Raw genomic sequence first — 144,179 nt, forward strand, 5'->3', positions numbered from 1 at the left:
ATTTCGGGGGCGGGGGCGGGGGCTGGTAGTTCCGTCCCGAAACCCCGTGGAGGCCCCGTTAATAAATTATATAAATTGATATATGTTAATTATATAAGTATAATAAACAACGAAATGATTTTTACGTACAAAAATTCACCAAAAACATATTTTTAAGTTGTTTGTAACATGTAAAGTTATGTTATAAATATCTATTTGTTATCCAAAAAATAGTTTCTTTTATCCCAAACAAAAACTTATTTTAGCTCAAATAAGTTAGCCCAAAATCAATCGAGGACGGGGTGGAAATGATGGAGATTTCGAGGGGAGGAGCGGGGGTGGGGGATATCCCTAGTTTTCATTTGTGCGTGTGTTTAGTTTTCCAAAGAGTGTATTTATGTGTTTTTTTTAGTTAGTTTTTTGTTTGTGCCAAAATAAAAAACTGCAAAGTGCTTTCATTGAGAGTCGAACTCAAGACCTCCCGCTTACTAAACGGGTGCTCTAACCAACTGAGCTATGAAAGCTTGATGTCCAGAAATCTCTATCATTGTTAATTCCCATTAGAAACATTTGGTTTTGTATTTTGAACACTTGGCTTAAAATATCAGCTTTGGGCGAAAGAGGGCGCAAGAGAGAGCTGAGGGTGTAATCGGCGGCTGCGGTGGATATATTACTCAAAACCCCTTTGATCGAACTCGAAGGTGAAATTCCTAAAATCAAATTGAAGTATAATTGCATAAAGTTCATTTTGATCTTTCTGTTATATGGCTCATCAATTTTATTGATGGATTTCGCTTTCTGAGAATTTGTCTAATTTATTCGATTATTTAAAGTTTTCGTATTTCGATTTATCTTATTGTGAAGTCCTTGATTATATGTTGATATGGATATCTCTTAGAATTAAACAATATCTCTTTGAAGCACCCATATAGAAAGGTTCTGCTTTCTCTATGAATATGCTGATGGATTTGATTTTCGTGTTTGGATCAATAAACAATATGTTGTTTCTGGAGTTAAAACTGATGAACTATCAGTTATTCTTATACGGTAAATCTGTAATTGGTAGGATATTATCTATATATTCATATACAAGCTCTTCTGGATGTTTCCAGACAAGAACCCTAAATTTGATCTTTGAAATCCAAACATAATAAATTTCGAACTCAAAAGTTTGAGTCTATTTGTCCTTTTTATTGCTAATTGTTATATTCTTTATTATTGTTTTGCAACTCAAACTGGTTTTTAGCTTCTTGAACATGTTATTACGTGTTTACATGCATCTGTAATCTCTATGTATTGATCATTTGATGTTACAGGATTGAAACATAATGGGAAAGGACGCAAAGGGAGGTGGAAAGGGAAAAGCAAAACAGACAGGTGGCAGTGAGGATGGTGGTGCAAAAGGCAAAGCCAAAGGTGGAAAGGCTAGTGATGGCCTTGGAACCTGCACATATGTAAAAGGTTTCCTCTTCATCTAACCATATGTCTTATTGTTTCAGATATATATAACATATAAAGTGCTTAATTTGGTTCTGAATATGATTCAGCAAGGCACATTTTGTGTGAAAAGCAAGGTAAAATCAACGAAGCATACAAAAAGCTGCAAGATGGATGGCTTAGCAATGGAGATAAGGTTCCTCCAGCTGAGTTTGCAAAGGTAAGTTGTTCACTCGATCAGTGTGGTTCCTTTTATGTGTGTTTATCCATTAAGTTGATTAAGTAGAAAAGAAGTCTTTTGTGTAATTATGTTTGTGCAGATAGCAGCTGAATATTCAGAATGCCCATCAGGGAAGAAAGGTGGAGACCTTGGATGGTTTCCACGTGGGAAGATGGCTGGACCATTTCAAGAGGTTGCTTTTAACACTGTTGTTGGGGCTACTAGTCCACCCTTTAAGTCAACGTGAGCATTCTTATATATTTTCTTATTATACTTTCAGTCTGTTTCTATTAAGACATTATATACTTTGAAAAATCTACCCAAGTATAGTAGTGAAATTTGCTTTTTAAGATTTTTTAATGTGGAATGTTGTAAGAGGAGGAAATGAAAGTAGGATGGTATAATAACAAATCAATAAAAGTACATTACTTTAAATATAATCAACTGGATTTGTTTCTTGACAATGCAGACATGGGTATCACATTATCTTGGCTGAAGGGCGGAAGAATTAGGAGATCATAAGCAGTTTCATTATCAATTAAATAAAGCTGAAATGGTGTATGAACTTTAATGTATTAACATATTTGAGATTTTCAATTTTTCTGCAAGAAGGTGTCTTTATTTTGGTGTATGCTCTCATAAAAGTGAATTTTTTTTTTTTTCTAATGTATGCAGCGAAGTGTTTTTTGGACAAAATCTGCACATGTTTAAGTAGTTGAAACACGGTTGCATATTTTTGTTTAAGTTCGGTTAAGTTGGATGATTGAAACAAAAATAGAACGTGGTTATAAATATATATAATTAGCTTCAACATTAATAGAGTAAAGATGGTTATAAATATATAATTAACTTCAACTTTAATCGAGTAAAGATTAAGACCAATTACTTGGTACTTTATTAAAGGTACTTTGTATATGGAAAAGAAAATGTTTTTCTACCGCAGAAAATAAGCTTTCATCTTTAATCCTATTAGATCTGATTAGGATAAGATTCATAATTAATTATCTAAATTAAAGCTAAAAAATAAAGTTTTTTACAATTATAAAAAATAGAAATAGTTGTTACCCTTAAATAGTCTCGAAAAGCCGAAAAATGTCATGCAACATGGCAAAGCTGTGTGATTTGTTGAATGAAATTGGTCTAATTAGTCCTTAAACTTTTATTTTATTGCACAAGGGAAATGATATTGTAGCCTATAATGTTTTCGGAATTGGTTTAATCGGTCCTTAAACTTTTTTTTATGGCTTTAATGGGGCATAAAGTATATGTCTGCCTATTTTTTTTGCACCTGCTACATAATATAACAAGTTTCATAAGCCACGTAAGCACTTTGAGTTTACGTGGCTTCCTTCGTACCTTATGTCAATATATTTAGTCTAGATAGTCCCTTAAACATTTTTTGTTGTTTTAATCCTGATCACATATAAAAAATATATATATCAACAAGATATATGATAATTTTGGAATGAAGTCTAATTAACAAACATACCGATGAACAATGATCACATATAAAAAAAAAATATTAACAAGATTTAATTGTGAAAAACTCCAAATCAAACAAATTGGTTGTTATTGGATCCAAATAAAATTAAAGGTAGATTAGCTGAAATTGACTGGAGCATAAGTGATACGATTTTGAATCCAACACAAATTTTGTTTTCTCAAATCAAAGACGTATGAAGTGAGAAAACCAACAAGAAGAAAGCCTTTGTTCTTCACAATCGAAGCATATGAGCTTCATGTAAGACTTGATGATGACGAGTAGTAGAAGTGGTAATTTGAGCAAAAACTATTGTTCTCTCTCTCTCTCTCATGATTATTTGTTAAATCTGAGTTTTTAATAGTTGAATTCAAATTGATTTCTACTTAAAGAGATGGTGTCGTCAAGAAAACCCACAATTTGATGGGATTTGGTGGGATGAACAAATATGTTTGTCCAGGGATGAAAACATAACGATTTGAATGATATTTGGAAAATGAAAAGAACAAGAAAACCCTAATAATCACAAAACGCCTTTCTAGTTGAGGAATTAATAAAAAAAAAAATATATGAGCTTAGTTACGAGGTCGAGTTTAGGAAACGTGGTCTTGAAGCTGTTTTAAGCCTAAGTGGTGAGCTTTCTAGTGTTAAGAATGTTGCAACCATGGATTCTAGCCTGCTTTGAAAGGAAGTAGAAAGATTAGCGATGGGTTTAACCAAGGTTGGTGAAGTGGTGGATTTAAACGAAGAGATTGGATCGAATGAAATATTCACAGACTCCATGAACATGTTCTTGAAGAAAGTGACTAGTGACCTGGTTAAGATTGATGACCAAAAGCGGCTATCGATTTAAATGGTGAAAGAAATGATTATATACTTTCATGAGGAGTATTATGTCATGGAAGAAGGTGAAGGATATAAAATTACATCGGTTATGTGGCTTATCAAACATGTTATATTAGATAGCAGTGCCAAAAAAACAAGTAAACATCCACTTTATGCCCTAATAAAAACAAAACTAAAATTATAAAAACTGATTAAACCAATTTTTAAAACATTATAGGGCAACAAATATCATTTCCCCTTTCGCATAAAATGAATTTTATCCAATTTCAAGACTAACACATCATTTTGGCATATATGATGATGACATCATCATGTCCTACACTAACATTTAGGGTGTGGGGAGTAGTCATCACCAACCCATTGAAAAAGTGGTGTTACCTCTGCATCACGTCAGTTTCACCACAAACCCACTAGACATAGAAAATGATCACCACTCCACAATTATCTTCTTTTTTTTACAATTAAATTAAATAAAAACATACTTTAAAACATAATAAGATATTTTATATTAATTGAAACCACATTACATTAACTAAAAAAACATAGAAAATTAAATCTAAAAAAATAGAAAATTAAACCTAAATTACTAAAACAACATAAAAACACATAGAAAATGAAAAATAAAATACTAAATAAACATAAAATTAACATATAAAATTAAACCTAAATTACTAAAAAACATAGAATTTGGTTGTGATATTTGTCGAGAAGTTCTTGTTGAATTTTCAAAAACACTCTTAAATTTTTCAGGTCGAGATTTGAGTTGCAACACCATGTTTATAATTTGAAAATCGATGAGTGCCAATTGTCGCCGACATTGTTCCTCCGTTGACTCAAAATTTTTTTTCTAAAAAATTTAGAGTTTCGTCGATTTTGTCCGCTAGTACGTCATCGTTTGTTGATTTTCCGCTATCAAAAACTCAGATTTAATCCGCTAGTACGTCCTCGTTTGTCGATTTTCTCCGCTAGTATGTCTCTTGCCGATGGTCGACGAAGTTGGACGTCCGGTGGACCCTCCCCTTCGGTGGCTTCGAACTCATCATTGAGGTCGAGGTTAACACCAATGTCCAACTCGAAGGTTCTCGGCCTTTTTATTGGAACCTGTGGTAGATCCCGAATGTATCGTTTCTAGATGAAGGACCCATTTTGGACCATTACGACAAACTTCCCACACTTTATGGTTGGCAAACGGTTTACCATTGTTGGTAATTTTGTATTGGTACAACGCGGTTGATAAAATGTTGAAATCGTTGCTACCATCTCGATGCATATTTTTAAGATTGTCAAATACGCCGTTAAATTTGATGCAAGCCACTCGAAGGTCACACCATTTAGCATTGACTGCATCGTATGTCCGACTCGTTTGCCTTCGTAATAACGCATGGAAGTGGTCAAAAACACGATTCCAAAAGCTTTGACCCAATTGCGCGTTGACAACATCCCCGTCTTATGATATGAAAATCCAAGCTTTAGCTAAAGTTTTCTCCTCCTACTCCTTGGTCCATTGCATATTTTTATTTTTCCTTGGATCTTTTGATTTTTTTTACTTTCTACGACTTGGTTGTGTTTCTTCAACTCATTTGTCGTCGTCGTCATTGTCAAGGTTTACAGGTTGAGATTGAGATAATGAAACTTGAGATGGTTGTGAAGTTTGTTCATGTTGGGAAATTTGGGGTTGAATTTGCGGAGAAGGTTGTTGTTGAAAGACTTGAAATTGAGGTTGAACGAATTGTGGTGGTTTTTGTTGGTGATAGTGTGGGTGGTATGAAAGATTGATGAATAAAAGTTGTTGTTGAACGGGGATGATAACAATTACATGTAGCCAATATTTGCTAACGGATCATTTGGAATGTTTTGGGTGTTCGATGTGGATAGGGTATTTTAGTTTAGATCCATGAGGAAATAATAATTTTTGGTGAATATTTGTGTTTGTGTTGAAAATATGATGTGTGTTTGAAATGAAAAAAAAAAAAAAAAAAAAAAAAGATTGACATATATAGAGAAGGTGTGATGTGGGAATTAATTAATTGATTTTTTTTCACAAACGGTAACATGCAACAGTCACAAATCGAATATCAAATCAAATCCTCCATCTTGTTCCATCTCCAGCCTCATGTCACACCCAACCCACCGAAGGTGGGGGCGGTGTTCACGCGTCTTGAGGGCTGACACGTCAGCTCCCACACGTCTTTCACCCCTCTATACCGGATAACCTTCCGATCTTAAGACCCATACTTCCGATCTTAAATCACATACATTGCCGACATATGAAATATAACTATTCTCACATTTATGAATCAAGTCACAGAAAAAGGAAATACCATAATGCAAAAATAGGATTTGGTTGTTGATTTTTAATTTTATTTTTCTTCATAGCATCCTCATCTTTTTGTTATTTTGCCTTTATAGCTTCTTACTAGTTTATAATGCAATATATTGTCTACCTCAATTTTTTTTTTAAAAAAATAAAAAAAATAAGAACCAAAACTGTAATAACTTTTTTTAACGGCCAAACGAATATATTTAGAAGCAAAAAATATATTTAAAAAAAAAAAAAAAAAAAAAAAAAAAGGCTAAACAAAACGTTCTTTTATTGGATTTCAAGAACTGGATCTTAAGCCCATAAAAATAATTTTAACCACAATCTTTTCTATTTAGTTTATTTGCCTAGAATACTTATTCTTGAATATATACTAGATGTAAAACACATGTATTACATGGGTATAATTAAAAAAAAAAAAAAAAAAAAAAAAAAAAAAAAAAAAAAAACAAATATAAAATTTTAACAATTTGAAAAGTTTGAATTTATAAGAAAAATAAGAAAAATTGAAATATTAAAATTAATGAGACTTTAATGTATTGAATACATTACATATATAAATTCTTTTTAATAAATAATTTACATATATATTACCTTACACATTAAATATGAAATTTTAATTTAATAAAATGAAAAATATAATAAAATGACAAATGGAAAATAGAAAATTTAAAAAATCTAGAAAATATCATGTGTCCAAATGAATGAGAAGAGGATATGTGGCAAAAAAACCTTCATTTATTATAGTAGATGGTGAGTATTGTACTATTGATTCCTATGACTATAAAAAATCGTCTTACAGAATTCTTAATATATATTTATTTGAAAAAATTATTCCGCTATTCAAAAATATATTTATTTCTACTAGGAGTTTCAAAGAAGGTAATTTCAAAATTTTGGTTTCTGACATAAAAGTGCTTCAAAAATCAGAATTTGTGAAATTGAGTTGAAATTTGTGAACAAGGTTTGGTTTTACAAAAAGGACTAATTTTCTAGCGCAAAATAACCTCAAAAATAGCTTTATCATATGATTTTGGGATAATGATTTAGGAGGGTAATAAGGTTTCCAGCTTGTTCGTATCAGGTCACTAAGGTTTTTTTTGTGCGTATTAGACCAATATGGTTGTTATTACCGTTTAAAAATAATCTTTTTACCGGTTTTAATCGGTAAAAGGACTAATTCTAAACGGTAATAACAACCATATTGGTCTAATACGCACAAAAAAAAAAACCTTAGTGACCTAATACGGACAAACTGGAAACCTTATTACCCTCTTAAGTCATTAACCCTAATTATTTAGAAAACATGCTTACTAATCAATGTGACTGATTTATTTGACTAGAAATAGTTGCTTCCATTTAAACTTATCTCACAACCCTTCAGAACTTCTAAGTCCAAAAACTCATATGATTGATGATCTTCATTACATAAATATGCAACATTTTATCAATAACTTCTTTTTTGTCATTTAAATGTTTACATGAACACATCCATATGTACAAAAACAAAATCTCACTTTGATACCTCCTATCAATGTCTACATTTGATAACGAATGGAAATGTAAAACCAATAGGGACGTGTAGAGGACATATATTATCATTTATTTTATAAAAAGCAAAACCACAACATAAACTAAGAAACTGAAGTTGCGATATGAATAAAAAAATCAACACATAAACAAATACATACATACTATATACAATACATAAACGGAAGTTTATAAAGCATGAAACTTAATGACAGGAAAAGTAAAAAACTTAAAGGAGACTTTATAGAAAGAAAGATCACCCTTACTTGCCACAAATGGTTGAAGACATCAACAAGAAGATCAATTTGACCATAGAATCCACATGTTGTCTGATTCATGACTTCAGTAGATGAACTACTGAAACGTAAGAATTGCAATGGAACTCTATTAGCATTTGAAAAGGGAATTAGGGTTCCAAAGAAGACGACGAAGGGTTAAAAATTTGTTTGGACCATTTCTCGATTTGTGTGTCTCATCCTTGCGCAGGGGCCATGCTAATCTTCTCTGTATCGTTCCAATTTTATCGGATGTCCCTAAAGGGACGACTATAGATGAAGAGCTTCGTCATATAGATGAGTAGCAGGTTATATGGGACAACGCGAGTTCTAAACGAAGTAGTTTACTGTTGATGATCATATATTCTCAATGTCTTTAAAATTAGGGTTAATGACTTAGGAGGGTAATAAGGTTTCCAGTTTGTCCGTATTAGGTCACTAAGGTTTTTTTTGTGCGTATTAGACCAATATGGTTGTTATTACCATTTAGAAATAGTCATTTTTACCCGTTAAAACCGGTAAAAGGACTATTTCTAAACGGTAATAACAACCATATTGGTCTAATACACACAAAAAAAACCTTAGTGACCTAATACGGACAAACTGAAAACCTTATTACCCTCCTAAGTCATTATCCCTATGATTTTAGCATTTGTTTCTCAAATTTCGAACTCAATAAGATTTCCAAGAATCTATTTTTAAAAAGCTATAAAGAAAAATAAGTGAAATGCTATAAGAATTACATATGAAGTCAATTATAAAGACAATTAAGCGCAAGGCCATACATTTGTCAATGCTTTAATTTTTGTAAGACTAAACTGCATAAATGGTTTTTGTGGTTTGCTCAAAATTGTCACTTTGATCCAAAAAGGTTTTGACTAACATTACAAGTTCAAAGTTTTCATTTTGTTGTTAGTTTGGTCCAATTTGCTTTGACATTTTTCATAATAACAATTTTGCCTTTACTTTTTTTTATTTAAGATTTTTCTGTTTAAAAGAAAAATTTTTAAAAAAATTGCATTTTCTATTTTATTTTTATATATTTTTTATAAAGGAATATAAATAAATAAATAAATATACTATCTCTCTCTCTCTCTCTCTCTCTCTCTCTCTAGCATAAAAGCATAATTCTCATTTTCTTTCATCATAACAAAAAAAAAAAAATCACTTATTTGAAGAAAATAATTAATCGTCATAGCATGTTTAGAATCCCACCCTTCTATGAATCGATTCATCACAACTTCATCATCTACATGTATGCTTTGCTTTTTTTCAACCCTTATGTGTAATTTCTATTGGTTTAGACTAAAAGACTTGAAAAATCATCCTCTTTCCCCTTCGATTTTAGGTTTCAAGCCTAAATAAGAAGAGTACAGGGATCAGAGATACAGAGATGGGGTTTTTTGTGTGCTAGTCGAACAAACCAACATACATGAGGGTTTTTGTGCGTTGTTGATTAAATCACACATACTTGTTGTTCAAAATCGATATTTGGGTGAGAGGAAAAGGGATTACCACTGTATGATGGAGCTTACCATTATACGAAGGAAGAAGGTGTACAAACACTAGCAATGGCGTCGACGGTGAAGAAGGCGCCCAACCTCAGATTTGTGTAGATGACGAACCTTCGATTTTCTGAGTTGTCTTCCCTCTTTGATTCGTCTTACCACCTCCCTATTATCCGATATGTAAGAGAAATGGCGCTCCAACTTAGATGTATGATATATATATATATATATATATATATATATATATATATATATATATATATATATATAAGAGAAGAAAAACGGTGTTACTATTGGATCTACGATGGAGACGTTGTTTTATAGATGCAGGTGTTGACCAGTGGTGCCATTGACCGGTGGTGGTAGTGGAGGTGATTGTGTTTGATGGTGGTTGCATTGGTTACTGATAATTTTGTCTAAAAGATGAAACAAATCCGGGAGATAAGAGAGAAAAAGAGATCGATTGGAAAAGTAGTGGTGACAGAGAGGACGGTGGCTAACAGTGGCTGACGATGGTATGTCAACATTCATATCTTCTGACAAATGATAGTGCATTGGCGTTTATATAAGAATGGAAGAAGATGAGTTTGTACATTTAAGAGACAGAGAGAGAGAGAGAGAGAGAGAGAGAGAGAGAGAGTGAGTGAGTGAGTGAGAGAGGAATATTTTATTTTTTTATTTTTAAATTTTTTTTAAACTGTTGTAGTAAAAGAAAAATGGAAAATTAAATAACAAGGGGTAAAATCATCTTTATAAAAAAGTTCAAACTAAACCAGACCAAACTCGCAACAAAATAAAAAGTTTAGACCTCTGGTGTTAGTCCAAACTTTTTTGGATCAAAGTGGCAATTTTGAGCAAACCATTGGGACCGTTTGTGTAGTTTTAGTCTTTTTGTAATCTTCCTTCCAAAGGACATATGGTCAAGTGTCAATTGTTTCCCTTCTTCTTTTGACAATACATCATATCCATCGCAAACATCCTTATTTCTTCCAACATTGTTAAAATGGGCATCACAACACTTATCCTCTTCAAAACAAGCCTTACACCATGTTTTTGGCTACTTTCTGACAAATGATCATAAGTAGTTATCTCTATTAACCTAATTTGCTTCATTGTAGCTTCAAATCCTTATGTAGCTATGACCATGAAGTTGTCCTAAAAAAATCCCTATATTAAGCATTTACATACCTTTTCTTGAAGTTGCTATAGATGTGCATATCACATTGTATATGCTTAAATCTCAGTTCATTTTCAATAATTGCCTTAACTGGATCCTTCACACAATTAGTAGATTAAAACAATTAGTATATTGTAATAAATAACAGTTAACATATTAGGGTTAGAACACACCTTATGCTGGTATGAAGTTAGGGTTAGCTCCTTTCCATTTCCCACCTAAATGATTTCAAGTAAGATGTTAAAATTGTTGGGTTATGAGCATTCTAACACTCCTAAGTGTACATGCAACCCTAAATACCTTGGATCTATGTTTTCTCTATTATACATGCAAATATAAACATCCAAGGTATTATCCTAATCTAGCATACAATATATATCAATATAACAAGATAGAATACATACCTTGTTGTTGCTTGTGTTCCTTGAAACCTTGTGAGCCTAGCACCTCAAGTGGTGATGCCTCAAATGGTTCACACAACACCAAATACACTTGGAATAACTTGAGAGAAACTAGAACACTTCATGAAATCGGTTAGCCCTCTCTAGTATAATCTAGTCTCCGATTTTGGGAAGAATAATATCTTTATATAGTGTTACAATTAGGGTAAACCCTAATTGTCATGACTTTCCATTTCCTTGGATCCATGGGTTCAAATACACCATGGAGCATCCATGGAGCATCATATGGGTTTTGGCCCAACTAGATAATCCATGGAGCATTAGCCCACTATATAAGTATGGATGATTTACACAATCAACCCATATATTTAATTAGTCTTCTTTTGATCACTTAATTAATCCTAGATTAATTCTTGATCAATACTAATTAAATAATCTTATTATTCTTATTATTAATATACTAGAACTTATAATATATTAATAACCATAAGTGTCTTATTTCTCTCATTATAGTCTATCCAAGTGCATGATGCCATGCAACCCAAATGGACCATGCCGGGTCGGGTCAAGTCTTACCAATTATAGTTATGGACTTAGACATTAATCCAACAGTCTCCCACTTGGATAAGTCTAAAACTATTATTGCGTATGACTTCAGGAACCAACTAGCAATCGTAGCTCTCAAAAGCTTCTGTCGAACTCTGACCTTGTAGATGAACTCTGATTTTTGTCAACGACTTGTCCATTAGATAAGGGATCATATATTCCTCCATTCTAGATATCATATGGACTGAGACATGGATTATAATCATTCTCTCTGTCCATTAGTTGTTTCCCGATTTCCGATTTATGACGACTGACTAATTGAACAAATCAAATCAGTCCTGGCCCGGCCGAGCACTTCCATTTATCATCATCAAATCATCGAGGGGCCCACAGATATCGCTTTCATCCCGAAGGTAAAAGGAATGGATAAACTTCGACTCATATGGCTTGTTCTACTACTTGTTGAATCATACATAAAGACACGTTTTATAGCACCGAGTTACCAAATGCAGTTTCGTGCAATTAATGTACAACCAACTCATAGTAACAACTCATATCTCTAGGTTTGAAGAATATAAGATATTATCGTCTCATGATCACTCGTGATAAAATCCATGAAGTGATTCCAATGAGCGCGGGTTGAATCCAATACTCAGAACTTATGAGCACTCATGAGTGTTGTAGCCCTTTGTCCAACATCTTAGACCTCTACAAGCCAACCCATGACAGTCTTAATTCATATCTACTTCCAACATATGACCGACTGTGGATGGTTTGAATAACTTAGTCATTCCGGAAGAATAACCTAGTTTATTCGGGAAGTCAAAACATGCAAAGTGAAACACAATAATAATTGAATCCAATATGGTCTCAGAACTTATGAATATAAATAAAAATCCTTTTATTTATCACCATATGATTACACATTATTCATTGTATATTGTTTCAGCTATCAACATTATTCTTGAATTTAAAACAATAGTTGTTCCATGCTCCAAGCATGCACACTATGTTTTCTAAACAATAGTCATGCCATACACCAAGTATGCATAATATGTTTGACTATGATCTTTATTTTGTGAACTAGATCAAATGAACATAACTTCAATGATTCTCTTTTTCACACTCCCAAATCCTTACTGCAAATGCAAGAATTCCAAATTCATGTCATTTACTGAAATCTGTTAGATTCTAAACTCATATGCATCGATCCTCTTGTAATGATTATGCACAAAGTCAGAAAGACTTAACAACAATCATTACAGAGCATTCCAAAGGAGATCAAGTCCTTGGAACCATCCTTCTTGCATTAAGTTTCCTTGATCTTACACAGATTGAAAATTCTAACTTTGAAACATTTCCAGATTCCATTTCGACTATCATTTCTGAACAAGAGTTGCCTCCTTACAGATTATGTCAATATGGTCCTTCCAGAATTATCACTACACTTCCAACTGTCCTTGAGCAACCAATCTTTGGTAAACCTTAGATTATCCTCGACAATTGTTTAATCCTTTTAGTCATATCCAGTTCTAAACCTTTTTCCTTCTTAATGCCCCAGGCATTGGGAAATTTTTAGAAAGGATGAATATAGCACATGTAATCGATCCTATATCCGAAGCATATGGGACACGATTCATGATGTCTTACATAAAGACTAAACCAGTCTTTTGCTATAACATTTCCATTTCAATTTGCCAAGTTCTCATAATTCAGATTATGAAAAGGGATGCCGTAATCATAATCGAATTTAAGAACGCAAATAATGGACCCATATACAGAATTTCCTTATGTTGAGCCATTCCAACATGAAATTCGTATATATTCTTGACTAAATGATTAAAACCTCACGATCTAAGCTTATAGATTTGAGATGAAGTATAATTTCCTCTCCCTTAATTATAGTAAAACAACTTTTTCCCAATTGAAACCTTTTGTTTTCTATAATTAACATTGCTAGCTTGCAATACTTATTGTAATTATCATGCTCCCACTGACATGATGATTATTAGCATAACACTTATGCTCCCACTAGCTTTGACATATACTCAGAAAGCTCGACTTCTAGAAATCAATACTTTATTGACTTTCTTACCAAAGTTCAGATTTCTGATACTATATTGTTTTGATAAGACTTTATCAAAAACATACACCTTCCCTTAGATAGCTCATGGGTGTGTCAAAACAATTTTAAGAACTATGAAAAGGGATGCCGTAATCATAGTCTTGATCGTTTTGACCTTTGTCATTTCTCACAAGTCCAAGTTAGTGTGCCGGTAAACCACACACGCTCCACTAACGACTTTGAGAATGCAAATATCACAATTGCTATCTAACTAAAATCTACTTAGTCAAAGTGTTTCCTCACCATCATTTTCATGAATCGGAGAGAAACCTTATGACACTTAGATTTAATGGTGTATGTGTTCTTATCCATGTGAATTGTCATAACCATAGTCACAAGACAAGGATAATGACAAATCCAAACTCATATGGACTGAACTCAATCTTAATTTCTTGCCACCTGGTAGCTCAAGGGCCTACCATTGCTTCCAAGTTGTTGTGCAACACATTGAGAACTCTAAGAACTCATATGCAAAGCCAACTTTAACTAGAATGGGCACAGAATATGTCAACACGATAGGTTATAAACCTTAAGTCGTGTGCTAGTGAAGAACTTTAGGTTTTATTCTTGATTAGTTCTTGAGACTTTCAAGACCTTTTAAGACTCCCACTGTCCTCTTGACATATAAGACTTCCTTGTCAAACATTCAAGAGATAGTGTGGATTCTAATCAAGACAAACACTTCACACAATTGGCCTAAGTTGGTCTTTGTTTTATCCAAAACATCACAACTTACCAATTTCAAATGTACAAGAGTAGAAAACTTTTACTCTTACATTTGACACGTGTTTTTAAACCTTCTTTAAGATATGTCACTCAAGTTTGGAGTATGACTCTAAGACTTGTATTGAAACGAAGTATGACTCATCTTCTTGATTTAACCATTTCAACAATTTCAAGATCCCTTCTTCTTAGTCATAAGAATGCACTAAGACTTCCTTAGAGAACAAATTTTTGATATGGTTTCTTAATCATTAAGATGATCACAAAGCTGATACTAAAGTACTCTCCCATCTTTTCAGATTTGAGAAACTTTTATCCTTCTGCCTAATTTGATTCTTCTTATTCGCTCTGCCTTACATTGGAACCTTTTTCCAATGTCTCAGAGTTACACTTACGCTTGTAAGTATAATCATATTTACTAAGCTTTAGTAAACTATGACGAATAGTCTTATATCTTTTGTGGTGGACTTAATCAGTGCACATGACTATGTACTCGATCCCTTAGTCCATTACTTGACTCACACATCCATGTGAATAAGTAATTAGTCTTAATTTTCCAATACTTGAAAGTTCTCATTCATCATGCTATAGAATTTGCATGATTCCAAGTCCCGGTCCAATTGAGACTTTGGATGATGAGAATCTTTCCTTGTTTGGTAAATTTAGACATTACCACAAATGAAAGAATCAATTTCATATTTCCACTCTTGCTATTAATGGAATCGTATAAGCAACAATTTTTCCTCAAATGCCATTGTAAGGATATTTTAAAATAAATAAAATCAAAATTTTCTTTTTATTTTAAAACTATGCGGAAAAACTTATCCTTACAATCCATATGAAAACTTGTTGTTATCTATTCCTTAGCAATATCTCATAACTCCTAAGAAGTAGCTCAAGAATCCGATCTTCAAACTACGCGATAGAAATCCATCTATGCGATCAGATTCAGCATATTCTTTCTTTAAGTTCCTTTACTTTTTCTTTGATTCTTAAAACATTACCATGTGACCCAGTCACAACATGTATCAGGAATCTCAGAATAGAAACTTAACAGAGTTAGATTTGTGGACTTTTACCTGAAGTAGAGTCAATCTTATTGACTTTAACATCCTTAGGTAAATTAGGCAGCTTCGCAACTAATGACCCTTACTTTGGCAATATAAACATATGGACCCTTTGATAATGGTACACAGGACTATTACAGACTTAGCTTTTTCTCTTTACCATTTGTTCAACCGAGTTGACTATGGCCGATCCCTTTCCATTGGGAAGAGAATGCTTTTTCTGTATTTCCAGTGTCACCATTGTCAATGTCCATAAAGTTTCAGGAAGTTGATCTTAACAATAGATAAGATCATTAAGGGTCTTGTCATAGTCTATTTCATAGGTGTCCCAAAGGAACTCACTATGTGACTTAGAAAGTGATTGAACCACCAACTTTCTCAAGACTTTGACACCCAACTCTCCCGGCTTGTCTATATGTGACTACATCTCCAAGATGTGATCACACCTAGACCTTGCCTTGCCATTAGGGCTTGAGTGACCTTAAACTTTTCAAGAACTTGTGGGTTAGGGAGAATAATTGGAGGAGGAGAAAGAAGTATGATATCCATGGGACATCATCTTCATTAGGAATGCTTGTTTCAAGAGATTTGGGAAGATCATAAATGTCTAATCCAGACATGTTATGGGAGATATTCAAGATAGTTGATCTTTGAGTCCTTAATATGACACCCAATATGAAAATATTAAGGCTAGGACCCAACAAACTATTTTATAACTTAGAAGAGGTATGCCGTAATCCAAGCTATAAAACAATTTGAAGGTAGGTGAATGACGATTCACCAATTTCCACCAAGATAAACGAAATGTATTATTAGGTTTTAATTGGTTTTGAAACTCCTAGATCTTTTGAGATTCATTGAACTGTTCAATGGCATGTTTCAATCTCGAGTGTGCCCTTCAGGTTTTGTGACTGGGATGCCGAGGATCACAAAACAAGGTGTGAAGTAACCATGCAAATTACTTGGTATCCTTAAGTGTTTACCCCTCAATCGATGTGCCGGTTAACCACACACGCTCCATCGATACTATGATAAACATTAAGTTACCCTTTGCCTACCTTATTAAATACGAGTTAGTGTGCCGGTTAACCACACACGCTCCACTAACCGACTTAAACAAAATGCAAAGTGTAATTTCATGGATTAGCACCTTATTCACATTTTCCTAAGTAACTAAGATTGGGTATTATTAAGAGTTTAGTTACTTAGTATTTATCATTAATACTTTTAATGAAGGGAGAATTATAGTCATGTCAAACCCGTTCGGCTAACGACCCTCCACCAGTCAAGCGAGCGGTGGGTGAGAGTGAACACCCATTAAGTTGCCATTTTATAGGCAACAACCTTATATCCACCTTATAGACCGGCTTCGTGAATGAGGCGTACTAGCGGTAAGACCGACTTTACTCTTATACATATAAATATTATTAACTTATAATATTATAAAGTATAAGGGTTGAATTTTAACTTTTAAAATTCTAAGGGCTAACTTGGAATTAAAGTATTCATAAGAGAAAACTTTACAAATTCCAAAACTTGAGGGCAAGTTTTGAAACTATTCAAAACTAATTAATTCCATAACTTATGTATTTAAAGTAGTTTTAATCCAAAAACTCTTCAAGTTCCATAACTTGTGGACAAATTATGGAAGACTTTAAACTAATAAAGAATTAATCTTTTTCTTTATTTTATAACTTATGGAATTAATTAAGGTTACATATTTTATTTATTTATTTATTAATGAAGTGACTCTTGAACCTCCATAACTTAAGGACAAGACTCTTCATCTTTTTTGTAACCTTTGCCAACTTTATGAGTTTTATGAGTCTTTAATGTGACTCTTCATGTAACTTAAGGATAAGTTACACAAACACATTTTATACTCAACTCTTAGATTAATTTGGATTGAAAACAATTTTTTCACTCAACTTTTCTATTAATCTAAGCAACTCATAAGAACAAGATAATTCAAATCAAACTTTTTCATGTAATTAGTCTAACCTTTAAACTAATACAAAACATGAATCTATTGACAATTATCTTGAAAATGGATTAGCATGAACATTACCACATTTAAAAACAAGTTTATAAGTTCAAAACAACTTAGGGTAATGTTCCTAGTCCATTTCTAGCCAAAAACCTCGAAGATATGCTGTCTAGGGTCCAACTCGTCGAGTGCATGAACACAACTCGGCGAGTTGGATGCATTTTGCCTTGGACTCGTCGAGTCCCTTCATGGACTCGGCGAGTCAGCTGGGCTGACAGCATCAAAACTCGATTTTTCAGCTTCTATTGCAGGTATAACAAGAAAACAAGCCTATGCTCTGATACCACTGTTGGGTTATGAGCATTCTAACACTCCTAAGTGTACATGCAACCCTAAATACCTTGGATCTATGTTTTCTCTATTATACATGCAAATATAAACATCCAAGGTATTATCCTAATCTAGCATACAATATATATCAATATAACAAGATAGAATACATACCTTGTTGTTGCTTGTGTTCCTTGAAACCTTGTGAGCCTAGCACCTCAAGTGGTGATGCCTCAAATGGTTCACACAACACCAAATACACTTGGAATAACTTGAGAGAAACTAGAACACTTCATGAAATCGGTTAGCCCTCTCTAGTATAATCTAGTCTCCGATTTTGGGAAGAATAATATCTTTATATAGTGTTACAATTAGGGTAAACCCTAATTGTCATGACTTTCCATTTCCTTGGATCCATGGGTTCAAATACACCATGGAGCATCCATGGAGCATCATATGGGTTTTGGCCCAACTAGATAATCCATGGAGCATTAGCCCACTATATAAGTATGGATGATTTACACAATCAACCCATATATTTAATTAGTCTTCTTTTGATCACTTAATTAATCCTAGATTAATTCTTGATCAATACTAATTAAATAATCTTATTATTCTTATTATTAATATACTAGAACTTATAATATATTAATAACCATAAGTGTCTTATTTCTCTCATTATAGTCTATCCAAGTGCATGATGCCATGCAACCCAAATGGACCATGCCGGGTCGGGTCAAGTCTTACCAATTATAGTTATGGACTTAGACATTAATCCAACAAAAATGAGCTTCCAAGTTTGCTTATTTTCAATTGTTACTATATCCCAAGTAAAAGGGTACACCTAGTTCAATTATTAAAGTCCCTTCCAACTGCTGAGAAGTTCATATCTACAAATACCCTTCCAAAAAAGTCATTTATACCCTAACTCAACTATAACTTTCAATACAACCATCATTTACACTCTTTAGACAACCATATATATTTGAAAGCACATATAATACATACATCTGTCGGAGTTATTGATCCTAAATTATACCTTAAAATATATTCACCTTGACTGCTTTATTTTTCATAATGTGAATTTAAACTCATTTATTCTTATTTTTGTGAATATTTCTTTGCATTTCTACACTGTATAACACTAACATTAATGTTGATTTCTTTGCAACTTTAGATTATATTTTTCTATAACTTATATTAGGGTTTTCCAAAATGTCACTAATTAATTGTTTTTATTCATGAATATGTGGCATTTGACCCAAAATTGAAAGTTTTGGTAAAATTACGTTCTTCAATTAAAGACAATGATATGTTTGGTATGGAGCTTTTAGAAACGTTTGTAAGCTTCTAATTTCTAGCTTTTGACAAAACGCTCTAGTTTAAACAAAAAACTTCATTTGGCGGTACGAATGTTTAGCTTTTAGTTTAAACAAAACTCTTCAAATATAAAAGCTATTTCATATAGCATTTAACAAAACGCTACTGGGCATTTGAAATCAATTTTCATAATTATCCTTAAAAATATATTTATTTATTTATTTTTAAACAATTATCATTTTATGTAATTTTACATATTTCAAAAGTTTCTAGTTATTTTTATCAAACACTCATATAAAAAATAAAAGTTACAGCTTCCAACTATTGCTACTAGCTACATGCTATCAATTACTTTTGTCAAACATGTCCTTAGGATTTTTCCTTACTCGTTCACGATGCTATAATCTAAAAATACATGAAGCATTTTCTAATTAACAATCTAGTTAAGTATGTTTCATATAAAATAAAATACTGTTTATATGTAATACGTACAAAAAATTAAATTTAATGATATTCTTTTTATAATAAAATAAAATTTGTTATCATCTTAAATTCTTTTTCGGTTTTCTTTAATGGTCATTAGGGTCAATATGTCAGTGCTTTGTACATGAAATTGTGAAAATTGAGTCAACGAAATTTAAATAAAATGGTAACCAAAACATAAAATAAAATTTGTTATCATCTTAATTTCTTTTTCGGTTTTTTTTTTTTTTATGGTCATTAGGGTCAATATGTCAATGTTTTATACATGAAATCGTGGAATTGAGTCAACGAAATTTAGATAAAATGGTAACCAAAACATAAATTTGATTCGTTACCATTTCCGAATGTTCGATTTTTTCGAGGTTTGATTCTTTGGGGGATATTTCATTATTTTGTCCGTGGCTTCAATTCAAATTCTGGTTGCATATCATTTAAAGAGGTCCGCACTGAAGAGGCGCGAGTTGGCGTGATGGTCCCACGCTCACAACTCATTTTCGGTATACCCGCAGCCCAAGGCCAACCATTGCAGATAAGCAACCACCTTCCTATCCGACACTTGTCAATCATATACTATTTCAATATCATTTCATTCCATGGTAGCATTCCTATAGCAAGTTTTGGGATTTTGAGAATCGAAGAATTGGTGCCGATTCTATAGAGATCGTACCTTTTAAATCAAACCCACCAACTGTTTGATCAAAAGATCAACTGAAGCCGCCAAATTTTAAAAAGAATGACAACCGCTTCTTTGAGTTCCACAACCCTCGTTCAATCACAGATTAATGGGTTCGGCAAGCTTCTAAAACCCTCCGTCTTTCAACCCACTTACACAAGGTAAAAACCCCTTTTCTTGATTTTGAATTTTGATGAACTTTTTGGGACTTTCTCACCGAATTATCAAGAGTTGACCATGTATTTTTCTTGGATTTCGAAGGAGGCTCTTGGGTTTACTTAGATAGCCCTTTTTCCATCTTGTTATGACTATGTGCAACAATATAGTGTGCTGAATTTCCAAATTTGTGAATCTAGGAGAGCGATTAGCACTGTTGTGAAGGCTTCTCGCGTTGATAAATTTTCAAAGAGCGATATCATTGTTTCTCCATCGATTCTGTCAGCAAACTTCGCTAAGTTGGGAGAACAGGTATTACTCTTCCTGTATCGCGATCTTGTTACCCCCAAATAAGTTTATGCATAAAATATAAACGATGATTTATGGTGTCTGTGTGTGTATAGGTGAAAGCCGTGGATGCGGCAGGTTGTGATTGGATTCATGTTGATGTAATGGATGGACGTTTTGTTCCTAATATAACAATCGGACCTCTTGTTGTGGACGCATTGAGGCCAGTGACAGATCTCCCATTGGACGTTCATCTGGTATTTCTCATCTATATTCTCGAACCTTTTATTTGTAGCCTAAAACATTTGCAGAAATCGTCAAGGGTTTCGGGTTTTTTAGGGTTTTAGGCCAGTATGTAATTTGTACCTAATTTACATCTAAGATCATGAGATTTTATGAATTATGATAATGAGAAATTGAAGTATGGCAGATGATTGTTGAACCTGAGCAACGAGTTCCCGACTTTATTAAAGCTGGAGCAGATATTGTCAGTGTCCATTGCGAGCAATCTTCCACTATCCATTTACACAGAACAGTTAATCAAGTAAGATTTCCCATGTGTAATATTTAACAATTTTTTTTCTTGTCAACTGATTACTTTTTTTTATTTATTTATAAATATTCTTTTTCATTCAGATCAAGAGTCTCGGAGCCAAAGCTGGAGTTGTTCTGAACCCCGGGACTCCATTATCCACCATAGAATATGTTCTTGATGGTAAGTTGTTTGTTTCTCTTGTGAAGGGTATTTTAGACATTTGGTTAATAGCCAAACAATGAAATTTTCATGCGTTGGATTGAGTATAATGTTGTGATTCAACAGTGGTGGATTTGGTTTTGATCATGTCTGTAAATCCTGGATTCGGTGGTCAAAGTTTTATTGAGAGTCAAGTAAAGAAGATCTCAGACTTGAGGAGAATGTGTGTGGAGAAGGTATGGTGTTCTTGTTATTATGTTAAAAGACCTTTTATTTTTTACATAATTACGACAATGCCATTGTTTGTTTTGCCTAACAGGGTGTGAACCCATGGATCGAAGTAGATGGTGGAGTTACTCCCCTCAATGCATACAAGGTAATATCACATTAATGACCACATTGCCCTTTCACTTTCATTAAGGCCCATTTTTGTACATGATGAATTGATGACATGTTTCATTTTTACTTGCAGGTTATTGAGGCTGGGGCCAATGCTTTGGTTGCTGGTTCTGCTGTTTTTGGAGCTAAAGATTACGCTGCAGGTAACTGGAAACGAATAGGGGTATTTTGGTCTTTTAAACAAAAAATGTAGATCTTTCTTTTCATGTGTCTTACCCTTTTTCTTTATGTAATCCGATATATGTACTACAGCAATCAAAGGTATCAAAACCAGCACAAGACCCGTAGCAGTTCCTGCATAAAAAACTTGTCAACTTCATATGTGATTTCCGCACTCGTTATCTCTGTAAGAAGCTTCTTCACTTAATAGACTTAATTATGACATGATTTATTTAAATAAGTTAAACATAAGTGTTTCTTTGCATCTGCAGAGATGAGGAATTCCATGGCAAACATTGTGTTGGATCTTGGTGTTGTAACATTCATCATTTGCTGAAGGATGTACAAATAGGGCCCATTCATAAACAGACAGAAGGTGCCTTTGTAGCATTGTCTTGATATAGAAGCGTAAATAAGTTTTGTTTCATTGTAATGGATAATAATACAGTATTGTTGGAAATTTATCTTTTCAAAATGGCACAAAATATAGGGCCCTAAAATATAATAAATAATTGGGTAGAATTCTCAAAAGTATAATACCTTCGTAAAAGTAGAGTAGTATAATAAACAAAGAAATAAAAACTACATTGTCATATATTTACACCCCTTCAAAGATCAAAACTGCATCCATAAGAAGCTCTCATATTCCCAAACAAACTCTGAATAACCTCATAAATCTTGCAACTAAATGGATGATCAGAATCTGCAGATACAAACTCATAAATTTCACTCCCCACCTCAATCAAACTACACCCTGGAACTCTCTTATCAACACAATTCCTACTCATCTCCTTCTTCTCCCATATCCCTCTTGAAGCGTACATATTCCCCATTAAAACATCATCACCACCCCAATTCTCCTCAAACTCACCCAATCGCCACCTCACCTCTTCACCAAGATCAACATCCCCATGAACACTACACGCACCAAGCAAAGTCCGCCACATCACCGCATTCGGTCTCACTCTCTCAGGCATCTCCAAAATGAAATCTTTAGCTTCTTGCAAGCATCCTGCTCTACATAAAAGATCAACCATACAACCAAAATGGGAAGCTTTAGGTTTTAATTCATATTCCTCACTCATAATCTTGAAATAGTGCTTTCCTTCATCCACCATGGCTACATGACTACACGCCATTAGAACCCCAATGAAGGTCACATCATTAGGCAAGATTTTGGAATCTGTCATGGCTTTGAAAAGGGCAATGGATTCTTTGGCTTCACCATGGATTGCGTGTCCTGTAATCATGGAAGTCCAGGTTGTGACATTTTTGTTTTTGATGGTGTTAAATAACGTCTTAGCACTTTTGATGTCTCCACATTTGGTGTACATGTTCAAGAGTGCATTGTATAAAGGTAAGTCTTTGTTGAGATTTTTGCTTCTAAGGATGAAGTTATGAATCCATTTACCAATGTCTAATGCACCAAGATCAGCACATGCAGAGAGAGCAACCACGAGGGTGACTTCATCAGGCTCAAAGTTGTCCATCTGCATCTTCCTGAACAGTGTGAGAGCAGTGTTTGGTTTTTGGTTGTCAACATAGGCGGAAATCAACGCTGTCCAACAAACAAGATTCTTTGTGGGTATTTTGTCGAACACCTGGCGTGCATCCGCAAGATTAGCGACTGCGGAGTAGTAATTGATCAGTGATGTCTGTACGAAGATGATGGAATTGTAACTGAGTTTCACGACAAGGGTATGAAATTGTCGGGCTTCGTATGGTGAAGACTTTCGTGTGCAGACCTTGATGATGTACAATAGAGAGTAGCTATCAATGGATGAGATGCTTTTTCTGATCAAATCACGAAGGAAAAGTATGGCTTTAGATGTAGCGTTGGCCTTTAGACACTCTTTAAGCACTTCATTGGGTCTTGACCTGGTTTGGCCATGGCTATGGATTTGAGAAGGTTTGGTGAGTGAGAATTTGGGAAAAACTCTATGGAAATGGATTAGGGATGAAGATTTTAAGAATCTCATTAGTGGTGAAAATTATAAAAGAAAAACATTCACATAGATTGAGGTTCAACTTAAGTTCTTTGTTTCCACAAATGGTTTTTGAGGTTTCTTTATAAGGCATCAACTTAAACCCAGGCTCTTTGTTTCCAAAAATGGTTTCAGCTATTGTGGTTAAAGATTGTATATCTATGAATTATGAGATGCTACATTGCTAATAATCTATGAGATGTGTGAAGAAAAATTATTTTATTTTCGAATCATTCGTAAATGCTTACAAAAATATGATTCATAAAGTTAATTAACGCCAAATTCCATAAAAATCATTTTAGTGTAAATTTCTTTTTTTCGTTTAACTATCAACGATAAGAACGTTTTTTATTTAACTATTAGGATTTTATTTTTTAAAAAACCATACACAAAACTTTAAATATGACAAAATTATTAGTTGGGTTTTGTTTAGTTTAGTCATCTGAAAAAGAAAAAAAAAATCATGATTTAATCGTAGTTTGAAATTTGAAATGTTTAATCACAATTATCAACGTAGAATGAATGAGAAAGCAAACGAGCAACAAGTCTAATATTTTTTGTATGGTAAAACCAATTCTTTTGAATATTATATCCATAAATATAGATAATATAACATTGCTATGCATGATTGGTTTTTATGAAGATAGATCTTTCTTTCTAAAAGATTTAAACTATATAATTAAGAATATTTCAATGTCTTAAGAAATAATAATTTTCAGTTAAAATTCAACTTTTTATTCATTTGCAATCTAATAGGATATAGACCGGGAACGCCTATATCCTTTCCAAACATACCGAACTAACATGTTGGAAAGTTGCTTGAAGTTACTTGTCCCAATTGACTTGAAGTTGCTTGTCTGCATACCAAGTTGGCGTGACAACTTGAAAGGAAGAGAAAGAACAACGAGAAGGTACAAGATGACGTCAAAACAGAAGCAACAGTACCTCGAAACAGAAGCAACAGTACCTCGAAACTCTAAGAATACAGTCTGTACGAGGATACACAGCTCGTAGATCTTGGAACTACCACAACATAGTTGTGCAACGACATGTACAATACCAATAGTCATACCTTCGGGCATAATGCCATAAATGCGATAGGATAGCATGTCAGAGTCGATATGGGAAGAACTTGCTACTTCTTCCCATGCCACTATAAATAGGCAACACGACTTGTTAAGAAGGTAAGCACATAAAATCGTTCTTAATTATGTCTTATAACTATCGATCACAGATCCTTTCACTAACTTAACCGTTGGAGAGTCGTTCGGGATCCCATCCCGGCCGACCCACGTACGATTTGTTTGTTGTCTTCAGATCAATCTACTAGTCCGGATAGAACCAACTCCTGTGTGATAGATGGAAGATGGACCTGAGGGCACATCAAGTGGCGTCATTCGTGGGACTCCACAACAAACAGTCGACGCAAGCACCCAACAGTTGGAGCGAGTCCCGTTGCGAGAATGCAAAACCTAGAAGGCCCAGAAGCAACGGTGAGACACCAGAATGAAGTCGTCGGAAGGCTTGTCAGTAATGAGGGAACAAGCTTGCAAGGCAAGACAATAGAAGAAGTGGAGTTAGAAGAATTTGAAGCATTCAGAAGCTTCAGTGCTATGAGGAAATTGCAAAATGAAAGACAACTCAAGAAAGACAAAGAATGGGATCGAGTTTTGGTCCACATAGATCGAACGGAGGACTCTGACGAAGAAAGAAAGGAGTCAGACCCTCGCGAAATGTCACAACTAGTATTTTAAGGCTAGGAAGTTCTATCCATGTGTATTTAACCTTTGACATATCTTGTAACCCTAAGTGTGAGGTTATACATGTTATTCATTCAAAAACAACAATTCAAATCAGAACTCATTTGTGCAAGCTCTCAACCTAATTCATTACGTTGCATTCACCCAACCTTGAGATTGAAACGTTAACTTCCCGATTCAAACCTCTTATTGGACTAGAAATTCTCTTATTGGGCCTAATGAGCCAGTAGCCCATTAACTTGGTCCTTTTGGGCCAAAAACCCTTATTTGTGCCCTAATTGGACCCTTATTTATTAAGCAATAGTATTTTGGGCCATAAGACACTTCATGGGCCTTACTGGGCCAAAAATCATTTATTTAATCTCATTAGGCCGAAAACCCATTCTTTTTGTCATTTTGGGCCGTAAACACATATGTGGGCCTACTGGGCCTAAAATTTCCTTATTAGGCCATACATTTTCAGGTGTTATCCAATGTAAGCCCAATGTGTATATATTTTTTCTTTTTTTCCTTCATCTCTTCATTCTCGGTTTTTAATGATTTATATATATATATATATATATATGTGTGTGTGTGTGTGTGTGATTAACTTAAGGCTTGACAGATCACTACTATTTAATGGTAATCCATGCAAAGTTTCCCAAAAATCTAGGATGAAGACCATTTAAACCACCATGTATTAACCAAACCTAATCATTCCTCTCTTCCTCTCTTCTTATTCTTGGCCTCCCCTCTCCAATCCAAACTTCATTCCACTTCCAAAAATCCTCTCTAAACTCTCAAGAAGTCTCTCACTTTTTCTCCAACAAATTGTGAGTTACTGTGTGCTCAAGAAGGTCCTTCAAACTCACATACTCGGTAAGCTACTTCACACTTAAGTTGAATAAATCCATCTCATGCTAAGATTTTCCCTCAAAACATCACCATTCTCGTGTTTATGCTCCTAGAATCATCTTATTTTCGAGGATCCTCCCAAAGGAACTTGCTACGCCGAAAAACACCTCCTTTTCTTCTTCAAAACCAAACCCATCTCCCAAGGTGAGTTCATACCTTTTTTTTGGGTTTACTATGTTTTTGGGGGATGATACAAGTTTCCTTTGTGTTAGATTTAAGTATTTATGCATGTATGTGTGTATTTCATTTTATATGTTGTGAATATGTCATAAAACGCTTGCTAAACCTTCACAAATTCAAAATATCTTCCAAATATTGGTAATATTTGTATACAAACTCTTAGAAGTAACTTTGTATCATGTTAAAAAGATTAAACATGCAAAACCTACTATAAAAACAAAAAAAAATAATACAAAAAGGGCCATTTTCGACAAATAAACAAAGAGGAAGCCTTATTGTGAAAACTCCTAGCTTTGAAAGGACCAAAAGAGTCATTTTATTGGTTAAAAATGGGTTTTTAAGACAATCACGGTGTTGTAGGGGTCAAAAGTGTTATTTTTGACGAATTGGGCTTATTTTGGGCCTTCACGGGTTTTAATGGGCTAAAATGGACATTTTCATAAAAAGGGGGCTTTATTTAGAAATTCATGGTTTCATGGGCCTATAATGTAATTTCTGGTCTTTATGGACTTCAAATGTCACTTCAAATTTATTTGGGTCGAAAATGTAAATTATCAGTATATTTGGGCCGAAAATGTTATTTCTAACAATAGTAGGTTAAAAATGTCATTTTATTCAAAATGGGTCCTTGAATTTAAATTTTCCGTTTCAGTGGGCTTAAATGTCATTTTAAATGAAGAATGGGTCTTTATTGTAGATTTCGATTTTAGTGGGCCAAATAATTAAAATTTGACAAAATTGGGCTTTTATTTAAATATCTTGATTATTTGGGGCAAAAAGGTCATTTCTAAAAAAAATGGAACTTTTTATGTCACCTTGGTAGTAATTGAGCCAAAGCAAGCATTTTAATAACAAACGAGCTAATTACGTCATTTTCACTTTAATTGAGTCTTGTATACTTATTACATGTTTATTTGGCCGTATTGACCAATTTACACGTTTGATGGGCCTCGTATATTCATTTCATGTTTATTGGACCTTAAATATCTATTTACATGCTTATTGGGCATTGTGTTCTCATTACATGTTATTTGAGCCTTATAGACTCATTGATTTTATTATTGGGCCTCACGACACATTTTATGTTAATTTGGGCCAATAATAAACAATACTTTACACTTGGATAAAAACAAATGGTATGTTCATCACCAATGTTTTGTAATCAAATATATACTGGAAACATTATTCCAAAAACGGTAAACAATGTGATACATTGTTCGCGTAAATTTAGTTAAGGTTCTTGTGAGACGTTCTTTTATTCGTACCTACCTAGTGTATAACCTTAAGTCCTGTAATTATAACCAGAGTCTCCTGGAGGGAGAGCGAGAGTTTGTGTATAGATCTATATGGGGTTGACAACCCCGCACCTGAGTTGTTCGCTACAACTAGACTAGGTCGGTCTAGGGTGATAAATGTCTTACCTTAAGCAAGTTGACGCCTGGAAAACGTCATGACAAACAGATCAGTCATATCAAACATGGTTATAACGACTCACATAAAGATTAACAAACACTGTAAAAATTTACGGAATACATATACTTTAATGCTGATACGAAACCATACAAACACCATTTTTCGGTCTTAGGGTTTTAAGACTACAACACTTTTACAAGCAGAAAATATCATATTTTCTGTAGAAATACATTATACATTACACCTTACTTACAATAGAAAATATAGGATTTTCTGGAACTCTCCCTTTATACATTTTCAAAATATGAACACACATGCTATAATATAAGATTTGAGACGAAACTTTCAAACCATTTTTACGGAAAATATCGGATTTTTTGGTGTTTACAAATGATACAAAACTTTTATTACAAACATGCTTATGAACTCACCAACATTATATATGTTGACGTTTTTAAAATAACTTGTATTCTCAGGAACTCGTTAAGCAGGTCGGTCATCAAGAACATGTGGACTTTTGTTGTATTTTCTTTTATTTCCATCTTACACTTAATATTTTGGGATGTAACATGTGATACAATACTTGATGTAAACGAATGATGGTTGTTATATTTTATGTACGATGATGATGTTGTCTTTGATTCATTTATATACACTGTGATAATATTACAAGATGGAGTCACCCAACCCCCGGACGTTTCCACCGTCTGGTTCGGCTGTGTGACACGAAAAGAGATCGAACAAGAATGAGAAAAATGCAGATCAGCTACCCAATGCAGAAGACAATCATAATAAGCAAGAAAAGCTACGTGAGGTAACAGAAGCAAAACAATACAACCAAGCTTTCAAGAATCAAAATTTTTGCTCTCCTTTTACATACGACATTAATGAGACGCCTATCCCCAGAGGGTTGAAAGGACCGAGGGTACCACCTTATGATGGCACCGAAGATCCGGACGACTATGTATCCAATTTATAGTGGGCAATAAAAATGATACCAATGAATCCAAAATTATGGAGAATGTATTTCGCGGGAACAAGCATACATGATATTTGCATGTCGATGGCGTGAAGGAGAACCGAATGAAGCATACTTTAAAAGGATTAATGAGATCAATAGAAAGATGCCAACCCAGGATGACCCTATGATCATAGCGGCGTTCACTTACAAGGTCATAGATGGGGAGTTATTTCGAAAGTTGGTAGGGCGAGAATGGGCCAGCGCAGTAGAAATGATACGAAAAGTCAATCATTTCCTGAGGCAAGAGGCTGAAAGTGTTGAAAGGCAAGGATAGAAGGAAGGGCCGTAGTGGGAAGAGGAAGAAAAGAAGAGCGAACTAAAACATACCCTCCTCAACCCAAGGATCTGCCTCGATACTGTTGGATTTGGTGTCTGAGCCCATAACTATAATTGGTATGTACTTGATTTGATATGTCGCGTGGTCCTTTTTGGTTACCTTCACTCATGCAACTTGATTGAATGATTAGTGGAGAGAGGGTATGATTTATTATTTGAAATAATAAATTGGTACTCAAATAATTTTATTAATATATTATAAGATTAATATATTATTTGGAAATCATATTATTGTTGGATTAGTGTCTAAGTCCATAACTATTTTGGTATGTACTTGACCCGATTGTGCATGGTCCTTTTGGGTTGCCTTCATCAAAGCAACTTGATAGGATGATTTATGGAGAAAGAAGATTAATTATGATTTATTAATTTATTATATGAATAATATATTAAAACAGAAATCATATTGTTTAATTAATATTAGTCAATAATTAATTAAGAATTAATTTTGTGGCTAAAAGAGATTAATTAAACTTAGGGGACTGGATTTGTAATTATAAGATAATTGCAATTGGGCTATGGATTACCTAATAATATATAGGTTTGACGAATTCTATGGGGAAGCCCATTAGAAATTGTCCGAGGGATATGTTAAGGGAATCCATGGGCTGCTTAGGGCCTAAGTAGTCAAATTAGGGTTTCCTTGTTTGATAACCCTAATAGCCTCACTATTTAAGGATACCTAGAGCACCAAAAACGTGGCCTAGAGTTTCCTTATGGGTTCTAGACATTTTGGGTGCTTCTCCTCCTTTCCTAAGTCATCCTCTTGCTCTTGGTGTTTGTGAGTCATTAGAGATACTACACTTGTGTTACTTGCTTTCAAAGCTAAGGAGATTCAAGGAACTAGTTGTTATTACTATATAACAACAAAAGGTATGTATTCTATTCTTATTTGTGGATTTCGAAAATATTACTAGCATGTCAGGTTTCTTTCTGTGTTCATAAAGTTGTATAACTAATAGTGAAAACATAGATCCAACTTTAGGGTTGCATGCACACATATGATTGTTTGTATAAAACCCCTCAATTATTAGTTGGTGATTAATCAGAAATTAATTTGATATTAATTTTAGGATTAAAAGAACTGATTAATAATGGAGGGGTTGTTTTGAAAATGATTGATAGTTGCAGAACTGGGCTATTGGACTCCTTAATTAGGAGTGGACGAAATCCTATAAGGAGGCCCTATAGATTTCGTCTAAGGCCTCATAAGGAGGAGTCCATGGGCTGCTTAGGCCTTAAGCAGGAATTAGGGTTTCCTCCAGAAACCCTAGCAGCCCACAACTATATAAGTGTCACACCCCAGAACCAAGAACGGCGGAAACGTTCTGGGGCGGTGGACATTCCTCGGGCGAACCCTAAGGTCTGCCAGTTGACGTTCCACGTCGAGAAGGTGTCGTTCGTAGACTCTCTGACGAACCCGGAGCTCTATGACTTCAGCGCGAGTCTCAGCTAGTGCTTGAAGCAAGGCCTCGTGGTCCGTTGAAGACCTTTTTCGAGCATGCTCTAGGTGACTGGTGCGAATGGAATGCATCATTGCATTTGCATCAACCTCCGTGATGCGTTGGAGAGCTATCATGCCCTGGATTTCATTACGGGCAACCCTTCAGACCAGGATTGGCAAGACTTTGTCCGCTGTTCCTACTTCACTCGTGTCATAAAAGCTTCGGTCTCCATTGAATGGCATGGTTTGATTTTGCTCTTCTCCCCATGTTTCTATGCAGTCCACCCATGTAGGCGTCGGGCCTTGAAAAGCCTGATAGGGGTTAGGATTTGGGATCGGAGCCACAGGGAGTAGGTTGTTGACTTCGGGTTCGGAGTCGGACCCATCTGAGAAGCCTTCTGCTTGGTGATCATCCATTGGAATTGGATGCTCATCTTCGGGCTCTTCCTCAAGCCATCCAGCATTGTCGTTGTTTGGGAAGTACGGGTCGCCATGATGATGGAATCCAGCCATGATATCTACGCGAGAAAAAGGGGTATAAGAATCTTATTTAAATAGACGTACTACTTAAGATAATTATAAGGTAATCTTTATCAGTTACATCAATAATTTCATAGTGCATACCAGTTATACGAAATCAAAGCAGGATAGACCTTCGAATAAATAACCCTAACTCCAAATCCACAACCAAATAAGGAACAGGAAGTAAAGAAAATATCACAGATTCTCAGTCTATAACACTTGATTTCATATAACCTTAGCGTATCCACTTATCAACTATTGACCTACTTGATAGAGATTTTTTTAGGTCTCAAATAAGTAATTATAGTAACACAAAATACTTCTATAGTATTTTTAGACTTTTGCTCTGTTTTAGTGCTTTCATTGTAGTAGTGTTGGTAAGTTTTTAGACTTGTTGCAACGCCACAACCATTCTTAGGCACATGCTAGTCACTCCTCGGAAAATATAGTTGATCAGGCTATATCCTCCCAGATTTGACTATATGTCTTTAAGCCTAATTGTGTTGTTCAAAAATCGTAATATTTTTGCTTTGTCCTAGTGACATTGATTTTAGTATGAATGCAGGCATATATACTTAGTTAAATATTTTATTATTTAAAAGTATAAACTCTTTGTCAGAGTATTTTAATCCCATTGTGTTTATAGTTAGTATATCTTTTATGGGTTGATATACTAGATTCACTATAAACGATGCTCTGATACCAATCTGTCACACCCCAAAACTAAGAACGACAGAAACGTTCTAGGGCGGAGGACATCATGTACAGTATCACAACACATTATAATAGTAAACAAGTAAACAACATCATCCATTGCATTAAATATATAATTTTAATACAAGTGTGTTTTGTAGTATATAAGTCACCAAAATATGAATCAAAATATAAGACGAGTCTTGTATGTGCTCCATCTTCTCAAAAGCTGGCATTGGTACCTGTCTACTGATGACCTGAGAATACAAGTTATTTTGAAAGAGTTTATCAGCATTAAAACTGGTGAGTTCATAAGTATTTAGTGTCCATGATTGTATCAAAATGTTTGAAACAGTGTTTGAAGTACCAGTTTGTAAACGTTCGTAGTAAAAGTATGTGTATGTTTGTAAGTTTTTGTAAAAGTTTGTAACTCCTAGAAAATCCTATATTTTCTACTAAAAGTAGTCTTCTACCAAGGCACAACTGTTTTGTATGTTTGTTCCTTGTAAAAGTGTATAATTTTCCCAAGCATAACTATCATTATCAAAATATAGTCCGTACATTAATGTTTAAGTGAAGTAATCACCAAATAAATGTAAAGGGTAAATTAATGTAGTACTGTAGTGTTGTATTATAGTAACTACTATTGTACTAACTACCTTAAACCGAATTTATATTAAGGTATCATGTGAATAATTGTATCATGATTTCGACTATGAACACGACAATGTAAGACGTCGAAAAGTAATGGCATTTGGCACCCGAAGACCTGCAGGTCCCACTGTAGCTAGCAGCAAGGTGTAGGATAGTCAATCCAGTATAGATCTATACACAAACTCACGCTCTCTCCCTCCAGGAGATTCTGGTTACAACTCGGGCCATGACAATGAAGGCATGCTCCGATGCAGTGGATCACATTTATGTTATAACATACTTGTATATGTAGGGATGAGAAATTGGGCCGAAAACCCAAACCGAACCGAGAACCGAACCGAATTTGACCTGAATAAGCAATTTGATTCGGTTTTCGGGTATCTATATAAGGCTTATTCGGTTTTTGGGTTATTCGGTCCGGGTTACCCGAATAAGGGCTTATTCGGTCCAAAAAAACCAAACCGAATATGAAGAGTCGTTTTTTTTCCCTTGGGTGTTGAATGCTTAATGTTTAACTTATATACTTATAGATAGATTTTTGGGCGTTTAATTTTTAGTGTTTAATTTGTTTCTTTAAAAGGTTTGTTATGAAATCATAAGCTACAAAAGTCATAAAAAATACAATATTTATTCTGGTTATTCGACTCCTTAATCATCTTGTATATGTTATTTGGGTTATTCGGGTTATATACTTATGAAATCATAAGCTTTAAAAGTAATACAAATATTTGGATTATTCGGGTTATTCGGGTTATTCGACTCCTTAATCATCTTGTACATGTTATTTGGGTTATTCGGGTCGGAACCGAACCGAACCGAATAATACTCGAACCGAATCGAACCAATATTGCTTATTTGGTTCGGTTTTCGGTTCATACAATTACCCTTATTCGGTTTTTGGTTTATTCGGGTCGGTTCGGTTCGGTTCGGTTCCGACCCGAATAACATCCCTATGTATATGTAATGTATGTACTTGTGTAATGACTGAATTGATCGTCATCATAGTATCATTGTATAAGTTCTCATCATAGTATAGTTGTATAAGTTCTCATCATAGTATAGTTGTATAAGTTATCATCATAGTATAGTTGTATAAGTTCTCATCATAGTATAGTAAGTAGTGACTCATGAATGAACTGACTCTTTGTATGCTTCCTTGGACTAGAAGTAGTAAGTAGTATAACCCTAAACTATACCTATTATAGTTTACTAGTAGACTTGTTTGTATGACTGAATATACTGGACTGAGATAAAAGTCTTTATATCTATACATATATACATAATATATAACTAAGGATTCAACGACACTCGGACAAACAACCGGGTACTCTAAGTCCACAACCAAACAAGGAACAAGAAATAAAGTGGGTTGTCAGTCCTAAGTCCTTCAAACCTTATTTATATAACTATATATGTAGCAGACATGGTTTTTAACAATATCTAAGTTTGAAAACTGTAAAAGAAAGGCTTGGTATACAAAAGTGAGTTTAGTAAATAGTTTAACATGTAAAAGAGTTTGATAAGCAGTCTGAAGTCATTTGTTTAGTAAAACAGTTTGAAAGTATAGTAAATCCATTTGTTTGATAGTTATTAATCACATGTGATTGATATAATAAATATGATATTCAACTTGTATCCCCCCATAAAAGCATTTAAAATCATTTAAAAGCTTAAGGGGTATGAACTCACCTGTAGTGAGTGATGTGATGATAGGATCAGTTTAGGAGGTTGAGTGTCAATCGTGGACTAGAGCACAAACGAATCCTATTAACCAGATAATGACATATATATATATATACAATTGGTGTTTGTAACAACTAATTATTGAATTGGGACCACCTCAGGGACTAGTATACACTTATTTTGAAGTGTTACAATCATAGATGATCGTATATAAGGGGTGTATAGCTATACAAGAGAGTGTATGGTCAAAATACACCATATTGGTGTGTGTGCGGCCCCACACTCCCCATAAAGTGTGTAAAAACGTATTTTGAGGTCTTAGAACTCATCTAAGAAGGTTTCTCACTTCATGTTCTAGCCATATTTGGAGTTTGTTGCTATTTGAGGACCATAGAGGGGTGTGTATGGTTGCACAAGGTGTGTGCGGCCGTACACACTTGAAGATCAGGAGAAATGACGTTTTTCAGGTATATCTTCAAGTGTTCTTGGCCTAAAACAAGTTATAACAAGTATATACATGTTATAGAGGCTAGAAAAGGGTGATTTAGGGTCCAAAACTTAGTGTGTGTTCTTGGTGTTCTTGAAGATCTAACACCAATAACGTGATTTTGTGGATCAAAGTAGGGAAGAAGGCTAGTTAAGTTCAAGTATTAACAAATCAAAGGAAGCATTACTTACTTTTATGAAGAACAAGATGAAGATGTGGATGACACTTGAGAGAAAACGTGTTCCAGCTTTGAAAGGAGTGGGAAAAGGGTTCAAAAATGACTAAGGCTGACTTATATAGGTAGGAGTGTGTGGCTAGGGGGTGTGTGGTCGGCTGTGTGCGGCCGTACACACCTTGCTCGGTGTGTTTCGCCCGTTTTTGCGATGCTACACACATTGTAACCCTTCTTAAGACTCATATCTTGATTATACTAAGCCTAATACACTTATATAGACCCAAAACTACATTGTAAAATAGTAAAACGATACTAAATTTGATAAGATGAAGGATGTAAAAGTTAGAAATTTCGTGTTGTCACAATAAGGAACTCCCCAGACATTAGAACTTCAGCCAATGCTTCCTTGACTTGAAGAACCCTAGCCGCCTTTTCTAAGTGTCTCTCCTCTCATCCTTTTGCATTGCGTGTTTGTGACTCCATTAGATGTGCAACACTTGGGTGACTAAGATTTCAAGAGTCAATTAGGGTTGGATGTATACATAGGATTGTATGTTTTGCTAAAAACCCATCACAACTGCCCAAGGGTATCCATGTCGAAAATTTCATTTAATACAAATTAAAAGAAGAGAATCATTTCATATAATATAAATAACTCTTTATACATGTTAAACTCGTCCAAATCAGAGACAATATTCATCCTAAACTGCTTTCGAGGGCAACTTTCATAAAATCCATGCTCCAACATATACAATAGGGAGACTTGTGAACGTATGTATCTGATGATAGGTGAAGTGAATTTTTGAACACCTGAATAATGTCAACAACTTTCACCGACTCTAAACGCAAGACAAACCATAAAGACACGATGTCTAAATTGTGTCGAAGAAAAAGTAGCCCCAAAATACTCCTCGAATCGCAAGAGAATAACAAGACATAAATCTTTCTTGTCAAAGCAAACCCGATAGTCATGTATCGGAAATAGAAATTCCTCTAGGTCAACCTGAGGATAAGTAGTAGCTTCCTTGCACATAAAGTGATGAGAAAGTAAAGGGTGACATTCTACACCCATTGACATGTTCACATAAGCACTAAAACATGATGCACTAAACACGGCAACACATTTTGTTGTGTGTAAACGGGCCATGATTTACTAACCAAGTTTAGGTTTACAAGTTGTAGTGACAACCATTTCGTATGTTTTGCCATGCTACAAGGAAAGAATTTTAATTACACATTTTCTGGATGTTCCAGATTAAAATGATAACATTCCGGACTATAATGGTTGTGTTCCGGACAACATTCTGAAACACCATTCTGGAACAGTTATATGTATCCTGGAAATGCTCTTCGCATTTCAGAGATGTTCTTCGTATTTCAGAGTTGTTCCAGACAATTTCAAAACTATATATATATTAGTTGTTCTAATGCACACATATACCCATATATAATCATACAAACCTAACAATAACTAAAATTCGAAGGAAAACAATCTATAGCTATGTAATTGCATCAATTAAAAAAAAATGAAAAAATATCTTATTTTTAATATATATTCATAAATAAAAACATATAACCACAAAAAGATTCGACATATACCTACAAAAAATGAATCCCTTCACTGCTAGAAGAAGACATTCTTTGAATTTAATGTAGTCCGGAAAAGTGATCGTCCTTGAAATGAAGTTTGAAATAGTGTGTTGAACTTGGGGTCCGACATGTTATTTATAGGAGACCAGATTTTCAGGTTGGATCATTTATCCATTTACCATTTTGGAATTTGGGTCTAGACTAAACATTCGGGACCGAAATATCATTTTTCAAAAAAAATATTTTTAAAGTGGCTACTTCTTTAAAAAAATACTAAAAAGCGGCTAGTTTTCCCATCTTTCAATTCTTCCTATAGACTTTCGATTTTACAAGGTCGGACGGAATGGAGCTGCGGGGAGGGTGCAGGATGTTTCCCGCATGCATGAACACCTCACCATGGCTGCGGGATGCGATGCGCGGGAAGAGGGTGGAGGGTGGGGATGCCGCATTTTCACTCTTCACATTATTGATTGAAATGGCTATATATATACACATATGTTTTTTGTTTTTTTTTTTCCCTTTTTTAAACTATAAATACCATAACATCCAACCATTTTTTAACTCATACCTTATACTTCCTTCAAAAAAAGTTTAATCAAAATGTGATCATCTTCATTATCTGATTCGACGACTCTAGAGGAGGCTAAGTTTATCGGTTCCATAATGGCGAAAACGGTTGCATACTATCAAAACCGACTGGGCGAAACATCACGTGCACGATCTAAACCAAGAAAGTCGCGGTTGCGTAGAAATCTCGAAGCCGGAAACGATCGTCTTATAGAAGATTACTTTGCAGATGACGCTGTCTACGCTGTAAAGTTTCGACGTCGGTTCCGAATGAGGAAGGAGCTATTCTTACGTATTGTTGGCGATTTGGAAGGTCACTTTCCATATTTCCAATGGAAAATGGATGCGAGGCGGATAAAAAGTTTCTCTCCCATTAAAAAATGCACAACTGCAATTCGTCAGTTAGCATACGACATGGGCGCATACAAATGGGACGAGTATTTTAGGATGTCAGAGCATACTGTGCAGGAGTGTGTGTACAAGTTCTACAAAGCGATCTGTTTGGTTTATAGACAATGATATTTGTGCAAACCAACTATCAACGATATCCACCAATTGTACACAGTGCATGAAGGCAAGCATGGATTCCCTAGAATGCTTAGTAGTCTCGATTGCATGCATTGGGGTTGGTCATTATGCCCTAACGCATGGCGTGGTCAGTACATGAGAGGCAACCACAAAGACCTAACGATCGTTATAGAGGCTATCACATCACATGATCTTTGGATATGGCATACATTATTTGGTCCAGTTGGTGCAAACAATGACATCAATGTGCTAGACCAGTCGCCAATATTCAACAATATCTACCTTGAAAAGTCGCACAATGTATTTTTTCAAGCAAATAGTGTAGCATATAAGCGTGGATATTATCTTACTGACGGTATATATCCTCCATTGTCTGTTTTTGTGAAATTGTTTACATGTCCTAACGACCCGAAAAGGAAAAAGTTTAAAGAGGTGCAAGAGTCAGTTAGGAAGGACGTGGAGCGAACATTTGGTGTACTTAAGAGACGTTGTCAAGTACTAGCATCCGGGGCAAGGTCATATAAAGTGAAAAGGTTACAACACGTAATGTATGCATGTATCATATTACATAATATGATTCTTAAAAACGAAGGAAGAGCGATACGTCGGTACAACGAAAATGAAGTTTTGCCAAATGTCGAAGGAGTAGCCGTTGGTACATAAAAGTATAGGGTGAATACAAGAGAAGTACACAATCGTGACATTCATCACGCACTTCGTGCTGATTTGGTGGAACACGTTTATATGACTCATATTCAGCCGCCGAAAGAGTTTTCTCACGATAATTTGTTTGACGAATCAGATGATGATTCTGATATGTTCGATGAGAGTGAAGATTCCGATGACGAGAGTGACGCTTGGAAGAATGATGAAGACCATGAGATCGATGACGAGGTCGACGATTTCGAGTGACACATTTTTTTTTTAAAATTAGGATATTGATTATGTTTTCTATGTTGTGGGTTTTTTGATTTTTTGTTTGCGTTTTTTTTTAAAATTTTCTACTTATTTGAATATTATGTTTAATGTAATTTTTATTTTAATTAATGAAATGTTTTTTATTTTTAATTAAATTTTATGTTTAGTATTAATTTAAAAATTATAAATCATAAAAAAATTAATTTTATTTAAAAAAATAGTGAGGGAAGACCTTCTCATAAATTCATTGGTTTTAGGTAATGGAAAGGAAAGTGAAAGAAATTGGGTATGACCCACAAAAAATAAGAAAAACTTCTCTCCCACTCCTTCCGATCTAATATCTTTATCATTAAAAGAACTTTAACAACGATGGTCTAATTATCTTTGATTAATTTATTCTATAAAACTGTGGTTCTTATTATATATTCTTGGAAGATTGGACGATTTGAACTTTAGGTTGAGAAAGCACTTCAGAATTTGATTCACCATTTCTTCAATTGATGGGGTCGAAGAATGATTGAAGAAGATATTTTGTTGTTTTTTTCCATATGGGCCAAAGTGTGGGCCTGCCCACGTATCCTCTCAGATACATATCTTATTCTCAAAATATCTACGACCTTTCCTCTTTCGGAGAGACCTTTTGGTGACGTGGCCTACTCTCTATCCCTAATTCTTTATCCTCTCAAAGTCTCACGCGCTTTTTTTGCACTTTTTCCTCCACGTCTGCCCTTTTTCTAACGTACGCTCCACAGCCAACGGCCCAGATTAAACTGCCATTCCCCAGCGCATTTTAGTATCCGCGGCCACAAAAAAAGCAACAGATTTTTACCAACGCAACAAATGAAGCAGACGACTTCATTTCCGCACACACTCGCCCCTCGAATTACTGGCAGTGACGGTATATGTTCGATCGACGGGAGCTGAAGGTTCAATTTGAGTAGATGAATTTGATTTGTTATGGATCGTATCGAACTTTCCGTTTTTGGTTCAGTTGAGTTTTCCGATCATCAAGTGTGATTGATTTCTCCGTTTCCGTTTGATGTGTGTTGTGTTGTTATGATATTGAAACTGTAACCCTTTGTGTTTGTTTTTCGTTTTTATGTTCTGAAAACTCTACTGATTTGTTCTGTATGGAGTTCGTAGAATCGGAAACCCTAATCCTAGATCCTTTCATCCTTTGTATATAATTGCTATCTAAAATCGTGGTTTGATGGAAGTTCTCTAATGTTGGCTTGTGTTAGTAGTAGGATTGAGGGTGTTTAGGTGATTTTTTTTTTTGTGAAACGTAATTGTAAAGTATAGAGTGTAGACGAGTTGATTTGATTGATGTGGAAGATGGATTCAAATGAAATTATGTTAAGCAGAGGTGGCGGTGGAGGCAATACTAATGGGACGACAGGGGAGGGCTTTATTGATCGAAGTAAAGTGAGAATTCTACTCTGTGACAATGATACGAAGAGCTCTGAAGAGGTTTTTAAACTTCTTTGTAAATGCTCCTATCAAGGTATAATAAGCATAATCTCTTTACCTTCTCATTACTCTTGATTCATAAGTGATTTGATTGATAATGATTGATGTGGTTACTCTATGATCACTTTGATCTAATTATCCATCGAGGTTCTTGATTAATAAGTGTCTTGATTGATAACTGAATGATGTGTGATTATTCTATGTTAATCTTTATGATTTTAATATGATTGAGTTTGATCTAATTATCCATTGAGATTCTTGATTAATGAGTGCTTTGTTCGATAATGCAATGTTTTGATTATTCTTGGTAGATTTTTACGAGCTCACTTTTGTCAGTTTGATCTGATTGTACATTGAGATAATATTCAATGATCACCAACGAATAAATTTTATGAAAAATTGTGGGTAGTGATGATTCTATATGTTTTTGGTTGTGATTAAAACTTCTTGCTCAATTCTGTATGATCTTGAAAGAAGAGTATTGTAAAGGTATCGTATCTCTGTTTCAGCCGTCTTGCAGGACATGTCATTGATCTTTAGTGTGAGATGAAAAGTTAGCCTCAAAAATATTACAAGAAAAGTTGTCTTCTTGTGGTCAAAAATACAGAAAAGCACATTATACTTTCTCCATTTTATTGATTTAGTCACTTAACTCCAACTTTTATATGGTCAAAAATGGAATTTGATTCCATTCCAAACCCCTCTTTGGTTGCCAAAAAAAAAAAAAAAAAACTTTTGAGAGATGGATTCTAACATTCCATCCTAAAACCCATGGAATTCATTTCCTAGCATTTCCTCCCTGTTGAAAGTACTCAAATACCCTCTCAACCCTACATTCTCACAAGTAATTTCCATTTCACTCCCTACCAACCAAACGTTTGACAGACTTCAATTCCTCCGGATTCCAATTCTTTCAAATTCCAAGTCCATTGACAGGTTTTAATTCTTTGCAAAATATTCTGGGAACCAAATGCAAATGCCCCCATAGTATTGTCATACGTTTCATGTGGTGGTGGGGACTTGAAAAAGGCTTTTATGTCTTCCATTGTTGTACATTTCAGCAACTGTAGAGATAAAAGCCTTTGATTTTGAATAGATATAGGATGAATATGAGTGACATAGGATACATAATGATGGCAAGTATGATTGGTGTTTTACAGTGACTTCAGTAAGATCACCCAGGCAAGTGATTGATGCCCTGAATGCCGAGGGACCCGACATTGATATTATTCTTTCTGAAGTTGATCTTCCCATGCCAAAAGGCTTCAAGATGTTAAAACACATCATGAGAGACAATGCTCTGCGACGAATTCCTGTCATCAGTAAGTCTGTTGACATTTTTTTTTTTTAATTATAAATTTTCATCTTTTTCTTGTTCTCAATTTGTCATTTTTTGCAGTGATGTCTGCTCAGGATGAGGTTGCTCTTGTTGTGAAATGCTTGAGGCTTGGTGCAGCTGATTATCTTGTGAAGCCCTTGCGCACAAATGAGCTCTTGAATTTGTGGACCCACATGTGGAGGAGACGACGAATGGTATTTCCTTCAATCTAAAGGACATGTTTTGTTTCTGGATTGGAATTCGAGATTCCATTCCATATCATGGTTTGTGTGGTTACCAAGTTTGTTGAAATCCTTCAAATTCCATATTTGATGGAGGTTGCAAGGATTTCATTTATGTTCTTGAGCAATAAATAAAAACAGAAATTCAGTTAAATGTTTTCTACAATAAACAAAAAATATATTTAAACATCAATAAAGTTATAATATGTTTTAGTTTTCAACCAAACATGTGACAGATTATAGGTGTTGAAAGATTCTCTTTGAAAAGAACAGAATCTATAAAAGGAATATGAATATGAAAAATCATAATCTGTTTTGCTTAGTTGTGTCTTTAAATCTCTACTTATCTACAGCTTGGCCTGGCTGAGAAGAACATCATGAACTGTGAATTCGACATAGTGGCTTCAGATCCTAGTGATGCAAATACAAACAGCACCACTCTGTTTTCAGATGACACAGATGACAAGTCACACAAGAACTCCAATCCAGAGATCTCTCTTTCCATTCCTCCGGAAGCCGAGGTCAGAATCTTGTTCATTGGAATTGGAATTGGAATTACTCAGCTACTAAATAATTAACTATACTCTTAATTCTTTTTCAGAATAACATGATAACACCTGCTCCTAGTTTTTTCAACACACAACCATTCAACTTATCAGGCAACCCCCCTAATGTCCCGGAAATTAACGAACAACACCGAGGTTGTTAACATCAACATCTCTAAATCCAAATTCTATTTGATTTTAGTTTTTAAAATATTTCCATGATTGAACATATCTTATAAGCTTTATCCTCAGGGAAAGTTACATTCGGTCCAAAAAAGAGTGAACTCAGAATCGGTCAATCCTCCGCCTTCTTTACATATGTGAAATCAAACACGTGTAGAAGTAGTTCCATAACAATCAACGAACCCAATCCTCCACAATTAGACAACAAACTAAGCCCGGTCAACGTTAGCGATACTCAAGGGCATCATGATTTAATCTCGGGTCCCTCCGACCCAATGAACTCAAAGACATTTGATCTGCCCGAGGCACAAATCCACCAACCGGGCAGCAACTATCAACATCCGGATGTTTCGGGTTATAACGCGTATTCCCCTTATCCGTATTACCTTCCGGGCCCAATGAATTTACAGAACCATTATAACCATGTTATGCATTGCCCGCCACCGCTGCCCCATCTGCCCGGAATGGGATCATTCCCTTACTATCCGGTTAACCTTTGCCTGCCCGGGACAAATGCAATGCAGCAGCCATGGATGGGATACGGGAGTCCATTGAATAATGTAAAGGTACATAATAATAATAATAGTAGACTTGACCGTAGAGAAGCGGCCTTGATGAAGTTTAGACAGAAGAGAAAAGAGCGATGCTTTGATAAGAAAATCAGATATGTGAATAGGAAAAAGTTAGCAGAGAGGCGACCACGTGTCAGAGGACAGTTTGTGAGGAAGATTAATGGGATTAATGTTGATCTTAATGGCCAACCTACTTCTACTGATTTTGATGATGAAGATGATGATAATGATATTGATGATGAAGAAGATGAAGAGGGTAGAGATTCATCTCCTGAAAACAATTTTTCAGTTTTCCATAACTGAAAATTTGTTTACCTATTTTGCCAGTATTTCTAATCATATATATATATATTCTTGGACGACTGTTTTGCCTTTTTTTCAAGTATCTAAACTGAAAAATGACAAGTCGTGTAATTTTTGTCAAGTATAAATGACAACTTTCTTGTACCTGTTTGTAAAGAATTTATCAAAGGAATGTGACATGATAGTTTTTGTTATTGAAAAAAATATATATATTTAAATGTTGCCTGAGATTTTGTGTGTGTGTGAGAGAGAGAGAGAGAGAGCTAACGGGTGAGCTTGAAGTAAAGGATGCAAATGACTACAAGAAGTATGATTGTAATAATGGAAGCTAGGATCCATTTGTTCCTGTTCATTCTCCTTGACATATTTGTCAGAAGTTTCTTGCTCCTTCCAATAGTATCATCCACCCCATGGAGCTGCAATTTGGAAAACAAGAATTTGAAGTTTTTAATTTTAATTTTTTTTTTTTAGAAAATGAAACAGAAAGTGAAACTGAAAGAAACATACAGTGGTGTTTGCATGGAGGAGAGACTGGCGTTGCTGGTGTAAATCATGGAGGATTGAAACACCGAGCTCTTCGGTGTCCATCATTGTTCTTCTACTTTCCTTGACTCTATCGGTTGACTTGTTTAACCTCTCAGTTGACATCATCAGTCTTCCTCTCTGATCAGCTGACACCTGTCCATAATAAGCTCCATTAGTATCAACAGGAAGAAATCAACATATAAATCGTATAAATACAGTAATGTGTAAGCTCAGAGGTTGTTGGAAGAATAGCTACCTGCATTGCATCTGGTCTTCCTGATTCAAGTAGCTCATCTCGGGCAGCATTAGCATTAGGGTTGCTGGGCTGGAGTCTTTTCAATTCAGTTTTGAGGCTGTTGAGGTCGTTTTTGTATTCACGAATCTTGGCAAGAAGCGATGCCTTGGTGCCAGCTGGCGTGCTCCTTGCTTCAAGGTCCATTTTGCGTAACTTTGAATGGATATTTTACATTAGAGCAGAAGTTGATGTAAAAAAAGGGTATAGAAGAAGAAGGTTGAATATGCAGGAAGGATACCAGAGTGTCCGCCTCTTCTATTCCTCCTGCTATTTCTGAAACTCTCTGTTTCTTCTGCTCTGGATGCAGTAAATAATATATTAAGCATTTGAAAGACAGTTTCACAAAAGATTGACACATACCTCCTAACTTATACTATATCATAGTTTAAATCCTATTTAGCACTCGTGTTGATTCCAATTATACTAATTGCATGCATGTGACACTAAAACCATAATATATTATTAAAACTTAAAAGTATGAAAATCAACTTCCTACATGCTTTTGCCTATTCAACCTTCTACAAGAGAACATATCAAACCCTAACCATATCATATCACCCAAATAAAACCATCCCTACCATGCTGCACAAACCTGCAACTATTCCAGAGTTTCCTTATACCCAAAAAGATGGATATCCAGTAGATAAGAGAATCCATTTCCTTGCACCTATATATTGCCATACCTACAATACCCAACTTTTGGTACTCATAATCATAATTAAATCTTTCTAATCGATTTTGTAAATTCAATTTTACATTAACATTTTGGTTACAGAAAGAGTATCATTAATCATACATGGCTCGTTGCAAATAGTTTGAAGAGTTCAATTATGTAATCATGAACAATAAAATATCGGCAGATATGTAATTACGGAAAAAGGACATTAATTAACTCACTCACCTCCATCAAGGACACTGGCCGACGCACATATATGTGATAAATTGGCTGAAATCTCGCAGTATTGACGCTCATATCCTTCGAATACCTGACTCATCGTGCCTGTCGTCGATCCTGCCATTAAAATTACGTTCAATTCGATCAAAGCATCACAGGAAGATCCGACAAATCAAGCATGAATTGAAATTAAACAAATATGTAATTAGCCAATTGCATTATACCAGGAAACGATCGATTTCAAAAATCAGATTACTATAAAATCTATTAAGTAAAGTAAAGTTAAACGGATCGGAGTTTACCGGATCAGCAACCAGAGAATGTCAGGAAAGTATGGCCGGTGGCGGTGACGGTGATCGTATGCTTGTTAAAGTAACAAACTTCTGACAAAAACGGTGTCATAACGACTACGGAGGGAGAACGAATGACACGTAATGAGCAACGAAAGTTATTATTTACGTCGTCACCGAAAATATGATCAAAACGGTCCTCCGGGATTCACACTCAGACACACATCAATTGCAAAATTGCTTTTTAATCATGAAAGATCTTTAGATCGAAGAAAAAAGGCACTAGAAAAAATCATATATTATTTATGGCTGTTTTTTGTAATTTATATTACTTAATATAGGAATGTATATTTTCATATTTTTGTATTATATCAAGATATTGTATAACATTTTAGTCATTATTGATATTTTTATTTCGGATTTGGGTTTTTTTAGATTAATGGGTACGGGCAACAGGATCACCGGTTATATTGACGCGGCAGCGAAAAAACGCCGACATAATGCCGGAACACCACCCCACCTTTATGTTTTTGAGTCTTATGGCATCAGTCGTTAGCATTGCAACGGGAGGCAATGGCTCGTTATTGGCTTGCATTCTTCTCAACCGGTCAAAATGTAGATCGTTGGTGACCATATTAGAAAGAATGAGGTTTGATGAAGATGATTTTTGAGCGCTCAAGAACACATATAGGTTGGAGGAGACCACTAGAAGAGTATAAATACATTTAGGTTAAAATATCTTGGGCCTCTTACAATTGTTTGAGTTTTTTATATGTTTTAAGCTAAAATAATTTTGGGACGATGAGAATTATTTTTCTATAATTATATGTTAATAAAAATCATAAATGATTATTTTTAGTTTATATTTAAACAACACATTTTATTAAATTATATTTGTTTTTTTATTTATTTAAAAAAAACTGAAAAAATAATAAAAAAGAAATAAAAAAGGAATTATGATATGGAAATTCTAAGATGTTGTATATTTTCACACTTGATGTTATAACCTTATATATGACTAGGATAACAAGGTGTTAACATTTAAGTGTGGTAACATATTATCCATATCTATCAATCTTATCGTGGAAACACTTAGATATAATAACATGTTGTTTATATCTATCAGCCTAGCCTTATAGTGGAAACAACATGTCAACCATCCAAACATTTGCAATCTAAAATGGAGTTAGTGATTGTTTTATGATAAATATTAAAAATGACTATTTTATTTTATTTGGGTCCCTTTCCCATTTTATTTTTCAAAATGCTATGTTATATTTTAGATTTAAAATCTTAAATGAGAATCTCACAACTCAAAATGAAATTTACAAAATACACATTACAACAAAATTAATATGCAACTATTTTTTCTTTATGTATATTATTTCCGTTTTTATCGTGATGTCTATAAATCTGTATCAGATTAAGAACAAGTATGTGTTGTATGTTATTTATGGTTTTCCGTTTTACCATTGTGTTATATATTGTCTAATGTTATTAATTTTTTATGAATCACATCAAAGTTTTACATGTAAGGATTGGGCTGAATGCCTATTAGACCTATCAAACGTGTCGTGTCGTGTTGGGTTTGTGTCGTGTCAAAACATTAAACGAGTTTAAAGGACTTGATCCTAACCCGATCCGTTTAATTATCGTGTTGTGCCGTGTCAACCCGTTTATTTTCGTGTCGGGTTTTGGGTTAAAGTTTAAACCTTGTAAATATGTTGTGTCATATCAGGTTGAAATATTTTAAAGGTTTAAAAGTAGAAGTTGTGGATGGAAAAAGAAAAAAGTGAAACACTAGAGTTATGAGATGAAATGACAAAATTTATAGTAAGTTTAGAAGGAAAAATGAAAAGAGTTACAGTTGGGGAGCAAAATGGATAGGTGGTGATGGTGACTAAAATTAAATAACTTTGAAATTTTGAATATTACTTCTAATTCTTGAGTTTGACCCACTACAAGTCTATATCATATAATATATTTATAAAAATATGAAATTTATTATAAATAATATATAATTAAACAGGTCATCTTCGAGTTGAAAGTTTTGACCCTAACCCTACCTGTTTAATTATTGTGTTGTGTTGTGTCAACCCGTTTACATAAACGTGTCGAAATCTCTGACCCTAACCCGTTAATTTCGTGTCGGGTTTTCGTGTTGTGTCATGTTTTGTCAGGTCTAATGCCTATGCCTATTGTAAGAAAAAATATGCATTAAAATGGACTATGGAGTAGTAGTTTGTTGCCTTTGTTGGATGGTTCCATTCCATCCGTTTTTCATATGTCTAAGAGGAAGAGATAATGATTTGGGACATTAGCATATTTAATATTTTTCGTTTAAATTTTACTATTTACCTTATATTTGTTCAAAATAGCATAAAATATGCTATTGTTATCGTCATTTACATGTTAAATGTGTTTAAATGTAAGCTAGACTTAGGTAATTTGATAATTATACAAGATAATTATAGGTTGGTAGTGATAAGGGTTACTTCTTTGTAGTTTGGTTAGTTATATCCGATCGCAATTCTTCATATTGGTTATTTATAAATGTTGCAATGGTCACAAAGATTGTGTCACGTGGAACTTATAGGTTGGTAGTGATAAGGGTTACTTCTTTGTAGTTTGGTTAGTTATATCCGATCGCAATTCTTCATATTGGTTATTTATAAATGTTGCAATGGTCACAAAGATTATGTCAGGTGGAACTAAATGGTGGAGATGTGATACAACCCAACAATTACCAGTCCAAGAGACAGCCCAACTTCCCCAAGCAGGAATACTCAATCGACCGAAAAGACCCATCAAGAAGCCTACCCGATTTCGGGAGTGAATCAGCTGTGTTTACCAAGTCAAGGCAGTTAGCTAGGATGCTCTTTCTTTATTCTCTTCAACATGTGTTCCTAATAATTGGGTTCCACTTCTAGGAGTAACCCAAGTCTATAGTAGTTGCTATTTCTTTTCTTTCAAGTAGTATTTAAGTAATGTAACCTTGGTTTTAATGATATTCAGAAAATTGCTCCAGTTATTGTTTCAGTTTCTAATTCCTTGGAGGTTGACCACCTCGAATACGGTTCATACCAAGCTGGTATCAAAGTAAATTGTTAGCACAAAAAAATCGCAAAATATACAATTCGCAAAAAAAAAACCCCCGTAATTTTATTAAACATAACAATGTTACATTTTAAAGTTCACATTTTCGCTCTCTAATTCTTTTATTTAATTAAAATATTTGACTTAAACTTTTTGGACTTTTTTTTAAAAAAGTTGGATTTATAATATAAGGAAGCCCATATTTTTTTTACTATGGTAGCACTCCAGTATATACAAAAAAAAATACGAAAAAATTTAGCCTTCTAAACGAAATTTGAGGGGTACCCCGTGCTACCCAATACACCTATGTGGATCTGCTGGTGTTAGAATTATGTTTATATATGTATGTATGTAATTTGTAAAATTCATGGAGTTAATAATCAAAGATTGTTGCTTCTTATTAAAAACAATATCGTTCTTCTTCCTTTCATTCTTTCAGAATGTTCCTACAAGTTTTGTTATTTTAGTATTAACTCTAACAAAGAGTATCAAAGCTAAGGTTTATGGTTCAAGAGGGTTGATGGCATGGTTCTAGATTTGTTGATGGATGTAACTATGTATGATATTCTCCATAGTAAAGTATGGACTGGTGACCAAGTTTAAAAGGTATTGGTAAATTTGAAATTGTTTATGATGTTGGAGTTTGTGTATTTATAGATCTAGATGAAAAGATTCTAAATAATGATAATGATTATTTTGAGGGTTTTGTAATAAAACCGTATAAATAAAATGATGAGTGTGAGGGTACTATAGTGAAAACTATCGAAGAAAATGATGACTTTGAGGATTCTATAATAAAACCTATAAAGATCGTGATGACTTTAAGAATTATTTAAAGAATTCATATATATAAATAAAAAGGGGACAAAATCGACCATTAACCAAAAGGGTAACCGATGAAGAAACACACAAGAAAGGGAACTTGATGTTAGGCGAGGGAAGTTAGATGAAAAGTCAAAGCATGAGAATGGTCTTTCAAAAAAGGATGGTGCATCTATTATAGAGGTGTATAAGAGATATTTATACAAGAACTAGAAGTTTGAATCATGATGAATTGGTTGACTTTGAACGGTTTTGATGATTTCAAGATGTTGAATACAAAACATGAAGTGTTTGAAGTCTAGCTTAAGGGAAATGTTGATATGTAAGCTAGACTTATGTTAATTTGGAAATTATAAAAGGAACTTATGACAATTAGTTCTAGGCAGTTTAGTTAGTTTATTCTAAGTACCATTATTGAACAATATGTCAGTTATTTATGAAGAATTACAATGGTTATAAGGGTTGTGTCGGTTGGACTTATTATTTTCATTCTTGCAAAATGTTCCTATAAATTTTGTTATTTTAGGATTAACCCCAATAGAATGTTGATGTTGCATATATTTGATGAGGTGGATCCATCAACACCCTTTAACCTTGTGAACTCAAATATGTCATTTAGGCAAAACATTGTTCAAAAATAACATAAGCAAGATATCAAAATCGATCGTTAACTTGCTCAACCCTCTCCAACTCCTACTCATACATCTCCAAGCCAAATACACCACTCATTGATGAACACCCTTGTTATTGTAGGTTCCCTTCTTGAATTTGGACATCATGGATGAAGGAGAACCATGGCAAAAGGTTTAGGGTTTGCCTTAACTCTTGGTAAGTGGGGTTTTCATCATAAACTAATTCTTTCATCATATAAAATTTTTTATCAATGAAAAATGCAAAGAAAAAATGTCATTATTGAGAATTGGTTGAAAATAAACCAACGAAGAAGAAGAAATATGAAATGGAACCAGGTCCTTTGGAACTCAAGCTTCCAATATTGGAAATGAGATAAACATGTACAAGATGAAGACAAATCATGAATCACTGATTGTTAGGAAAATGTTGGTCCAAATGAACATGAAGATGTTACTCAGAAATGTATACTAGTTTTGTTATTTACTTTGTTGCTAGTTAATCTATTTTATTGACAATTTTTTTAATTTTGTTGCTAATTAATCTACTTTATTGACAATTTTGCAATAGTTTAATGTTTTTTGTAATGAAGCATGATGCCTTATTAAATGTGAAATGGTTGAATGTCTAATTGTTTATTTTGGTTGAGTACCATACCATGTTCACATAGTTACAAATATGAAGAAAAATAGTTAAATTATATTTTGGTTATACAAAAGATTTGAAAATTCAGGATGCACATACACATAAAAGTTCAAAAAATAGTCATATTGTGTGAAACAAAATCACAATTCCTTTTCCTTTGAGTCTTAACATCCACAATCCAAGGCTGGATTTTTTTTTTCTTTTCTGAAAACGGCAAACTACCATGAAAGTTAATATTAAATGAGATTTGAAGTGTAGCATTTAAGCAATGAATGTTTAGATGTGAGAACTTGGGTTATTTATGATGATTAATGCTCGTTAAAATGTATTAGTAAGAAGTACAGGGCCATGTGCAATATCAGATAATAGTTATCTCATGTTTGGGCCAATTTGGGTATTAGATCTACATACGTATATTAGGCATATCGAGTGCATTGGACTCATTAAATATATTAAATCTGATTATTGTAAAAGGGATTAAAGAACACCTACGCATAACAAATGAATAACTTCAACTATATAATCGATCATCATTGGTGAAGTGGTCCACCTAGATAAAAGCCCGGATGATTTGGGGTGATATGTGAATGTATCAAGCATTTGAACAACAATATTTTTTTTCTCACAATCATAACCACCTACGAGTATTAAAGGAGATTACAACTAATTTCCCCTTTTCAAAGTTCTTAGATGGTCTAACAGACACTTAAGTGTTAAATGAATTAGGGTTTATGTTGGAGATCTAGATACCCTTTGATCGTGTGAATACTTTTCGTACTGATATTTCTACCATATGTCTGAGTTGCCAAAATTCAGCCTAAGATAATCCAAGAGGATACTTACGAATCCAAGTATAGAAATTGTAAGCCAAATTGATAGAAATATTATATGTTCGTTTGAAGAAAAGAGAGCCAATGGTTGCGTGTCTCTTCTCAAAGAGAAGAGTCGTTTATATAATAAACAAGATTTAGAGTTTGCCTCTTAGGATTGACCGTCATAGGTTGTTATGGAAGCAAGTCAGGAAATCCGGAATTTAATGAGTCAAGGGCTCTGCCCCTTAGACCCTCTAGGGGTGCTGCCCCTAGACTCCGCCAAATGGGTGTTGCCCCTTTGGAAACCTCGAACCCAAGGGAGCTGCCCTCGGACCCCCGATTTGTCTTCAAATCGTTTTCTAATTCGATCTTATACATACGTGCACTCCGCACATACCCGTACATATATCAAAATACAAATTGTAAAACACCTTAGCTCACATGTTAGTTTCAATTATATATAATGATACAGTGACACTAAAATCACCAACAATAAGTTAGAACATTTGTAATAAAAACTTCTTAAATAGAAAGATATAGGAAAATGATAATAAGTTAGAACATTTGTAATAAAAACTTCTTAAATAGAAAGATATAGGAAAATGATAACAGAGTCTGTTAAACATACACTTAAAGTTATAAAACCATATTTCATTATTGAAAATTCGTTTGTGTTTTTCAAACGGGCAAACACATAGGAGGGTCGTTAATATAATAATAATTGCATGGATACTAGTATACTACCCAAATACCGCTACTTATCTGTGTGATTTTTTATTATTATTTTTTTTTTCAAAAATAACTAAATTAAATTTTTTATTATTCATATTTTTAATTCAATGTTAATGTTGATATTTTCTGAAAAGAAAGTTGATGGATATTTTAGTGAAAAACTATTAAGTATACAATATTGATTCAATATTGTGTCAAGTATATGTATTTTTGCAATTAAAATTTTACTTTGTAAATTCTTTTAGGTGCAGTCATGCTTCAGATTCAACTACAAGCGTTTTTATTTTAATTTTAATAAAGCAAAACAAATGTATTTACAATAGATAATATATATCGTAAAATAAATAAAAGAAAATAAATTTAAAACTTTAATGACTAATTGGAGATATGATATATGATATGGTAAAAAAATATATAATTAAAAGTGGTGCATATTGGGCGACTTTGGTAACTGAGCCATCATTGAAGAACCTTATCATACCCTGTTTGGAGATCCCTTTATAGAGACCGATCCACACACAGTAGACTAGGAGAGCAAGGAAATTCAAGAACGAGTTTCAAACTGATACTACACTACAATACCATTTGTGTGATAACTGATAAGCTAGCAAACGTTGAATCTTGTACAGAAGAAATCAGCATCAACTCTGAGTCTCTGAAGATCTCCAGCTTTGATGCCCAGATAAACCATTGATCTGCTGCCCAATTGAATCAGGAAGAAACAGCTTTGGATATCAAGGGGACTCCATGATGGGTAGCAAGCAACAGTTCATTCATTCGGGCGATCTGATGCAGTAATTGATTTATTTTCTGGAAAACCGAAGAGTTAAATCGTTAAGATTTGGAAGAATTTTGGTTAAATTCAGATGCAATGATGCAGAGAGATCTTGATATTTCTCTTCGGCATTTTAACAAACACCTGGTGGACACAAAATTAAGAAGTCGATGGGATGCAGAAGATACAAAAAGACGAACCTCATCTTTCTCCTTAATAACACTGATCAATTGAATGATACTCTCTTGCCTCAACCTTCGCCGGCGCCGGGACCTCAAATGAAGTAGCAACAGCAACACCATTGAACCTGCCAGCGGGAAGTGTGACCGAAGTAACCCTCCTCTGCTCGTAGAAAAACTTCGAAGGAACGAGATGACACTGGCAAACTTGAAACGTAAAACTTGCAGTCCACCATCCCACCACCTTACTCTGACGGATTCCCCCATCGCCGCTGGTCTCGAGATAGGGGACGGTGGTCTGGGTCGTTCGATATCGATTTCTCGTACATCTTGGTGATGGTGAAGGTGAAGGTGAATGCCTTCGTGGTTCACTGGAGGGAATACGACGGGTGGTTGGTTGTCTTCATGTATCGTTGACCATACTTCTCTACCTCCAAGTGGATCTGATAAAGACGGAGATTGAGACTGAGAATGAAATTGAAATTGATCGGAAATCGGACGCAATTGGAGTCGTTCCCATTCAATTAAAGCAGCAGGAGGCCCAAATACGGTGCTTTCTACATCTTCTTCTTCGTCAGCCATTTGTGTGCTGAGGACAGTTTGCTACATCTTTGACAAGTTTCCAACCAGGCAACGATGATGAAATGTGTTGCGCAAATAGACGATGTTTCATTAATGGTCCCTATACTATTGCTAAATATCTGAATCAGTCTCTAAATGCTTAAACTTCAATACTTGATGAATAGTATTTATTTCCAAACATTATCATCTTTAACCAAAAAGTCAAATTCTAAAATTTACTCCGATTGATTAGTTTCAAATGTTCATGATTTTATCACCAAATATATTTTAGTGTAATGGATTTAACAAGTGTTTCAAGAATAATGTTTTTAGTTATAATACAAGTTAGGAGGTGTGAGAGTGCACACTTGTATTTACTAAACATTATTAGTACCGAACCGTAATCTACTGTGTTGCAACTTCAAGGGCTAATCTGTTTTTTCTGAAAGTTGCAAACTGTTCTGGTTTATCCGTTGAGTGGATAAATCCGGGAAAATAACGACTCTTTTGAAACACAGAAAACTGGAAACGCTGTCTTCTTCATCTTCTTCTCAAAATTGATTCTGATTTTGTGCCAAAAATCAGAATTGTTCCATCGGGAATTATCCCAGTTTGGATTTCGCGATATCCAAGACATATAGGATCGAAATATCAAACAAGAAAAGTGTTAACACGATTTCTGTTTGTGATTCAGATTTTCAATAACCCTATTTCGTTTTTCCCCAACATCAAATACAACTTGATTTAATATAACTAATTGTTTTTATAGGATCTTCAATAGGGTTGTATGGAGATATTATGAATTTTGTAAATATTAGAGAATGATGATGTGGAGTGGAGTGAGGTGGGGTGATATGAGAATTGTATGTATTGAATAGGTGTAAAATGAAATTTGCAACTGAAATGGTGAGGATGGAGTGGTACAGAGGTTATATGTATTGATGAGATGCTCTTAGCCCCGATCAAATAAAATAGTGGTTGTACTGACAAATAAACAATTAATATACGCCCAATACAAAATTAATAATATAGAATCAATTGTATTTGTTATGAAAGAGTTCACATAAATGGCGTTAATATGGATGATGTGCCAATTAATGTAATAGATTGTAAAGATTATAATGTCGTTGCAAATGGGTATATGTCAGTAGAGATATCTTATGACATTCAGATTGTTGATGTTTTTGAACAAGACCAAGTATATTGGTAGCTGGACCCATCCAATGAAGCTACATGCAAGACCCAAAATTAGGGCTAGAATTAAAAAGTAGAATCCTCTCTAAGGATTCAATGAACTCCACAGTGTACGCACTACAACTAGATTCCCACAGTAGCAGAGCACCAACATGATTTTTGGGAGCTTTGTAAAAGATTCAATGGGTAAAAACACATGGTTAAAGGAAAACTCTAGAGTGTAATTTTGGCCCCTCACCAAGGAAAGATGGAAATGACTCTTTAGGGATGGCAAAAGACACTGAACCCGATGGTGAAAACCGAAAACCGACATATTAAGGTCGGGTTTGGGGTCGGTTAATCGGGGTCGGGATCGGGTTTGGTATGCTTTTAGAAAATTTTCACGGGTTTGGTTATGGGGATGGTAAACAAAATACCCGTCCCGATTACCCGAAACAAAAACCGAAACCGAAATCCGTTACCTGAAACCGTTCGTATATATATATATATATATATATATATATATATATATATATATATATATATATTAATTTCCTTGAGTTATCTTCTTTGTTGTGAATGATTTAAAGATAATTTCTTAAGATAGCTTCCTGTTTATTTATAGTGCTAGTGTTTTGACATTTTTTATTCATAGTACTTAGAGTAATAGTGATATTATAGTTTATGAAAGCTAGCGTCTTTATTATTTATTTATTTTTTTTGCCACTAGTAACCACTTATGTATGAGAACAAATATGTTTGCTCTTAATGGTTTTGTAAATTATCAAAATTATTTTGGATATGAAATTATGCTTGCATCACTAAGTCTAATGGTTTTGTATTCTCACTACATCAAAATTATTCTTAATTTAATTGTTAAACGGGATCCCTGTTACCCAGTTGGGATACCCGCAAACCCGATAGTGTTTGGTAAACGGGTACCCGTTGGGAATCAGATCGGTGATGAGATCGATTTTCATATTCGGGGACGGGGGTGAGATTACCAAAACCCGTCCCAAACCTGCCCCATTGCCATCCCTATACCTCTTTACATTCTTGTAAGGGGCACAATTGTGAGAAAACAAAAGCCATTTGAGTGCTGTTAAAAATAAAATAGGGATCAAATCCACGATGTAACTTTGAGATAAGGACTATTTTTGTAAATTGGAACTATTTTGGACTCTAGTTAAAGAAAAATACAAACACATGTTTTGCAATTTTCTTAAATAAGATATTAGAGATGGAAATATCATATGGTACATACATTCAACTCCTCATGTAAAATTACCTCAAATAAAAATGTCAAACATAAATGATACCTCCAATAAACAATTTGGGAAGTACGTATAGAATTAACCGAATAAAATTGTTGTATATACTATAGAAGGGTCGCCATTTTCATTCATTGTAGATGATAAACATAATTAAATTTATTATCATCGGCAACTCAAATAAGAAAGAAATCGTCATTTGTGAAAAAAAAATTGTATGTTTACCACCGTATAATATAGGATTCAGCCTGTTCTTTACAACATAAAACTTAAAAATGAATAAAAAAAAACAAAAATGTTTGTGCATTTTTCTTTACCGTTTGTGTGTGTATTGTTTGTTCACCTTGGAACCTCTATATCATGAGGAATAAAGAATGTTGAATTTGGCTATATATTTATAAAAAAAAAAACAAAAAGAAAAAAAAAAAACTATACTTTATGAATTAAATGAATGTAATTATGTCTCTCTATGTTCATCCAAATCCAAATCCACGTCATTGTTCTTCTTCTTCTGCTGCTTTCATGTAAAAATAGCCTCTTCTTAACCTCTGCAAACCAATAATTCTTAATTACTTGCAATAAACAAATTGATAAGTGGTTAGTTTAGTATTAGTACCTCTTTTGTATCTCTAAGGCGAAGCAGAGACAACCTTTCAAGTGGTCTCTGATTTGTTAGGGTAGCAAGCTGCAATAATAATTGTTAGTTAAATTAAAAACATATATTTTTTTAATAAACTAAAAGCAAAAAGATGTCATTATGCATAAAAATCATACCCAAAAACTGAAGGATTCAGGATCACTTGTTGAAGGCATCAAACCCTCTGCTCTATGCAGTTCCGTGAGTCTTGCTTGGTCTGTATCACTTAATCTTGTAAGCTATATATATTGGTGTTTCTTTTTTACTTAATACAAAAAGAACATTAAGTCCTGACTTTTTTCCTTCTATTTTCCAAAGTGTAATCCTTTCCTCAAATATTTTTTGAATATCATTTATTTAGACGACGTTACAAAAAATATATATATAAAAAAATATGTATGGAATAATTACCTCTTCGGGCTGCCTCTTGAGCCACTCTTATCCATGATCGAGCATATGCTGCTACTTTATTTGTTGTTTGCTGCAACTGTCCACGTTGCCAATTCATTAATTATCAATGACGAAATACTATTTTTTTTTTTTTTTTAAATCAGAAAAGAAACAAGAAGCAACTGAAAATTGAAGAATGGCATTGTTTTCATCAATAACTAATTATGAACATAATAAATAAATACTTACATCATATTTCTCTCTTGTTCCTTCAGCTGGAAATAAATCTTGCACCCACTCAACTTCTGCAACACGGTACCTTCATACACAAAAAACAAAAACCCAAATCTTAAAAAATTAATTACTTGAAAAAGTCAAATGGTCAACAACAGCAATCATGATACTCACCCATCTTGATCCCAGTTTCGAAGAATATGAAATCTTCTTCGACTCTCAACCTGCTTGCATTTTAAAATGTTAAAATGAGTATAATTAACCAAAAAACTGTTAACTATACATTAAATGAATTTGATCAAATAAAAAAAAAAAAGAAGTAACTCATTTTTATAATCTAACTATTTACCTCCAGGAAAAAACGCCCATCAGGAAGAGGCTCACAACTGCATGAAAAGAAAAGGGTGATTAAATTTATATTAAATAATTTAACATAGACATAAACTTGTGGATAGCATCTAACACTTACTCTGTGATTTCCACTTCACAAGCATAATCAGCTACAGATCCTGTTGTGGGGTCCAGTATAACCTACACACAACACCCAAGTACATTGAGTCAGTTTCTTTACGAATCTAAATAATTCAAAGGGGTAGAAAAGGAACATTAATTATATCTACCATTCCCATTCGCCGGTTTCCTTCCATAATCCTCCTCACCTGTTATTTACCACAAAAGGTCAAATTAAACAAGACACAACAGAACAAAACAGGTTGTAAGTTGTATTTTGAATTGATGTTAATAGGACAAAAATATAGAATCTGTTAAAACTAACCATAAGTCTGTAACGAGCTTCAAAAATGTTTAGGTGTAACTTCTGACAAGGCAACACAACATCCATGACAAAAAGAGGCATCAAATCAGGACCCATGTTTGTCAAACTCTCATGCTCCAACTTCCTTTCTGCAAATTCCTGTGGGAAGGTCCTCTCTATTATGCTATTCAGTGTCACACTGAAACCCAAAACAACCAATTCACCTTATTAATCAGTTAATCTGACTACTATAAAACAATTAATGAACCTACTCACCTTATTGCACATGTTCTAGGACTAATAAACAAAACTGTTCTGCACAAAGGACATTTGTTACCTAATTAAGGGAACAAAAAAGTATTAGTGACTCAAAATGGGGATATAAATATGGAAAAGAACAGAAAGAATACAAACCTCGATCCATTGATTGGAAGAGGCAAGATCGACAGAAAGTGTGTCCACATGGAGTTGTAATTGGTTCATATAGTAATTTCAAGCAAAGCGTGCAATCAAAATCATCTGAACGTGCAGGTCTCCCATGGAGTCTCCTCCCAAGTATATTGGTTGCTATTCTTTCTAAATTTCTTAGAGCATTGCTGTGTAACAAATTTTAACAAAGTGAAAAAAAGAATATAAGAAGTAAAAGTTCAAAAGAATGTAAAGCAGGTATGGTACTATATTATTACCTTGAAGCATCAACCTGAAGACCAGAAAGAATTGCATCACGAGCTAGCTCGAATCTCTCTAACTGCCAACAACTTACTAGATTTCAGTTTTGATATAATTTTGGCAGGAGTTGGATTAAATGTGATTAAAAAAGAAAGGGGTCTCACCAAAATGAGTGCATTTGCTTTCAATATGTATGGAGTTACAGATTGGCTTCTCAAGTTCATAAGGTGATCAGCATCCTTCAATGCAAGCTAAAAATGGAAGTTGAGATATGAAATGGTGTCCCTCAAGATTTGTTAATTTAGAAAGCAACAAAAGGACGAGCTCGATCATACAAAATAAACAAAGATCACGTACGCCAGCATGGATTGTAGGATCAAGCCCGCTCAATGGTCTATGTTCAGATGTAGAAGGTGGCCTGTTTTTCAGGAACTGACTAATCCTGGATGGAATTCCACAAAAGATATAAATTGTTCATGTTTTGAGAAATCTCACACAAAAGTTTTATTTAAGTAATTGAAGAGTAAACCGTGATATCTGAGAAATTTACCTGAGATAAGCAGCGCATCGGTTGTTAAGAATGACAGGATCAGCTGGTTGAATATTATGCGCTCTTGAGTAACAATTGACAGCCTGATTGACAATTTGACATAAATTTTGTTGGAAAAGCAGCAGCAGCAGCAGCAGCAGAAGAAGAAGAAGAAGAATACAAATACTTTGAGAAAAGTAATGATTCCAATTATTTACCTCCTCAAAACGATTCTCTCTGAATGCTTTGTTGCCCATATCCATGAGATCGTAAACATGACTAAACCGCCCTAATGACATGGATGCCGACTCTTCTTGATTCCCCTGCATTATGCCCAATAACACTGTTTATTTCAACAAGCAATTTGTAAAACCTCAATCTTCACTGTAACCAATTTGCTTTTGGATTTGGTACTTATCAAATGCAAAAACTGTTCGAAGCTTGTTACCAATTAACATCAACATGTTCCTATGAATCTGATCAGAATTAGTTGTTTTTTCACAAAGTAAACTCAAATTTCATATTGATTATGGAGTTGACATCGAAACCGAAATCGTTGCCGGCTCGACGGCTAGTGCCATATTGAACTCGTCGTATGCCAAAATTAGTGACAATTATAACATATCCTCTGCGATTAATCATAATTTAGGTAATAACCAGAGCAATAAACTCAAATACTTCCAAAAGAAATGAAACTCACCCAAACGAAATCCTCGACATCGTTAATCCCTTCCAAGCTCAATCCAGACGACGATGATTCTTCTCCGGTAGCCATTCACAAACAAAGCAAACTCGAAAGAGAAATAACAATAGTTGCTTAGCGGATCAAAAGAGAAAAGTAGAGACTGCAACAGTGTTACTAAGAGGTGACGAGACGGTGGTGAAAAAGAATATCGTGTTCTTCAGTGCGTCCTTCATTCCATACACGGACCATATTCATCTACGTGTTCTCTCTGTCTACACTTGTTGAATGAATATCTTATACACGCAGTTACTGTGTATGTACAAACTTCAAGGCACAGGGTACAATTGAACTGTTTAGAAGTTTACCCTTTAATCCCGGTTTTAGAGCTTTCGTTCTCAGAAAGTTCGATTCGGTGGAAAGAAAAAAGTACGAAATTTACGGTGACGAGCAGAGTATTTATTTTGTGTGGTATGGTGTACCGTAGTTAATCTGTGCCCAGCTGGTTTTGTCTCATCAGATGGATATGATGTGAATATGTAGGTATTTGACTTTGGTGATACTACATTCGATCACTTTAATCGGCTTTGTTTCTGTATGGTTTATTTTAATTAGTTTTTAACATGTTTGCACTATTCCTAAGAGCACCAGGTATGTGTCGTAATATCGGTGTTATTGCCGACGTGGAGACCTAATAACGCGGTTATAACAGGGGAACACCTGCTCATTATATCCGGTTAAGATTGCATCACATTTTTGTTAATGACCAGAAGAAACGGGCCAAAATTTGAACGTTACAGTTGACGGTTCAAAAAACGGTCAAATGCTTAAAAAAATCATTTTTTACATATAAATACGTTATACTCACATATTATTTATACTTTTATCTTCTTTCTCTCTATATTTTATACATATAACCTAAACCCAAATACACAAAAATGTATCAAAATCCAAACACCCCTCCATCAAACCAAAACCCAAACACAACATCTCCTATCGGGTTTGCCGGTTATGAAAACTACTTTAGCCTTCTATCGTCGTAAGCTTCACCACAAATCTCATACTAAGGAGCCTTTTTCCCGCTTCACCACCACTCCAATTTTCTAACTCACCTTATATTCAACAAAATCTTTTCGGTCAAAATTCAAGTTTACAACAATATCTTTTTCCATGCAACCTCAAACACAACCACAATCACAACCTCAAACATAACCACCATCTCCAACACAACCATCGGTCGAAACGCAAGTGGGAGTTTAGGGGTATGAAAGGGGGCCATCTAGAAATTAAAGCTTTTTTTCTTTATGAATTTGGAAAAAAAAATCATATTATGAATTGTTTTCTCCAAAGGTTAAAGCTTTTTTTCTTTATGAATTTGGGAAAAAAAATAGGGACGTCCTATGAACCAATCCAAGAGTTTAGGGGTATCGAGTATGAAAGGGGGCCGTCTAGAAATTAGATTCGATGAAAACGGCGCACCGATAAAATTTAAGCAAACCACAACAAACAAATACAATAATACAAACAATTTTTCTTTTTAGGTTTTTGACAAGTAAGAAAACAAGTATTTCCAAGCGAAAGTCGGATTTGTTATCTTGTTTTTATGGAAAATTCTTTTCGTATATGTCCATGGAGCCATTAAGGATTTGTTACTCATTTCGTAATTATCTTGTGTATTGTAGTTTCCTTTTTCTCAAACGAGAAACATTGGTTATAGAAACAAAGAACGTATTTGGCCTCGACCACGCGTCTTTATGTGGCATAGTTTATGGCATGTTTCGTAAATTACATTCATAAAAATTTGTAGCATAACTCATCAAAGTTGTTGATGATTAATAAGTTATTGTACTCTCACAAAGTAAACTCATTAATATTTATTGTGTAACAAACATAAACAAATGATGATAGCATCACATAATTCTGTTTTTTATTTTCCGATAAATAAATAATCAATTGACAAATGGAAACTAATTTAATTTTTTTCAATGTGTATTTATTTATATATAAATAATATTGTTCATCATATTATGAAACACAAAATTAATGTTTGAAAATCGGTTTATTAGTGGAACCGGTATGATGATCGGTTTCCAGTTTAACCGTTAGCCCTACCGGTTTCTATAATTTTTATTTTTTTTCCTTATTTTTCTACACATACATATACATCTACAAGTTTAAACATTAAAAATACACATAAATATAACTACAATATTAATCCAAATACACTTAAAACATATAACAGTAAGTTTTACATCAATCCACGTACATCAAAAATAAAATAAAATATATAATATAGAAACAAAATATAGTTTTAAATTAATACAAACACATTAATAAACTTTATAACATTTAACATATGTTTTTATTCAAAGAAATCTAAATAGAAGTGGAAAAAACCAAATTTTGTTATGAAAGTGATTCATTTCAATGTGTGTTTTTTTTAATTTAATAAGTTCAACCGGTTTATTTTAATCGGTTCAACCGGTTTTTTGTAAAAATCGGTTGGTTCATTTCGGTTCAGAAATAAATATAAAATCGGTGTTAATTGAACCACTCATTTATCCAATTTTCGGTCCAATCGGTTCGACCGGTCAATTCGAATAGGTTTTTACAACATTGCATAAAACTTAAAATTAGAAAGAAAAATTAAAATATTAATAATGCAAATGTCAAATTCTAGTAACATCAAATAACATTTTGTTTGTAACATTAAAAGAATGTAAGAAAATACCAAAAAAGGATATAAGGAAGGCCGCAATCACAGATTGGGCCACATGGATGAACCAATTTCGAAATTTAATAAAAAAAAATATATTGTGATTTTGACTTGGCAAAGTCAACGTCAAGATGCTACTTGGAGTAGATGCCGTTCGTTTGATACACAAATATATGCTGAGAATTATTTAACATTTGAATTTTCTGCCGGGATTGGGATCTTTCAAAGGCCGACGTACGATCCTCCAAGCATGTGTGTGATGAATGAGTAAAAGTAGGAAACACAGCGGGACCCTCTTCATACTAATCAACTTTCAACCGATTGTTTAATATTAAGATACAAGTAGCTTGTGTTTAGTAATTAGTAGTGCCGTAGGATGCTATTATTTTGTAAGTGATCTTAGTCGGAGATCAAATTTAATTTTTTAAGAGTAAGTGTATTTAAACTTTTTGAGAACTGAGTGAATGAAACATCAAAATATGTATATTTGATGAAAGAAAGTCTTGAGAAAAACGAATGAGAATATGAGATAGAAATCGAACAAAGTGGGTGAACAAAAAGCTCATGGTTCAAACTCAGTCAGCCAATCGTGGTCCTGGCCACCAATCCAGTTTGTGATTGGTTTTGTAAAAACTAAGGATCATTCAATGTGAGGTGCAAGATCACGCTTCATGGGCTCATGTTTTTGAAGACTTTTAGACCAAAATGAGCTGTGTCTTTTTTCACAAAAAATAGGATTTTTTGTTTACTGGATTCTCATATTGTAAATAGTTTCCTAATTTTGTACGAGTCATTAGGGTTTAATTTTAATATAAATATGTGTTAACCGTCTTTGAATTATGAGGTGAAGAGTTTACGAGTTTGAGAAAATTATATAAAATAGAGACTAGTTCATGAAAGAATGTAGATTGTTCTTAGTGAATTTTGAGTGTTTCATAATCGTTTCGGCTTTCTCCTCTCATAGTTAATTACAAATCCTTTAGTATCGGAGCCTATACTAACCGAACTTATTGTAGCATCGGGTGTGACAATAGTGTGCCCTACGTTCGAGACACTTGATATTATAATCGAAAGGTTGAAACAAATGACAAAAAAAATGATGTGATGAATGCATAAGCGTTGGCTCTATTTATCTCTAACCATCAACAAAGTTGCATGTAAACCACACATTCGAGACACGAAGGTGAATTACGTCAATACGTTTTAGACGTAGGAAAATTCTTGGTTTAACAGACGGTTGAAGCCATAATTGGTCATCAGAATAGTTCAACTAAAAACCCGATTTCTAAGATATTGTACAAAATACATGTTTAGGTACGAAGTTGCAAATGTTACTATAATTTCTTATAATGATTTCGATATTATGATTTCTTAACATAGTTGTATGATAATAAGGTCCTTTTAAGATGCATTTAGTTGGAAAGTCTCTTTTAAGAGCGTGATAAAAATATTGATATGCGAAAAATAGTTTACTTAGGTCAAAAGCTATGAAATATGTTTGTAAAAATGGTGATTGAAAATATAACAAAACTGAACAAATAGTTTTTTTTATGGAACTAAAATCTTCAATTTAGTTCAAAGATTGCAATCACATGTAATTCCTGAAACCAAATTGTAATTACATTAAAGAAGAACACATTTCATACTAAAAATCTAATAACTCTTTAATAATTATAACATGTGAATTCTTTAAAATCTCAAAAAATTGGAACACAAAACATTATTAGACCGATAAGTAGTTGATAATTATATATCGTACTTTGTAGATCATGTAAGAGGTTGGAAGAATCTTATAGGAGTGGGCAGTTGTAATTGCTTTGTCATGAGAGAATTTTATTCCTTTGGGAGTTAAGAGCATCCTGATTGGTAACAGGAAGATTTGGTTACGCCTCGAGTCTTCGACTTGTGAGTTGTGGGTGAAAAATGCGGGAAAGAATTTTGGATTACTTGGTTGACTTTAGTATGACTTTAGGATGTTTTTGTCTTTATGCTTTATGGATTTATATTATGGTACATGTTATGGATTTTTACGTTTAGGGTTGTTTTGTGTTATGTTTAGGATTTTTAAGTTTAGGTTGTTTATGTGTTATGTTTAGGATTGTTAATTGGTATTGACTTTTTTGTTATGGATTTTTATTTTATGAAGTTAAATGTCATCCATTTTAATGTTATTGATTAATTTTATGGTTTATGTTATAAAATTTATGTGATTTGTATTAACATGTAACAGGTTACATATGGATAAGGAAGGTGAGTTTTTAGGTTTCCTTATACTCTCATGCTATTGGTTGATGTTGGTTCAAAAAAGAAAAAAAAGAATTGAAAGAATAAAAGCTAACGAATCGGAAGAAACTGGGCATGCATATACACAAGATTTGATACACGGAGATCCTATACAATGTTTTGATATGATACGTCTTACACAAGATGCATTTGTATTATTATGCAATCATTTTACTCAAAGAAATTGGTTGCAACATAGTAGGACAATAAGCGTTGAAGAGAAGATGGCTATATTTTTACATGTTATAAGACATAATGAACGTTTTCGAGCTGTTAAAGAAAGATTTCACCACTCCATACAAACGATTCATCAATGTTTTCATGAAATGCTAAAAGCAATGATGTGCTTTGCAAGAGAAATTATTGTACCAACATCTTCTAATACAATAAGAAATACCTCGGAAACTTATAGACGGCTAAAAAACATATTTCCTGGAGCATTAGGTGCACTAGACGGAACACTTGTACATGCAGTTGTGCCCATTGATGAACAAACTCGCTATAGGGGAAGAGGAAAAGGTGAATGTTATCAAAGTGTAATAGAAATTTGTGATTTTGATATGATATTCACCTTTGTATGGGCGGGATGGGAGGGCATAGCACACGATTCTAAAGTTTTGAAAGAAGTTGCATTTAATCCGACTTCTGGATTTCCATTCCCTCCACCAGGTTTGTCATTTTTCTATAAGTTTTATTATCTATATTATTAATATGATTAATTTGTCACCCATTTACAGATAAATATTACCTTTGTGATGCCGCATACACCAACACCCGTGGATTTATGGCTCCTTACCGCAATACTAGGTATTGGTTAGCTGATTTTCGAAGAAACAGAGCTTTGACTAAGGAAGAAAGGTTCAATCATGCTCATGCACAACTTAGAAATTACATTGAACGTGCTTATGGTGTATTGAAAACGAGATTTCCAATTTTAAAACGTATGACTCCTTATCCTTTTCCAGTGCAAAGAGACATAGTCATTGCCTGTGTCGCAGTCCATAATTTTATAAAGAAATACGATATTCAAGATGACCTATTTACAAACTTTGAACAAAACACTATTTTTACTCCTAATGTGGGAGGTGGAGGAAGTGAGGGCCAAAACATACAAGGCATGGAATGGGGTTCGGAAGCCGTTGAGTATATGACTACTTTGCGTGACCAGATTGCTAATCAGTTACTTTCAAATGGTTCACGTTAAATGATATATTTTTTTATTATGTATGACAATGTGTATTTAGGTTTTGTATGACACTTCGTATTTGGATTTTTAATTATGTATGTTTAATTTGGATTTTATGTGATAATTTTTATTTGTATAATTATTTTATCCAGCACAAAAGAACAACATAAGGATAATATGGTCATTTTAATCATTCAGCACAATCAGTCAGATAAATAATCAAACAACATAAATTCAGTCAGATGTGGACTCAGTCAGCATTTCTAACCCAGTCAGCTCCTAACTCAGTCAGCTCTAACCCAATCAGCAACTATCAAACGACCCCTTAGTCTCTTTATTATGTTAATTAGCTTAGCTAGATCTATTTTGATGACAACCTTGAGTGTTGAACTGACAAGACACGTCTTTCTTTTACAATGCAGAATATCAGTTGAAACCGCCTCATGATTATTGTTTATGAAAGTGATTATTGAGTCAACTTCAAAAACTTATAAAAACTAGCCTAGTTCTAGTCGTTTTGAAATGTAATATTATCATAAAATTTATACAAATTTGATGTGGGAGTAACAACTATTATATAAACATGATTAATAACTTAATGATTTAAGTAACACTCATGCGTTTTAGACATTAAAAAAAAGTATTTACATGTGCATGCTTTAGATCATTTATTATCTTTCAAATGGTTTCCATTTGACCAAACAATAAGAAAATATGAATTGATCTCATGTGTAATCAAGCTTGTACATACTGTGAAATTAGTCAAATTCAATTTCTTTTCCATTTTTGTAATATTAGGCACTTTGTTGAGATTTTTACGTATAAATAAATAAAAATGCATGTTAAGAATTAACCAAAATGTTGTTTCATCTCAATTGAAAATGATTTTTGTATTATTTTGGAAGCTATCATGTTTAATATTGTTTGTTTAAATTGAAGTCATAGAAATTTATTATATAACTAGGTTAATATCCATGGAAATCATTGTTGAAAAAAAAAAAACAATATTGATTATTTAAAATTGAAATGACTAATCAAATATTTGTAAATATTTATTAGTTTATAAAGATAAAAGTTTTGTCTATAAATTTATAATGATTAGTTAAAATTAATATATACATTATTATGAATACCTGATCTATATTCTATATGTGTAAATATTTGATAAAATTATGATTTTGTACGATGTAATATAAATTTGAATAAAATGAAAAAAGCATAATCAATCATGAAATTGATATTGTCATCAATTTAAACCAATTTCTAAAATCAAGATGGCAAAATTAAAGAATTCCCTATTTATTGTTAATTATAGAATTTATATTAATAAGAATGAAGGGTAAAATGATATTTTAACTTTCATAGAAAATGAGGATCGAAAGAGATGTCATTTCACAAATTTATTTATTTATTTATTTATTTATTTATTTATTATTATTATTATAGACAGGAGATGTGTTAAATCAAAAGAAACACAAATAGTATTTAGCCCATCTACCGAGCACACATGGTTTCTACTTGGGCTTGGAGTTTTTAATTGGAATCAGATAAAAAACTATTAATAACGCTTAAGGCTTAAGCAGTAAGCTGATTAATACCTTTTTATGCAAATTGGTTTTTCCTTATTCTTTTTCCTAGATTTAGCATTCGTGTTAAGTAATATCAATTAAAAGTAATTGAAAAAAAAAAAAAAACAAAATTAGTGTAAAAGGTATTAATATACAACTGATTATGTTTAAATAAGTAATTATAGAAATAACAAAAACAATTGTTTAGTTTTATTAAAAGTAAAAAAGAAATATATAATTACCTAATTCTTCTTTTTTTTAGAAACAGGCTGTGATATTAAAAAAAGAAACACCTCAAAAGCAAGTGAACATCCCAAAAAACATAGTACAGAAAAACAGAGAAAAAACAAAGAAAAAAAACAATAAGTGAACACCTTACATCAATTGCGAGGTGATTTAATCCAATCCTCCCAACTACAAAACTCGTCTTTGCCGCTGTTTTTTATCCAAATAAACATCATGGACTCAATGTTCTCAACTACTTTGCGCGGGTTAGAGAATCTGTCTTGAAACAACCGTTCGTTTCTATTTTTCCAAAGCATCCAAAACATAGCGTAACAGATAGCAATGAATCGCTTTTGTTTTTTTGGATTATTTCCCCATTTAGCCGCATAGTCCACAAAGTCCGCCACTCCGTTTGAAGCAAATGGAATAATCCCACACCACCGGAAGATCATCTCACGCACCATTACAGCAAATGGACAACTAATAATTATGTGATTGACACATTCAGACCCGCCGATGCATGACCCACAAAGGGTCGAATCAAGTTTAATACCTCTGTGAGATAGTGTCATCGCAGAGGGAATTCGTCCTTGCATAGCTCTCCATTAATCTATCTTTTACCTTATATGTACCTTATAGTTTCCATCAGGGCTTAGTTTGCATTTGAGACCATGTTGTAACCGAGTAGGGGTGATGGTATTTGTTAAATTCTCCAACTCTATTGGACAAGAACGCAAAATAAAATTTAGCAAAATAAAAATATTTACAATGAGAAATAAATAAGGAGACAAATGGGCAATAGGTATAAAAACTCATAAGTGGACCGTGTTATTTAAAAAGCTGAAGCATCCCATTAAATGTTAAAAAAATGTAAGCCCATGTATGACTGATATCAATATCCAAATAGAAGTAAAACACGATAATTTCACATTATTTTTTCACAATTAAATCAACAATAGTGTACCCTAGTCTAAGAACATCGATAATACGTATTTTTTTTTTTTTTTTTTTTTTTTATAATTAATAAAATCTACAGTTTTCAAAAAGTTACTGTACGAACTTTTCCAAACAATTTTTTTTTATATAGATTCTTAATTAAGAAGCTTTACCGTTAAGAGATTTTTTTTAATCAATCTTATTTTATTTATTTATCTATTACATATACTTATATAATTATTGTTATGGGAATCTCACATATAGTAAGATTTGTAAAGCTTTTTGAGTTGGTAATATAACAAAAATGTGACACCAAAAATCATGAAAAAAAAAAAACTCTAATATAATGGATGTCTATAAACCTTTTTGAGTTGGTGGGCGATAATACGGCACCAAAAAGGTTTGCAAGAAAGCTTTTTAATGATTAAAATCTTAAAAACTTACTGTTTTTTATTTAATTAAACTTTATTTATCAAAAAAATAATACTGTTATAAACTCTCATCAAATGTTAGTAATGTAGAGGTTCTTTTAGAAATTGATAAGTTTATCTTTATCTTTCTTTATAACCACTCATCATATTTTTTTTTTAATTTTTAAGTCGGTGTCATATTTTTGAAAAATAACATTAGTTTATATTAATATTTTAATCAATAAAAATAATAAAACAGTATGTTGCAATAGTATTTTTCAATCTTTGGTGTTTGTGTGATTTTGATTTTTTTGTTTTTCGACAAACAGATTTTATTGGAAAACATTAGCAAATAGCTGATGGGAACAAACCAAACACCAAAAGTAAAAAAAAAAAAAAAAAAAAAAAAAAAAAAAAAAAAAGCACACACACAGCAAAACAAATCAAAAGACAAACATAAGTTTGGAAAGTTCTTTTTTCTACTTATGTTCAAAACCCAAAAATAGGATTGAAATTTTTGACAATTACTTTTTCTAATATAAATTTCTATAAAATATATTCAAATCTATTAAGAATATTTAATTAAATAGATTATATAATCAAATAATAAAAATAAATTAATATCGAAAAATATCTAGGATGCAAAATAAAATTATATGAAATGTAAGTATAAATGGACAAACCTTATAATAAATTAAATTTATTTTAGGATTTGTATTTACTTAATTAATTGATTTCATAAGCAAAATAAAAATAAACATATGTTATGAAAAATGTTATATAATATTAAAATAGTTGTCGAAATTTTCAAAATTCCAAAATATCAAATATAAATATAATAAAATATAAATATAATAAAGCATTTCGGATACATAATATTTTATCGTGTTTTTTTTCTTTTTTTTTTGGTTATATTAGGTAATGTTTTTCACACAAGAAGTGGCGGCATTAAATGATTCGGTTTGTCGCCGCTAAAGGTATTAGCGGCGACCTGTCGCTACAAACATGTCGTCGTTAATACTTCATCGTTAATGCCCTATTAGTCGCCGCCAATACACACATGTCGCAGCTATTGCTCTTGTCGCCGCTAATGCTTCAGTATCGCCGCTAAAACTTTTTCATTTTTTTGTTTATTTTATATGAAAATTATAAAAAACAATATAACATTTATAAAATCTGTTACATTTAACCCTTACACAACCAAAATCAAAATATTAGTCCATATAACATAAAATCTGTTACATTTAACCCATCCACAAACCAAAATATTAGTCTATACAACATAAAGTATTGTTCTAAACAACATCTTATAAAATACTAAAGTTCCTACTCGTTGTCATTACACTCATCATTTGCTTCATTATTTAGTGTTGACAATGAACGAAACCACTCTTCCAATGCCGCAGAACATGTCGGGTCCTTCAGTATCGTTTGCAGCATTTTCAACTACAAAATTTACCAACATATCATTATCGCATTCTACTTTCTAAAAATTACCAAACTACAAAATGTCAACATATCAAACCATAACCAACATATCATTATAACATTCCACTTTCCAAAATTTACCAAACTACAAAATATCAACATATCAAACCATAACTAACGTATCATTATATAGCATTCTACTTTCCAAAAATTACCAAACTGCAAAATATCAACATATCAAACCATAACCGACATATCATTATAGTATTCTACTTTGCAAAAATTACCAAACTACAAAATATCAACATATCAAACCATAACCGACATATCATTATATAGCATTCTACTTTCTAAAAATTACCAAATTACAAAATATCAACATATCAAACCATAACCAACATATCATTATAGCATTCTACTTTTCAACTTAAACAAACAACTACCTGTGATTGTGGTGGCTCTTGTATCGACGGTTGTTCCTGATCATACATGGACACAACGGTAGGAGGTTTACGCCTAATGCCTCTAATATATCGGCGTCGAACACCCAATATTTTTTCAAAACATTTTCTTGTATCACTTGGTGTTAGACCGCTTGTTGAAGAAGAAGCTTGGGTTTTTTGATTGATCTCCTAAAGTAAAGCATTATGTATTTTCAAAAAATGATAAGCATTATAAAAATTAGATTACTAAATACCATTGACGTATTGTTGCTCGAATGCAGGACTATAAAACACCCCTTGGCGATTGGAATTAGCCTTACGGAATGCTTCGATTCGAGTGATATCCTATTTAACATTAAAAATTAGATTAATTATACTTTAAATATATCATAACTTACTTCTTTGAAGCATGCATTGTTGTACGAGCTCGACCCTTCCTCTGTTAACAACTAGTTGTTTTGCGCGGACTTCTTTGTTTGACGCTGAACGCCTTAAAAATTCGGGAGATTGAAAATGTTCGAGTGCCTTTACCCAATTTTCATGTGACATACCCGTGCGCGCGCACGCGGGGGGGGGGGGGGGGGGGGGGTGTTAGTGCCATTGGGATATCTGTAGGCCCCCCAATTTCCTTAAAATAGGAATGAGCTTTACTTTTTCGGCTTTTGTAAACTTTTGCAAGATTCGAATCAATGCTTCGCAACAATTGTGCATGCTCCAAATCCAAGTTAACCTTATCCAAATCAAATTTATTATAAAAATATAAAAAAGTTAGTTAATTAAATAACAATCACAACTAAACTTAAAATATTATCCAATTTACCTTTAAATGCACAACTGTCGCATTCCTTAACGCGGGGGAAACAGTGTCCCAACTCGATACGTTGAAAGGGACATTGTTCTACAAATATCTCCCAACTTCATGAGTGAACCAATTGGTAGACTTCCCGACAGGGGAGTATGTGATCTCCCTGTCGAAATCTTAATCCATAGGCTTTCCTTTGTTTGCCAGTATCCATTTGCCTAGCTCTATATTCTTTGACAAGCCCCTTCTTTTCTTTGAAAGCTCGACTGAAAAAATAGAATTAAAAATATTAGTCACAATAACTTATAATAATTTAGTGAAAATAGCTAATAAATATATCATAATAAAACGTATCATCGTGTTCATTTTGCCAGCGACCAAAGCCTTCTGGAGGTGGTGGATCCCCAGCTCCAGCACCTCCGTGACCAAGGCCCATAATATCGGCCATCATAACAAAGAATATCGCCCACGTAAACCTCATTTGTAGTATGTAAAATTACAAGATGTACAATATAGAAATACAATATGAATAAAAGTTAGTTACACCCTGCAAAATTATAAGATATGCAATATAGTCAAACAACATGAATAAAAGTTAAACAAAAAATATGAATAAAATTTAGACTTCAAATAAAGTTTCTATTACAAAAAAAATACATTTGATTTTTTTAATCAGAAGCTCCATCATACACTTCAATGTCTTCTTCATCAGTATCATAATCAGAATCGTCAGCATCATAAGCAGTCTCTTCATCGGAAACATTATCGACTCTACCAGTTGGCGGAGGTACTTTAGTATCGTCCTCATCATCATAACCAGCATTGTTTTGAGCTACATCAACATTGTTTTGAAAGTATTATGAGAAGTAATAAAAAGTCCAGATTCAGATGAAAAGTTGCTTTGAAATACGTCAACATTTTCGGCCTCCACATTGTCGACATTTTGGAAAAAGTCATTGTAAGCATTTTGGACGCGAGCATTGTTGGATGGTAGATCCCAAATAGGGATGAGCAGTTTATCCCAAATCGCGATCCCGTACCAGAATCGGTACCGAACAGAACCGAATTTAAAATTATGGGACGGTACTTGGTACTCCAAATACATGAAATTCGGGAATTGGTATCGTCGGTACCGGTAGTAGTACCGAGTACCAGTACCATTCCCGGTACTGGTACCAGTGATGTTAATTCGGTTCGGTAGTCGGGATTGACTTTCAATCAAATTTGGTATTTGGGAAATCGGGATCGGTACGGGTCAGTACCGGTTCCGTCCCACACTCATCCCTAATCCCAAATACTTTGATGATTAACATGCTCGATGACACAACGAGGGTTGTTGTTTTGGTTTCTTCGATGATTAACAGGTTTGCAGATGTAGAACACTTGTTTGGCTTGTGAAGCATATATGATTTGATCATCTTGGTATGCTTCGTGTTCTGTGTTGATACTTATAAAATTATCATCACGAATATCTCATGTATCGAACCACTTGCACCGAAATATTACAGTCGAATAATCATATGGATATTGCACCTCCATAATCTCTTCCAACCGGCCATAATATTTATCTCCATTCTCGCCCACCACTATAACCCCAAAGTTTTACGTTTTGCGTTGTGCATCATGAATAAGTACCATAAACCTAACACCGTTGACTATGCACGCGGTGTAAGTATAAACATCCATTTGTGAACCCATTGAAAGGGCCGACAACACTTTGTGGAATTCTGGAGAGTTTTCTATTTCCACCTGATAAACCTATTAAACATATGTTGATGTATTATGTATTCTTGATTCGTTATATTGATCAAATATATCTGTTTGTTAATTATTCTTACCTTTTTAAGAAACCAGTTGGGAAATTCGGTCTTTTCGTCACTTTCAGGATGTTCATATTTGAATTTTCTATATTGATCAAATATATGTAATTGATGAATGGAAAAGAGTATCAATAAATAATGAAAGATAATTAAAAATAAGAACACTTACTCGATGTATTGTCTGACTTCTTGACAACTATTCAATATAAATCATTCTATATTACGTTTTTCCATTGTATCAAGTTGTTTTATTTGTGTTGCGTTGGCCGGTCGACACTTGGACTCAAACATCCAAAACTTTTTTTTCAATGACAACGTCCTCGTTTCTTTCAGAACAATTGAATTGAGTCTTCACATCTCGAAGTTACATCGAACAAAATGATAAAGCTTCTTTTGCAATATAACCTTCAGCTATATAACCTTCCGGCCTCGCCTTATTTCTGACATAGTTTTTTAGTTTTTTCATATACTTTTCGAACGGATACATCCATCTCATACATACCGGACCTCCGACAATCGCTTCATCAGGTAAATGCAAAACTAAATGAATCATAATGTCAAAAAACGCTGTAGGATAAATCAACTCTAACTTGCACAGGATTCTAATAATGGTTTCTTTTCTTTCTTCATATCCTCCACCTTTAGTGTTCTAGAGCAAATTTGTTTGAAAAACATACAAAGATCTACAATTGGTGTAGAAGTTTCTTTATCCAATAACGTTCTAATTCCAATCGGTATCAAAAGTTGCATAAGAATGTGATAGTCATGAGATTTCAACCCAATAATGTTGGTATCATTATCTACCACTTTCTTACTGATGCTAGATCCAAACCCATTTGGCAATTTAACATCTCTTATAAATTGACAAAAGATTTTGCGGTCAGGTTTCTTGAATGAGTAGCTTGCATTTGGTCTAGTGAGCTTGTTACCATTTTTTGCAACCATTGATTACGTCGGATATTCAAATTTCTCAAGTCCTCACGTGCATTTGATGTGTCTTTACTATTATAATTCATCATAGAAGTACCCAAAAGACTCTCACCCATATTTTTCTCGAAATGCACCAGATCAAAGTTGTGCTTAAGCTACAAAGAAGACCAAAACTCGAGGTTGAAAAATATGCTACGTTTTGACCAATTCAATCGAATACTTGCCGATCCATGTTTTCCTTGAGAGTCCCAGGATGTTTACCCGGTTTACAAAGTAGTAGACGACCTAGTTGCTCTTGTATGTCTTCATCAGCAAAGTGTCTCGGAGCGGGTCTTGTCTCGGGTTGCCCATTAAATTTCAAACTCATCCTTAAATGGATCATCAACATCTAAGAACCGATGATAATCGATATAAACGACTTTATTTATTGCACGGTACGAGGGAGTGTCTTCATTGCAAGTCGGGCATGCTTTATAACCTTGTCCGCTCCATCCCGATAAACTACTACGAGCGGGAAAGTCGTTTATTGTCCATAACAACATAGCTTTCATCATGAAGAATGTGTTTGTCGCTGCGTCTTTAATACGTATGCCTGAGTGCCATAAAAACTTAAGCTCTTCCACTAACAGCCTAAGGAAAACATATATGTCCTTTCCAGGTCCTTTAGGGCCGGGAATCAACAAGTCCAGCATGAATGATGACTCTTTCATACAAAGCCATGGTGGCAGATTGTATGTGGTGAGTACGACAGGCCAGATACTATGCGGATTAGACATGTTACCAAATGGATTAAATCCATTAGCTGCCATCCCTAGGCGTACGTTGCGAGGTTCACTTGAGAAGTCAGGGTAGTCTACATTAAATTTTTTCCAAGACTCTCCATCAACGAGATGACGCATCACACCATCTTCTGATCTCCCAGTACTATGTCATATCATATTTTTGGAAGTGTACCTTGAACAATACAAACTTTGTAGTCTAGGGGTCACTTGAAAGTACCGTAACACCTTATGAGCCACCTTTTTATCCTTGGTGTTTTTATCAATCCAACGATTCTCTTTACAAACGAGACAAATTTGCAATGACTTCTGTTCCTTCCAGAAGAGAATTACAATCGTTTTTGCACACATGTACTGACTCGTACCCCAAACCTAACTTCTTCAATTTCTTTTTGGCTAGATAATATGAATGAGGAACCTTGTTGTTTTCTGGAAATGCTGAATGCAACAACTCAATGAGTTGATCAAATGAACTATTAGTCCATTTGTTGTTGACCTTGATATGCATCAGCTTTGCTAGAAAATCAAGGAAAGAAAACATACAACCAGCATATAACTTGGTTTCAACTGCATCTAACAACTGTTCAAAATCATCATCGGCACCGCTACCCCCTGTATTCGAGGTTCCTTCATCGATGTTGGTATCATTTTCTCTCGAATCCCACATAACATCATCAATAACATCCGCCATCTCGTTACTTGGTGACACGACATCTACAGTCGGAGGAATTAAAGATTCACCATGATATATCCACGTTTCGTATGCATATGACCGATTGAAACCATATATACGAACATGATGTCTCATTGCTTTCAGATCCATGAAGTAACGATTACACATTGCTCACACGGACATCTGGTTTCACCTTTACAATCTAGGTGTAACATGGATCTTTGGATAAAAGAGTCGAGTCCTAGCTGGAACTCAGGAGATTGACAATGTAGATTAGTAGTGTAGCTTTTATCAATAGACATGATGCAACTGAAACATAGTTTTGTGTTTAAGGATTACTCTACGGAAAGCAAAAATCAAGTAGAGTATATATATATATATATATATATATATATATATATATATATATATATATATCCAAGGAACAAAGAGAAAATGACAAGTTAATCTTTCTTTAACAAACAATCATGTAATATATGTTCACATCCTAAATGATTTCATAATTAATTTAATTTGATTCTAAAGTTAACTTAATTTGATTTTCTAATTAATTTAATATTTTCTTTTTTGTTATTAGTTTAATTTTTTAAACCAATTTAATTTAATTTTAATATTAATTTGATTTTACAATTAACTTATTATTTTTTATTAATTTTTTAAATTTTAATTTAATTTTATTCTATAATAAAATTAAAATTACTAAAAGTATGTTGCTATTAATAACCTATTTAAAGTATAGCTGTAATGACCAATATTAAGTTACTAACAAAATTAAGCACTTTGATTTTAAAATTAACTTAATTTTATTTTATAATTAATTTAATATTTTCTTGTTTGTTATTAGTTTTTTTTAACTTTAATTGAGTTTGATTTTATAATTAATTTAATTGAATTTTAATATTAATATTAGTTTGATTTTATAATTAACTTAGTTTGATTTCATAATTAATTTAATTTGATTCAAAAGCTAACTTAATTTGATTTTCTAATTAATTTAATATTTTCTTTTTTGTTATTAGTTTAATTTTTTAAACACATTTACTTTAATTTTAATACTAATTTGATATTACAAGTAACTTATTGTTTTTTATTATTTTTTTTAAATTAATTTAATTTTATTATATAATTAAATTAAAATTACTAAAAATATGTTGCTATTAATAACCTAATTAAGGTATAGCTGTAATGACCAATATTAAGTCACTAACAAAATTAAGCACTTTGATTTTAAAATTAACTTAAATTTTATTTTATAATTAATTTAATATTTTCTTGTTTGTTATTAGTTTTTTTTTAACATTAATTGAATTTGATTTTATAATTAATTTTATTTTATTTTAATATTAATATTTGTTTGATTTTATAATTAACTTAGTTTGATTTCATAATTAATTTAATTTGGTTCTAAAGTTAACTTAATTTGATTTTCTAATTAATTTAATATTTTCTTTTTTGTTATTAGTTTAAAATTTTAAGCAAATTTATTTTATTTTAATATAAATTTGATTTTACAATTAACTTATTATTTTTTATTGATTTTTTTAAAATTAATTTAATTTTATTTTATAATTAAATTAAAATCACTAGAAGTATGTTGCTATTAATAACCTAATTAAGCTAAAGTTGTAATGACCAACATTAAGTCACTAACAAAATTAAACACTTTGAAACCAAATACAATACATTACTAGAAGTAAGTTGCTATTAATTACCTAATTAAGCCAAACAATTAATCCTAATCATCACATAATCATACATGTATACATTCAATTCCAATTTTCATTCCCTTTTACACACATACAATACAATTTGCATATTCCAATTTCATTCAATTAAGCATACAATTTCAAACAAATATATACATTCAATTTCAAACAAATGCATACATCAAATTTCAATTTCATACAAATGTATACATGTAAATACAAACTCAAACAAGTGTGTGTGTGTATATATATATATATATATATATATATATATATATATATATATATATACACACACACATCCAATTTCAATTTTATACCAAATTTCATTTTTAAGCCAATGTGCTATAAACCTAAATAAAAAAAAAAAAACATATGCAAAATGCATATACACTTCCCACAAATCCAAAAAAACATATATAATCCCACAAAAGGCATAAACAGGTACATTCCTCAAATCCAAACATAATCACTCAACAAAATTGAAGAATGCTACCAATTTATCACCCAAAATAGCACCAAAACAGAAAAATAAGAGAAAATAGGAAAGAATTCGACCTTGAATGTCAAAATTTCGGACTTGGAGTGTAGGGGTGGCTAATGATCTCTAAGTCGCCGGTAATGGAGGATTGAGGGGCGGAGTGGCGGTGGCTGGGGAAGAAGGTCACCAAATTGCGCATTTGTTCGCCGATTTTTACACAGGAAATGAAGGAAGCGTAGAAACGAACGAATGAGCTGAACACGAAGCGAAACAGAAAAGGAAGCTGATGGGGGGTTATCTGTAAAGACTTTTAGCGGTGACCGGCAATAGCGGCGACGACTGAGTATTATCAGCGACAATGGTTTATTAGCGGTAACACTGGAGGGAAAATATGTGTGTTTTTTACGACCATTAGATTAAAATGAAATCGGACGGATAGGGCTCATTTGACGTGGATCACCATCAGGTAGCCATTAGCGGCGACAGAGGATATTAGCGGCGACATGTAACGCGTCCATTACATGTCGCCGCTAATACCCTGTGCCGCCATTAAAGGGTCGCCGTTAATGTTCTCATTTCTTGTAGTGTTTATAAATTTAGATTATAAAGTCAAGTAGTGTTTTTTTCTTGGAAAATATGTCATATGTTAGTATAATAATATATTATATGAGTGAGCTTAATAAAACATTTAAGATAAATCAAGTATAATTACTTTTTTAGAAGAAGAAAAAAACTTTTAAATAAGGTAACCATTGAAAAAAGCATTTGATAAAAGTTTTTTTTGTCAAATAAACAAGGATGAATGCAGAATTTTACAGTAAGATTTGCATGAGAAAGTTAGGAGTTATCGGTGTTACCGTGGACCTCCTCTAGGTCCGCCCCTGCAAACAAAAGTTAGTGGACAAAAAAAAAACATATGAAATTTTAACCTCTAAAAACATCTTCAATGAGATGCTAACATATGTGTGAGGGTCGATAAAAGGAGGAAGGGAGGGGTAATTGTTAACATCGTTGGCAATCATGGAAAGAGGCATAAGTGTGTCACTGCCACTGGAAAATCGAGATTTAGATTCGAGAGGACCGATTTAGGTTGATATCATGTTGGCATTGATAAAATGCACCAAACTTGTGGTGGATATGTCATTCATAATTTATACACAAAATAAAATAAGGAAAAGGCTAATACAAATAGCATCTTTCTTTGTTTGTAGTCTTCATAATATTTCTAAGATATTTTGTGAGATATACCTTAATACAGTGACACACATCGCTGGAAAACAACGTACATCATGTCGTGCTACCTGTCTCGACTCTCGACGCTGAAAGTAAGGTTTTTTTTGTAGTGGCAAATGATACTATATTTGAAAATTTATATACGAAACAAAAAATATGAGTGTTCTTAGTTTATTATATAGTAACAGAAATTAATAATCAATTAATTGAGTTAATTAGAAATCTGATCAAGACTGTCGGTAGAAGAACACTATTTAGATATGTTTATTAATTTATTCCATCATAATTCACACAATTATTTAAATCGCACTTCAACTTCAGCAATAGGATTTCCGATATCCTATTATTTTTCCGTGATATATCTAGATAAAAAGACAAACATTATTTCATATATATATATATATATATATATATATATATATATATATATATATATATATATATATATATATATATATATATATATATATATATATATATAAAACAAATCCCACTGTTTCTAAAAATAAATTGAATAAAATAATAATATTTTTTTAAAACGTTCAAATCATTAAGCTAATTGTACAACTAATCACTAATAAAATAATATTAAAATTTAAAATAACTCTTATAAATTTTCTCTTCCAAGGTTTGGATCAAATCTTTTTTCATTTAAATAAATACTCAACACCCTATAATTTGGTCATTTCATGAATTTTCTTTATTTTTAATATGACATGTTTCCTAAAACAAAATAATGATTGAATTCAAAATAATCATTCTCCATCGAAAAGAAATTAATTGTCGAAACAAACTATTTGTCGTCCGCCGTTTTGCGCGGGTAAACGGCTAGTATGTGTATATATATATATATATATATATATATATATATATATATATATATATATAGAGAGAGAGAGAGAGAGAGAGAGAGAGAGAGAGAAAATTCTTAATTTTTTATCATTTTTCCAATGATATCAATATCGATAAAAAAAAATATTCCATCAAATTCACAATGCGAATCTTTGAAAAAAAATTATAATGTGAATCTAAATTCAATGGTGAATCGAAAAATATATTTAACATTCTCAATGTTAAGTTATTAATTTTGATATATTTTTTTTTTTTTTTTTTTTTTTTTTGATAAAGAATAAGCTCTAGAACTTGAAAAAAATATTTGATTCCTCGGAGAACCAATTATTATAGTTCTCAATTTTTTTTATATATATATATGATCATTTGAGAACTTATAGTTTTCTGAGAACTAAAAGTGAAGCTGTGATAACTCAAATTAAAATAAATATATAAGCATATGGTATAAATATATTATTATAATTATGATTAATGATTTAATTAGGAGTAAATAGAGAAATTATGGAATTTTAATTCCAAAACCCATCACTTGATTAGAGTCATAAATTTGGACTTTTGGGTTAACTAGAAAGGTTACAAACATGGACATTATAAAAAGGCATGAGAAATAGAATGGAATGCCACAAAAATTGTGAAGAAAGGTGGAGAATCAAGGGAGATTTCGTTGAAGTAAGTTTTGAAGTTATTTTTTGTAGTTTGAACAATTAAGGTATGTCTCCCCAATTTAAGATAGAATTCGTTGTTTGAGTGAGATTACATTAATGTTTTACATGTTTTGGTTCAACAAAATTGTCTCTGTCTTGGCCAAAAAAAATGAATAAACGAATTTAATGAAAGTTGAGTTGATACATTTTGTTATAAAATGATCGAGAATTATGTTGTTTGTTCTAATTATGTTACAAATAATGAAAATAAAGAATTAACTGATAAATGGTAGTATTCCAAAAAAAAAAAAAAAAAAAAAAAAAAAAAAAACCTTAAGCTTTAATAAATTTGACAGAAAATAATAGTGAATTTTGGGTGAAGAAGATAGAAAAACCGGGTCTCAAGTTTTTGTGGTTAGTGATGATTTCTAATATTTTAAATTATTTTATTTAAAGATTAAAATGAAAGTATTTTGTAGCCTGGTTGATGAATGTGAGCAGTATCCACCATCTCTTGTTGGGTATAAATGGTTTTAGAAATGTATCATTTTCTTTTGAAGTAATGTATCATTTTAGAAATGTATCATTTTCTTTATAAATGGTTTTAGAAATGTATCATTTTAGAAATGTATCATTTTCTTTTGAAGTAAAATAGTATTTACATAAATAGTACCTCAATTGTTTATAAGTTGACAGTTTTGATGTTCTGTTATGAAAAATGTGTAACAAATGCCTTACATATTTTATACCATAAATAAAGTTACGAAAATGGTCCCTACAGTTTTTATGATTTGAAGTTTCCATTATTTCTAAATTGAAACATAAACTGCACAAATAGTCCCTGTTATTTTGCATTTGCTAGTTAATGTTATCGTTTGTATTATTTATTTATTTATGGTAATTACTTTTGGTATTTTAAATGTTTATTTGTTTGAACATTTGAATATTACTTTAAGGGTAAAACCTTTTTAATACGGAAATGACGACGTAAAAATAGAAAGATGAAATATTTTTACAAAGATTGTTACGGACGTTTTAATTAATGCAGTTGAATGGTTATTAATTGGCCGAATGAGGCACGTAGATAGTTGAACCAAAATGAACACGTAATATATTTTTCTAGGTGGGTTGTCTTAGAAATTTTGTTGGTGGAATATAGGGTGCAGGTTAGCAACAAAGTTTTGGATAGGATTTGTCGGTTACGAGGTGAGTTTTTTTCGTGTTCTGTGGTTGCTCGCACATAAATGTTTGTCAATCATTTATTATGTGGTTTTTATTTATTTATTGACAATATGTTTTATGATAAGTATGGTTACGTACAAATGTTATTTTGGATGTGCTATCTACTGTGTGTGTTTTTGGATGGATGTTTAGCGGAAACGGGTGAGTGTTTAATCGCCGTGAGCATGACGAATATGTGTGATCGGCGGGGATGAGAATTGAGAATCATACTCATTTCCTTGGATATTTAAAATACTTGAGTATAATGGATGATGAGTTGTCTCAAGGAGAAGGGAAATGAACCTTTGGTTCTTTCTCTGGATAATTAATCGTTCCCCTAAATTATGTCATCGGGTGATATGTTTTCTTATATGATTTATTGAATGTATATGATAAAAATATTTGTTTTTGTTTCTATTGATGGACATGTATGTGCAACACGAACTCACTAGGCCCTAGGTCTATCCGTTTAGAAACTTTAAATGTGTGCAACCCAGGAAACTATTTAGCAAGTAGCAGTAAGAAGACTATGGAGAAGGATTGATCAACAAGACGACAAAAGGAATTCCGCAAAGACGTAACACCCGAAGCTCTTCGGTTGAAGCCTTTATTTTATTTTATTTTGCTTCCGCTGTAGTTTAGTCTATAAGTAAGTTCATAATTGATCTTAGGATATGTTAGAACGATTATTTATTATATAATCTATATATGAAAATTAGGGTGTTACAGGAGCGTTGGATAAAAAAAGGATGACCAAGATGTATTGTGGCATTTTTGTAAATACATAGACAAAATAAGACACATGGGTATGATTTTAAAATGAATCACGGGCATTTTAGGAATAAAATAATTCTTTTAATTCCCCTGATTAAATCTCTCTCTCTCTCTCTCTCTCTATCTCTCTCACATCGTCTTCTTGACCGAATCACCCTTCCTCCCTGGATCGACCTCAATCACCAATTTCCTCCATGATTTCGACCGCCTAACACTACTACCGTTGATCTGGAAACAAAATCCATTTCATTGATCCATTATATCATAAACCGATCTCCAATGATTGATATATGAACTACATGATGGCTACGTCCTTCTTCCCTCTCGGAGTTTCGTGCCCTAATAAATCAACCAAAGGTCCGATTACTCTAAACCTCCTGATTCAAAGGTTCAATCGGTGTCGGCGTTGTTCAAGTCTTCAACTGTGTTTCGATTTCAATGGGATCAGGTCTCACTTCACTACTTGGACATTTTAGCAAATTATAGGTCTTGCTTCTCAGGTAAGTTAACCTAATAACATAGAGTTCGATGTTTAAGATTGGAATCAGAGCTCCTTTTTGTTATAGGTTCCTAAACTAGATTCTGAGTTCCGACTTCATGTTTAATAGTGCTTGCATTTGATTCTTCTAACATTCAGGTTTTTAATTCAAATAGATTTAAATGTTAACAGTCTTTACCTTTTTTTTTTTTTATTGTTTTGTAGATCACTGCAGATGGTGAAATAATCGGACTTCATCATTTTAAGCATATCAGACCTTTGGGAAGTGGAGATACTGGAAGGTATATTGTCTGAATGTGTTCATTGACTTTTCCAATTTCTATCATAAATTTATGAGAAATCTCCAGAAAAGTTCTAGAATTTTAGTCTAATTTATGATAATGTCCCGAACTAATTTTTGTTTACAAAAAAGCACAGAATACCGGCTAAAACTTTGATCGGTATTCTGTCCTTTTTCGTTAGTTTGCTCAAAATATTAAGATTTTTCTGAAAATTACCCGATAACCAGAATATTGAGACTTTTTTTGAAAATTACTATGGAATTAATAGATATTATTATTAACAAATCATTTATAAACATATTTTTTTTATTATAAACAAAGGAAATATATTTTTTGCTAATTTCTAGGAATAAAATGGTCGACTATGCACTTCTCTATTGTTTGTTGACCACTTCAAAGTCTCTATGTTCTTCCTATGTATGTCATAGTGAGAAGTACTCTGTTAGACGTGATTAATACAAGAGTTGATAATATTTATTAATACACAATTAATAAGTTTTGCTTGCTATTAAGCATGATGTTATATGATCACGTGTTATTAGAAAATATCATTACACGAACATATAGATCTTTCATTATGTTCTTTAACCTAATTACCACATAACCTCCAAACATTACCCGATAACAACCATAAAATTACACACATCTAACGAGAGTGAAAAGTAAACTTTAAATGACAATTTAAATAGATAATCACCCTTCACTTGTTTCCATATAAATTTTCATTCACGGTTCACTTTTCACATTTTATAGATGTGTGTTAGCCGATGGTTGTTAACATGTAAGGTATGAATATTGGTTGGTAGTTAGGTTAAACAACATAAGAGAAACACCAACATTAGAGGAATACTAACTAAGTTCATCTCACCATCATACCCACAACAACGCATATGAAGAACGTAGAGAGTTTGAGCAGTCAGGAAGCAATAGAGTACTTAGACCACCAGTTTATTCTTAGAAATTAGCAACAAATGTATTTCCTTATTTATAATAAAAATATTTTTTATGTTTATAAATGATTTGTTAATAATAATATCCATTAATTTCATGGTAATTTTCAAAAAGTCCCAATATTTTGGTTATTATGTAATTTTTGAAAAAGTCCCAAAATTTTGAGCAAACTAACAAAAAATGACAGAATACCGGCAAAATCTGCGAAACCGGCCGAAAATGGTTTTTTCGAAGTTTTAACCGGTATTTTGTACTTTTCTGTATATAAAATTTAGTTTGATAATTTTTCATAAATTAGATTAACATTTTAGGACTTTTCTTGAGATTTACCTAAATTTATAATCAATTTGTTTACAATTTTATAGAGTTAGGCTTTTTTTTAGTGAAAATTAAAAGTTTAGTTTGATTTCCATACAATGTTGGAATAAAAATCTAATTTGTATTGGAAATTAAAGTAGAGATTGTTGAAGGAATGGTTTGTTCATGAAGTTGAGTACCATAAGAACACTGTTTCTGATCTTGTTGGGAGAAAAGAAGACAGTTGAACATGATATTTTGACCCTCAAAACTGACTTAAATACATGCAATGATAAATGGGGTCAAAAGCTCTCTAGGTTCTTAGGAAATCTTCAAGTGCAGTTAAAAGATGAGTTTTTATTCACTTTGTTCAAGAGAAGTTTTGAGAAAAAAATCGAAAACTTAAAAGAAATAGACTATATTCTCAAAGACATAAAGGGTAGTTTTTATTCAGAACAATTTCAAGAACATCATTTAGTTGAGGTAATAATATCATCGGTTCTTACAATTTTAGTTATTTAGTTTCATGTTTTTTTTTCTCTTTTATCTATCTCATTTCTTATGATTTATAGGAAAGTTGGGATGTTGGATTCTACAATGATTGGAACATTGGGATGCTTGAAGAGTTCAATGCAGAAGACAGTGAGGGTATTATTATTGGTTCACATGTTGGAAACACTTTTGATAAAAAGAAGTTTAAACCTTTTTTTCAGATTTGAACTGTATATGTATTTTCTATCTTGAGATCTATGTTGGATGAAAGATTTAAACATTTTTTTTCAGATCTGAACTGTATATGTATTTTATATCTTGAGATCTATGTTGGATGAAAGATTTGAACTTTTTTTGTTTCCAGATCTAAACTATATAAGTATTTTATATCTACAAATATGTTGGGTAAAACATGGGTAGATGAAATAGTTGATGAGTGATGAAATAAATTGAAGAGAGGCCTCGATGTTAATGATGATCAAGTCATATAGTAGAGTATTGATGACGACCACAGACTTTTCTAGACAGTCCAGTGGAACGCTAGCAGGCTCGCAACCTATAGGTGTTTATTTAAACTACGTGTTCACCAGATGTAGTCCATCCCTCCTGGTTGCCTTATTTGACATGTATTGCTGAGGAATCCCTTTAGCAATGTTGTCCATCTCGATGAAAAATCCTTAGGCTAGGTCCCTTATAATAGATGCTTTAGGGATGTAAAGTGAGGATACGGGAACGAGTTGAATGATTTGATGAAAATAATAAAATTTATTTGTTGTGGGTTGAAAATCATATGTGCTCACCAGGCTCCTCATTTCCTGACCTATTCAGTTTTTGTATTACAGGTAGTGATACAAGAGTATATATGCAAAGATCTGATGAGAGATTATAGATTATAGGCCAGTAGACATAAATGGAATATTTGTGAGGCCTATGTTGTAACATCTCAAATTCATAAGCAAGAGTTCAAGGGTGTAATGTGTATTTAGGGGGTGGACTCGGCGAGTGGGTGCGTTTACTCGTCGATTTAGAGTGGGATTCTGGTCACGAGTTAGGTGATCAACTCGCCGAGTCGGCAGCTGGACTCGACGAGTTGGTGATGAGTAGAGAAAACCCCAATCTTCGGGTTTGCACACTATTTAAAGGACCTTATGTCCTCTCCTCAGCCTCCTTAGCACCCTTTGAGATCCAGAAAACCCTAAAATCATCTGTGTGAGGCCTTAGATGGATATTGAAGCTTTGGAAGTTAATTCCAGTGGAAGAAACTTGAAGATCAAAAGTCTTGCATCAAGAGAGTGGTGTGGATTCAGAATCTACTTCAGTTTGGGCACATTTTGAAGGTAATAAGTTGTTACCTTCACTCTTTTGCATCTAGATGTATTCATGGATAAGATTTGGGGCCATTTTGGTATGTTTAAGATCTATTTTGGGTTTGAAGATTAGAACTGAGGTTGATACTCCAGATCTAGACTTGTGTTGGTCTAGAATGTCATAAAGCATCAGGCAATGAGTTGTTGGTGAAGCCTCTTTGTCTTAAACCTTAGCCCTAGAGTGATTTGGACCTTTAACTCCTTGGTTTCACGTAAAGTTTGCAACTTTATGTGAGGGTTAGACTGTAGAAGAGTGGATCTATGGATTGGAGCCCCTACATGGCTCGAAAAGCCACTGTATGGATTAAGAACTGGAGAGACTCGACGAGTCTATTCTTGGACTCGATGAGTCTGGTCGTGGAACCCTAACCTCTTTTGGTTAAGCCTCGAATCGGTGAATCGAGGGACAAATCAAGTGAGTTGATCAGGATGAGACTCGGAGATCGTTGGACTCGACAAGTCTTGGGGAGACTCAACGAGTTGAGTCGTGTTATGGGAGTTTCTGAGTATGGGAACTCGACGAGTCGACGGTTTGACTCGGTGAGTAGAATCAACCAGGAAGGTTGACTTTGACCGAGGACTTTGAATTTGACCAAGAGTTGACCAGTTTGACTTCCAAGGGTATTTTGGTAATTTTGGAATTGGTTCTTTGGTGGTGTTCTGTGGTGAAGTTCATGTCAGTGGTCGGAGCACCTTGGTCTTATCTCTTCAGTCGACAATTGCAGGTGAGTTCTCCTCACTATATCAACAGGGTCTACGGCACCAAGGCCGACCCTTTATGATTTACATCATGGCTTTGGATGGTTGCTATGTTAGATTACATCCTGGCTTAGCATGGTTGTTATGTTAGATTACATCCTGACTTAGGATGGTTGCTATGTTATTGGTATGTTAGATTACATCCTAGCTTAGGATGGTTGCTATGTTATTGCTATGTTAGATTACATACTGGCTTAGCATGGTTGCTATGTTAGATTACATCCTGGATTAGGATGGTTGCTATGTTATTGCTATTTTAGATTACATCCTGGCTTAGCATGGTTGCTATGTTAGATTACATCCTGGCTTAGGATGGTTGCTATGTTATTTCTATGTTAGATTTCATCCTGTTTTAGGATGGTTGCTATGTTAGAGATCAGTTAGAACGGTATTCTGGTTATAGGATGGTTGCCATGTTAGTGATCTGTTAGATCTGCATATTTACTTGTTATATGTATGTGCACATGTTTATTGGTATGGGGAAGGGTTGAGGCAGGTCCTGTTGTGTGTTGTAACATCCGGATTTTACCAGGTATCTTGTAAATCTAATTTTGTCATATTGTGAGAGGGACTCGGTGAGTTGGAGCTCAGACTCGCCGAGTAGAGACGCGGAATTGGACATTGGTGCGCGCCTGGACTCGGCGAGTCCAGGATATGGACTCGGCGAGTCTGCGCTGTGTAATGAAACCCTAAATCTCCGGGGTTGAGGCCTATTTAAAGGGCCTTATGGCCGTCATTTGTGCTCACCCAACCCTCAGTGAGTGACCCTTGTGTTCTTGAGCTATTTGTGAAGAGAAAGGAGCCATTCTTGATCTTGTGTGTGTTATCTAGCAAGAAGAAGGAGACCCTAGGCAAGAGGAAGCAAAGGAGGTTGCTATTTCGTGGATTTGGAGCTTAGATCATCACTCTAGAGGTATTATCTCGGACCATTTTCTGTTTAGTGAAGCATGATGCAATTTAGGGCTTGTGGTGGTCATTTATGGGATGATTTGATGCCCATTGGTTCCCTCTTTGAGTTGAGGCCATGGATCTGGATCCATAGGGGTCCAGAGAGCCTCACTCATCAAGCTTTTTGAGTGGCAATAGAGTCTTTGGCCTTGTGTTGTAGTATTTGAGTCATAAACATCATATATGGTCATCTAAAGGTTGTATGTGCATCAAGATTGTAACTTTACGTGCTAAATGAGCTTGGAGGGACTGGATCTATGGATTAATGAACTGGATCTGACCTTTAGAGCAAGATTGAGTCAGTGCATGGCATGGACTCGCCGAGTCCGAAGAACAGACTCGGCGAGTAGCATGAATGTTGCCCTACCACTCTGTGAGTGGCCTCGCCGAGTTGGGAAAGGTGGACTCAGGGAGTCAAGGGGGAGTCAGAATGGATAGGTGGACTGAGTCTAGCTGGACTCGCCGAGTTGTTCTTGAGACTCGGCGAGTTGAGTTGTGGTGGCCCCACAACTCGTGCCAGGTGGAACTCGTCGAGTTGAGGGAATGCTCGACGTGTCAAGGGAGGATTCCAGGGAAATTGGTGTATACGACCAGACTCGCCGAGTCGCCTGGGTACTCGCCGAGTCCGGTCAAAGTTGACCGTTGACCGTTGACCAGCGTTGACCTAGATTGACTTGTTATAGTGTGGTCAACCCCAGTGGGGAAAGTGTTAATTAGAGGTGTATTGTGTTATAGGGGGACGACAGCTCGACAGGTCGAGTGATTAGCGATTTCAGGTTTACGATTTACCGAGACACGCGAGGTGAGTCTTCTCACTATACTTTACCTTGAGTAGGTAACCAGAGTTATGTGATAGAGTATTTGTATGCTATATATGTTATGTGTTGTACCGCATTACTTCTATGTGTTTGATGCTGTGCATATTTACAGAGTTAGAACCGGAAGGTTCACAGAGTTAGAACCTGAGGGTTCATAGAGTTTGGGTGCACGGACCCACAGAGTTATAGCCTCGAGTGGCTAATATGTGTTACATGTAGTATTTTGGGGAACTCACTAAGCCTTGTGCTTACAGTGTTGATGTTATTGTTTCAGGTACTAGTGACGACCGCGGGAAGGCGCCGGCTTGATCCGTACACATGATCTTGGGATTTTGTATTGTCTTGTTTGGATAATTAAAATGGTTGTTTAATGAATATCAATGGAATTATGTTTTATAAAAATTGAAAATTTTGTTTTGAAATTTTCGATGTTACAAATTGGTATCAGAGCCTTGGTTTGAGGGATTCGGGTACACCTTCGGGGGTATTTGAACTCAAACTGAGGAATTGAAGAGATATTTGAAAATAAAACCAAAGTTTTCTAAGAGTAAAAGATTTTCCAGGAAGAAACGTGTGTACGATCAGCTAGCGCCTGAACGGTGAATTCCCAAAATACCTTTATATTATGTGATAATTATTATTAATCTGATGTATTTGCATGCTAGAGTAGGCTAAGTATTGCTAATAGGACAAGAGTGGCCTGTTTTGTGATGCCTTAGCCTAGGGAAGGGTGAGCTGCTATGAGATGCTGAGAGTAATTAGGTAGCAGCTAGGACTTTGTGTGAGACCTGTTACAGAGTGATTTAAGTATAATAGAGTACTTGGGGATTGGGATCCGAAGAGGAAGATTTGGGGTGTGTACTGAGACGGTGCGGACAGTAGTATTGGGCCCGTACTACTGAAAGCACCGGTGCGGTACACAGTCCAAATAAGAATCTTGGGATACCAAGAATCAAGGAGGGGTGGATTGTCGAATGTAAGAGTGTTCGAGTAAATTCTAATTATCGCATGTTGTATTTCAGAGGTTGATCATGGTGAGGACACGTTGCATGCCGGAGGATGCCGGAACTAGCGATGAGGAGATTCGACAGATCATTCATGAGGAGGTGGTTGCGGTCATCAGAGCTGAGTTACCAGAGATGTTCGGGTCCATTAAGACTGCGTTGATCGAGACATTTGACGAGCGCTATGCCGCTCTTTCTGAGGCTGCGGTTGCAGCGGCTACCGCAGCGATTGCTGCGGCAAGACCCCAGGGAGGTGATGCGACATTGTTTAGGGAGTTCAGCAACACCAAGCCACCAGAGTTTGATGGTACGCAGGATCCGGTGGCAGCTATGAGGTGGATATCGGATATGGAGGGATGCTTCTTCACTTGCTCGTCCCCTGAGCATTTGAAGGTTCGGTTCGCGCTGAACCAGCTTCGCTTGGGAGCGAAGGACTGGTGGAAGTTTGTGACGGCACACTTCACACCGACTGAGCTTTCGGCAGTGACCTGGGAGAGGTTCACTACCATGTTCCAAGATGAGTACGTTCCTCAGGTGGAGAGGGAACGTCTGACACAGGAGTTTCTGACCCTCAAGCAGGGTACCGAGTCAGTCACAGCTATTACGAGGATGTTTCATGAGAGGGCGATGTTCTTCCCTGAGCACGTGTCCTCCGAGCAGGCACGTATGAGCCGTTACCTGAGCATTCTGAGACGGGATATTCGGGAGTTCGCTGCGAACTCCTCGTATCAGACATTTGCCGAGCTTCAGGCAAATGCTCGGAAGAGGGAGATTGAGCTTGAGACTCAAGCCAGGGAGGAGGCGGAGTCTCTGGGGAGGGATCGGCGGCCGGCACAGTCCCAGCCGGCAGCCAAGCGGGCCAAGCCCACTGATCTCCGACCCGGAAGCCAGAAGGGCCGCACTTGTGGAAAGTGCGGCAAGGGTCACGATGGAGTCTGTCGAGCGGGGTCTTGCTACAAATGTGGCAAGGAGGGGCATATGGCCAAGGACTGCCCCAAGGGGTTTACAGTGTGCTTCCACTGTAACCAGACCGGACACCGGAAGGCAGAGTGTCCGCTGCTGCGCGGAGCATCTCAGGGGTCTGCTCCCGCCGCCATCAGAGCTACTGCTACAGAGAGTCGGCCCGTGAAGGCCGAGGCACCGAGGGCTCGGGGGAGAGCCTTTCAGCTGACTGCGGAAGAGGTCCGCGCTGCACCTGACGTTGTGGCTGGTACGCTTTCTTTTATTATTTATTTATGGTGTCGAGATATTATGCTTATATTATGCTATGCATAGGTACCTTCCTTGTGAATTCTGTACCTGCTTTAGTGTTATTTGACTCGGGTGCGAGTCGATCTTTTGTATCTTTAACATTTAGTCAGCATATCAGTGTTAGTCGTGGGGCACTGAGTCGGCCCCTGCGGGTTTCCATAGCCGCCGACAGAGTGATTTGTGCCACGGAGGTCCTCCGGGGATGTGTATTGGAGATTTTCGGGGTTGAGTTCCCGATCGACCTGATTCCTATTGCGATGGGTGATGTTTGTGTTATAGTGGGCATGGACTGGTTGAGCCGATTCGGCGCGGTTATCGATTGCGAGCGTCAGCTGGTGACTATACGAGATCCTAGTGGGGGAGTTCTTTCGGTTTACGGTGAGGGTACACGTTCTGGATCAGCCTTTTGTTCGGCTGCTAGGGCGAGGAAGTGTTTACAGCAGGGCTGTAAGGGTTTTGTGGCGTATGTGATGGATACGCGGGTGATCTCCGAGAGACCGAGTTCGGTGGATGAAGTTCCGGTGGTGCGTGAGTTTCCAGATGTCTTTCCCGAAGAATTACCAGGTGTGCCTCCCATGAGGCAAGTGGAGTTTGGTATCGATTTGGTTCCGGGAGCCGCGCCTATCGCTAAGGTGTCGTATCGCCTTGCGCCTCCAGAAATGCAAGAGTTATCCTCGCAACTTCAGGAGTTGCTGGGGAAAGGGTTTATTCGGCCGAGTAGCTCGCCGTGGGGAGCACCCATCCTGTTTGTGAAGAAGAAAGATGGCTCGCATCGCATGTGTATTGATTATCGGGAACTGAATAAGTTGACGGTCAAGAACCGTTATCCGTTGCCGAGGATCGACGATTTATTCGATCAGTTACAGGGAGCATCTTGGTTCTCCAAGATTGATTTGAGGTCGGGCTATCATCAGGTGAGAGTACGGGACGAGGACGTCCAGAAGACAGCATTCAGGACGCGTTATGGTCATTATAAGTTTGTGGTGATGCCTTTTGGGCTCACCAATGCCCCGGCTGTATTCATGGACCTCATGAACAGGGTATGTCGGCCGATGTTGGATCGGTCGGTGATTGTGTTCATTGATGATATTCTGGTATATTCGAGATCTAGAGAGCAGCACGAGGAGCATTTGAGGGAGGTTCTTGGAGTTTTGAGATCGGAGAAGCTTTATGCAAAGTTTTCCAAGTGCGATTTTTGGTTGCGGGAGGTCCAGTTTCTGGGACATCTCGTTAACCAGAAGGGGATATTGGTCGATCCGGCCAAGGTTGACGCAGTGATGAGGTGGGAGGTGCCAAGGTCACCTTCTGAGATCCGGAGTTTCCTTGGGTTGGCAGGGTATTATCGGAGGTTTATTAAGGATTTCTCCAAGATTGCGGTTCCACTCACCAGATTGACCCGGAAGGGTGTTACATTTCTATGGGGTCCCGAGCAGCAGACCTCCTTTGAGACGCTTCGCCAGAGGTTGTGTGAAGCTCCGGTATTAGCTCTTCCGGAAGGGATGGAGGGTTTTGTGGTATTCTGTGATGCATCGATTTTAGGACTGGGAGCGGTACTGATGCAGAAGGGACATGTGATAGCATATGCATCGAGGCAGTTGAAGCCTCACGAGACGAGGTACCCCACACATGATCTGGAGTTGGGGGCAGTGGTGTTCGCCCTCAAGATTTGGCAGCACTACTTGTATGGGGTTCGATGTACGATTTATACGGACCATAAGAGCTTGAAGTACCTGATGGATCAGCCTAACCTAAACATGCGGCAAAGAAGGTGGTTAGATGTGGTCAAGGATTATGATTGCGAGATTTTGTACCACCCGGGCAAGGCTAATGTGGTAGCCGACGCATTGAGTCGCAGGGCGGAGAGTGCTCCACTGCGAAATGTATGCTTGCGACTGACAGTGATAGCTCCAGTTCTGGACGCCATTCGTGGGGCGCAGGCCGAGGCTGTGCGTCCGGAGATGCAGAAGAGAGAGCGGGTCGTTGGGTTGGTTTCGGAGTTCGTATCGGATAGTCGAGGCCTTATGACTTATCAGGGCCGGATCTGGGTACCGTTTGTAGGCGGTACACGTACTACATTGATGGAGGAGGCTCATAGATCGAAATTTTCGATCCATCCCGGGGCTACAAAGATGTATTTGGACCTACGTAAGGAGTATTGGTGGCCTTGTATGAAGAGGGATGTCGCATGGTTTGTCGAGAGGTGTTTGACCTGTCGAAGGGTAAAGGCCGAACACCAGAGACCGCATGGCAAGTTGCAGCCATTGGAGGTTCCCGAATGGAAGTGGGAACAGATCATTATGGATTTCATCACCAAATTGCCGAGGACTACCAGAGGAGTCGATGCAATTTGGGTGATTATGGATAGGTTGACGAAGAGCGCTCACTTCCTTGCCATCAGTGAGAGTTCTTCGGCAGAGAAGTTGGCGGAGATTTATGTGAGGGAGGTTGTATCTCGGCATGGGGTGCCGATCTCGATCGTTTCAGACCGCGATGTGCGTTTCACCTCCCGCTTCTGGAAGAAATTTCATGAGGAGTTGGGTACTAAGCTGCATTTTAGCACCGCATACCACCCCCAGACCGACGGCCAGAGTGAGCGGACGATTCAGACACTTGAGGACATGCTTCGGGCATGTGTATTGGACTTTGGGGGTAGTTGGGATACGTATTTGCCTTTGGCGGAGTTTTCCTACAATAACAGCCATCATTCGAGCATCGGTATGCCCCCCTTTGAGCTGTTGTATGATAGGAGGTGTCGGACTCCCATATGTTGGGGAGAGGTTGGGCAAAGGGTAATGGGCAGTACGGAGATCGTGAATCAGATGACAGAGCAGATACAGCTGGTCAGATAGAGGTTATTGACCGCTCAGAGCCGACAAAAGAGTTACGCGGATAGACGCCGGTCCGAGCTGGAATTTCAGGTCGGCGACTTTGTTCTCCTGAAGGTCTCTCCTTGGAAAGGAGTGATCCGGTTCAGGAAGAGGGGCAAATTGGGGCCCCGGTTTATAGGTCCGTTTCGTGTGATCGAAAGGGTAGGACGGGTAGCCTATCGGCTGGAGTTACCAGCAGAGTTGGGGCAGATTCACAACACTTTCCATGTATCGCAGTTGAGGAAATGTATAGCCGACGAGTCGGCAGTGGTTCCATTAGAGGATATTCAGGTAGATGCAAGCCTGAATTATGCTGAGAGACCAGTGGCTATTAGGGATCGGAAGATCAAGATTTTGAGGAACAAGGAGGTACCTCTGGTATTGGTACAGTGGCAACATCGGAAAGGATCAGAAATGACCTGGGAGCCGGAGGGTATGATGCGGGAGCAGCATCCGGAGCTATTCTAGAGCGAGACTTCGAGGGCGAAGTCTAGTTCTAGTGGGGGAGAGTTGTAACATCTGGATTTTACCAGGTATCTTGTAAATCTAATTTTGTCATATTGTGAGAGGGACTCGGCGAGTTGGAGCTCAGACTCGCCGAGTAGAGACGCGGAATTGGACATTGGTGCGCGCCTGGACTCGGCGAGTCCAGGATATGGACTCGGCGAGTCTGCGCTGTGTAATGAAACCCTAAATCTCCGGGGTTGAGGCCTATTTAAAGGGCCTTATGGCCGTCATTTGTGCTCACCCAACCCTCAGTGAGTGACCCTTGTGTTCTTGAGCTATTTGTGAAGAGAAAGGAGCCATTCTTGATCTTGTGTGTGTTATCTAGCAAGAAGAAGGAGACCCTAGGCAAGAGGAAGCAAAGGAGGTTGCTATTTCGTGGATTTGGAGCTTAGATCATCACTCTAGAGGTATTATCTCGGACCATTTTCTGTTTAGTGAAGCATGATGCAATTTAGGGCTTGTGGTGGTCATTTATGGGATGATTTGATGCCCATTGGTTCCCTCTTTGAGTTGAGGCCATGGATCTGGATCCATAGGGGTCCAGAGAGCCTCACTCATCAAGCTTTTTGAGTGGCAATAGAGTCTTTGGCCTTGTGTTGTAGTATTTGAGTCATAAACATCATATATGGTCATCTAAAGGTTGTATGTGCATCAAGATTGTAACTTTACGTGCTAAATGAGCTTGGAGGGACTGGATCTATGGATTAATGAACTGGATCTGACCTTTAGAGCAAGATTGAGTCAGTGCATGGCATGGACTCGCCGAGTCCGAAGAACAGACTCGGCGAGTAGCATGAATGTTGCCCGACCACTCTGTGAGTGGCCTCGCCGAGTTGGGAAAGGTGGACTCAGTGAGTCAAGGGGGAGTCAGAATGGACAGGTGGACTGAGTCTAGCTGGACTCGCCGAGTTGTTCTTGAGACTCGGCGAGTTGAGTTGTGGTGGCCCCACAACTCGTGCCAGGTGGAACTCGTCGAGTTGAGGGAATGCTCGACGTGTCAAGGGAGGATTCCAGGGAAATTGGTGTACACGCCCAGACTCGCCGAGTCCGGTCAAAGTTGATCGTTGACCGTTGACCAGCGTTGACCTAGATTGACTTGTTATAGTGTGGTCAACCCCAGTGGGGAAAGTGTTAATTAGAGGTGTATTGTGCTATAGGGGGACGACAGCTCAACAGGTCGAGTGATTAGCGATTTCAGGTTTACGATTTACCGAGACACGCGAGGTGAGTCTTCTCACTATACTTTACCTTGAGTAGGTAACCAGAGTTATGTGATAGAGTATTTGTATGCTATATATGTTATGTGTTGTACCGCATTACTTCTATGTGTTTGATGCTGTGCATGTTTACAGAGTTAGAACCGGAAGGTTCACAGAGTTAGAACCTGAGGGTTCACAGAGTTTGGGTGCACGGACCCACAGAGTTATAGCCTCGAGTGGCTAATATGTGTTACATGTAGTATTTTGGGGAACTCACTAAGCCTTGTGCTTACAGTGTTGATGTTATTGTTTCAGGTACTAGTGACGACCGCGGGAAGGCGCCGGCTTGATCCGTACACACACACATTCGGAGCTTGATATCATGATCTTGGGATTTTGTATTGTCTTGTTTGGATAATTAAAATGGTTGTTTAATGAATATCAATGGAATTATGTTTTATAAAAATTGAAAATTTTGTTTTGACATTTTCGGTGTTACAGTGTTGTAGTGCCAAGACACCCAAGTGGACTGGGTAGACTACAGGCCCGGGCCGAGCAAATCTAGTCAGGCTGAAGGCCCAGCGAGCGATCCGGATATGCTGAAGTCCCCGAGGGGGGGGGGTCCAGACGTGCCGATGGCTCGGAGAGCGGTCCAGATTGGCTGAGGACCGGGAGTCGGTCCAGTCAGACTGATGGCTCATTATACACGTTGTTTATTGTTTTCTTATATGTTTATACGATATGGTTATATTTGTATGACGTTGATGTTTTGGGGGAACTCACTAAGCTTCGGGCTTACAGTTGTTGATTTTGTTTCAGGTACTTCTGATGACCGTGGGAAGGCAAATGTGTGATCGTACAGCTCCTTACATTTTCATGATTGATTCTGGGAATACTCTGATGTTTAAATTATTTTGAAAGTAAACTATAATAACTTAATGCTTTTTAAATGTTTTAAAAATTTTAAATTAGGTTGAATTTTTGGAATGTTACATATGTTGTTTTGTTTATGCATTTGATATGTATTGACAATGGCATCCTAAAATTTGTAATTTAATGAAAATACATTTCCTCTTATATGCTTTGACAAATTCTTTATCATATTTTTTAGAACAAATTCCACAATATATTTCTTTAAAAATATACTTTGATTTTCGAATAAACCATAAACAGGTCGGTCTTTTCTGGCTGTGAAATTTGGCAATGTCACAGTTGGTATCAGAGCTGGGGCACAGGTCGATGTGTTCGACAAGGATGTCAAACCCTATAATGAGGGGGTGAAGGTGGGTTGCACGTGATCCCACATCGGTTTGGAAGGAGAAAAAAAGATTTTTTTTATAAGGGGTGTGGATACCTTCCTTGACACAACGCATTTTAAATCTATGAGGGCAGCAAATCCCATAAGAACGCTACAATTAAGCATGCCCGACGAGAGCAATTCAGGGATGGGTGACCCCCTGGGAAGTTTTTGTGCTGAGTGGATTAAAGCGGACAATATTGTGATACGTGCCAAAGCGGACAATATTGTGATACGTAAAATTTAGGGATGTCACTGTTTGTATCAGAGCTAGGGCACGGGTCGATGTGTTCGACAAGGACGTCGAACCCTATAATTGGGGGGGGGGGGGGGGGAGTGAAGGTGGGTTGCACATGATCCTACATCAGCTTGGAAGGAGAACGAAACATCTCCTTATAAGGGGTGTAGATACCTTCCATGTCATAATGCGTTTTAAAGTCGTGAGGGTAGCAGATCTCATAAGAACTCTACAATTAAGCGTGTTTGGGCGGGAGTAGTACCAGGATGGGTGACCCCATGGGAAGTCCTCGTGCCGAGTTGCCCAAACCGGACAATATTGTGATATGTACCATAGGGGATGTTAGAAATGGTATCAGAGTTAGGACACTGGTCATTGTGTTTAACAGGGATGTCGAACCCTATAATGGAGGGTGAAGGTGGGTTGCACCTGATCTAACATCGGCTTGGAAGGAGAACAAAACATTTTCTTATAAGGGGTGTGGATTCCTTCATAGACACAACAGGTGGTTTTCGAGCCGGGAGCCCAAAGCGGACAATATTGTGATGCGTACTAGATGGGGATGTTACATATCTTAGGTTGGTGGGTGTGGCATTCGGTTTCCATTCGGTTACTTTAGCGAACAACGGGCCGAGCCATTGCCATGTCGAACTCGGCTCGACAACTCGGCGAGGACGAACAAACGTGAGAGTTTTTTTTCCTTTTCTTTTAACCCATTAGTTATTTAAACCTTTTTTTTTTCAAAAATTACCCTCTTTCCAAAATATACCTAATTTCAAAAATATAGCCGTTTTTTTCTTACAAAATTTCAAATTTTAAACCCTTTAATCTTCAACTATAAATACCCTCATCCTTATTTACTTTTCACCCTATTCAAATATCCTTAATTTTATTCTTTTAACTTTTTTATTTTTCCATTCTTTTCTGCACCTCATCACATAAAATTGTTATTGTTTGGTCGACCGAAGAAGAAATCTTACTCGCTCGTTCATGGATTTATGTAGCAGAAGATCCACACCATAGTGACTACCATTCGACTACTTTTTGGAGTAGAGTCGCCGAAATATACAACCGCCAAGCCCTTCAACCATGAAGAAAAGATCTACTCTATGCCAAATGGAGAAACACACATACACTCGTAGCTCGTTTTACGATTGTGTTTCGTAGGGTGATGCATGTTGTCGTAAATGGTGAAAACGAAAATATTTTGCTACATAATACTCTTGAGGCTTAACGTATTGAAATTGACAAAGATTTCAAGGTTGTTGAGTTTTGACAAATTATGAAGCAGAGCTCCAAATTATATGATGTTTGAATTTCTAGTGTGATATTTTTGAATTTCTAGTATTCTTGTGATACTTTTAATGTCTATGTTTTTTTTTTTAATTTTTAGCGTGATGTTTTTTGTTTTTTTTTTTTTTGTTTTAATTTCTAATGTGATGTTTTTTGAATTTCTATGTTTGTTTTAATGGAATTTAAGTTTAAAATAATAATATGTTTTCAATGTTTATTTTCTAAATTAATTAAATATAATATATATTTAGCATGGCAAGTATGACAATCTGCGCCTAGCAAATGATAAGTTTTGCCAAAAATAACATGACGCCTAGATTGATTGTGGCAAGTGTGATACCACACCCTCCAGCTTTAAGGGAATGTTCAAATGATAGCACATACATATCTTATGCATGATTCAACAACTAGATTTATCTAGGTAGCTTGGGAATGTAAATCAATTTTCATTAATTTGGGAGATAACTGAAAATTTGGTCCGAACAACTTTTAAAAATGTATTTTTTTTCTCTATTTTTTTAGCCTAATTTTGAACCGTAAACATTATTGAACGGACAAACGATTATATTTTATTGTTCTACTTTGTAATACCTTCATTTTTATATATCATATGTTCAAAACAGATTTAAGATGAATGATAAATTGTATGTTAAAGTGAGGTATGTGGAAGAAGTTAACAAATAATTAATAGGTTTTAGTTTACTCCACATCGATTGGAAACTAGAAAGAAAGTGTGTATATAAGTACAAAATTTCTGTCTTGTAAATCTTATGGCACAAATGCCCGCTTTTGTACGCATAAAGGTGCAAATAGGAACCAAATTAGCTTGGATTTACAGAATTTGTGTGCGAATATACGTCTTACGGGTAAGAATGTACCGCCGATCGATCATAAAAGTTTAGAGTCCTTTTTGCAAACATTATGTTTTTTTTTGGTTAAATACTAGTTTTTAATCTCGTTAGTTATGTTTTGATATATAAGACATCAGTTACGTTATTTTTGTTGTATATATAAGATATGTTGATGACAAATTGAATCATACCAAATTAAAAAATTTATTTAACTTATCCGATTTTGTTTCTACTTTTTTCTTTTGCTGTAATCAATGTAAATTTTGGCCTATGAGGATTTGAAGGATTTAGAAGAATCGTTTTTGGAACCGGAACCACTTTTAAGGTCGGAACCGGTTTTTTGTGAAACATGTAAAAGATGCATATCTCATTCGTTTCAACTCCGATTGACATACCGTTTTTTCCAACATGTAGTTTAGAGTTTGTACATGATTTTAGACTATAAATTTGTCATTATACTTTTATATTCATTGACTTACAGTCTCCCAAAGTCGATATATCAAAACTGGAAGTTCTTAATTTTTCACTTTTTTTGTATTCGGTGAAAGTTTTAAAACATGGATATCTAATTCGTTTGAAGTCGGATTTACATGTGTTTTTTTCTAACTTGTAGTTTACATGATTTTAGACTATAATTTTGTCATTTTTGGTTTAACATTCATTGATTTACTGTCTTCCGAAGTCGGTATATCAAAACTGAAAATTTTCAACTTTTCAGCTATTTGTTTTTGTACTTTGTATTATGTAAAAATGTTAACACATGCATGTCACATTTGTTTAAAGTCGGATTGATATGAGGTTTTTTCCAAAGTATATTTTAGAGTTTGTACATGATTTTGACTATAATTTTGTTAATTTTGGTTTCATATTTAATGAGTTACAATCCCCCAAAATCGTGATATCAGTATTAAAAATTTCAAAGTTCAGCCCAATAAGTAGTAAGTAATTACCAAAAAATTCCTGTTTTTCCGGTTCTAAACCCACTTTATCTAGTTCCAATCTACCCACTTTGATGTTTCCGGGTTTTCCGGTTCTAGACCCACTTTACCCGGAACCGAACCAGAACCAGTTCCTATATACCAGTCCGGTTTTTGGTTCTACAAAATCTCATTAACCGGTTCCGGGTTTTTCAGGTCCGGGTCCATCCGGTCTGGATTTGAACCCACTTTCATCCCTATAAGAGACAAATAGGGCTGTAAACGAACTGAACGTTAGGCGAACCGTTTGTGAACTGTTCGGCGGAAGGTTCGTTTATGTTCGTTTATTTAATAAATGAACGAACATGAACAAAAATTATCGTTCGTTTAGTTAAATGAACGAACACGAACAATGGTCTCGTTCGTTCATTTATGTCCGTGAATGTTTGTTTATGATGTTCGTTTACATTCGTTTATGTTTATTTATATTCATCTATATTCAATTATTTTTTTTATTATACTGCTATATTATATGTTCGTTTATGTTCATACATGTTCAATTGTGTTTTTTGATCTTTGTTCGTTTACGTTTGTTCGTTTATGTTCGTTTAGCATGTTCACGAACATGAACAAAGTAATTTGTTAAACGAACGAACATGAACAAGAAAATCTCGTTCGTTTATCCGTTCGTGTTCGTTTGTTGTTCAGCTAACTTAAACGAACGAACATGAACAAGACCTTGTTCGTGTTCGTTTGGTTCGTTTACAGCCCTAGAGACAAACATTTGATAAGGGATTAATTTGTTTTTAAAAGCATTGTGTTCAACACATGCCTGGACAACACACATTTTTAACATATAGATCAATCATAGTTCTCTTAAATAAAAGCTTACCATGATAATTAATTTGCGAGGGGGTTCAATAGGAAAATTTGTTATGGAGAGAACGTTTAAAATATAATGATTAGACTTGCTATTTAATTATTATTTTATATGTATTCTAAAGGGTAAATGGTACAAAAAAACATTATTTTTACATAAAAATTCGATTTTGACACCGTATTATTTTTTGTGTCAATTTTGACACTGTGTTTTTTAATTTGTTACAATTCTGACCACTTGACCGGTTAACCAGGTCACATGCTGACGTGGCATGATGACGTGTCAATTTTGATGACATTGCATGCTGACATTATATAATTACGTGTCAAAATTGAATTTTTTTCTCACAAAAACATTAAGTTTTCATTTTTTTCGATTTTGACACTAAGTTTAATTTTTTTCTTTCAACTTTGACACTATGTTTTTTTGTTCCAAATCAAACATCATTTTTTCCAATTTTGTTCAATGTTGACAATTTTCTATTTGAAACTATATAAATATTTTTAATACATTTAAACCGTATAAATATGTTTGTTTTTTCATTTAAAAACCATAATTTTGTATAAATATATTTTTTTACACTCAAACCATATTTTTATATCTAAATATATATTAGTTATATAAAAATTATATTTTATATTAAATATTCAACTTTAAAATGTGTTTGGAGGTTTAGAGGCATGTAGTCGATCAAAATTCAGATATCAAGTTTGCAACCCATCAAATTTTTACATCTTATTAGAAGCTTATGTTTATTTTGATTCTCATGATATAACTAATGTTTTGAATGTAAGAAAAAAAACATTTTGTATTTAAATAAAAATGTGTTTTAAACGAAAAAAATATATTTATACGATTTAAAATGTAATAAAAAAATATATTTATACGGTTTCAAATGGAAAATAGACAAAATTGAATAAAATTTGATAAATGGTGTTCGATTGGAACAAAAAAAAACATAGTATCAAAATTGAAATAAAAAATTAAACTTAGTGTCAAAATCGAAAAAAAGTAAAAACTTAGTGTTTTTTGTGGAAAAAAAATCAATTTTGACACGTCAGCATATCATGTCAGCATGTCACGTCATCAAAACTGACACGTCATCATGCCACGTCAGCATGTAACCTGGTTAACCGGTCAAGTGGTCAGAATTGTAACAAATTGGAAAACACAGTGTCAAAATTGACACAAAAAAAACACGGTGTCAAAATCGAATTTCTATATAAAAATAGTGTTTTTTGTGCCATTTATCCTATTCTAAATTAAATGTTTTCATTTTCAATTAGATCCAAATTGTCAATGATTTTTGAATATTATAGGAATTTATTTGTGTATTGGCAGCCTATGAAGCTAACAAAACAAGTACTTCCAATAATACGGAGATACTTTTATTTTATTAATCACAATAATTGAAAGTACTTGTATGAAGTTGGTTCCAATATCCAAATCATGTATGGGAAATCATTAGCACTAGAAATACGTAAGTATCATATCAATCATTTAATTCAAAACATTTCAAATGTATAGTATGCTTTTAATAATTGTGTTTATACCTTTATCAAGTATCAAAAAATCTTATGAAATTACCATCTTACAAACGTATGAATAAAAAATAACATAGTAGAATGAAGCCTCGGTTCTTATATCTACCTTTTATTTAATTATTTAATACTTTTATTTATTAATATTATTTTTATTTTTTCACTTTGATATATATATATATATATATATATATATATATATATATATATATATATATATATATATATATATATATATATATATATATATATATATATATATATGATTATTTTAAGGTATGCCTTCACATCTCATGTGGGTTGGATGAAAAAATATTGATGTTTCTATACCTTTCATGTATTTAAAAGTTTATATTGATTAATGAAACCAAATGTTAATCCAATTAGACATCAAGTTTTATGTTTAAGTGTTTTACACAACATCTCTTTTTTCATGGCCTATGTCAATTTCTTCTCATAGAAACTATATTGCTATTTTCAACAAGAGAGAAAGAGAGAGAGAGAGAGAGAGAGAGAGAGAGAGAGAGAGAGAGAGAGAGACTAGCCGTTTACTGGCTAGCGATGGTGAAAAAAATAATACGAATTTTTTATGAATTTTATTTTCAAGGAAAACATGTGTTATGACATGCAAAAATATTAGTGGGTTTGTAGTGTTTTATATTTTATTAAATTTAGGAATTAAATATAATGAAGTGTCCAAAATCGTAAGCTTAAATTATAAGGACCATGAGATATAATGGCAATATGGGCTTATATACCAAAATTTCAATTAAATAAATATTTCAATTTTTGGACTACATCAAAAAAGATGTATGTGGTTTAGGGGCTATTTTGTAAAATATTACCCAAATGTCTAGATATCTTAATTCTTAATTTGATCTGCCCATTTTATTGACTTAAAAGAGGTCATATAAAAGCATATAAAAATCCCTCATTGGCAATATCTTGAACAACGATCGAGTGTGTCCTTCCTTTAAGCCGACAATCGATCTCGCTTGTCCCCTCTGGTTCGCATCGTAGAGTCGGATATCTTGCAAACGTCGATCATCTTCTAATCATCGATTTCCCGTTTGCATAATCGGAGGCGCCATCCCATCTTTATTGCAAGACAACTTATAGCGTTCTTCTCCAATACTTAGCATCATCGGTGACTAGTAGTCCTCAATTTCATAGAGAAAACCATTATTTCACCCAGATAAAAATGAAATCTTCTTCTTCCTTAAATTTATTTGTTTCTTCATCTTTACACCACTATCGTGACCACCATCAGATCATTTCAAGCTGCCCTTCAAAAACCCTAGCATTACCTACACAATCGCACATGCACCATTCACATTGCACCGATCTTTCACCCTCTATTTCTCTCATAGTCCCAACCATATGATGCCTATATCTTTCTCACTCTCTATCTCTCTCAACCTATCTCTAATTGAATAACTCTAACCTAATCCTTATTGTATTTTTTTCCAGATTTTTAAAGAGGAAATAAGAGCAACTATTTGTTTATTTACCATTGCATCTTCTTCCAACCTTTGATGTAATGAATTGTTGTTGTAATGTTAACACTAATTTGTTACTAAATTGTTATATGGTTTAACATTAAGCACTTAATGGTGTTAATGGTGTTAGTGGCTGTCAATCTAGGGTTAGGGTTTTAAGAGATGGTGTTGGGAGGTGGAGGGTGAGAATGGAATGAGTTTGAGGGAGTTCAGGAGCTTAAATAGGGCTCAAGCCATGAAAATAGGGTTTGGGCATTGGTCGCGTACGCCCAACGTACTCAAATTACGTCCAACGTACAAGGCTAACCAAAAATTGTCCTAACTTCAAACGACCATAACTTCTTCGTTCCAACTCCGTATTCGACATTATTTATATCCACGGAAATGTATTGAAGAGCTCTACAATATTATCTATATATCTTGGACTAAAAACTTCTCGAACAAAAATCCATATTTTACGCAATAACCCAGTCTATGACTTTTCCTTTTCTACCATTCAGCCAGATCGCAATTTAAGGGCAAAATCTCTTAACTATCATTACCTCTTTCCACAAGGACTAAACGTTGCCTCCTTAAGGCCCAAAACCTCACACAACAGACTTCCGATCCATGGCTCAGAAATGACAGGAAATAGGATGTTACAACTCCCCCTCCCCCCCCCCCCCCCCCACTTAAATTAGATATCGTCCTCGAAATCAGCTCTCGCTTCCGCTTCGCGATGGAACCCCTAGCCGAAAGCCCGTATATTTGATCGGCTCTAAACCTCCTCGGCCAGTGATCATCATATTATTCCAGCACATAGGTGCACTATTGCGACGAGAACAAACTGGAAAACAGAACCCCTAACTATTTACTGATGGTGAAACCTCCATTCAAAACAAGGCGACTCCCAACACGAGTCTTATCTATATAACTGCTGCAGAGAAGCACGCACAACGCCAACATATATCACACTTCCTAGCAATAAGACTGAACTTCTAGTGAGAACCACAGAGCCGGGGACTCTTAAAACTAAAATCACCGAATCAACTCTATCAATATGCTTCCTAAGACTAAGAACCCATCAGATCTAAACAGTTTATTAAAAAAAACAAGTGTTTAAAATGAATTTTTTTACTAGATTAAGTTTGACTATTATTCGTTAATGTTCATGGGCTGTTCTCATGGGCGACTCAATCGTTGATTGATTCTTCCGTTTCATTTATTTTGTTGTTACCGGATTGGATTTTTTAGTGGATTAAACTTTTGAATTTTGAAAAATATGAGGTCGCTTAGAATTTGGGAACCTAAGTCATAGCTTAAAAAGCCTCTACATAGAGCCGGCCCTACCGGTTCCACTATGGTTTCCATAGTAGCAACGACAACTTCTGTTTTTTCGGACACAGTGTAAAATGTCTTGATTTTTTTTTTCTGCTATTATGCCACGTAAAAAAAATATCTTAAGGACAAAACCTATTTTTGTAATAAAGATCTCCTTGCTGTCCAAAAAAAAAAAAGTTGAAACGTGTCTCAAAAAAGTTTTATTTCTTTCGTTTTTGTTATTTTTGTAATTTAGTGTAAAAACAATAATGGGTAGTGATCATAATTCATAAATAGTAAATACTTAACCACCTCGCCAAAACTAGATGCCATTCACCAACACAGACAACACATATAAGGATGTCTTTTTATAATCATTGCCTAATTAGAATAAATCTTTTTTTTATTATTTCAGTTCATTCTATAAAATATAAACTTAGAATCTTTAGATTTAATTTAACTAATTTTCAATTATACGATTTAATAAATTGATGTATTGTTACATGTAACACATTTATTTTTAACTTTTTTTTTTTTTTTTTCTTTCATTCTATAAAGTTTAAACTTAGGATCTTTAAATTTAATTTAACTAATTTTCAATTATACGATTTAATAAATTGATGCATTATTACATGCAACACATTTATTTTAAACTTCATTTTTTTTCTTTTTTCCATTAAATAGTTCGATGATTATTGTATTATACATTCATTAAACCAATGTCCCATGTTAAGTTTAATTCACTGAATTCCAACTAAACATTATACTATGAATCGTAGCAGATGCTGTTAACGAAACCAACCCATAATCTGCTGTTTACAGAAATTAAGAATAGAAATGAGAAATAAAAAAATACGAAAACTACCAATTTAAACACACATATGCATTAGAACAACGTTTAGGTAAATATTTGTAGGGTAATCACAAAGTAATGATTTAAGATACACTATAGACAACCGAAAATGACAACTACATAACACACGATACATGCTTCTGAGACAGATTTTAAATATTCTTTTTATAAAATTTGTACAAAAATAATTATAATTTATAAAATCTATGTCTTGCTGGACCAATAATTACCAACTGTCGGGATTTTAGGGATGATCACAAAGCTTTTTGGTAGAAACTAAGCACCAAAAAGACTTGAGTTGTTGGCCTCTATTTCACCAAACACTAGCAAACTATATACAACAAAATTTAATATTTCATCTTATTCTTGAAAAGTCAGATAAAAGATTTGATTTGAGTTATTATATATTTAATCATAACTTAATATAGATAAATAAAAAAAAAAACCATTTCTTGGATATAATGAATGCAAAAACAAGTAATCGTAGCTAGAATACTTTTCATCTACATTTTATACCATAAATTCTCAACTAAATGATATGTCATGATGTATTGAGTAGCGACTTCCTTGTTCCATTTAAATACAAAAACCTCCCACTTTCAAATACAAACCCCCACCTGTATATACTCTGGAATCACCAATTCCGAAGCTGTCTTCAATTTCAATGGGGAGAACAACCTCGATCAAGATCATCAGAACATCAATCCACACATTCCTCCAAAGCTACAATCACTTCACAATTGCATCCTTGTTAACCCTTCCTTTCTCACTATCAATCCTCCTCTTATCATCTCTTTCACCTGATTTCATCTCCCTCCAACACACAATCCATTTCCGACTACAGTCCCTTTTTGATGCCACCGGAATCCCGATTTCATCTCAAATCTTCTCCACCTTCAACCTCAAACTCTCCCAAACCATCACCTCAGCAATACTACTCCTACCCTTTACCTTCTCTTTCCTCCTATTCACAAAGACTTTCATAATTCAATCCTTCAACACCCACAACAAAAAGTCATCATCTTTCTCCGGAATCTACAATTCCATCCTCCAAACACAACTATGGAACACCTTTCTAATCATGTCAGCAAACGCCACTTCTTTTTGGGTTCTTTTCATCGCATTCAACTGTTTAGAAAAGATGTTATCATCTTCCACCTTGGTCGTATTATTTTCTATGGTGGGAGGAATCGCGTATTCCGTAGTTATAGCCAATACGATGATCATATGTAACATGGCGCTAGTGCTCTCTGGAATGGAAACCCAAGGTGGGTTTCTTTCCATTCTCAAAGCATGTGTTATGATTAAAAGAAGAATTCCAACAGCCCTTTCATTAGCGCTTTACATCAACATCACTTTGGCTGGAATCGAAGCACTTTTCCAATTCCGGTTGGCAAGTGCTTATTCCAACTCAGGAACAAGTAATCCCAGTCCTTTAATGGTGTTCGAAGGATTGTTGATAGCATATTTATACTCCATCGTCATCACACTTGACACCATCATTGGCTGTATCTTCTATAAAAGCTGTAAAATTAAAGCTTCTGATCAAGAGGCATGTAGGAGAAATGAGTATTGTTTGGAAGTCAAACGAGAAGAAGAAGAAGAAGTGCTGTATTGAATTACCTTTTTATTTTTTTTTGTGATTATTAAGTTTTAATTCATGCGCAAATTAGATCATAGGAAATAAAACCATGTAAAATAGCTCCCAATACAGATGAAACATTCTTGTGTGGAGTATTTTCACCAAGTAAATACATATATATTCAATCATTAAAAACAGTCCTCGAGTCGTTCTATTCCTTCGACATTCATATTATCGTTTAATATATATACTTTTTCTTTGAAAACCATTCATGATGCATTTATTAATTAAAGGTTTGAGTATTAAATAACTATATTGATTTCTTTTCATGACACCGTTATAATTTAAAAATCTATCATATTATAGTAATATCGTCCAAACAAAAAATGATTGTTGATGTAATTAGATAGATATTTAAATTATAATATCATAACTAAATAAAATTAAAATATAATGCTACAACTGGATAAAGAAATTTCAGAATACAAAGCCTTAATATGAAAGGTTTTGAAATTACAATATTGCAATACAATAAAATGAAAGTAAGATGCTATAATATCCAAATACATGAAAATAAATTGCTATTTTCAGCATTTAACCCTTAATTAAAAAGTTGTTTAACGATAAGTATCATATATTTTTATTTATAATTTTATAAATAGTATGTAGGGAAATTGGTTGGATGCAAGTTACCGAATAGCAAAAATTAGGTAACCATCCTAAATGTATTTAATATTTAATGATTACCGTAAATATAGTAAATTACTAAATTATATATTTTACCTGTACTAACAATCTTTTAGGAGAACAACAACTTTTGTTTCTTTTGTTGAAATAATCCAACTTTTGTCTTGTCATATAAGGTTGTTAAATATCTCTAATTATTAATCACATGATCAACATATAGAATAAAAAAAATAAAACCCATGTTAAAATTATTAATTTCAATTAATAGTGATTATTCATAAATATACACTCTCTCATAAAGAACTTATTAAGAAAAGGAAACCTTATATTTTTAGAAAATGGCCTAAAATATAAAGATGCTTCTTTTGTTGGTAAGAAAGAGAAAAGGTGTTCTTTATGTTTTTGCTCCATGTAAACAATTAATATTTTTATCATTGTATTATTATTATCATTATTATGAATTATTGATATTAAGATGATACTGAGTTACCAGAATTTAAATATTTATTCCATATCTTTTAAATTTTAAAACATGTTAAAAGTGTTAAACTGTTATTATTTAAAATAAAAAGATGAGCAGTGGAAGACTCCCAGACGCATGAAATTATTATGACGTTAACAGTTATCAAAGATTTATCCGTATGTGACGTGGGTGTAATCAATATCCAGTAATAGCAGCACTAAAAATAGATATACAGATATATATTTAGTGCATCAAAAATAAAAGCCAAGATCAGCATTACTAGCTCACTACCCAAAAACGTCAACAGTTTTGGTGACGTTTTCACGTTGAAATTGCATAAGAGTAATGAAGGACAAAACGAATTGAAGGTACAGTTTGAAATGCATGGGTTACAAATGAGTTACAAGTTTCATCAAGGATGAAAAAAAGGCTCAAGAGGTAGGTTGAAATATATTATACATTACAATTATAACTATACATATAAGTTTTCAAAATACATAAGTCGTCAAAGATGCCCAAAACACCCAACTCTAATCGACTAGGACCAGTCCTCATATAGAAGCACGCTTGACCAATAAGTCGTAACAAAACCAATATTTCAAACTAGTTTATGGGTAATATTTGTCAAAAAATTGTGGATAGCTACTTAACAAGAAGCTAGAAGTTGTAATTGTTACTTGAAGTTGTAAGTTATCATTTTTATTTGATTAAAATTGTTTTGCAAAAATAGTTTTGTAAATTTAAATATATATATATATATATATATATATATATATATATATATATATATATATATATATATATATATGTATCATCCCTAATAAATAAAAATAATTTTGTCACTTGTCAATCTCTTATCAATTTTAATACTTGTCTGATATTTTTTTAATTAAATAATATCTACATGTCAATTTATGGGATTTTTCAATTTTTAAAATTAAAAAATCACATAATACTTTTACTTATATAAATAAAATATTAAATATAATAAATATGATAGTAAATTGTAATTAATTTTTTTTTTATTCCGTACTTCAAAAATTTATTTTAAAAAATACTTATTATTTAAATTTTAATATTTAATTTTTTAATCAACCCGTAAAATATATGGGTCTTACACCTATTATGATTTTTTTTTGTTGTTTTAAATAGAAACTTTAAGCTTGTAATAGTAAACAAACTTTTTTCTGTATTTAATAATTTTTTTAAAAGCTAAAATCTCTTAAAAAACCATTGCAAAAATAAAATGTATCTTCGAATTATAAAAAACAAAAAACAAAAAACAAAAAAAAAAAAAAAAAAAAAAAAAAAAAAAAAGCCCAATACCGTCTTATCTTTATAAAATATAAAGAATCTTTAACCACAATTTAACGTGGGCCGTGGAACCATTTTCACGAAAAAAATCACAAATAAAACCATATATTACAAATTAAATATATTTTTAAGAAAAAAAACTAGCCAAAATCTTTAATTAGATATTAATTTTTAGTAAAAAAATTAGTATTTATCTCAAACTAGCCATCAAAACCGTAGACCAATGAAATGGTCTACTCTCTCGCATATGTATACAATGAAAAAAAAATCATTTTTGCAAAACAAAACGGTAGACCATTTTATGGTCTACCATTTCCTCTCGATGTTCTACTATTTCCTAAACCGTAAACCAAAAATAGACTATTGTTTCAGCTAAAGCTATTGTTTCCCAAACCGTAAACCAAAATATCATTTTTGCAAAACAAAGCACTTTTTTCGTTTTTCTTTTTTAGGTATTTGACTACCATCTGTAGCTTTTTTTTTTTTTTTTAATTATTTGTTTGGATAGTTATCAATATACTATATTTTCAATACAATACTTTTATATCAATTCATTGAAATTAGTGGTATGTGTATATGATTATATGCATATTATTTCTTTCTACTTTTAGTGTATGGTTGAATTTAACAATTCATTGAAAAGGCTAACATCATTGTTTATAACCCAATATTTGATGATGAGAAAGTCAAAGATGAATCAACCACACACTAACGTTAGAAAGACATAACATGCATATATACATACAGCATATAATAATTAATAACCATCCAAACAAGTAATAATAAAAAAAAATAATAACTACAAATAGTAGTCGACTACAGCTTTTATGGCTAGTTTGGATAAGTACTAATTTTTGGCTAAAAACTAACATCAAATTAAAGATATTGGCAAGTTTGGTTATTTTCTCTATTTCTAACTTCTATCCTAGATTAAACTAATCACTTAATTTGTGAAAACACACTTGCTAATCAGACGACATGTTTTTTTTTTTCTAATAAAACATCTTAAAACTTTCCTCTCTCGATGGATTTTATTCAGTCCATGGTACCTTCATCGATATCTCTTGTCCGAGGTTCAAAACCTATTTTTTGAGTTTTGAGTTGTCTATAAAGTAGAAAATAAAGTGGTACGCTTCAATACAATAAGTTGATAAATTATATTTCAAGTTTAAAAATGATAATATACAATTTGAAATAGGGTTAATGACTTGTAAGAGTAACAAACTCTAATTTTTTTTCTTTACACGTCTTACCATTGAACTTTTTTACATTGTTCACAAAATAACATTGACCTGCTAACTGCTATTGTAGGTTTCTTTGTGCGAATTTAGTCGCTAATCTTTTTTTTATATATACAATGGAATTATGGAAAGGAGCAAGGTTAACGGTGTTTTAATTAGTGTTGATTATATACAGATGTCTCCCAAAAAAAAATAATCACTATAACTCTAGCTTGTGACTTTATCACATAAACCCAGTAGTTTCTCACCTATATTGCATATCCAATGTAATACTTAAATTCCTAAATTTCCCAAGAATATAGGTCTAGCTTTCTAATAGCCATAAGGAAAATGAGTCTGTCTAAGAAAAAAAAAGGTAAGAGTATTTTTTTTGTAAACATTTTTTTTTTTGAAAAGGTAAATGTCACCCATCCCACAGAGCCTCCACCAATAAATTGTTCCACAGCCAACATGAAACAGATAAATCATAAATAATGTATTTAGGCTCTTAGAGCAAGAAAGGTGACCTCACTTATGGATTCTCATAAATCTTTTCACTTACTGTTAAGTGTTAAGGCAAGTATTCAAATAGCACCCCCCAAAATGTGATTTTGACCTTACTTATTCCGTGCTACAAAAGACTCCACGCTTTCCATCCATCGAATATACTCATTCTTACTTTTGTGTTGCATACATTTATGCAAGAAGAGAGCTAGTTCATCATTTATTCCCCTTATCTCCAGGAAATCATACAGTGAAGTTTGCAGTTCATCATCCAAATCACTGAAAGTTACCAGTTTACAAATCATCAAATTGAACCCCAGTTTGTTCACCAGTATATATAGTACATAAAAAACAGTGTAAATAAAGCATCCCAGAACTGAAAGCAAAATAACAAAAGATTTGGAACTTACTTGAAGGGAGGACCCAAGTAGGGTTTACCAGTCATTCCATCTTGGTCACGCATAAAAACTTTCTCGATCTCAATGCTGTCAGGCCATACATTGCACACAAACTCCAAAATACCATTTTCTTCATCCTTAAAGATGTCAATCACCATTGAAATGTAAAGCTCGAGATCGTTCTCTGTTGTAACACTGCCTTCTTTTTCAGCAGGAGTAGAAACTCGGAACATGGTTACCTCTACTTTAATCTCTTCATCTTCTCCAAATTGCTTGTTCAATCTGATCCACTGCTCTCCTGGCCTCTCATCAACCGCAAAAGATTTGAAATTTGGAATAAGCTGTACAAAATATGCACTAATAAGTCTGTAAACCAGGATCTACAGTTATAGTTCAAAACAGATCACATGATGTAAGATGCTTTCAGGAAAAAAAAAAAACAATCATAAATAATTACTACTCCTACATTCTTTCCGATTCAATAGCACTACCAAAGTCGCTATATTCCTGATGTGTGTTGTTCATTTCCTCTAATATAACGATTCTCAATCGTTGAGGGCAGAATCGAGATATATGTTCGACGGGAGGAAGGACCTTAATTAGGGTTTGTGTATGATATGATTTTTTTTTATTGGAACGAGAAGAATGATGCGAATTCCGATACCAAAGAGGAAACACGAAAATGAAGAGGAGTAAATTAGGGAAACATGAATACCTTAGTACGAGGAGATCGATCGAGTTCATATTGGATATCGTTGCGAATGAGTCTACGTATTCGGTCTTCGAAAGCTGATTTCCGCATCACTGATACGTTTCTTCTCGATTGTTGTGGGACGTAGTCTACATAGTTGTTTTCGATTGAAGAACGACGGGCAAAAGGGTGTGCAATTAGGGTTATGTGACGATAAGAAGAGTGTTGAGGGAAGAAGGATGTTGGTCTTCTTCCGACGCGACCGACCAGCCGGAGTAACATTGTTGTGTGTTTTTGAACGGAAGTCCGCCCTGGAATCGTGTTTTTGTGCGGAGTTGGTCGCCGGTGATGTTCAAGTGCGGTGACAGGATTTAAGGAGGGTTTTGGACGACGAGTTCAGCATCCTAAAACCAACAGTCTTATTTTATGTTCGGTCAGAGTCGATTTTATGTTTACTAAGCCTTCGATAGTTTATGACTGTGTTAGAGCTGGGTTAGAAAGCTGACTGAGTTAGAAATGTTGATTGAGTCCATATTTGTGGTGTTTGATTATTTATCTGAATGGTTGTGCTGAATGAAAAAATGACCATATTACCCTCGTGTTGTCTCTTATGCTGGATAAAAATTTATAAAAACACAAATTATCATATAAAATCCAAATTAAACATACATCAATTAAAATCCAAATACAAAATATAATACAAAATCCAAATACAAATTGTCATACATAATAAAAAAAAGTACACAATTTAACGTGAACTATTTGAAAGTAACTGATTAGGAATCTGATCACGCAAAGTAGTCATATAGTCAACGGCTTCTGAACCCCATTGTATGCCTTCTATGTTTTGACCTTCATTTCCTCCACCACCCACATTAGGAGTAACCATAGTGTTTTGTTCAAAGGTCGTAAATAATTTATCTTCAATATCGTATTTCCTTATAAAATTATGGACCGCAACACAAACAATGACTATGTCTCTTTGCACTGGAAAAGGATAAGGAGCCATTTGTTTTAAAATTGGAAATCTCGCCTTCAATACACCATAAGCACGTTCAATGTAATTTCTAAGTTGTGCATGAGCATGATTGAACCTTTCTTCCTTAGTTAAAGCTCTGTTTCTTCGAAAATCCGCTAACCAATACCTAGTATTGCAGTAGGGAGCCATAAATCCACGGGTGTTGGTGTATGCGGCATCACAAAGGTAGTATTTATCTGTAGATATATGACAAATTTATCATATAAATAAAAAAAAGATTAAAAAAAACGTATAGTAAAGTTACAAACCTGGCGGAGGGAATGGAAATCCGGAAGTCGGGTTAAATGCAACTTCTTTCAAAACTTTAGAATCATGTGTTATGCCCTCCCATCCAGCCTATACAAAGGTGAATATCATATCAAAATTACAAATTCCAATTACATTTTGATAACATTCACCTTTTCCTCTTCCCCTATAACGAGTTTGTTGATCAACAGGCACAACTGCATGTACAAGTGTTCCATCTAGTGCACCTATTGCTCCGAGAAATATCTGCATTAGCCGTCTATATCGTTCTGATGAATTTCTTGTTGCATTAGACGAGGTTGGTACTATAATTTCTCGTGCAAAACACATCATTGCACGTAAGACCTCAAGAAAACATTGATGAATTGTTTGTGTGGAGTGATGAAATCTTTCTTTAACGGCTCGAAAACATTCATTATGTCCTATAACATGTAAAAACATAGACATCTTCTCTTCAATGCTTATCGTCCTACTAGATTGCAACCAATTTCTCTCTGTAAAGTGATTGCATAATAGTACAAAAGCATCTTGTGAAAGACGTATCATATCGAAACATTGTATAGGACATCCGTGTATCAAATCTTGCGTATACACATACCCCTTTTCCTTTGTTTTTAAATAGTCGTATCGGTTTTGTTTTTAAGGTGATAAATAACTTTTTTGTTTATTACCTTATTGTGGTGGGAGTAAATATTATTTTAAAAAGTATTTGTATTATCTTATTTAGCTTATTTTTATCATAATAAGCAATAAACAATAAACATTCCTTCATTGCTTATTAAGGGGGTGTTTGGATAAATAGTTTTTAGTTTATTAGTTTATTGTTTATTTGCTTATTGTTGTGGGAATAAACATTTTTTTTAAAATGTGTTTGGATTAACTTATTGTGGTGGTAATAAGCAATAAGCATTTTAAGTGTTTGACAAAAAAAACAACTTATATGAGTAAAATGACCAATAAGCAATAAACATTCCCTCACTTGCTTATTAAAATCAGTTTATTTGGCTTATTCCTATCGTAATAAGCTGGTTTTTGAAGACTCCTATCCAAACACCTAAATTTACTTATTGTTGTGGGATGAAGCAATAAGCAATAAACAACCTACTCTTTCCCTATCCAAACATCCCCTAAAAGCAGCTTATTTAACGTATTTCTACCACGATAAGTTGATTTTTTAAGCTTCCTATCCAAACACTTCAACTCAGCTTATTGTGGTGAGAATAAGCAATAAGCAATAAACAACCACTTTTTTACTTATCCAAGCACCCCTAAGGCCATACGATATACAAACAACAATTATGTCTGTGGTATACGTGGCCACGAACCATGATCGTGCATACCGTCCCGGTGTATCGTCGTGAGTCATTGTCATGTTCGTTCATGTTGGCTATGACGATGGTGCACGCCGAATGAAAACGAGGTTGACCAAATTCAACCGATCAACAGTCACTTTTTGAAGCTTTTAATTTTTTTTACAAAATCATTTATATAAACAAAATATATAATGAAAGACCCACACTTTCATGTGATTGAGATAACCTCTTCGATAAAACTTAAAACTACATCATAATACTCCAAAACATGTTACATGCATATTTATAAACAATATTTTATATTTATAGTTTAATTACAAAAGACTGGATACAAATCGACTAATTAGACTATTACAAAGTATTATATATTACATAACTACCCAGGATGTTATAGTTTTATACATACATGAACACTAATTACAAAAGTAATAGTATTATCTATTTAAAATCTTCTAACAGTATATGTCTATACTAGATTCTTATTACCTGCAATGGTTAAACACTGAGAGGGATAAGCGGTGACGCTTAGTGAGTTCAATAATAGATACAATATAACATAATGTGATATATATATATATACTTCAATATAGCGGAAGCAAAGAGGAACAAGGAACAACAAAGGCATATATGAATCATGTGACAAGCTTTCTGTAACGACCAAAATTTCAATAAAATTTAAACTTTTCAAAAACATCCCAATTCATTAAGTTATTACGAAAAGGTTTTCAATACATTTATTATCAGAGTATTCCCAGGTCCATTTCATAATACATAACCACGAGGAGCGGTACGATCACGCCTTTGCCTTGCCACAGTCTCCTGAAGAACCTGAAAAACATTAAACCACAACTGTAAGCCCGAAAGCTTAGTGAGATACCCCCAAAATACCAACCACATATACCATACACATAACATGCTATATCATAACGAATCACAGAACAGCCATGCATATCGGGTCTACTGTGAGACTGGTCTGCCGTGTCGGGCCTTCAGTCCACCTGGTCCACCCTTAGAGTCCAGTCATGTCCCTCGAGTCTGCAGTGTGGTTGGTCCGCCCGCACCGGACCTTCAACACACCTGGTCCACTCTCTGAGTCTACAGTATGACTGGTCCGCCCACATCGGGCCTTCAGTCGGACTGGTCCACTCTCCTAGCCTCGGCATGTCTGGTCCGCCCTCGTGGGGCCTACAGCCTATCCGGACCGCTCGCTGGGCCTTCGGAACAACCGGTCCGCCCTGGGTATCTTGGCCTACAGCACGAAGCAGGACCCACCTCAACCCAACTCCAGTCCAAACAACCATGTGCACATAAACATTCAATCACATAACAATTCATATTCAGTCAAACCGATCTAGTAGATCACATAACACAACATACTCTAACAGGATACCGACCTAACCGGTCACTAGCAAAGCATTATCCTATCTACCAGGATACCGACCTTTACCAAGTCTCTAACGAATACCATCCTAACTACCCGGATGCAAACATATCAATGCAATAACATAACAACAGATACCCGGATCTCAATCCGATAAAGGGTCGGCCTTGGTGCCTTAGACCCTGTTGATATATTGAGGATAACTCACCTCGCAACTGCTGACTAAAAGGATAAGATCACGCTGCTGCAGCCTCCGACCCGAACTCCGACACTGCCAATACCCAAAAGACTGAATCCAATAAATCCAATAATTACCAAATTACCCCTGGAAATCAACTGGTCAACCCTTGGTCAAAGTCAAAGCCTACCCCTGACTGACTCTACTCGTCGAGTCAACCCGATGACTCGCCGAGTCCCCATGCACAAAACCTCCTTCAATTCGCGACTTAACTCACCGAGTCATCCCTTGACTCACCGAGTCACAGCCTTCCCAAAAGAAACTTGGACCCTACGACCAGACTCGCCGAGTCTACGACTATCTTCAACCTACTCGCCGAGTTGTTCTTCCAACTCGCCGAGTTCCAGTATTTCTTCAAGCAACTCGCCGAGTCCACCCATGTGACTCGCCGAGTACCACCGGGTCTGAATCCATACAGAGGCTTTCCAAGCCATGCAGATGATCCAAACCATAGATCTACTCCTCCTAAGGCCATCCATCACGTAAAGTGGCAATCTTTACGTGAATCCAAGAAGATCTAAGCATTTTCACTCTAGGGTTTGGGTTTTGGGACAAGATGGCTTCACCAATTACTCAAGAACAGGGACTTTAATGCACATAAGACATTCTCCACTCCAGATCTAAGGTAGCAACCTCAGATCTATCCTTTAAACTCAAGATACCACAATTTAAGCTTCCCATACAAACCCAAAATGATGAATCTATAAGAACACAGCCCAAGAACGAGATATTACCTCAAAATGAAGCCCCCAACAGCAAGGAATCCGAATCTAAGCAAAGCCCCTTGCTCCAAGCCTCCTAACTCTCCAAGATCTCTTTAACAATCACTTCCCCAAGCTCCAAATGCACTCAAATCCTCCACAATCACGCTTTCTAGGGTTTCTGGACTTCAAGGGAGATCAAAGAGGCTGGGGAGAGGGTATAAGGTCCCTTAAATAGGACTCATCCTCCGGATTTAGGGGTTTCTCCACTCAGCACCTACTCGCCAAGTCCATCTTTGGACTCGCCAAGTAGGCCACTTAACACGCGATCAAAGTCGCGACCCCACTCGCCGAGTCCACCCATGGACTCGCCGAGTTTCCCTCATACATTTTCACTTTTAGCTCTTCAACTCTACTCTTGATATTCCAAGATGTTACACTTTCCATATCAATCAATTATTTGATTCAAAGATATACAATCAATGAGACATAACAATTTCCATACTTGATATACATCAATAAAGCTTCGACTCAAATGGCACAGAAGACATACACTTTCTAATTTAAACATTTTGGTTGATTTCAGGCTTTTAGCCATATCTAACCTTCTATCGATGCCATAGTGGTAGAAGTCATTCTCTTACGAGACATGCTTTATACAGTCAGAGGCTACATACCAATACCACTATGATACTAGTTCTTTCACTGATCACATGGTCAAAGGTATAGTTTTTCTACCATAATAACACGGGAAAATAACACAGAAAAACATATAGCACATATAACACATAACATAAAATTGTTCCTATATATTGAACTCACTGTAAAATAACCGGAGGTTAAAATAATAATTTGGGCAACACTTCCTTACTATAATTAACTTTCTTCGATGAAAACCCGGAGCTTTATTGAAAACCAGGTCTTGAGAGGGTTGAGCTTCAAACCGAAAAGATAAATTTATCGGGGTCTTTAGACACTTCATGAAGTTCTTCGGGTGTTGGGTATGATCCCGAGGCTTCGAGGGAAGTTGGAATGGCTTAAAAGTGGGTTTAGGGGTGAAAAGTGTGAAATTTGGTAACATTAGCCGAGAGGATTCACACCTCCCTTTATATAGGGCGAAGCTCGGATCCGGAGGGACGAATAGAAGCCATGTGGCATCTTCGCAAGCGAGGGGAGGGCAGGTGGCGAGCATGCGAGGGGGGGCAGGTAGCGAGTCTGAGACCGAGACATGGGTGCGACACGTGGCGGTCTTTGATTGGACCGCGCCTTCGGGTGCGAGGGATTGCGACACGCGTCAGACACGGGGCAAGTTTTGAGCGAGGGTGACGTGGCCGAACTGTAGCCATGCGAAATTTATTGGTTCTCTTGATTTCTCAGATTTTATGTCTTAAACTTCAAAAATCCATAACTTTCGCATACGAGCTCCGTTTTTTATGTTCTTTATATGTACACGTAGGTGAAGTTATGCTATACAACTTTCATTTAGACTTCTTTGGCTAATTTTAAATTTATTTTTATTATTATATTTTTAACAGGCCGGGACAGGAAAAGTCAGTTAAAATTTTATAACTTCTTCATCTGACGTCCGTTTTAGTTTGTCTTTTTACCGTTGCAATACTATTGATGAGACATTCGGTTCTCGTTTAGGTTGTATCAACAAAAAATACTCAATCTTTATTTCGAGTTTTTAGTGGTCTACTGCTATTTCGAAACTTAGAAAAATCATAACTTTCTCATACGAAGTCCGATTTGGACGTTCTTTTTATCAAAATTCTCGGTTTAACGAGTACTACGACTTTCATTTAGATCACTAATACTAAAAAAATTAGTTTATCGAAAACTCACTTTTTACACTAAATAGTGTTTGTCGGTTTTGTCGTGGATCTTCGATTGGTCATAACTTCTTCGTTATAACTGGGATTTCGATGAGGTTTTCGTCTAAATGTTTCTAACGAAATTATATACAACTTTCAATAATAAAATTTTACTTATTTCAAATTTTATATTTTCATTGAATTTCAATATTTGACTTTTGATTGGAATCTCATAAGACTTCTAATATTTTTTCTGAGTGATTCTAAACATAGTTTTACTTCATTTCTAGTAAAAACTATATGTTAGAACTCAACGCTCAATATCATATAATATTTCATAATATTATTTATTTTTAAACTACAAAACACGATAATTGAACGTGCATGTTACAAATACCTCATACTTTTGAGGATTTCGTCCCCGAAATTACAACGATTAAAACAAATGGGGATATTTCGCTCTTATCTCATTCTTATTTTCCCAATTATAATTTGGGCCTCGATGGGGTTTCCACTTGACAAACACCAACTCCACTTTTTTATTACGTAGATTAGTCGTTCTTTCGTTTACGATATCTTCAGGCTCTTCTACATATCTCAACTTATTATCTAGTTTCACCTCGGATAATGGAACCGTTTCATCATATATGCTTAAACATTTACGTAGATAACTCACATGAAACACATCATGAATACCTGCCAAATCTTCTAGCAATTCCAAACGGTATCCTTGTTTACCAATTCTTTGGATGATTTTGAAAGGACCAACAAATCTAGGACTTAGTTTTCCTTTCTTTCCAAATCGCATAATGCCTTTCCATGGGGATACCTTTACCATTACAAAATCACCCACCTGGAATTCTGTGGGTTGTCTTTTCTTTTCTGCATAGGACTTCTGTCGATCCTGGACCGCTTTCATTCTTTCTCGTACGATTTGAATCCTGTCGGTGGTGTCTTGAATCATTTCAGGACCTCCAAGGATTTTCTATCCTATATCTCGCCAACATAATGGCGTACGACATTTACGTCCATATAGTGCTTCATATGGAGGCATTTTGATAGAAGCGTGGTAACTGTTATTATATGAAAATTCGATAAGAGGTAAGTATTTGTCCCAGTTACCACCGAATTCCAAGACACATGCACGAAGCATATCTTTTACTGTTTGGATCGTTCTCTCCGTCTGACCGTCTGTCTGGGGATGATAAGTTGTACTGAGAGCAATTCGAGATCCTAATTCACGTTTCATACTCGGCCAAAAATGAGAAGTGAAGTGAGATCACGATCGTAATTAATCTTTAGTGGCACACCATGTCTTGCGACAATTTCATCTAAGTACACTTGTTCGTATTTCTCTATTGGGGCCGTTTCACGCATGGCGAGAAAATGTGCGTTTTTAGTTAGGCGGTCGACAATTACCCAAATGCTATCATGCTGTCTACCAGTCTTTGGCAATATGATAATAAAATCTATGGACAACTCTTCCCATTTCAACACAGGAACACTAAGACTTTCTGAAGTTCTGTAAGGCTTTTGGTGCTCTGTTTTGACCATGGTTCTAAAAAGCGCGTCATGGCGCGCCTTAAGGCGTGCCATGGCACAAGGCGTGATGTAGCCGTTACGAAAACGTCCAAGGCGAGTTTGTTGAGCGTGGCGCCCAAAAAACGTGTCAAGGCGTGCCTTATCGCGTTATGGCGTGAGTTTTTTTCAAGGCGCGGGTTTTTTTGATTTTTTTTTGTCGGGCCTAAAATAATTGAGTTTTTGTTAACTTTTTTATATTAAATATTAATAAAACACTTCTAAAAACTTCATATGTTTGATACAATTCAATAATTATATGATTTATCTCTTTTAATGTATATAAAATAGTCACGCCTTGAAAAACGTCATGGCTCGCCAAGGCTTGACATAACTTAACTTTGACTTCGCCGCCAAGTCACGCCTTGCGTTTTTTAGAACCTTGGTTTTGACTTGTAAGCATACTAAACATTTCTGCACATATCTTCCAATGTCTCTCTTTAATTCAGGCCACCAATAATCAGCCTGTACATCATAGTACATTTTACTTGTACCAGGATGTATTAATAGTTTAGATTTATAGGCTTCATCCAAAATCTTCTGTCTTAATTCGCCAATCGTTGGAATCCATAGTCGATTCTTAAGTACCTCCAATCCTCGTGGATCATCAAGAAAAACATCAGTATAATGTATCATCCCTACTTTCTTCACATTTTCTGGCTTTAAGGCCTCTACTTGCCATTTCTCTAGTTCATCAAGAATAATGAACTTTATTGTAGTGTGAGTAATAGTATAACACATACTATTACGATAAACCTTTCTGCTAAGTGCATTGGCAACTACATTGGCCTTTCCAAGATGATACATGATTTCACAATGATGTCTAGAAGGGTAGAGTTTCCAACTTTACCCTTAGGAACCATCCAAGTTGAGTCAAACCCAAACCCTAGACTCATTGGAGTGATGATTGACCTATTAAGCCCTTAAACTCTCAAAACAAAGTCCCAATATGCAGATCTGGTCCCTTAAGGTTGAGAAATCACTTAAAGTTTCCAATTTTACGTCCATGCATGCTAAAAGGAACCTTAGGACTCAAAATGGGTCTGATAAAGGACTTAATGCATACATGGAGCCTAAGACCTAATAAAGTTTGCAACTTTAATCCAAATGAGGCCATAACATGGCTAGATCTAACATGGCAACCACCGGAATACTCAACTTCTTGGGCAATACAACCATGAGTCCAAAATCAAGATAAATCCCACAACAATAAATCTAGAACAATAACAAAGCAAGGTATAAACTTTATGCCTCCAAATGACTGAAAAGGGTGGGGAGATTTTGGATCTGGGTCTTCTCTCCAAGCAATGCACCTCCAACTTCAAGGATCCTCCAAAAGTATGCAAAATATTAACTCTTAAGGCCCTCCACAAGCTCACACACTCTAAAGGACGATGATACACTCTTTTAGGGTTTCTGGACAGAGGAGGCTGGTAAGGAGGCCAACCAAGAGAGTTAAGGCCTTTAAATAGGGTGCAACACCCTAAAAATTAGGGTTTCCGTCCCAGCCACCAACTCATCGAGTTGAGGCACCCAAACTCATCGAGTTGGTCCATTAATTCATGCGGCCAAAATCCACTCAACATGTCGAGTTGAAGCCTTCAACTTGCCAAGTTCAACAGGAAAAATCAACAATTTAAAGAAATAAATTCATACTGGAAAAAAAAAGCATTATGACAATAATACTAGCCTATACATCATTAGTACAATTGTAGCACCTGGTTTCCGGTATGTGAATTTTATTTGAGCATTGCCCTAATTTAGCCTTGGACTCGACGAGTCATAGGGTCCGACTCGCCGAGTAGGGACGAGACTCAGGACACGTTTTAAGTAGGCGACTCGCCGAGTCCACATCCTGGACTCGGCGAGTCACCGCTGCTGGATGAAAACCTAAGTTTCAAGGGTTTGCACCCTATTTAAACTCTCATTCCGCCCCAACTCGTCCCCATTCACCCCCAGAACTCCCCCTACATCGTTTTCCCTTGTTTCCTTGAGAGTTTGAGGTGTTCTTGGTGTGTTCTTGAAGGTTTTGAGGAGTAAGAGGAGTAGATCAAGAAGAGGAAAAGGAGATCAGCCATCTTTGTGCCATTTCAACATTTCCTTTGAGGTATAACCCGTTTTCCCCTTGATTCTATGCTTAAAACTTCATTTGGGTCCTTCTTGGTCAATTCCCCAAGTTTGTATGTGCATTATATGTCGTAATAAGGCGTTTGGCCTTTGGATCTATGCAAGATTGAGCTCCAGGAGCTCAGATCTGTTAGCTTTTTGGCCCCATGAGGCTTGTTAGCCCTAGATCTACCCTTTTGAGACATTTTGAGCCCTATAATCCATATTGATGAATATCCACACGTAAAGTTGGAAACTTTACGTGTGATTCATGTCCTAGAAGTCCAGATCTATGAATGGCATGGACTGGAATCGAGCAAATCGGTATATTTAAGGAGTGCATGGCGACGACTCGGCGAGTCGCATAGGTGACTCGGCGAGTCTGGTCGCGAGTCACCGATTTGGTCCCTTCATCATGTGTCGAGTTGAGCCATGAGTCACAGGGGGTGACTCGGTGAGTTGGGAGCTAAACTCACCCATGTTAGGACTCGGCGAGTCAATGCCCTGACTCGGCGAGTCCAAGGTAATCTTCATAGATCAAGAACAGACTCGGCGAGTTGTTCATACAACTCGGCGAGTCTTAGCATAAAGTGTTCATCGGATGAAGATGAACTCGACGAGTTGTTCATACAACTCGGCGAGTAGGATGAAGGAGTTGAATGACAGTTTGAAGGTGAACTCGTCGAGTCATAGCCCGACTCGACGAGTAGAACCAGGGACCCAGGACATTGGTTTGCTAGGGACTCGGCGAGTGGTGATCCACTCGGCGAGTCGGGTCAACTGAAAGTTGACTCTAGCTTTGGCTTAGAGCTAGACCGGGGGCAAAATGGTCATTTTACCTGAAGGTCAGTTAGCAGTGTTTGATTGAGTATGACGTGGGAATTGCAGCCGGAGGACTCCCGGAGCAGCAGCAGTCAGTTAGTTCCCGATCAGTTCAGCAGCTACTTTGAGGTGAGTTACCTTCCAGTAGCAGTGGGTCTAAGGCCACAATGCCGACCCACCAGTAGGAGATGTATGATAGATGATTGTCTTTGTGATATCATCTAAGTTTGCTATTACCTGACACGTTATATGCTAGCATGATATGTTGTATGTGATAGTAGTAGAGTTTGGTTGTTAGGACCGAAGGGTAGTCAGACACCCCAGATACGTCTGACAGTATGTGATGATATGTATGCATGCTGGCTTGTTATGTTATATGTGAAACGACCCAAAAATACGACCCAAAAATTTCGTTTTTAATACCATCAAAACTATAATTAGAGTATCATATAAATAAACCATGCGTGATATGCCCCAAAATATAATAAAGTACTGTGCGGAAACTGTAACATACTATATCTAAAAACAACAACTAAATCAAATCCATACTAAAGCTGAAACGGTGGTGTGTGCGATGCCGTCACCCAGAGCTCCTCCCTTTGCTTGCGGAAGTACCTGAAACCAAAACTGAAACTGTAAGCACGAAGCTTAGTGAGCTCCCCCAACTTACCACATACCATACAAAAACATATAAACACATATTGGGCCTTGCCCACTGCATCGGGCCGGGGCCCGGAAACTGCATCGGACCGAAGTCCGGAACTGACTGGGACCTTGTCCCCTGCATCGGACCAAAGTCCGGAACTAACTGCATCGGACCGGAGTCCGGAACTGACTGCATCGGACCGAAGTCCGGAACTGACTGCATCGGACCGAAGTCCGGAACTGACTGGGACCGTGTCCCCTGCATCGGACCGGAGTCCGGAACTGACTGAGCGTAGTATATCATAACAAACATACTGCATACTGCATCGGGCCGCAACCCGGAACATAAAACACATAACACATAGCACATGAATTATGTCTGAACCACGAAGGCATCAAACATACTAACTACTACATCGGACCGAAGTCCGGAAACTACTATTAACTGGACGGGCCGGCATTGTGGCCTTAGACCCGCCCCTACGGGAAGGAAACTCACCTCGTAAGCTAGCGGATGAGTGTGTGGCTCGGAAAGCTAACGGCTGCTGCTCCTGAATCTCCTCGGCTACAAATCCATAAACACACTCAATCAATCACTAGCACTACACTCAGGGTAAAATGACTCTTTTACCCTTGGTCAAAGTTGACTTACTCAGGGCTGACTCGCCGAGTCGGGATACCCGACTCGCCGAGTCCTAGACTCTCCGCTCAACTCTTACATGCTGTTACTCGTCGAGTGTGGCATCGACTCGACGAGTACCCTCTGGATCCAAGAACTCAGATGATCTTCATCCGACTCGCCGAGTCAGATGAACAGACTCGACGAGTTGTTCTTGATCCTCAAGAAGATTGCCTTGGACTCGCCGAGTTGTATGAACAAACTCGCCGAGTCCCTCCATCACTGAGTCTACTCTTAACTCGCTGAGTCCACTCCCTAACTCACCTCGCACACTCGACACTGAAGAAACTGAAGAACTCAGGACTCGCGACCTGACTCGTCGAGTCGTTCTTCCGACTCGCCGAGTCGCCGCCATGCAACATATTTTTACTCGATTTCTCTTGAATCCAACACATGCAAATGATAGATCTAGGTCCATTAAGCTGTTTTACCACGTAAAGTTTCCAAATTTACGTGCACAACCACATGAATGAGGGAAATAAGACTAAAATATGCACAATAAGGGTAGATCCATGGCTAATAAGCAATGTAACTCCAAAAAGACAGTGGATCTGGACTCTACAACACCCCAACACTCAGATCCAAAGGTATTTCGGCTTAATAACACATTCAAGCAAGCATAAAGCTTGGAACAAGCATCAAATAGCCCTTAAAAGAGCTCTAATGGAAGTTTAAGCATGAAACCAGAAGGGAACTCCGAAAATACCTCAATAAGTTCACACTTGATCTTGGATCTTGGCACTAGAACTCGTTTCCTTGCTTCCTTCTTCTTCTCCTTCTTCACCCCTTCACAAAATGGAACAAGATCACTTATAAGCTCACAAGAGGAAGGTTTAGGGTTTCTCACAGTGCTCTCAGGGGGAAAGTGACGAGATGGAGGCTATAATGGGGTTTAAATAGTGAGCAAACCCGGGGAGTTAGGGTTTCACCCAGACGGACGGACTCGCCGAGTCCAGGATATGGACTCGCCGAGTCGCCGGCTCCCGCGTGCACAAGATGCGCGACCCGACTCGGCGAGTCAGGCTAGAACTCGCCGAGTCCCTCTTGAAAACTTAGCCCAAATCAAATTAATTAACATACCGGAAACGGGTCGTTACAATTCTCCCCCACTTGTTTCAGACTTCGTCCTCGAAGTCTGCTACGGCTGGATCTGCGAATAACTCCGGGTAGTGCGTTCTCATTTCTTCTTCAGCCTCCCATGTCCATTCAGACCCCTTCCGATGCTGCCACTGCACCTTTACCAGCTGAATTACCTTGTTCCTCAAGGTCTTGGTTTTCCGTTCCAAAATTGCTATCGGCTTCTCGATATAATTCAAGCCGCTATCGACCTGGATATCCTCCAAGGGAACGACCGCTGTCTCGTCCACTAAACACTTCCTCAACTGCGACACGTGGAAGGTGTTGTGTATCAAACTGAGCTCCTCAGGAAGATCTAACCGGTAAGCAACCCGACCCACCCGGGCCAAAACCCTGAAAGGACCAATAAATCTGGGGCCCAATTTGCCCCTCTTCCGGAACCTGATGACACCTTTCCAAGGTGAGACTTTCAGAAGAACCATGTCTCCCACCTGGAACTCCAAGTCTGAACGCCTCTTGTCGGCGTAGCTCTTCTGCCGACTCTGCGCAATCTGCAGTCTACTACGGACCTGCTGGATCAGTTCCGTCGTCTTGAGCACCACTTCGGTGCTCCCCATGACCCGCTGACCGACCTCGCCCCAACAAATCGGGGTCCTGCACTTCCTGCCATATAACATCTCAAAAGGAGGTCGATCAATGCTCGCATGATAGCTGTTGTTATACGAGAATTCTGCTAAGGGAAGATACGTATCCCAACAGCCCCCAAAATCCAGAACACATGCCCTAAGCATGTCCTCGAGAGTCTGAATCGTCCTCTCGCTCTGCCCGTCAGTCTGAGGATGGAAAGCGGTGCTGAAATGGAGACGAGTACCCATCTCGTCGTGAAACCGCTTCCAGAATCTGGACGTGAAGCGAACATCTCGGTCCGACACTACCGATACCGGCACTCCATGACGTGCCACAATCTCTCGCACATAGATATCGGCTAACCTTTCCGCCGATATACTCTCCTGGATCGGAAAAAAATGGGCACTCTTCGTCAACCGATCCACCACTACCCATATCGAATCTACTCCACGTGCGGTCCTGGGAAGTTTGGTGATAAAATCCATGGTGATGTCCTCCCATTTCCACACGGGAATATCCAACGGCTGCATCTTGCCGTGAGGTCTCTGGTGCTCCGCCTTGACCTTCCGGCAGGTCAAGCACCTCTCAACGTACCAAGCGACGTCCCGCTTCATGCAGGGCCACCAATAATCAGGTCGAAGATCTCGATACATCTTCGTCGCCCCTGAATGAATAGAAAATCGAGACTTATGAGCCTCGTCCATCAATACCTGCCGTACCCCACCCCAGTACGGTACCCACACCCTACCATGAAGCGTCATCAAACCCCGACTGTCGTAGTCGAACGAAGCTACTCGACCCACTATCCTCTCGCACTTCTGCCTCTCCTCCTTGAGACCCTCCATCTGAGCCTCCTTGATCCGCTCCAACAAAGGAGTGATTACCGTCATCCTCATACACAAATCCCTGATAGGGGCCGCCGACACCTTACGGCTCAGGGCATCGGCCACCACGTTGGCCTTCCCTGGATGATACAGGATCTCACAGTCATAGTCTTTCAGCACGTCCAACCATCTCCTCTGTCTCATATTCAAACTCGGCTGATCCATAAGGTATCGTAAACTCTTGTGGTCCGTGTAGATAGTACAGCGGACCCCATACAGGTAATGCCTCCAAATCTTGAGGGCAAATACAACTGCCCCCAGCTCCAAGTCGTGGGTAGGATAATTAGCCTCGTGAGGCTTCAACTGTCTCGAGGCATAAGCCACCACATGGCCTCGCTGCATCAACACTGCTCCCATACCTGTGATCGAAGCATCACAATAGACCACGAAATCCTCAACACCCTCTGGCAAGGTAAGGATCGGAGCCTCGCACAATCTCTGCCTGAGAGTCTCGAACGCCGCCTGCTGCTCAGGCCCCCAACGAAAAACTACCGACTTCTTGGTTAGTCGGGTGAGCGGCACTGCTATCTTGGAGAAATCCTGAATAAACCTCCGATAATACCCTGCCAATCCTAGGAAGCTCCGAATCTCAGATGGAGACCTCGGGACCTCCCACTGCATCACGGCCTCAATCTTGGCCGGGTCAACCACAATACCCTTCTGATTAACGAGATGCCCAAGAAACTGCACCTCGCGTAACCAGAACTCGCACTTGGAGAACTTAGCGAACAGTCTCTCCCTCCTCAAAGACTCCAACACCTCCCGCAGGTGCTCCTCGTGCTGTCCCTGCGTCTTGGAATACACCAAGATGTCATCGATGAACACTATCACTGACCGATCCAGCATCGGTCTGCACACGCGGTTCATGAGATCCATGAACGCGGCTGGGGCATTGGTGAGCCCAAATGGCATCACCACAAACTCATAATGACCATACCGGGTCCTGAAAGCAGTCTTCTGTACATCCTCATCCCTGACCCTCATCTGGTGGTAACCGGAGCGTAGGTCGATCTTGGAGAACCAAGACGCTCCCTGGAGCTGATCAAACAAGTCATCTATCCTCGGAAGTGGGTAACGGTTCTTCACCGTTACCTTGTTCAACTCCCGGTAAACAATACACATCCGATGCGACCCGTCTTTCTTCCTTACAAATAAGATCGGCGCTCCCCAAGGCGAACTGCTCGGTCGAATGAAACCCTTGTCTAACAGCTCCTGAAGCTGTGTAGACAACTCCTGCATCTCAGGGGGAGCAAGTCGATATGGTGCTTTGGCTATCGGAGCCGCACCAGAAACCAGGTCGATCCTGAACTCAACCTGCCTCTCAGGAGGTATCCCCGGCAAATCCTCGGGAAACACATCCGGGTATTCTCGAACAATAGGAACATCATCGATCGTCGTCTTGCCCTTATCCCGGGCATCCAAGACGTAGGCTACATAACCGGCGCAACCCTGCTGAACGTAGCGCCTCGCCCTAGCGGCAGAGCAGAAGGTCAATCCTCGCTGGGGCCTCTCGCCCTGAACCACTATCTCTCCCCCACTGGGAGTGCGAACCCTCACTAGCTGAAGCTCACAATCAATCACCGCCCCATTGGGGCTTAGCCAATCCATTCCCACAATAACTTTATTCCCGCGCAGGGGAATCGGAACCAAATCCACTGAAAACTGCTCCTCAAATATCTGAAGGGAACACCCTCTATATACTTTGTCGACCCTCACGGTCCTATCATCTGCTATCTCAACCTCTAATGGACAATCCAGTTCCCCCGGAGCTCTGCTAAATCTCTTGCTAAGCGCAAGCGATACAAATGATCGAGTGGCCCCCGAGTCAAACAATACCAAAGCAGGGATGCCGTTCACCGAGAACGACCCTAAATAAAGCGTACCATCAAATAATATTCAAACGATATATTAATAATTAAAACATGAAAGAAATATACATACCCGTCACAACATCAGGAGTCGCTCGCGCCTCCTCTCCTGTCATCTGAAAAGCCCTGCTCTTCGCCACCGGCGCATCAGCTCGGCCCTGACGGCCATCCGTGATCCTCAAAGTAGCAGGGGCGGGTGCATGCACCTTCCCTGCTGCAGCTAAACTGGGACACTGGGACCTTTTGTGTCCCCTCTGATTGCACTGAAAGCAAATCAGATCCGATGCTGTAACCGTAGTGGCAGGGGCCGTACAATCCCTACTCATATGCCCGGTCCGACCGCACTTGTAGCAGCCGGAACTCCCTGCCTTGCACGCCCCCTCGTGCAACCTCCCACACTTGCCACATCGACCGTGGCTCTGCTGACCCCTGGACCTGTGATCTGAAACCTTGGGCTTTTTGCCCACACTGCCTGCACCCGAAACCGCCTCCGGTTTCCTCTTCCTCTCCATCTCGAGATCAATCTCCCTCTCTCTGGCTCTAGCAATCATGTCGTCCAGTGTTTTGCAACTGGACCGGCTCACAAACATACGAATGTCGCTCCGCAACATCTCGTGATAACGGGCCTTCTTCATCTCCTCATCTGCTGCATACTGAGGAACAAGAAGGGCCCGCTCCCTGAACTTGGCGGTGATCTCCGCCACTGTCTCGGTAGTCTGGGTAAGATCCTGGAACTCCCTGGCTAACTGTTGCACCTCAATGACCGGTGCGAACTCCGCTCTGAACCTGGTAGAGAAATCAGCCGAGGTCATGGCATCCAATGCCGCATCATCCCCGATGGTATGTCCTACCTCCTCCCACGAGTCACGTGCCCTGTCCTTCAGGAGACAGGACGCCAATCTGACCTTGTCCCCCTCGGGACATCTGCTAGTGAGGAATGCGTTGGCCACATCCGCCAACCACCTGGTACTCGCTATGGGGTCCCGTGCCCCGTGGTAGTCAGGAGCCCCGCATGCCCTGAACTCCCTGAAAGTGAGTGTGCGCGACCCCATCACGGCCGCCATCTCAGTACGGAAGGTACTCAGTCTCTCATCCATCATCTCCAAAATGCCCTCCTTGATCGAACCGAAGATCACAGGAGTCTGCTCAAGTATGATGCGAGTAATCTCAGAAGAAAGGAACTCTCTGGTCTGCTCATCCATCTGTCCGACCTCCGGGTCGGATCCCGATCCTGATCCTCCTCCGGCATCTGAACTGCCGGCTGCTGGCCTCGGACGCAAAACTACCATTCTGAAACATATCATAACAACATTAGAACATTGAAATATTTCAAGGGATCATGATACGATTACTAGCTTCCTGGTCTAATCTTGGCCTTCCTTGATTCGAGTACGGATCCTCTGCTTCCAGTAGTATGGGCCCCTACTACCTTCCACATCTATCCGTACTTTCCTCAAGAACTGCCTCGACTTACCCAAGTCACTTCTACCGCTGCTATTCTCTGCTACTCTCACCCTAGGCTTGCCCTAGAGAAAACTCGAGCTCAATACGACTGGTCCTCAGCTGCTGTAGGTCTCCTTGCACTGCCAGTTAGCCATCACCTGAACACCATCACATGTGATGAGGATCGGATAATCCTTCAAGTAAAAGATCCGTCCCTACAACGGTTGGACTCAAACAAGAGCTGCGCAGTAGGGCCAGTTCCAGCACTCTGGGATTATTCAAACCTGATTACATGTGGTGTGACGTGTCCACCTAATGGCTAATTCCCATTACTCGGAATCCCACTAAGCACAAAGCAAGCAGCATTCGGACAAGGGAAACAGACTCACGCAAGCTATTCTTACAACAAGAAACTGCACTAGCATAGGATGCTAAGCTCATACTATCAGGCATAACCTAAACAGGCTATCCTACTGCTGTCTACTCAATTCTAGCATGCAATATTCATAGAGCTGTAACACATAAGCAGGCACATAAGGCATTCTCCTACACCCTTAGTCCTATTCTAGCATGTTGTTCTACTAAACTGAAATTGAACAAATAACTTGTATGGGTAATTTGGGAGTACTTACTTGAGCTCGGTTGACCGCATGCACACACCTCTATCTTAAAACAATTCTTTTCCTTCTAAGTGTTTTCAAAATTCTTTTGTAAAAACATTTTATTAAAAATCTTTTATTTCCCCTTAGTTTGAGTTCAGATACACCCGAGAGTGTATCCGAATCCCTCAAACCAGGGCTCTGATACCAACTTGAAACGACCCAAAAATACGACCCAAAAATTTCGTTTTTAATACCATCAAAACTATAATTAGAGTATCATATAAATAAACCATGCGTGATATGCCCCAAAATATAATAAAGTACTGTGCGGAAACTGTAACATACTATATCCAAAAACAACAACTAAATCAAATCCATACTAAAGCTGAAACGGTGGTGTGTGCGATGCCGTCACCCAGAGCTCCTCCCTTTGCTTGCGGAAGTACCTGAAACCAAAACTGAAACTGTAAGCACGAAGCTTAGTGAGCTCCCCCAACTTACCACATACCATACAACAACATATAAACACATATTGGGCCTTGCCCACTGCATCGGGCCGGGGCCCGGAAACTGCATCGGACCGAAGTCCGGAACTGACTGGGACCTTGTCCCCTGCATCGGACCAAAGTCTGGAACTAACTGCATCGGACCGGAGTCCGGAACTAACTACATCGGACCGGAGTCCGGAACTGACTGCATCGGACCGAAGTCCGGAACTGGCTGCATCGGACCGAAGTCCGGAACTGACTGCATCGGACCGAAGTCCGGAACTGACTGGGACCGTGTCCCCTGCATCGGACCGAAGTCCGGAACTGACTGAGCGTAGTATATCATAACAAACATACTGCATACTGCATCGGGCCGCAACCCGGAACATAAAACACATAACACATAGCACATGAATTATGTCTGAACCACGAAGGCATCAAACATACTAACTACTACATCGGACCGAAGTCCGGAAACTACTATTAACTGGACGGGCCGGCATTGTGGCCTTAGACCCGCCCCTACGGGAAGGAAACTCACCTCGTAAGCTAGCGGATGAGTGTGTGGCTCGGAAAGCTAACGGCTGCTGCTCCTGAATCTCCTCGGCTACAAATCCATAAACACACTCAATCAATCACTAGCACTACACTCAGGGTAAAATGACTCTTTTACCCTTGGTCAAAGTTGACTTACTCAGGGCTGACTCGCCGAGTCGGGATACCCGACTCGCCGAGTCCTAGACTCTCCGCTCAACTCTTACATGCTGTTACTCGTCGAGTGTGGCATCGACTCGACGAGTACCCTCTGGATCCAAGAACTCAGATGATCTTCATCCGACTCGCCGAGTCAGATGAACAGACTCGACGAGTTGTTCTTGATCCTCAAGAAGATTGCCTTGGACTCGCCGAGTTGTATGAACAAACTCGCCGAGTCCCTCCATCACTGAGTCTACTCTTAACTCGCTGAGTCCACTCCCTAACTCACCTCGCACACTCGACACTGAAGAAACTAAAGAACTCAGGACTCGCGACCTGACTCGTCGAGTCGTTCTTCCGACTCGCCGAGTCGCCGCCATGCAACATATTTTTACTCGATTTCTCTTGAATCCAACACATGCAAATGATAGATCTAGGTCCATTAAGCTGTTTTACCACGTAAAGTTTCCAACTTTACGTGCACAACCACATGAATGAGGGAAATAAGACTAAAATATGCACAATAAGGGTAGATCCATGGCTAATAAGCAATGTAACTCCAAAAAGACAGTGGATCTGGACTCTACAACACCCCAACACTCAGATCCAAAGGTATTTCGGCTTAATAACACATTCAAGCAAGCATAAAGCTTGGAACAAGCATCAAATAGCCCTTAAAAGAGCTCTAATGGAAGTTTAAGCATGAAACCAGAAGGGAACTCCGAAAATACCTCAATAAGTTCACACTTGATCTTGGATCTTGGCACTAGAACTCGTTTCCTTGCTTCCTTCTTCTTCTCCTTCTTCACCCCTTCACAAAATGGAACAAGATCACTTATAAGCTCACAAGAGGAAGGTTTAGGGTTTCTCACAGTGCTCTCAGGGGGAAAGTGACGAGATGGAGGCTATAATGGGGTTTAAATAGTGAGCAAACCCGGGGAGTTAGGGTTTCACCCAGACGGACGGACTCGCCGAGTCCAGGATATGGACTCGCCGAGTCGCCGGCTCCCGCGTGCACAAGATGCGCGACCCGACTCGGCGAGTCAGGCTAGAACTCGCCGAGTCCCTCTTGAAAACTTAGCCCAAATCAAATTAATTAACATACCGGAAACGGGTCGTTACAATATGTGATCGTAGTAGTAGGGGGTGAAATAGTCCCCGAGGATCGGTTGTTAGGACCGATGGGTAGTCAGCACCCCAGAATGGCTTGACATGGGTAGTCAGCACCCCAGAATGGCTTGACACGGGTAAGACGGCACCCCAGAATGGCCGTATGGGTAGGTCGGCACCCCAGAATGGCCGTACCGGGTAGTCAGGCACCCCAGAATAGCCTGGCAGTACGTATGTTATGTGTTTGTATGGTATGCGGTACGTTGGGGGAACTCACTAAGCTTTGTGCTTACGTTTACAGTTTTGTTTTCAGGTACCTCTGCATCGAAGGGGAAGGAGCCGGCGCGGTAGCGGCACATCATACACACACTCTTCGGTTTCCGCATTTATGAGATTTACTGGGATTGTACTCTGATATTTTGATGGGATGTATGGCTTGACTTTTTAGAACATGGCTGCGATGTGTTATGGTGTGAACAAACAATGTTTTTATTTATTAATGTTTTCTAAAGTAATACCTTAAAAATGAAATTTTCGGACGTAAAAATTGGGTCGTTACAAGTTGGTATCAGAGCCCTGGTTTGAGGGATTCGGACACGCCTTCGGGAGTGTTTGGACTCAAATCGAGGGATTGAAAGATTTTTCCAAAAGAAATTGTTCTTTAAAACCCGGAAAAGAGTCACAAGAAAGAGTAAAGTGTGTGACGTGCGCGACCGGCCGAGCTCAAGTAAGTATTCCCCATAGTACCCATACAAGTTTATGTTATGTTTATCAGCTTTATGAATATTGCATGCTAGAATAGGCTAAGGATCTAGGAGTGATGCCTTATGTGCCTGTTTATTTGCTACAGCTTATTGAATACTGCATGCTAGAATTGAGTAGACAGCAGTAGGATAGCCTGTTTAGGTTATGCCTGATAGTATGAGCTTAGCATCCTATGTTAAGTGTCGTTTCTTGTTCTAAGAACAGTTTTGGCTTGAGTCTGTTTTTCCTTATCCGAATGCTGCTTTCTTCGTGCTTGGTGGGATTCTGAGTAATGGGAGTGAGCCACTAGGTAAACACGTCACACCACATGTAATCAGGGTTGAATAATCCCAAAGTGTTGGAACTGGCCCTATTGCGCAACTCTTGTTTGAGTCCAACCGTTGTAGGGACGGACCTTTTACTTGAAGGATTATCTAATCCTCATCACATGTGATGGTGTTTAGGTGGTGGCTAACTGGCATTATGAGGAGACCTACAGCAGCTGAGGACCAGTTGTGTTGAACTTGAGTTTTCCCTAGGGCAAGCCTAGGATGAGAATAACAGAGAGTAGCAGTAGTAGAGGGGAGTTGGTGGAGTCGAGGAATTCCTCGGAGAAGGTACGGATAGATGTGGAAGGTAGTATGGGCCCGTACTACTGAAAGCAGAGGATCCGTACCCGAGCCGAGGAAGGCCAAGACGAGACCAAGGAACCTGTAAGTAGTTGAGATCCCTCAGAAAGTAGCAGTACCACTAATGATTATTATGATGTTTTGCAGAATGGTGGTACTTCGACCGAGACCGACTGATGGCGGGTCAGGAGAGGGGTCAGGTTCGGGATCTGGCACCGAGCCGATTGAGGAGAGGCTACATGAGTTCATCACATCGGAGATCACTAGGGGCATCCTTGAGTCGACCCCCATCATCTTTGGGTCGACCAAGGAAGGGATCGTGGAGTTGATGGAGGATCGCCTACGGGCATTCAGGAGCGACTTGGCCTCTAGCCAGTCAGGATCTCGCACACTGTCCTTCAAGGACTTCAGGGGCAGTGGTGCGTCGGATTTCCATTGGGTGAAGGACCCCATTGTCGCCAGGCGGTGGATTGCGGATATCGAGTCCGCCCAGTTGACCAGCTTCTGCCCCGAGGGGTCGAAGGTGAGGTACGCAGCAGGGTGTTTACGGGACCGGGCCCGAGATTGGTGGGAGTCAGTGGGTGACTCGTTGGGAGCCTCGGCTATCGAGGCAATGACCTGGTCGGACTTTGTGGCTAGGTTCAGGGCAGAGTTTGCGCCAGCGGTTGAGCTTCAGCAGCTGGCCAGGGAGTTTCTAGACATGAGGCAGACGATAGAGACCGTGGCGGAGATCACCGCCAAGTTTCGGGAGAGGGCTTTATTGGTGCCCCAGTATGCAGGTGACGAGGATATGAGGAGGACTCGTTACCATGATATGCTACGAGCTGACATTCGGGAGCATGTTAGCTTTTCGGCTTGCCCTACCCTGGACTCCATGATTGCCAGGGCTAGAGAGAGAGAGATAGATTTGGAGCACATCCGGAAACGGAAACTTGAGGATGGTCAGGCATCAGGGGCTTCTGGGAAGAAGCCCAAGGGATCAGATGGAAGGCCAAAAGGCCATTCGGGACCGAGCTGCTGCAGGAGGTGCGGCAGGCCGCACGAGGGGGCGTGCAGGATGGGATCATCAGGCTGCTACAAGTGCGGCAAGTTTGGGCATATCAGCAGGGATTGCACTGCTCCTGCGACAGTTATTCAGACATCGGAGTTGCTGTGTTTCCACTGCAACCAGAGGGGCCACAAGAAGGCCAATTGCCCCATGTTGACAGCTTCAGCGCCAGTGAAGGTGCCAGCTCCGTCGACCCTGCGGATCACGGATGGCCGTCAGGGCAAGGCAGAGGCTCCAGTGGTGAGGAGTCGGGCATTTCAGTTGACTGCTGAGGAGGCACGCGCCGCGCCCGATGTGGTGACGGGTATGATTCCTTCCTTCTATCTTTTATTTTTCGTTGTTATGATATTGATATGTGCTCCGTGCGTATACATGTGTATTAGGATCGTTCCATGTGAACGGCATCCCGGTTCAGGTATTGTTCGACTCGGGTGCATCCCGATCGTTCGTTTCTCTTGCTCTTAGCAAGAGATTTCATGAGACTTCAGGCGAGTTAGATTGCCCGTTAGAGGTAGAGATTGCTGACGATCGATCGGTGCGAGCATCGATGGTGTTACGATATTGTGTTCTGCGACTGTTTGAGGAGTGTTACCTGGTAGACTTGGTTCCCATTCCATTGCGTGGGAACAAGGTGATTATTGGTATGGATTGGTTGAGCCCTAATGGGGCAGTGATAGATTGCGCACAGCAGCTAGTGCGAGTCAGGACCCCAAGCGGGGGAGAGTTAGTGATTCATGGAGAGCGGCCGCAGTGTGGACCCACTGTATGTTCAGCAGCGAGGGCTAGCCGCTACCTTCAGCAGGGATGCGCGGGTTATGTCGCGTACGTGATGGACACCCGGGAGGCGGGTAAGGCGACCGTGAGCGAGGTCCCGGTGGTTCGAGATTTTGCTGATGTTTTCCCGGAGGAACTACCTGGGATACCTCCGGAGCGACAGGTGGAGTTCAGGATTGACCTCATTCCCGGTGCGGCTCCGATAGCTAAAGCACCATATCGGTTGGCTCCTCCCGAGATGCAGGAGTTGTCTACGCAGCTGCAGGAGCTGCTGGACAAGGGATTTATTCGGCCGAGCAGTTCGCCCTGGGGAGCCCCGATTCTGTTTGTGAAGAAGAAGGATGGGTCGCATCGGATGTGTATAGATTATCGGGAGCTGAACAAGGTAACGGTGAAGAACCGTTACCCGCTTCCGAGGATTGATGACCTCTTTGACCAGCTTCAGGGCGCATCTTGGTTCTCCAAGATTGATTTGCGTTCGGGTTATCATCAGATGAGGGTCAGGGAGGAGGATATGCAGAAGACCGCATTTCGGACGCGCTACGGCCATTACGAGTTCGTGGTGATGCCGTTTGGGCTCACCAATGCTCCTGCCGCGTTCATGGACCTCATGAACCGTGTATGCAGACCGATGCTGGACCGGTCTGTGATAGTCTTTATCGATGATATCTTGGTTCATTCCAAGACCCGGGAGGAACATGAGGAGCATTTGAGAGAGGTGTTAGAGACCCTGAGGAGGGAGAGCTTGTATGCCAAGTTCTCTAAGTGTGAGTTTTGGTTGCGCGAGGTGCAATTTCTGGGACACCTCGTCAACCAGAACGGGATTCTGGTCGATCCGGCCAAGGTCGAGGCCGTGATGAGATGGAAGGTTCCGAAGTCTCCATCTGAGATTCGGAGCTTCCTAGGATTGGCAGGCTACTATCGGAGATTTATCCAGGATTTCTCCAAGATAGCCGTGCCCCTGACGCGGCTGACGAAGAAAGCCGTGGTCTTTCGGTGGGGACCCGAGCAGCAGGCTGCATTTGAGACGCTGAGACAGAGATTGTGTGAGGCGCCGATCTTAGCCCTGCCAGAGGGGGTAGAGGATTTCGTGGTTTATTGTGATGCGTCCATTTCTGGGTTGGGCGCGGTGCTGATGCAAAGGGGGCATGTCATTGCTTACGCTTCGAGGCAGCTCAAGCCTCACGAGGCGAACTACCCGACGCACGATTTGGAGTTGGGGGCGGTGGTATTTGCCCTCAAGATTTGGCGACATTACCTCTATGGGGTTCGGTGTACCATCTACACGGACCACAAGAGCTTGAGGTACCTCATGGATCAGCCGAATCTGAACATGAGGCAGCGTCGGTGGTTGGATGTGGTGAAGGATTATGATTGCGAGATCCTTTACCACCCGGGGAAGGCCAATGTGGTGGCCGATGCGCTTAGCCGCAAGACGGCGCCGATCAGGGACGCCTGTTTGAGGATGACTGTGGTGACTCCCCTGTTGGAGCAGATTCGGGAGGCTCAACAGGAGGCTATCAAGGAGGAACATCGGAAGAGCGAGCGTGTAGTGGGTCAGGCTTCCTCCTTTGATTATGATGGCAGAGGACTTTTGACATTACACCGTAGGGTGTGGGTGCCGTATCTCGGTGGTGTGCGTCAGATTTTGATGGAGGAGGCGCACAAGTCCCGATTTTCTATTCATCCCGGGGCGACGAAGATGTATAGGGATCTTCGTCCGGATTATTGGTGGCCTTGCATGAAGCGGGATGTGGCATGGTACGTCGAGCGGTGCTTGACCTGCAGGAAGGTCAAGGCCGAACATCAGAGGCCGCATGGCAAGATGCAGCCGTTGGACATTCCACTGTGGAAGTGGGAAGATATCACGATGGATTTTATCACAAAGCTTCCCAGGACCGCACGTGGAGTGGATTCGATTTGGGTCATCGTGGATAGATTGACCAAGAGTGCTCAATTTATTCCGATTCAGGAGAGCATATCGGCCGAAAAATTGGCCGACATCTATATCAGGGAGATTGTGGCTCGGCACGGGGTGCCAGTATCGGTAATCTCGGACATGGATGTGCGTTTTACTTCCAGATTCTGGAAGAAATTTCATGACGAGTTGGGCACTCGTCTGCATTTCAGCACCGCCTTCCACCCGCAGACAGATGGTCAGAGTGAGCGGACCATCCAGACTTTGGAGGACATGTTGCGGGCGTGTGTTCTGGATTTCGGTGGTAGCTGGGATACCTATCTTCCTTTGGCTGAGTTCTCCTACAACAACAGCTATCACGCGAGTATCGACCGCCCTCCCTTCGAGATGTTGTATGGATGGAGGTGTAGGACCCCGATATGCTGGGGTGAGGTTGGCCAGAGAGTTATGGGAAGCACCGAAGTGGTGCTCAAGACGACTGAGAGGATCCAGCAGGTCCGGAGCAGGCTTCAGACTGCTCAGAGTCGGCAAAAAAGTTATGCCGACAAGCGTCGATCCGATTTAGAGTTCCAGGTCGGGGATATGGTCCTCCTGAAGGTGTCGCCGTGGAAAGGCGTCATCCGATTCAGGAAGCGGGGCAAGTTGGGCCCGCGATTCATCGGACCGTTCAGGGTCTTAGCCCGGGTGGGCAAGGTAGCATATAGGCTGGATCTACCAGCCGAGCTTAGCCAGATCCACAACACTTTCCATGTTTCGCAGTTGCGGAAGTGCCTAGTGGACGATTCTGCAGTAGTACCTTTGGAGGATATTCAGGTTGATGACATCCTGAACTACATTGAGCGCCCAGTCGCAATCCTCGACAGGAAGTCGAAGGATTTAAGGAACAAGAGGGTGGAGCTAGTGAAGGTGCAATGGCAGCACCGCAAGGGTTCAGAGTGGACTTGGAAGCCGGTAGACGAGATGATGGAGCACTACCCCGAGCTGTTTCAGGACCAGGCAGCAGACTTCGAGGACGAAGTCTAAGATAAGTGGGGGAGATTTGTAGCACCTGGTTTCCGGTATGTGAATTTTATTTGAGCATTGCCCTAATTTAGCCTTGGACTCGGCGAGTCATAGGGTCCGACTCGCCGAGTAGGGACGAGACTCAGGACACGTTTTAAGTAGGCGACTCGCCGAGTCCACATCCTAGACTCGGCGAGTCACCGCTGCTGGATGAAACCCTAAGTTTCAAGGGTTTGCACCCTATTTAAACTCTCATTCCGCCCAAACTCGTCCCCATTCACCCCCAGAACTCCCCCTACATCGTTTTCCCTTGTTTCCTTGAGAGTTTGAGGTGTTCTTGGTGTGTTCTTGAAGGTTTTGAGGAGTAAGAGGAGTAGATCAAGAAGAGGAGAAGGAGATCAGCCATCTTTGTGCCATTTCAACATTTCCTTTGAGGTATAACCCGTTTTCCCCTTGATTCTATGCTTAAAACTTCATTTGGGTCCTTCTTGGTCAATTCCCCAAGTTTGTATGTGCATTATATGTCGTAATAAGGCGTTTGGCCTTTGGATCTATGCAAGATTGAGCTCCAGGAGCTCAGATCTGTTAGCTTTTTGGCCCCATGAGGCTTGTTAGCCCTAGATCTACCCTTTTGAGACATTTTGAGCCCTATAATCCATATTGATGAATATCCACACGTAAAGTTGGAAACTTTACGTGTGATTCATGTCCTAGAAGTCCAGATCTATGAATGGCATGGACTGGAATCGAGCAAATCGGTATATTTAAGGAGTGCATGGCGACGACTCGGCGAGTCGCATAGGTGACTCGGCGAGTCTGGTCGCGAGTCACCGATTTGGTCCCTTCATCATGTGTCGAGTTGAGCCATGAGTCACAGGGGGTGACTCGGTGAGTTGGGAGCTAAACTCACCCATGTTAGGACTCGGCGAGTCAATGCCCTGACTCGGCGAGTCCAAGGTAATCTTCATAGATCAAGAACAGACTCGGCGAGTTGTTCATACAACTCGGCGAGTCTTAGCATAAAGTGTTCATCGGATGAAGATGAACTCGACGAGTTGTTCATACAACTCGGCGAGTAGGATGAAGGAGTTGAATGACAGTTTGAAGGTGAACTCGTCGAGTCATAGCCCGACTCGACGAGTAGAACCAGGGACCCAGGACATTGGTTTGCTAGGGACTCGGCGAGTGGTGATCCACTCGGTGAGTCGGGTCAACTGAAAGTTGACTCTAGCTTTGGCTTAGAGCTAGACCGGGGGCAAAATGGTCATTTTACCTGAAGGTCAGTTAGCAGTGATTGATTGAGTATGACGTGGGAATTGCAGCCGGAGGACTCCCGGAGCAGCAGCAGTCAGTTAGTTCCCGATCAGTTCAGCAGCTACTTTGAGGTGAGTTACCTTCCAGTAGCAGTGGGTCTAAGGCCACAATGCCGACCCACCAGTAGGAGATGTATGATAGATGATTGTCTTTGTGATATCATCTAAGTTTGCTATTACCTGACACGTTATATGCTAGCATGATATGTTGTATGTGATAGTAGTAGAGTTTGGTTGTTAGGACCGAAGGGTAGTCAGACACCCCAGATACGTTTGACAGTATGTGATGATATGTATGCATGCTGGCTTGTTATGTTATATGTGATCGTAGTAGTAGGGGGGTGAAATAGTCCCCGAGGATCGGTTGTTAGGACCGATGGGTAGTCAGCACCCCAGAATGGCTTGACATGGGTAGTCAGCACCCCAGAATGGCTTGACACGGGTAAGACGGCACCCCAGAATGGCCGTATGGGTAGGTCGGCACCCCAGAATGGCCGTACCGGGTAGTCAGGCACCCCAGAATAGCCTGGCAGTACGTATGTTATGTGTTTGTATGGTATGCGGTACGTTGGGGGAACTCACTAAGCTTTGTGCTTACGTTTACAGTTTTGTTTTCAGGTACCTCTGCATCAAAGGGGAAGGAGCCGGCGCGGTAGCGGCACGTCATACATACACTCTTCGGTTTCCGCATTTATGAGATTTACTGGGATTGTACTCTGATATTTTGATGGGATGTATGGCTTGACTTTTTAGAACATGGCTGCGATGTGTTATGGTGTGAACAAACAATGTTTTTATTTATTAATGTTTTCTAAAGTAATACCTTAAAAATGAAATTTTCGGACGTAAAAATTGGGTCGTTACAACAATAGTACTAGTTCTTACATCGTTAATACAGTAATACTATTAAAGTCGTGATATCCTATCGTCATTTTCCTCTTTCATCGTACTATAGAATCTTATCATTTTTACCTTTCGTTAACCTTCATTACCTAATTTACTAATCATAAAAAATACATATACGATATAAATCATATAAATTTATCTTTATAGCATTTCATCTAACACACAACATCTCTACACATAAGAACATATAGTATTCAATTATCTAAATACTTCATTTTTATGTGTGAAATGAGAGTAACTATGCACTCACTTGATAAAAGTATATGCCTCGGAATTCGAGTAGAACTTCACCTTGGTACTTTTATTTTCCTCTAACGTGACATAGGTTCACATTACTAAGTCTTACTCTTATGTTCATGGTGTTTAATGATAGTCTAGATTCATCACTAATCCTAATGTTTACATCAAG

At 36.7% G+C, this 144,179-nt stretch overlaps 11 protein-coding genes, 2 long non-coding RNA genes and 2 other non-coding genes across 19 annotated transcripts; 5 read left to right on the forward strand and 10 right to left on the reverse strand.

Moving 5' to 3' along the window:
• Window positions 1-429: 429 nt before the first annotated feature.
• On the reverse strand, window positions 430-503 carry TRNAT-AGU (transfer RNA threonine (anticodon AGU)). The gene has a single exon. It is a non-coding gene; the product is annotated as a tRNA-Thr (tRNA).
• Window positions 504-542: 39 nt separating this feature from the next.
• On the forward strand, window positions 543-2,267 carry LOC145003126 (FKBP-like peptidyl-prolyl cis-trans isomerase family protein). Its single transcript, XM_078962281.1, has 5 exons — window positions 543-680; window positions 1,296-1,440; window positions 1,527-1,636; window positions 1,737-1,879; window positions 2,106-2,267. The coding sequence occupies exons 2-5, from the start codon at window positions 1,308-1,310 to the stop codon at window positions 2,146-2,148; spliced, it is 429 nt and encodes a 142-aa protein (XP_078818407.1). The 5' UTR covers window positions 543-680; window positions 1,296-1,307; the 3' UTR covers window positions 2,149-2,267.
• A 5,981-nt stretch (window positions 2,268-8,248) lies between these two features.
• On the reverse strand, window positions 8,249-8,355 carry LOC145027892 (U6 spliceosomal RNA). The gene has a single exon (XR_013675655.1). It is a non-coding gene; the product is annotated as a U6 spliceosomal RNA (small nuclear RNA).
• An 11,941-nt stretch (window positions 8,356-20,296) lies between these two features.
• LOC145003286 (ribulose-phosphate 3-epimerase, chloroplastic-like) lies at window positions 20,297-22,598 on the forward strand. The gene is made up of 10 exons (XM_078962449.1): window positions 20,297-20,588; window positions 20,784-20,895; window positions 20,988-21,128; window positions 21,302-21,415; window positions 21,508-21,586; window positions 21,692-21,801; window positions 21,885-21,941; window positions 22,038-22,107; window positions 22,217-22,310; window positions 22,396-22,598. The coding sequence occupies exons 1-9, from the start codon at window positions 20,488-20,490 to the stop codon at window positions 22,264-22,266; spliced, it is 834 nt and encodes a 277-aa protein (XP_078818575.1). The 5' UTR covers window positions 20,297-20,487; the 3' UTR covers window positions 22,267-22,310; window positions 22,396-22,598.
• Window positions 22,599-22,695: 97 nt separating this feature from the next.
• Window positions 22,696-24,211, reverse strand: LOC145003197 (Tetratricopeptide repeat (TPR)-like superfamily protein). The gene has a single exon (XM_078962356.1). The coding sequence runs from the start codon at window positions 24,100-24,102 to the stop codon at window positions 22,732-22,734; it is 1,371 nt and encodes a 456-aa protein (XP_078818482.1). The 5' UTR covers window positions 24,103-24,211; the 3' UTR covers window positions 22,696-22,731.
• An 8,279-nt stretch (window positions 24,212-32,490) lies between these two features.
• On the reverse strand, window positions 32,491-45,880 carry LOC145003474 (vesicle transport v-SNARE 13-like). Its single transcript, XM_078962630.1, has 7 exons — window positions 45,624-45,880; window positions 45,328-45,438; window positions 44,665-44,723; window positions 44,388-44,579; window positions 44,114-44,284; window positions 43,875-44,022; window positions 32,491-32,628 (listed from the first exon to the last, which is right to left on the reverse strand). The coding sequence occupies exons 2-7, from the start codon at window positions 45,419-45,421 to the stop codon at window positions 32,618-32,620; spliced, it is 675 nt and encodes a 224-aa protein (XP_078818756.1). The 5' UTR covers window positions 45,422-45,438; window positions 45,624-45,880; the 3' UTR covers window positions 32,491-32,617.
• On the forward strand, window positions 39,708-43,834 carry TOC1 (CCT motif -containing response regulator protein). The gene is made up of 6 exons (XM_078962535.1): window positions 39,708-40,477; window positions 41,604-41,765; window positions 41,843-41,976; window positions 42,357-42,524; window positions 42,605-42,704; window positions 42,801-43,834. The coding sequence occupies exons 1-6, from the start codon at window positions 40,300-40,302 to the stop codon at window positions 43,604-43,606; spliced, it is 1,548 nt and encodes a 515-aa protein (XP_078818661.1). The 5' UTR covers window positions 39,708-40,299; the 3' UTR covers window positions 43,607-43,834.
• Window positions 45,881-52,743: 6,863 nt separating the features above from the next.
• LOC145003612 (uncharacterized) lies at window positions 52,744-53,954 on the reverse strand. Its single transcript, XM_078962637.1, has 2 exons — window positions 53,324-53,954; window positions 52,744-53,158 (listed from the first exon to the last, which is right to left on the reverse strand). Exons 1-2 carry the CDS (start codon window positions 53,882-53,884, stop codon window positions 53,060-53,062), a joined length of 660 nt encoding a protein of 219 aa, XP_078818763.1. The 5' UTR covers window positions 53,885-53,954; the 3' UTR covers window positions 52,744-53,059.
• A 2,551-nt stretch (window positions 53,955-56,505) lies between these two features.
• LOC145003753 (uncharacterized) lies at window positions 56,506-60,490 on the reverse strand. 4 transcript variants are annotated; one of them, XM_078962694.1, is made up of 18 exons: window positions 60,221-60,490; window positions 59,739-59,843; window positions 59,542-59,624; window positions 59,349-59,433; window positions 59,156-59,242; window positions 59,009-59,070; window positions 58,737-58,918; window positions 58,599-58,659; window positions 58,344-58,521; window positions 58,189-58,227; window positions 58,038-58,099; window positions 57,918-57,954; window positions 57,743-57,792; window positions 57,584-57,653; window positions 57,356-57,431; window positions 57,082-57,161; window positions 56,924-56,992; window positions 56,506-56,871 (listed from the first exon to the last, which is right to left on the reverse strand). In XM_078962694.1, the coding sequence occupies exons 1-18, from the start codon at window positions 60,293-60,295 to the stop codon at window positions 56,737-56,739; spliced, it is 1,536 nt and encodes a 511-aa protein (XP_078818820.1). In that variant the 5' UTR covers window positions 60,296-60,490; the 3' UTR covers window positions 56,506-56,736. The 4 variants fall into 4 exon arrangements, with proteins under 4 accessions (XP_078818820.1, XP_078818879.1, XP_078818943.1 ...); XM_078962753.1 differs by having other exon boundaries at window positions 59,739-60,148; XM_078962817.1 differs by having other exon boundaries at window positions 56,506-56,855; window positions 60,221-60,488.
• A 4,935-nt stretch (window positions 60,491-65,425) lies between these two features.
• LOC145002563 (uncharacterized) lies at window positions 65,426-66,405 on the forward strand. The gene is made up of 2 exons (XM_078961811.1): window positions 65,426-65,870; window positions 65,939-66,405. Exons 1-2 carry the CDS (start codon window positions 65,426-65,428, stop codon window positions 66,403-66,405), a joined length of 912 nt encoding a protein of 303 aa, XP_078817937.1.
• Window positions 66,406-70,732: 4,327 nt separating this feature from the next.
• On the reverse strand, window positions 70,733-71,932 carry LOC145048160 (uncharacterized). Of its 2 annotated transcripts, none has more exons than XR_013682762.1 (3): window positions 71,796-71,932; window positions 71,398-71,586; window positions 70,733-70,972 (listed from the first exon to the last, which is right to left on the reverse strand). It is a non-coding gene; the product is annotated as an uncharacterized LOC145048160 (long non-coding RNA). The 2 variants fall into 2 exon arrangements; XR_013682763.1 differs by lacking the exon at window positions 71,796-71,932 and adding an exon at window positions 71,652-71,743.
• Window positions 71,933-71,988: 56 nt separating this feature from the next.
• LOC145048169 (uncharacterized) lies at window positions 71,989-79,134 on the reverse strand. The gene is made up of 3 exons (XR_013682767.1): window positions 78,666-79,134; window positions 72,218-72,465; window positions 71,989-72,127 (listed from the first exon to the last, which is right to left on the reverse strand). It is a non-coding gene; the product is annotated as an uncharacterized LOC145048169 (long non-coding RNA).
• Window positions 79,135-107,884: 28,750 nt separating this feature from the next.
• LOC145002570 (uncharacterized) lies at window positions 107,885-108,838 on the forward strand. The gene has a single exon (XM_078961814.1). It carries the CDS (start codon window positions 107,885-107,887, stop codon window positions 108,836-108,838), a length of 954 nt encoding a protein of 317 aa, XP_078817940.1.
• Window positions 108,839-112,961: 4,123 nt separating this feature from the next.
• LOC145004033 (uncharacterized protein At2g39795, mitochondrial-like) lies at window positions 112,962-114,501 on the reverse strand. The gene is made up of 3 exons (XM_078962966.1): window positions 114,104-114,501; window positions 113,401-113,729; window positions 112,962-113,269 (listed from the first exon to the last, which is right to left on the reverse strand). Exons 1-3 carry the CDS (start codon window positions 114,359-114,361, stop codon window positions 113,104-113,106), a joined length of 753 nt encoding a protein of 250 aa, XP_078819092.1. The 5' UTR covers window positions 114,362-114,501; the 3' UTR covers window positions 112,962-113,103.
• Window positions 114,502-114,827: 326 nt separating this feature from the next.
• Window positions 114,828-115,697, reverse strand: LOC145002576 (uncharacterized). Its single transcript, XM_078961822.1, has 3 exons — window positions 115,500-115,697; window positions 115,367-115,454; window positions 114,828-115,294 (listed from the first exon to the last, which is right to left on the reverse strand). The coding sequence occupies exons 1-3, from the start codon at window positions 115,695-115,697 to the stop codon at window positions 114,828-114,830; spliced, it is 753 nt and encodes a 250-aa protein (XP_078817948.1).
• Window positions 115,698-144,179: the final 28,482 nt, after the last annotated feature.

This window comes from Lactuca saligna, chromosome 1, assembly GCF_052625555.1.
Source record: "Lactuca saligna cultivar CGN05327 chromosome 1, ASM5262555v1, whole genome shotgun sequence".
NCBI classification, from domain to species: Eukaryota; Viridiplantae; Streptophyta; class Magnoliopsida; order Asterales; family Asteraceae; genus Lactuca; species Lactuca saligna.

Excerpts from the sequence above, each read along its gene's own strand:
- LOC145003474 (XM_078962630.1), bottom strand. The coding sequence starts at position 45,421 with ATGAGTCAGGTATTCGAAGGATATGAGCGTCAATACTGCGAGATTTCA. Across the intron at positions 44,285-44,387 it reads GAAGACCAGATGCAATGCAG|GTGTCAGCTGATCAGAGAGG; the intron begins GTAGCTATTCTT and ends TATTATGGACAG. Across the intron at positions 44,023-44,113 it reads TCCTCCATGCAAACACCACT|CTCCATGGGGTGGATGATAC; the intron begins GTATGTTTCTTT and ends TCCAAATTGCAG.
- LOC145003286 (XM_078962449.1), top strand. The coding sequence starts at position 20,488 with ATGACAACCGCTTCTTTGAGTTCCACAACCCTCGTTCAATCACAGATT. Across the intron at positions 20,896-20,987 it reads TCGCTAAGTTGGGAGAACAG|GTGAAAGCCGTGGATGCGGC; the intron begins GTATTACTCTTC and ends GTGTGTGTATAG. Across the intron at positions 22,108-22,216 it reads AGCTAAAGATTACGCTGCAG|CAATCAAAGGTATCAAAACC; the intron begins GTAACTGGAAAC and ends TATGTACTACAG.
- LOC145003612 (XM_078962637.1), bottom strand. The coding sequence starts at position 53,884 with ATGGCTGACGAAGAAGAAGATGTAGAAAGCACCGTATTTGGGCCTCCT. Across the intron at positions 53,159-53,323 it reads TTATTAAGGAGAAAGATGAG|AAAATAAATCAATTACTGCA; the intron begins GTTCGTCTTTTT and ends TCGGTTTTCCAG.
- TOC1 (XM_078962535.1), top strand. The coding sequence starts at position 40,300 with ATGTGGAAGATGGATTCAAATGAAATTATGTTAAGCAGAGGTGGCGGT. Across the intron at positions 41,766-41,842 it reads GCGACGAATTCCTGTCATCA|TGATGTCTGCTCAGGATGAG; the intron begins GTAAGTCTGTTG and ends CATTTTTTGCAG. Across the intron at positions 42,705-42,800 it reads AATTAACGAACAACACCGAG|GGAAAGTTACATTCGGTCCA; the intron begins GTTGTTAACATC and ends CTTTATCCTCAG.
- LOC145003126 (XM_078962281.1), top strand. The coding sequence starts at position 1,308 with ATGGGAAAGGACGCAAAGGGAGGTGGAAAGGGAAAAGCAAAACAGACA. Across the intron at positions 1,637-1,736 it reads CTCCAGCTGAGTTTGCAAAG|ATAGCAGCTGAATATTCAGA; the intron begins GTAAGTTGTTCA and ends ATGTTTGTGCAG. Across the intron at positions 1,880-2,105 it reads AGTCCACCCTTTAAGTCAAC|ACATGGGTATCACATTATCT; the intron begins GTGAGCATTCTT and ends TTGACAATGCAG.
- LOC145003197 (XM_078962356.1), bottom strand. The coding sequence starts at position 24,102 with ATGAGATTCTTAAAATCTTCATCCCTAATCCATTTCCATAGAGTTTTT.
- LOC145002563 (XM_078961811.1), top strand. The coding sequence starts at position 65,426 with ATGGCTATATTTTTACATGTTATAAGACATAATGAACGTTTTCGAGCT. Across the intron at positions 65,871-65,938 it reads ATTTCCATTCCCTCCACCAG|ATAAATATTACCTTTGTGAT; the intron begins GTTTGTCATTTT and ends ACCCATTTACAG.
- LOC145002576 (XM_078961822.1), bottom strand. The coding sequence starts at position 115,697 with ATGATGTGTTTTGCACGAGAAATTATAGTACCAACCTCGTCTAATGCA. Across the intron at positions 115,455-115,499 it reads AAGGTGAATGTTATCAAAAT|GCTGGATGGGAGGGCATAAC; the intron begins GTAATTGGAATT and ends ACCTTTGTATAG. Across the intron at positions 115,295-115,366 it reads ATTTCCATTCCCTCCGCCAG|ATAAATACTACCTTTGTGAT; the intron begins GTTTGTAACTTT and ends ATATATCTACAG.
- LOC145004033 (XM_078962966.1), bottom strand. The coding sequence starts at position 114,361 with ATGTTACTCCGGCTGGTCGGTCGCGTCGGAAGAAGACCAACATCCTTC. Across the intron at positions 113,730-114,103 it reads ATCGATCTCCTCGTACTAAG|CTTATTCCAAATTTCAAATC; the intron begins GTATTCATGTTT and ends TATTTTGTACAG. Across the intron at positions 113,270-113,400 it reads TACTTGGGTCCTCCCTTCAA|TGATTTGGATGATGAACTGC; the intron begins GTAAGTTCCAAA and ends GGTAACTTTCAG.
- LOC145003753 (XM_078962694.1), bottom strand. The coding sequence starts at position 60,295 with ATGGCTACCGGAGAAGAATCATCGTCGTCTGGATTGAGCTTGGAAGGG. Across the intron at positions 58,100-58,188 it reads GAAACCGGCGAATGGGAATG|GTTATACTGGACCCCACAAC; the intron begins GTAGATATAATT and ends TGTTGTGTGTAG. Across the intron at positions 57,654-57,742 it reads CGAAACTGGGATCAAGATGG|GTACCGTGTTGCAGAAGTTG; the intron begins GTGAGTATCATG and ends TTGTGTATGAAG.
- LOC145002570 (XM_078961814.1), top strand. The coding sequence starts at position 107,885 with ATGGGGAGAACAACCTCGATCAAGATCATCAGAACATCAATCCACACA.